Source organism: Falco punctatus (genome assembly GCF_963210335.1).
Source record: "Falco punctatus genome assembly, chromosome: Z".
In the NCBI taxonomy this organism is placed as follows: domain Eukaryota; kingdom Metazoa; phylum Chordata; class Aves; order Falconiformes; family Falconidae; genus Falco; species Falco punctatus.
This window is the reverse complement of record NC_137586.1, coordinates 77,208,385-77,334,491: the sequence shown is the minus strand read 5'-3', so window position 1 is coordinate 77,334,491 and position 126,107 is coordinate 77,208,385. Positions and strand designations below refer to the sequence as shown.

The following is a 126,107-nucleotide window of genomic DNA, read 5'->3' as shown; positions in this document are numbered from 1 at the left end:
TTGTCTTTCCCCACATGTCAGAAAATGCCCCTAAAAATCTTCTAATGTTCACTAAATGCTCTTGCCTCTGCCTCTGGAAAGGAACTTTTTAGCAGCTTCAGTTTACAGTTAACTGGATGTCACTGCTTGATTCTTCCAACTTTCAAAATGGAAATGTTAGTAAGTTGCTTTTAGGTGTTAGAGCTGTGCTTCAGTACTGCTTTCCTTCTCCTGTTTATTACGGAGTGACAGATACGCCTGCCCTGCTCTTCATTGGCTTCTAAAATGGGGAGATAATGGAAAGCATGAATACAAAACAGTGAGGAGTGGAAAACATTGTAAAAGGCCAGCATTTTAGTGCCTGAAATCTCAGTCCCAGGCATCATTGTGCCAGGATGGGTATGGTCCAAGAGCCTCCATGGACCTGTGTGTTCTCACAGCCATCAGGGGACTGTAACCACTGTGGCTGGAGTACTGGCTATGGCAGGTGCAGGGGCCCAAAATAACAGGGGTCTGGATGGATCAAGGGAAGGGATGACAATGTAGTAAGTATACTGGAAATGCAAATAGATTATCCATAGATATTGATATAGAATAGAATACCGATAAAATTACACCACAGTGCTATCCTGGTATTCACCCATGCTCACTTTCTGCAGCATGGTGTAACAACAGGGTTTGTCAAAAGTCAAGCCAGCAACTAGGACATGTGTTTTCTGTTCATTTCAATTTACTGTATTTGCTGCGTGATTTTCTCAGTGTTCGCTGCCAAAAAAATGTATTTTCTTCACTTTCCTGGACAGATGCCTTAAACATCCCTATGTTCCATTTTTAGAAACATTTCTGAGGCTTTCTTTAAAATGTGGTTGTCTTGCCAAACAGTCGCTGGGTCCACATGGGTTTTTCCTGGGTCAGTTTTACCACTACTGTTCTACTCAAAGCACAAAGGGCTTTTACCGCTTGTTTCCCATCACTGAGACTGCAACTTGGCTTGAATTTCAGATGTGGTATTATGCAACTGTGCAGAAACATTATCTGCATAGAGAAATGAAATGAGAGCTGTATGTACGTATAATGACAATTTATATTCCCAAGTCTTAAGCAGTGGTTTAGAACATCTCCCTCCCTAAGAGTGTTTTGAAAATCTCCATACTCTTCTCTAAACCATTCATTCATTTACATGTGCTTATTTATTGGGATATCCTTCTGTGCAGGACTTCAGTTAAGACAGGCTGTGTGCAGAGTCCTGAGCTGTGCTAGAGAATGAGCTATGTGCTACACAGACTTCGTTATCCCACCCATTAAGGAAGGATGCTGTCCAACCCACTACATTCCCATCTAATATTAGCACAATAAAAACGAACAACTTGCTCAGCAGCATCAGGTGGAGTCAAAGATAATAGTTTCATGCTCCATAAACAATTTAGGTTTGTTGTGTATCAGTGAAAGATTTATCTAGCCCCTAGTGCACCCAATGATACTCTGCCTGAGTGTAAAATCACAAACAAACACAAGACCAATTATAAAAACATTATGTCTACTGTATAACTTCAGTTTAACATGCTATTCAAGGTAGATGTGCTTCTAGGGGATCTACATTCTGATAAGGACCTCTTTGCATCTGGTGGAGAATTGTTAGTGAAGCAGCTCTTGAGGGTTTTTTTCAGGACGTGATAGCTGAGTGGGAATCATTTCCCAAGCTGAAGTGTCTTCTTACAGACCCAGTGCAAAACGTTTCCTTGCATATAGGTAAGATATCCATTAATACAGTGTGTCGTACCAAGTATGAAATCCTAACAAAGAACAGTAGGGACCGGTTGCAGGAGAGCTGCTAATGAAACCCCTCAGTCCTTCATTTTGACCTAACAAGGGTGTACCAGCAGTAATTCCACTAAAACTTTTTTTTTAATAAGACAAGTATATTACAACAGCATAAATGAACTCAAAATAAGAACCCATGGGACAGGAGTCTTTAATGTCGTATTGCTTCAGCAAGTCTAAGTATGTATCTTCACTTGTGTTTGTTCTGGATGTGTCCCCTTGTAGCATGCTTAGCTCACAGGGCTATATTGAAGAACTCACTGTTCATGTTTGGTAACTTGCTCCTGGGTGAAAAGTCACATTGGAAATGTCCTTACACACCCCATGTGAAAACTTACTCCCCTTACAGCCAAAGGCAAAGTTCCAGCACTCTCATGCCTAAGAAAAAAGAAGATGGGGCTTTTCTTCCTCGTTGTCAAAAGGCATGTAAAGGATTTAGGCCATAACTATGTCTTTTGCCGGCATTTCTGATCCTTCAAAGAGATGTCCGTGAAAAAGGGAGATGGATGGGTTTTGAAAAGCCAAGCACTTACACACAACACCCTATTTCCTTGCTCACCAGTAGGGCTAGCACACTTAAACCTAGCCATTCTTATTCAAGGCTTAAGTACCTATTTTTGCACCCAGATCTTGGCTTAGCTGCTGTGGCATTGCTCTGGACACCTGCTCCTGACTGCTGCAGGTCGTGGTGGTGCAGAGGGGTCTGTACTGGAAAAAGGGCCCAGAAGGAGAAGCAGGGCTGAGGCTGACCTGGGAATTGCTCTCCGCAGCTGGTACAATGTGGCTCCATCATGTCCACACTGGCCACAAACCTGTCCCATGAGTCAGAACCATGCAGTCAGACAAAATTTGCCGTGCTGGGGTGTTCAAGAGCTTCACCACCTCTGAAGGGCAGCCAGTATCGTGAGAACTGTATTGATTACAAGGTGGGAAGCATAGGCGTGAAACCCTGCAACTGGTGAAGTGAGAAAGTTGTCTTTGAAATGAAAGCACCTCAGGAAGCTATAAACAGATAAAGTTGCATTCCTTCACCTTTGTGCATCTTGTAGGAGAGGAGGCAATTGTCTTTCTTGCCGTGGCAGATAATGATAGAGCAGGGATAAACAGCAACAGAGCATAAGGAAAACTGAAGACAGGTGAAAGAATTAAGTTTATCTGCGGAAAAAAATCAAAAGGCTTCAGGGCAATGCCATAATTTTATTATCTTACTATTTTGATATAATATTTTTGGTGAAGAAGAGTATTACATAATGACATTCTGTTTTGAATCAGTTGCAAGGTAAAAGCCAGAGAGCAAATCCATCTCTTATGTCACTTCAGGAAGTCAACCCATTTGATTTTGCAAAATTAAACTAAGCATTTTTTCTCTACCCACAGAGCTTACTTTTGACATGTAACCTCAACTAGGTTTAGATCATTGGTCATTCTTGGTGGGTAAATAGTAAACCCTTACTGTGGGAACCCAGAATAGGCAGAAGGAACAACACGTCCTGAACATGTTACTGCATCCCTGCACTCTGCTGCTGGCTTAGAGAAAGATGAGACCAAGTATTGGTGCGAGGGATCTTCCACCGCCACAGACGGCTGAAGCAGAGACCTGTCCACTGAAAGCCTTGCTATGAAGGAAGTAGTGATGCAGAGACAGAGGCACTGGTTTGCGGGAAGAGATCAGTGCACGAGGATCAGAGATCAACCCAGTCCCTGACTAAGTGTTTTGGCTACTGCGTGTCGCTGGTGCTCACAGTCTGAGGGTGGCTTTTGGGCTGTTCTGCCTGCTGGGCATGCACGGAGCAGCTCGCAGGCCAGGCTCGCTGCCAGTTTTGCAGAATACCTCCGACTTCCACCCTGACCACTGAGGAACTGCCCTGTGCTATCATCTGTGAGGAGCAGCGCCTTGCTCCTTCTTTTATTTCTCCTCCAAGTGCATTCATCTAGAATGCAGAAAACCTGTTGTGTCAAGCAATGGCTGATATTTCTGCCTGCACCTCACTATAAAATCTACCCATTATTAACACTGCAAGATCAATAGATCGTATGCAGCTGTTGGGAGCTAAATGCTTTTGCGAGATAGAACTTCAAGTATAAAACCACCCAGTTACACAGGTGTTGGTATTATTGTACAGATTCTATTTGAATGGTCCAATTTGAGAATGTTAACACCATTCAAATGGGAATTTGTGTTATATGTGGCTTTAATTTGCTAAGTCAGAGTGCCACATTTCAAAATGAGAGTAGCTGGAAACGCAGTTTGATGGCTAAAGTGGATGTGGTAGCTGCTGTGGCTTAATTATTTAAATACTAAAAAGGGCTTTGCTGCTTATATTTAATTTGGCTGTGGACCAAAGAACACTCTTGAAACCCACTCTTTTTCAGTACCACTATTTCTTTTTCTGCAGGAGCCAACACTACAAAGTAACTGAAGGATAGTATAAAAGAAGCCATATGTGTAGGCAATCACACAGAGTATGGGAAACACCTGTTTTTCCATCAATTACTGCCTACATACTAGTGGGACATGTTTATTTGGGGACATTACATTTGCTTGGGTAATAGCGCATGACACATTTTCAGTTTTACGGCAGACGAACACTGAGAACAGCTAATCAGATCTGTATAAATGAAACACAAACATGCCCTCCCAGCCATACGTGTGGTTAAATAGGGGCCTAATGACACCAGGCATTACACGCTGCACGCTCTCAGGCAAGCAGGAAGCAGTTGGTGAACAACCGTCCATTTGTAGCAACCTGGCTAATTCTGTTTACTCTATGGCTGAAACTAATTCAAGCAAAAAGCATAGGCAAGGCTGTAGGAGAGGCGGAAACCCCCAGAAAAACAGCAATAATGTCATTGTTTGGAAGAGGCAAAGTCCCCTCAAAGTATTTTACGGCTGGCAATAGAAAGAGGCACAGTTGCAAGTTCATATCCTGTTTGTTTGTGATCCAGATAGCAGGGGTGATCAAAATAGGGTCGTATTTTAAGGGGAACGTTTTATCAACTTCAGCTATGTAGATATAAACCCCAACACTTTTAAATTCAACATCCTTGGGTTATACTTTTAATAGCATTTTACTCACAGTGAAGGGCTTTATTGTCCTCACTTGCAAGCTTTTCAATAAATCCCTAAGCGAGGACCAATAAATTAATAAATTGTTGACATATTTTAATAACAGTATAAATAATACTTAGCGTTGGTGAAAACACTTCTGAGAATTCAAAATTGCTATTTTTGTTACACATTTAATTTAAAGGGGGCCGTTTTGTGAAAGTCTTTTTAGAAGACTAAGTACAATAATTAATTATTTTAAAATGGCTCTTATACAGTGTTCTTCCTCTTCATGTTCAAGTGTGATGAAAAAGAGAAAAGACCGGAAAGAACAGAGCATGAATGCATGAGAGGAGAGTAAAAATACATGGGTAAACAGATTAAACCGCACTCAGAGCTATATAAAGGGCTATATAAAAAACCTGTCTATTCCTTCTCTCTTTCTTGTTTTTTAGAGCTTATGAGTAAGTTACAAAAAGTGACAATAAATTATGATTTTAGGTTAAAATTCCAGGAAAGTTTTCTTGTGTGAAGAAAAGGTAGTCGTAGTGAACAAAATTGTGAGAAACCAAATTACAAGTGCTTCCTAACAAAGTCAGTGCTGGGCCCATAACGTACACATGTGAGGGAAAAGAACAGAATAGCCCTATAGAATTGTTTAATTTGTCAAAGATGCTTAATATCATCGAGTCCAGCCATTAACCCAGCACTGCCAAGCCCACCACTAAACCATGTCCCTAAGTGTCACATCTACAGGTCTTTTACGCTCCTCCAGGGATGGTGACTCCATCACCTCCCTGGGCAGCCTGTTCCACTGCTTGGCCACCCTTTTTTATGCCTGACATTAGATGGTCAGCCTGTCATGGAGAGGAGAGGAGTGCCTGCCACCAACCATATTCCTTCAGGTTGTTACCCCAAGTGCAGGTGAACATCAGGTGTGTGAAAGCGTGTGTGGCTTTCACCTCCATCTTCCCAGGGCATTTCTTTGTGCTTCACCTGATCAGGTGGGATGGTACCCCGCTGCCCTTCTGAGGCCACCTCAGTGTCCGAGTTCACCTCTCCAGGAGATGCGCCTACTCTGTGAAACTTGCCTGAAATCAGTCAGATTTCTTCAAATGGGAAAATTCATCTCATCCTTGTTTCAGTTTAAAATGCTTAACTTTGTCTTGCGTTAGGTCAATGAAGAGCTCAAAATGAAAATTCAAAAATAAATTTTAACTCTAACCGCTCTTAAACTGAAATTAAAATGTCCCCATGTTGGTTTGACCAATACAGCCAAAGCAGCATCAGGCTATGGATAGGGAAGGCTGGTGGCTGCACTTTGCTCCTCCTCAGAGCAGTATTTCAGGTGTCTGTGCTGTACGTCCTGCACTGCCAAGTGACACCCAGCCACACGTTGTGCTTTTGGATGCTTTTGAGGTTTACCTGTGTACTTCCATCTAATAACTCAAGTGCTCATTTATATAAAATGATTAAAATCCAGCTTGAAAGGTGGAAGTGTTTGAGCTACTGACAGCTGGAAAAGAGTTTCTAAATACTCTTTAAGCCAAGGTTCAGCTATGATAAAGCAATGGCATTTCAAAGGAAATCACTCACCCCTGACCAAAGATGCTGTTCAAATACAGAGCCAGCCCTTCTGTACATGCATGTTATGCACATTATTGGAAGCAATTTTACTAGTGCTGAGCGGTGTTGTAGCCAAAGCAAATACAATTTTTAGGGATAGGGTACACATTTTAGAAAGTGCTTCAAAGTTGCAGCGGTAAAAATCAGAGGATTTCCACAGTGGATTTGTAGAGGCGTACACCCCGTCCATCTAACACTGTCCGATAACAGGTCCATCTGCCTGCCTCCATGCAGTGTGGGAACGCACTGTCTGCTCACTAGAGACTTCTGCGGATCTCAGAAGGGAATGCCAAGTAACATGTTTCTCTTACCTTGTATACATACTCAGCCTGCTAAAGACGCCTGGATCTTGCTGTGCTAGGCTCTGCATCTGTTATACTGATGAATTCTTTCCCCAGAGGATTTTTAGTGGGCTTTTTCAAAAACTTTCTGCACTGCAGGAAATGTAAAAATACCAAACTCAAGATATTACCGTAAATAAAAAAAAAGTATTAAGGTTACTAATTTATTGAATATCTTCATATATGTGCTGGGTTGACCTGGCTAGCTGCCAGGCACCCACCCAGCTGCTCTCTCACTCATCCTCCTCAACAGGGTTGGGGGAGAGATAAGGTGCAGCTGCTTATGGGTCAAGGTAAGGACAGGGAGATCACTTGCCAATTACTGTCACAGGCAAAACAGATATGACTTGGGGAAAATCAATTTAATTTAACTAAATCAATGTAATGAGCAATAATTTATGGCTGATTGAAAATAGAGAAGGATGGGAAGAAGCAAAGATGAGAAGCAAAATATGTCCTCCTCACCTCCATGGCGCTTAAACCCACCACCCTTTGGTTGGTGATTAAGCATACCAATGGAGCTGCCTCGGCCTTGCAGACCTCAGGAAGACCCACACCTCTTACCAGCCTTCTGGGACTTGGCCTGGGCCAGTCGTGCCTCCATTCAGTACCATTGGAGGAGCATGGTTAAGACAGGGACCACCTCAGAGGTTGCCAAGGGTGAGAGAGCAACCCAACTCTCAATCACAGTCACCACCCTGGTAGTCACAAAGAAGCACTGGGTATGGAGATGAATGGATCCATATCATCGATTAGTAAGGAAAATGTGATCCCTTCTGAGCAGCTGTCTTCATCCTCAGTGTTTGTGGGCTTCCAGCTTAGAGGTGCCTTCGCCACCTCACTTCCTCATATCCTACCCCTATCAGCAGGAAGAACCAGAGGATGTCACTTGGGTACACCTGATTCTTCCTTTCCTGCTAGTCAGAAGGAGGAAGAGTCTGATCAGGAATTTAATACAAAGACAGCAATTGGGAGAGGTAGTGGACAAAACTTGGACTGGACATCACCAGAGTGGAATAATTGTGGGAAATCCTTTGTTGTTGTAATGTTGTGAGGCGTCAAGTGGTGGAGTTTCATTGTGCATGTAAGTTGTCCACCTTTGTCAGTGCAGAGTTGATTTTGGTATGGGGAGTGTTTTGGTGTGGCAGGAGGCACCCATGTGGTGGCTGGTTCTCACCTGGAATTTGTGGCCCATGCAGAAGATGCACACTGGCACAGCTAGAGAACAGCAGCCCAGGGGAGGGACCCATGCCAGAGCAGGAGAAAAGTGTGAGGAGAAAGGAGTGTCAGAGGGCATGCAATGAACTGACCACAATCCCCATTCCTCACCACCCTGCAACGCTCTGGTGGGAGGAGGTAGAGGAGTCAGGAAGGAAGGTGTGAAGTAGAGCCCAGCGTAAAGGGGGAGACGGTTTTATCTTTCATGTTTATTTCTAACCATTCTTCATTTCTAGTTGGTAATGTTAAATTAATTTTCATCCAGTCATGTCCATCTTGCTCATGATGGTAAACAGTAAGCAATATCCCTGTCTTTGTATCGACCCACAAACATTTCCATCTCATTTCTCCCCTGCCCCACTGAGGAAGAGGAGCAAGAGAGGGGCTGGGTTGGCATCTAGCTGCCAACCAAGGGCAACCCACCACGGTCCTTTTTGGTGCCATTATTGGATCTGGCTGGGGTGGAGGTCACTTTCCTCATAGCTGCCTGTATGGTGCTGTACTTCACATTCCTGGATAAACCAGTGTTGGTAACACGCGGTGTTTTGGCTGTTGCTCACATGGCACTGAAAGACTCCACGTCCTTCACTCTCCCTCAGAGCAAGGAGGCTTAGGGGTGGGGTGGAGGTTGGGAGGGGACATGGAGATATTCTGGCTGGCCAGAGGGATATCCCATGCCATGTGATGTCATGCTCAGCTATAAAAGCTCAGGGAAAGGAGGAGGAAGAGGAGACATCAGTGATTATGGCATTTGTCTTCGCAAGTGGCCATTAAACAAGCTTGGGCTCCGCTTCCCATGAAGCAGCTGGACATCTGCCTGCCGATGGGATCTGGTGAATGAATTCTTTATTTTGCTTTGCTTATGTGTGCAGCTTTTGCTTTCCTTGTTAAACACAATTATCTTAACCCACAAGTCTTTTCTCCTTTCTTTGAATTTTTTCTACCCATTCCCCAGGAAAGGAGAGCACGTGAAAGGCAGGGTGGACGCTTGGCTGCTGGCCAGGGTCAGCCCACTACCATATGCCACCATATATAAATGACCATAAAAGTATTGTACACGTTGAATTTTAACATTTGCTGCTAAATACAGGGAAGCCAAGGAGAGGTACAAGAACCCTTCCCCAGCTTTACTGTCTCAGCATTGCATGCTGGCATATGAGAGAGCTGATTCCTGCAAGCAATGCAGAAGCAGTAGTTATCCAAGGAGCAAAGAGCAGGGCTGGTGGGGCACTGAGGGAGGTGCTACATTCTTTAAACAGGCAGGAAAACCACTCAAACCACTCCTAGGCACACACATCAGGAGTACTGAATTGAGCATGTAACCAGAGCCCAGCTCTGTGACTTTCTTTTTTGCTATTAAATGCCATAAGGTGGCTGCCAGTTACCTGAAGAGCTATTTCCTTTGTCATTTTTAAATATATCAGCTTCAAATGTCACTGCATGATTTACACTCATCTTGTATTTGGGGGAAGCCACAAAAGAAGGAGAAGGGTGTATGTCTTACAAGCAATCTTCCCTAACTCACCTTTCTCACGCCATCAATCACAGAAATTTCCTGCTTCTCCATACAAAAGGCATGTTGTGATTTCCCTAGCTACCTCTGCTGGGTCCAGGGAAGAGCAATCTTCCAGCGTCTCCTCTACAAAAAGACATTTCAGACAGAGCACAGTGCCATGGGGTGGGGGAGACAGGGCAGAGGACCATGTGGGCCAAATAAGGCTGATCATGTAAGCAATGAAAATTCAGCCTCCAACAAGCTAAACTTAATTCCTGTGACAGCTGAAAACATTAAGCATCCTCCAGGAAGATGGTGTCTAGCCACAGACAAAAATGTGCTTTCTGGGGAATACACTCAGTTGAGTATCATTAGAAAGGAGACATAAAAGGTTAGCAAAATCAAAGCAAATGCATTTGAAACTTCAGGCCAATCATCTTGAATAAATGCTTCAGTAGTCCTGTGACAGCCATCAGATTGGGTGTCATTTATAATCAGAATAACCTAGGCCAAAAGGTATGCCACCATAACATTGCTGGGAAGTTGCGTAGAACTACATAAATAGAAGTACTTGTTTTATCTTGAAGTTTTATATAATGTTTAATAAACTCTTCTCTGAAATATACCATTACAGACAGCCCACTTTTCTAAGCTGCTTTGCATTGTCACATGCCGGTCTGAGACCGGAGCGTGGTTCTCTTTGTATTCTCGGGAACAGAATTAAGACTCAAAACGGAGTCAAGAACCAAGGAACTTTATTTGCCCAACAAGAAATGTGTGGATGCAAAGGGAGAGAGAGTGAGAGATAAAGAGAGAAAGGAAGGAAAGAAAGAGGAAAGAATGAAAGAGTTCACAGCAGTAGCTACCACCCCAGAGCTGCGGCATCCCGATAGCTCGATTCGTTTCCAAGTCTGTCAGGGGAACATTCTGTTCAGTGTTGGTTGGTTCCGGTTTTTTAGAGCTGTTACAAGCTGTTCTGCTTAACCACACCTTCCACCCGGCAATGGTGTATGCCTAACACCATCAGGTGGTGCTCAGAGGCCCCCAGGCACCTTGTTCCCCCTGACTCCAGGGCTGGGCACATGCACAGGGGTTTGGTTGAGTTTTGCAGGATCAGCCTCCCCCATTGCTCCATGGTGTCAGTCGGTTTGCTCCTTTAACAATGCAGACATAAATCTCTGCTGTGGCAGTGGTGTTATCTTCCTGCCTTAACAACGTATAGATAAATAAATCATTTGCTGTGGTGGTGGCGTGAGTTTCCTGCCATAGCAATGTTGAGACAACACATCTGCTGTGGCGATGGTGGGTCTCACCGGTGCAGCTTCTTACATGGATCAACCCATCTTTGAGTTCTGTCTTCTGTTGCCTGTGATATGCTTGAACAGGACTCCATATAAAGATTTATTTAATCAAACCAAAGACAAAGCTTTTTTCAGATACAAGCAAATCTTCCATTTATTCCCCCATCGATCAAATACTTTAGCTTGTATTTTATTGTTCAAATCTTCCAAGCTAGTAACAATTCCATGTAAGATTAATACCAGCAACATTTCTAGATCAGGTTATCCTAAATAATTTTGTTGGGTGTTTTTGCAACAGCAAGAGAATATTTGCAGGTTTCTCTGTATTTTTATACAACCAGCATGAAATCCTGTTGCTAAGCAGAAAGCAAAATCAATAAAGAAGGCAAGCCATACCAGTTCATCTTTGAATTGCTGTAGACATTTTACTTTCTTGTAACCTTTTCTCTTTTAATGGTTTTCTTCAGTAAAAATCTGACATGACTTTGTGACTAGTCCTTTGTATTTGACTGTATTCTAAAATATATCACATAAAAAGTTTGACTAAAAGTTACCATTTTGATGAACCTATGAAGACAGTTTCCACTCTGAAATGATCAGCTCTGAATAATGAGTGAAACAGACTGAATTTTAAGTAGAGATTCCTTCAACTACTCTGCCAGTATCTGTACAGATTTCTTTTCCAGTCAAATCACAGCAACTGAAACTTTTTCTGAAATTCTGTATTGTAAAAAATTCCTCGTGTTCACTGTTGCAAGAACCCCTTAAAAGCTTACTCTCCATGTGAAGGGAAAAAAAAAAGAAATAAAATCTTCTTTTACATGCTTCTAATTTCATCATATTTAGTAGGAAGGACTTGGTGAATGATCAGTCTCCTGCCTTGTAGCTGCAAAAGACCAGGAGGGCTTGCGATGCCTTGTATGTGCCTGGAAAGGGTCATGCAGAGGAGTGGGGCTCTTTCTTGGTGGCTCATCCTTTCTCCTTGCAGTGGGTCTGGTGGAGGTGCCCTATTCAGATCAGCTCGACATGCTTGTCAGGTGTGTTTACCAATACCCCCAGTAGATTTAGTGGTGTCTCCTTTACTGGCAAAGCTGTATTTCTTACACGCCACTGCAATTCTGAAATTGGGTGGTTTCTTGTGTGCTTTTTCCCTCTCATCCCATGCAGAGCAGTCAGTGCATATGAACCTGTGTCCATGTCAGTGGGCTGAGATATACACCCCTGGTTCCCACAGTGGGCTTGGAGGACCTCTGACATTAGTCAGATGGCAACGCTGACTTCCCTCTGGCAATTTGGCTGCTGCCCAGGCACAGATCTGGAACAAGAACCAAACAGGCACACTCACCCAGTGCTCAGAAACCCTGTTGGTAAGGTGTGCACCAACAATGGCTGAGGGCAGGGATGTTCAGATGGCACTGGCTGTACCGCATGTGCTTACCTGGGTCATCCTTACCCATGGCTCCCTGCACTGCACTCTGCACTGTGGACCTGTCTTAAATGACCTGCCAAAATCCATACCAACACGGCCATCTGCATGGCCCAGCATGGCCAACAGCATGACCAAAATGGTCAATGGCATCCCAGCACCACGGCTGGTGCCTGCATGGTCTGACAATTACCAGGTAGTCCAAACTCTGAGCTGCAGGGCACTTGCATTATTGTATTTGCGTGCTTTGGTGTTGTGTGAAGCTCTGGACTAACCCAACCAAATAGAAACAGCCCTGGTCTACTCGCTCCCGAGGACAACCATTCCGCTAAATTTTCTCTGTACTGCTGACTGCCAATCTGTGCAAAAATCAACTGCTTTACTTCTTTAAGCTGGAAATTCCTTTTGGCACTTGTGGGGAAAAAAAAAAGAAAATACAAAAATATTCCATCCTGAATACCCATGACAGAAATAAATATCTCGTGATTGAGCATATATAGCACAGCTTTTGCGAGATTAAAAAGGATGATTAATTCATACACTTTATACTTACAAAAGTTATTTTGGAAAGAGCATGAGCAATATATGCCTGGAAATTCCCAATTAGATTCAAGAACATGTTGGAGTGAGTAAGCACACACCCACTGGAACAGATGTTTGTTTGCACTATAGCAGTGCATGTATCACCTACCCAACTGATTTCAGAGACAAGAGGGGGCGGCTGAAAGACACTGCTGAATTCAAAGTGACCCTGTCATTCATTTTATTATTGCATTTCTCAGAATAAACAGTTCTTAGAGAAAATCTCAAAACAAAAGTCGGACAAGAGAGAGAAGACAGCTTTACAACCATTTCCCTGAGCAGGGCTTTCTGGGCTGACACCTTTTTCTGAGCTTTAAAAAAAAAAAGAAAAAAAAGAAAAAAAAAAAGAGGAAGTGTCAGACATATTCAAGCAATCAAGCAGGGTGTCAGCCACCTGGTATTTTTCAAATGAGCTCTGTGGGATTCTCCATGCTGCTGCTTTAGCAGTTCGGAGATGGTCTCTGCTGCAATTCCTCAGCCTTGCTGCCCTCCCAGCACACATTTTCTCTTCTGGATTTTTGGGGCATTTTCATGACTGCTCCTCAGCCTGTGCTCTCCCCTTCCCTTCCCTTCCCTTCCCTTCCCTTCCCTTCCCTTCCCTTCCCTTCCCTTCCCTTCCCTTCCCTTCCCTTCCCTTCCCTTCCCTTCCCTTCCCTTCCCTTCCCTTCCCTTCCCTTCCCTTCCCTTCCCTTCCCTTCCCTTCCCTTCCCTTCTTTTACTGATGAAATTCAAGAGATTTTAAATCAGAATCTTGATTTTTTATCAGGTTGCTTCCATCCATCCTGTTCCCAGAGTAATAAATGTTTCCATACAGGCAGCTTAGGATCTTGTCTATCTGTGCCACAGTCATCAGGTGCTCTCATGCCCACACTGTGGTTGCAGTAACTGTACCATGCCCCACAGTGTGCATCTCCCTGGGTGCCTCATCGGCTGCAGATGCATGGCAGGTGATGGTCTTTGGAAAGGCAGGGGTGGGAGAGGCTGTCAATCTCCATTTCTACCTCTCCTTTTGGCTTGTGCAAGCAATGATAGGGGACTAAGCACCGGTGTGCAAGTTGAAAGAAAAAACAGAAAGCCCCAAATCTATTAAGACTGGAGGTCTCGCACCATTTCTGACATCAGTTTGTCAGCTTTTAGTTTGGAAAGAAAGCCAAGAATCACAGATATTTGTCAGCTGAAGAAAATAATGATATGTGTTCTGATTTTGTAGACGCAAAGAAAATCATGAGAAGAAATCCCAGTATTTATTTTTTTTAATATGTACTCTGATGGTCTCACATAATTTCCTTTGGGACAATGGCAATTTAATGCATCTAGCACTGATACAGCACGATTCACCAGCTTATGGTCTACACTTTGGAACAGAATTGTTATTTCCTTTGTATGCAGAGGACAACTGGAGGAACAGGGAGGTGCAGTGACTTATCAGGGACCATGCAGCAAAGCAGACAAAAGCTGGGCATCCCAAGTGTCAGGCCAGTGCTCTACCCAGCCAGTGAGTTAACATAAAAAATCCAGAGTACTTTTCATTCCTCATATCCATTGGAAGTCAGTTTTCAAGCACTGAAATAGGTTACTTAGAATTTTCTTAATTTTTCCTATTAGAGCAAGTTCTCTCTGCCCTCTGATGGAAGGAGGTGGTGGCTGTTTACTGGTAAACAACAATCATCATTGCTCAGAGCTTTTAAATGCCACTCTCTGCAGTGCACTTTGCTGACACCAAACAAAAGTGAGCATATGTCCATAACAGCAGGAACAAATTCTACTTCAATTCTACTTCGAATGAAGAAAGTATTAGCACCTACTGGAAGTGTTAAGGGGTTAAATTTGAAATAAAGACACAAAATCTGTCATGATATACAGAAAGCTTGCATATATCCTGAACTTCTATTTATTACACCATTTCTTCAGCATAAATTGTACTGACACTATTGCATTTACCCTGAGGTGACTTCACCTTGTGACAGAGGTGGATAGTGGACAGAACCTTGCAAGCCTTGCCACTGCAGCAGTAGTCATCGCGGCATGGCTGGCCACCTGCCCAGTCCCGTGATGGGGGTTATCTCTCCTGGCACTGGGGGATATGGATCCCTGCCTCGCTGCAGGGCAAAGCCAAATGCCTCAGGTTAAACTGTGTCTGAAAGGAATGCCAGACTTTATATTTATGTGGCAGGGAGCATTTGTAAGTTCCCCAAGCTGTTAATGCAGGCAAAGTGGCAAAGGAGGGGGATGATAACATGTTGTACAGCTGTTAATGTAGCTCACTGCTACAGCTCCTTGCCAAGGGAGAGCAAGTCAGAGATCTGTGTCAGCTTGTGCTTGAGGTGGCCATGGTCACTAAAGCACCCTCTTCCCTGTGCCACAGCAAGGAGACATGCACAGGCACCACAGACGCTATCTGGCGCATAGGGTATGAATACGGGGATTAATTTGCCAAACGTAAATGCAGTTTTAATTACTATTTAAGTACATCTGCATCCTAATTTCTGTGATTCCTTAAAAATCTTCTGTAAGTTTTATTGAGGGCAGGAGATAAAATACTGTGGATATGTCAAGTCCCATCTCTGTGATCATGTCAGCACCATTTTGGGGAAAAAAGTGACACTGAATATGATATACCCCCCCAGCTTATATACCCCTCCAGACGTCTATGTCTCTTTAACAAATGAAAGCAGTTATCTAAAACCGGGAAAAGTCATGGCTGTGTCACTTTGACAGCAATCCTGCTCATTTTTTCCTTGGGTGACTCCAGGTGCTGCCCACGTGGGTGGGTCTGAGCCACAAGGAGAGGAAAGAAACGCCTTTCCCCATCCCGAGGAACTCAGCAGCAAGGGTGCTGGCAGGTTTTCAGCAGCGTGTGCCCCCCCCACCTGCCTGCGGTAACCCAGCATCCCCTCCCGGGGGGCTGCCGCAGGGGCTGCCATCGGGCTGCTGCCCACATGTGACGAGGGTCCAGAGCAGCACCAGGTTAGGTGTCTGCTTGGAGCAGAGCTGTGTAGTTGGGAGCCCACATCCTATTTGCTGCACTCCTCTAACATTAACAGGGTGTTTGATCCTGGCTTTTCTTTTTAAAGGAGTCGTGATACTCTGGGCAATGCTGTTATGTCTTCTCTTTCTCTTCCTTTTAATCTGAAAAAGATGAGAGTCAAGACTGGTCTCTGGCTTCTTGTCTGTGAGCAGATCTGGTGCTGCTGTATCAACAAGGGCTCAAGAACAAGGCACAAGTAGGAAGGAAGAAAACAAAATAATTGCATGTGGAAAAACAGAAGCCCTGAAGGCAAGTTTTTCATGTCAAAACACTTGCTGTCTGCTTGTTTTGAGGGTTTCAATTTAAACAATATACGAAAGGCAGTGGCCTGAATTCTTCCAGTTGGAGCTTTGGGGAGATCAAGGGAAGTGCCATAGCTGCTGCTGTACTGTGCTGCTAAGATAGTCTCATGATGCTTTTGTTTAAATTAATTTTTAGAAATGGAAACCTCTGCCTTTCTACGACACTCAGCACTGCTGTTCCAGGAAGGCTGTCAGAAGGAATTCGGCTTCTGTGCTCCTTTTTCCTGTGACCTTAACATCTACAGCTCTGAGCTCTGCTTGACATTTCTAGCAAAACCTTCTTCTCCAGATAGTCTTGAATTTTTTTTAAGCATTGACGCCACTCATAAAATTTCGGGAAAATAAGATAATTACTGCTGCTTGTAAGTAACTTTTAGGAAAATGTCAGCTGCTTTGCATTCAGCATATGCTGAAGCAGTATTCTTCAAATGCTTGAAATTTCATTCCCAGCTTCCTGTGGATGAACAGGTCACATCCAAGCTGTGTTACGACTGAAGTGGCATCAGAAAATTATAGACATCAGCAACCTGCAGACTGTGTTAAACATGGAAGACTAAAATTGCCACTGAAGGAAATAAGGAAAATGAAGTGAGATTTCTGATAAGAGCTTTGTGCTAGAGGTGGACACCTTCTGGTACTGATTTTTGGGAAGCGCTTATGTCCCAGAGATTTTGCTAATAGCCCTGATCTCAGTTGTCATCTGCCATGACTAAATAGTTAATTCTTGTCCTCCCTCCCTGTTCCTAGGTGTGAGCACTGGGTGAGCCGCACCTCTGAGCCGTTCCCTTTCCAAGCTGGTTGATCACTTTTTGAGAGGAAAGGCACAGGTGAAGGAAGCAAGCCAGGGATGGCAAGCACTCACATGACCTGAGGTCATGGCCAGAATCTCCACCGCCCCATGAGCAGCCCCACTGGGACTGCTGGTCTAGGAAAGCAACTGCCTGGCAGACCATTAACTTCCACTGTTAGATTAATAACTATTGTCTTGTCCTTCTCAAACATTGCAGTGACCCCATGCTCCTCCATGAATCCGTGAAAATTATAGAAGTAGTTAAAAATTATGTTCTCAACATGAAGGTAAGAGAAAAATAACAGTTATTATTGCTAAGCAATGTAACAGGTTAATAATACTAATACATTTTTTCAGTGAGCTCTGATTCTCTTGAAATCAATTGTGAGCTCGAAGGAGGAGAAGATTTCTGTCTGTATAATGAGTTTTCTGTGTAACTGATACAGCTAGCCCCCTTCAAGTAGGTACCTCCCACACACACCCCCGTATGCTTCCCCTGGGAGAAGTACCAGCTTGTTCTTTTGAAGATGTATTTCTCTTGATCTCAGTAGTGCCTCTCATCCTAATTGCAGCTATCTCGTTTTAAATGTCTCATTGTCTTACCAATTAGAAATCAGCCCCAAGGTTTGATTCCTGTCCTCCTTGCTCCCTGGCAGGAACTGGAGGTTTGCAATCATGGCTTGAGCCTTGTTCCCTGTCTGCAGAGCCAGCAGGTTGGTTCAGAGGGTCTGATGAAGGCAGGAGATATTCTTTGTGCAAGGTTTCTATCAGCAAACCCAAGATGCAACCCACAGACACCCGCCTGTCAGCACTACAGCTGACAGGCTGTGGCATAATAGCTGCTCAGTGTTACAGTGCTCTTCGGCTCTCTAATTAAAAAAAAAAAAAAAAAGGAAAAAAGAAAAAAAAAAGGGAAGCTTTCTGCATACTAAACACCCTCCATTTCTCAGCATGGATGCAAACACGTTCCTAGCTGTTTCCCAGGGATGGGGAGCAGAAGTGTTGTCAGACACCACTGTGGGAGCAGAGCCTTTCCAAAGTCGCTAGGAGATCACTTGGCTATCTACAAGGTGAAAGATTTTCCCATGGGCTTCATCCATTGGAGCTGCTGGTACCCACAGTGGGAGGCCTCACAGAGCAGTGGTGCTGGGCTGCATCCTTCAAGGGGGATGAACCACAGTATAAAGCCGAGGGGAATGATCCCAGAATGAAGTTAGAGACTGGAAGCTCACATAAAGATCAAGGCTCTCGTAAAAAGTGTGTTGCCTTGGTTCTTGTACTCTTTTCTAACCCTCCGTTCATTCTGTGGATTTGCTTCTGATTTACAGTGGTGCAAATGGAAGGAGCCCTGGGCACTCTTATGTTAATGGAAGTGCAACTGATAATGGTTAAGAGAATTGATTGTGAGTGATTGAAGTTCAGCGCTGTTTTCCAGGAGCTGAAAAAAGCTTGAATGTTCTGGCTTCAAGGGCTGGTGGGACAGCCTACACTTCTTCAAGCCTTTAGGCAAGAGATTACACATCTATTTAAGTCCAGAGCTGCCTTTTCTCTTCCTCCCATATCTCCCCTTGGATTCTTGACTCACCAGGCCAGTTGCCTTAGTCCAGTTAGATTATGTCTTAAAAAAAAAAAAAACAGAGCAATTTATTTGAAACCCACATGCAAGTGCAAGATTTACATATAACCCCAACTGCCAAGAAAAATAAAAAAAAGCCCAACATTTCAAATCAGCCCTTTTCATTGATGAGAGCACAGTGCTTAGTATTCAGGATGCCACATCTGAATACATTGAGTAAATTATATGTGTCAAACTGTTCACGCATCGCCTGACTACAAGATTTACTTACACAAACAGCCACAGAAATGACATAATAAGAAACCAGCGTATTCCCAGAATACAGATATCCTAGCTGGGGAGTGAGCCTGACAAGGAGGTTTGTGCTACAGGAGAGGAGGGATCCACTTGTCCTTTAGGTGCTCGATGGGACCAAAACCTGGAGTCCAGGGCAGCTCTGGTGTGTCCTGCACATATGACCCAGGCAACCCTGCTCTCTCTGCATTCAGAAATACCACTTTTTCCTTTCTCCCATCCTTTTTCTGCTCAAACAGTCTCCTGAGTCTGTTGGGGAGGTCTGAGTGTAGGTACCATTACCCACGGGGCTGGTATCAGTAAGCTAGGCTGGTTGGATGCCTGTACAAACACTCCATTGATGTACTTCAGGTCCATGGTCGTGCAAAAAAAAAAAATATTCCATGCAGTGGCTACTAAAGGAAGGTAAGAAAGAGCAGCATTTTCAGGTAGCTTTCACTGAAAAATAGCCAGTAAGATCCTACATGAAAGGTTCTGTTGCATTTATGGTTAGACCTTCTGTGCTGCTTTGAAGTGTTTTTCAAGCTCACAGGCTTGTAGGAGTGCCTGCAGATTTGCTGTCTCTGCTAAGTGTCCAACACAAGTGACTCCAGAGATGGAGGCTCACTTTGAAATGGAAAGTCTAAACTGAAATAAAACTGAAAAAGGGACTGAATCTCTTCCTGCTTCGTGGTTCATGGTGCATGGTGATGATGACCTGAACCAGCCTCCACATAGGCATTACCTACCAGAGGTGCAACATGGGAGAGGTGGGTTTATCAGAAACTCCACAGGGATGGCAGGTCTGTTTTCATACTAACCTACGTTCTGCACACTCTGATAAACCACATTTTCCCTTCTGTACCATAGCACCTGTATGAATCTTTGGAGAAGGCTCAAAACCTGGATGTGAAGATAAACCCAGCTGAAATGAAGCAGACTGACCAGCCAAGTCCCTGCCTGCATCTGCCGTTTGAGCTTGTTGCGTTCTGCTACCCATCCAACTGGCACCAGGGAGCACGAGAGGAGCCCAACATCAGCAGGCAAATGGGAGATGGGCACCCACAAGATCCAAAGAGCAAGTAGACAGGGTATCCTGGTGTGTTATCATTCAGAGGAAAAGTCCAGGCAGAGACAACTGGTCAGGACCAAGAATGCATGAAACACTACATCTTCGATGTTAAAAAGCAGCACAATGGAGAGGACTCAACAAGAAAGTGTTGGATTGTGAGTCCTCTGTGTGGTGTGGCCCACAGCATCCAGTAGGCATCATCTCACCCTTATGAAAAACATAGAAAGGATGGTAAGAAAGAGCTGGTGAAGCCAGCATGGAAATGGAGAGAAACACTCCTGGGGCGAGCACAGTGGGGGTTGTACCAGAGGCAATGGCAAGTCTGCACCTTTGTTTTGCCTCAGACAAGTGAAGCTATAGAGCATTCAGTCTGGTCTCAGATAACGGGGGAGAAGACTTAAGAACCTTATTGCTATACATAGAGTCTGCGTAGGCTGCGTATCACAATTTTGCATTTATTGAAGCATCATTTTGGTGAAATTTGCTGCCCTGCAGGGAAGCAAAGACTAAAGCTCAGATCATTAATCCTTAATACTGAGTAGATGCAGCTTGTTAGTTTGCATTTCACCATGTAATTATTGCTGCTGCGAAACATTTTCAGAAATGCTGGACTGTGATTCTACTGCACCTTCAACCCAGAAGGTCTGTGAGAGGATGTCTAGAGAGCACAGAGGTCACCAGCATGATGCTGGGAGTGATGCCCCTGGTCTGTGAGGCAAAAGCTCACCCACAGACATTTCCTTCAAAAGCTTCCTTCTTGTCTTTGTCTGGGAGGGTGAATACACACTGTCAGCAGCTCTGCAAACCAGCAGCAGATTGGGGCAATTAATTTGAATTTAAATAAGACGTGTTCAAGAATTTCATAAGTAATTTAAGATCCTAAATCTAATCTTCCCAAATGAAGTCCCAGACAATTCTTTGGGGTCCCCAGCCACAACCTCCCTTTGCTGGGTCCATGACTGTAGCACCTGGGTTTGACTCCATTGATAATTTTCTACAGACCTGTTTGCTAGTGGACTGATCACACCCACCCCAGGAAGTCTTGTGAAACATATGACACTTGACATGATATGCAGGCTACCCTCACCCCTTCAACTTCTTAATTGCTGTATTTAAAGCAGTAATTCAGTTTAGAATTAAAATGTTTTGTGCAGATGTTTATTAAAATCCATGTGTTGAAAGATGGTGATAGTTCCACCCTGGAGGATGGATCCTCCCACTGAACAGACACATCCCAGGCAACTTGCACCATCTGCTTACAGAAGTGTGAAGACATGTTCACATCGTTGGAAAGCGACAGCCACCTGACTGGGTGGGCAAACAGCTAACTGGTAACCAACAAGGTTAAACAAAAGCAACAAAGGTCTTTCCTAAACTACCACAGGGCTCTGCAGAAGATCAATGAACACACTGGGAAAAAAGAGTCTGTGCTTGGTCTGCAGCCAAACACCATGAAGACAGCCATGCCAACGCAGGCAGCTGCAGCAGGATGCCAGGAGGAATGCTGGAGTAGTCGCTAGTGGGTGCAGCAGGGGAAAGTGACTGGAGAGAGTTGCAGAGAGTTTTGGAAAGAGACGTGACAGGGGCACAGAGGATCACAGAGGTGAAGGCAAAGCCTGGCATGACCATCGGGGGCTGTGGAGCTGCAAGCTGGAGCCTGTCCCCAGCTGTTCTGGCAATGCAAGGTGCTGGAGGCAGTGGCACAGACTGCAGAAGGAACATAAGTGAAGTCATGTGCAGCATGAAAGGTGGGCATGCTACCACACAGTAAACTTGAGAAACCTGTGGTACGAAAACATGGATGGGTTTGGTCAGCTCTTGTGAACCGCAAACAGGCTGTGTGACACAGTCACTGTGGAGAGAGAAATTATCATCTCGTTGTTTATTCAGAGCATTCTCAGTTTTTTTCAAAAGCTGTTATTCAGCACACCTTCTGTAAGTGCAGGCTCACTGATATCTGTGATGAACAAGTATCACCCCACACGTCCCCATTTATCACCACGTTCTGCTACCACAGAGCATGTATACAAACCCCCACTTAGTTAATAGGAAATGTAATAAAAAGAGGATGAAAATCATCTCTTGTTAAGAGGTCTGTCTGCCTGCCCTGCTTTGTGAAATGAAAACATCAAAGAAAGAAATCTTCTGCTGAATGGCTCACCGGCAGTCTGTCAGCATGCTTGTCCGTCTCTGCCAGCCGCACTCACACCAGCCCTCTCACAAAGGCTACCTGCTGCAGGCTGCCTGTGTGTGTGATGTTCTAGCGAGCTTGCTGGTCACCATCGTGATACAATCTCCTTCCACAGCAATTTAATTAGCACAGTGGAAGAACTGACCTTTCTCAAGATTTGATTTTTTTCCACTATGCTAAAAATATCCTACTGAATATGTCAATAGTATCTTGAAGCACAGAGCACTCTGATACCCTGTTTTAAGGAAAGTGAGCATTTTAAAAGGACAATTTTGTAGAGAATGAGGAAAGGAAGCTTTTAAATGTCCTTTATTTTATTTATGACTATTTATGCTCATTTTAGGTAGCATTATTTGGAATGCAAAATTGTTGTGAATGTCCTAGGTAATAAAAGGACCATGGGTAACAATACACCATGCTTCTCACAGAGCATTTTATATATAGTCATAGGTATTACTAGTAATGGATATTGCAAGGCATGTTACAAAAGAACTATGTTTTTTTATCCATCCTTCATGGATAAAGAGGCAGAGAAAATTCAACTGATTTGCCAAATCCCATCCCCCAAGCTGTCCATCTTGCAGATTCTGCCCACCAGGACACACCTGAAACCTACTGCTTCATCATTTATTAATGTAATCTTTTCCTGGACTGCAAAAGCATCAGCTGGTGCTGTACAGCATGCTTGCCGCCCTAGCAGAGCAGCTGTAACACACAGAGCAGCACTTGCCAGCTTCTTGCTTAAACCTGACAGTGCCCCCCATTCCTCCTGCTCACCCACTCCCACAGAAAAACAGAACCCAGGGGTCTTGGGACACCCACTGCTGCTGCTGAATGATGGTGTGGACAAAGATGACCCACTTCAGCAGATGGAAAAGAATGGCTGTCCTATCTGTGTCTGTCCTGTCCACACCTGAGCACAGGGAGATGTCGGGCTCACAAACCAAAGGAAACAAAGCTTTGTTGGTCGGTACACAGTGTATGATTCTCTCGGGGAGAATGCCCCTTCCTAAAATCATTTAAAAAATGAGAGGTAAGCAATTTCTTTAAAGCAATATACAGTTCAGGCATGGGCCACCTACATGGTGATTTATTGTTAATCAGGTGCTGCCGCATGACCAGTTGTATTTTCTTGTTGGAAAGCTTAGTCCTCAAGGGCTGACAAGGTAGGTGAAATATTCCATATTTCTATGTGCCATAAAAAAACTGTTGTCCTCTTCATTTGCCTCTTTCTGCTACTTCCTTGTGAAAGAAAGCAGCAGCTGGGTGCTCTGGCTGGGCCAGGACCCTCTTCTGCACCCAAAACAGGTAGCAGGAAGGTGATTCTGAGCTCAGAAAGCTCAAATCTTTGTCTCTTTGACACTAAGTAAACTCCCTGGTAAAGCAAATACACTTACAAATGGGGGAAATGAATTTTTTATGGGTATGTAAGGGTCTGCAAAGGGCATGAGAACCCTCATGGGCCCAAGCCTGTAAACCCTTCCCAGGCCTGTTCATGCAGTGGCACACTGAAACCAGGGGGTTACACATCCAGAGGTTTTTGTCCCTAGTGCCTTCATGTTACTTGTCACAACAACGTTAACATTTCTTCTTTCTGCACACCTGGCAGTAGCAGTCTGAGGACGCTCAAGGCTGCACAGACACAACGGAGCTGGAAGCAGGTGGTGCTGTGGGCTTCCCATGCAGAGGACGCGGCTTCACAGCACCAGGAGTGTGCTGGCATGACTGTTCACAGCATGTCAGAAGAAACTGGGTTGTGCCTGCATGGGGTGGGAGAGGACAAAGCCCTGGTGTGGGTTCAGATGTGGTTCTGCATCCCACCTGCTCCCCCTTTCTCCCCAGGACACCTCTGCCTGTGTGTACAAAGGACTGTGGTACAGTGGCTTTGCTGGAAGAGGAGCCCAGGTTTTAGCTCCCGGCACATCCTACCAGTCTTTGTGTACTGCCAAGACCCATCTGCCAGATGCTGCTCACCATATAACTGCATGGGATGATGCTATGTACCACTGTAAAAATATACTTGTGTGTGCATGCATGTGCAGGTGTACATGTACACACAGAGAAAGAAAAAAAAATACATTAGCAAGTATCTTTTTTTGGTAAGGGTTTGTATAAAAAGAAGGATGAGATTTAAAAAAAGGGAACAACAACAAATACTTTTCCTTGCTTGTGCTTCAGTTTGTTGGAACTGGCCATCATTATAAAATTCAGCAGTGCTATTTTCAAGACACAACACTCTGCTTAGGAAAGTTAGCAAGCCATAGGGACAGGATGGAGCCCACTTTACAGGTGAAATAAGCCCAGCTTTTCCCTTCCACCTTGTTTTTGAGATCTTTTCAATATCACAGTTCTTTTCAAGCAGTCTGGGTTGAAAAGGAAGTGGAGCATAAGCACAGACTTGATCTCACAGGCAAAATACAATATACACCCACTCTGGTCCTGCTGCTGGTTGTGCTTTAATGTCTGTGTGACTGTGACCTGGTGCATTGACTCCCTGGATCTCTAATTGCCAAGGACAATATGAGATATGGACTGAACAAAAATCTATAAATCCTGCAAGCACTCAGCTACAAGAGCAATAAGGGCCAGAAAAGTGCCCAGATGGACTGCATACACTAGAAAAATGGCAACGTGCCAAACATAAAAGGACTAAATGGCAGGAAAAGAAAGTGGTTCCAAGCTTTCAAGGGGTAATTATAACTTTTGGTAAGTGAAAAAGAAAATATTGAATGTCAAAAGTCTGTGTCATGCCCATGTAAGTTATAGCAGTGACTCATACCAGCTTCACCTCGGCATCATAAAACTGGCATCAAGCACAACAGCCTTCTCCTCTGCCTGAAGGTATTTATAACACCTTTTTTCCCCCTTTGCCATGACTTGGGTAATAAAACAGCAGTATCTTGACTTCATATCTTACTTTCTTGCTTCGGATCTTGCAGAGCTTTGGAAAACTGAATGTGCATGAGATGGGGAGGCAGACACCGCTCTTTGCTGAGGGACAATAAAAGCAGTTTCCATCTCTTGGACAGCAGTGAGGCCATAGGCACCTGGCTGCTTTGAGAGGACTTTCCCTTCCAGACTTCAGGCCACGTGGGAGCAAACTCACCAATCAAACCCACCTCCTTGGGGTTTGATTTCTCCTGAGCCAAACGGGAGTTTTACAGATTGGATGCAAAGTTTCTGCCAACCTGATCCTGGTGCCAGCAATCATCCCTTTGCACTGGCACAGCCTCTCAGAAGGTTATACACTGACCTGCCCTCAATGTTGCCACCCTCTTGGCTGGTATAACAGCTCAGGCAATTGTGCTTTTTTTGGCTGCTCCAGCTCCTCTGCCTCCTGAAGTGTTAGAAGAAAAGGAAATGTTTGTATTTTCAGTGTATCCAAAAATGGGTAACATTCATTTGATTCTTGTGGCCATTTCCTCAAGGTTATATAGCAGTATATAGCAAGGTTGTGCAGCACTGTGTAACAAGTCTTGGTGAAGTGACAGCATCAAACCAAACAAGGATCTCAGCTGTTAAAAAGCAAAGGAAGGATTAATTTGCACTGGGAGGATTAATCCACACTGGAGGGTTTGCACTTCTCTTGATGCACCATCTGAGTTGTTGCAGTAGCCTGAAGACACACTAGACATAAGTGTTAATAATGACAAGTTATTACCATAAAATACTAGTTACATGCATAAACCATAGCATCACATTTCCTGGTATGTTTGGAGGGGATATGGAAGACTCTATTTCTGAAGGTACTCCTGTTTTTTCCAGATTGACTGATACCTCCCTAGCAGCCCAGTGGGGCTATAAAAATATAAGAAAGGGCTTACAAGTGAGCCCACCTCAACGGGAACACTGTGTAAGAAAAATAAGAGGCTTCCTCCATAAAGCACTGGAGGATTTGCCGGTGGCGGGTGCCCAGCTGCAGTTGTTGCCAGCAGCGCCTGGCGAGGCTCTCAGGGCAGATGGGGTGCATCTGGTACCCTGTGACTTGGTCCCCAGTGCACCCTGTGCTCCCAGGGAACAGGCATGGACTGTGCAATGCTCAGTCAATTTAATCAGTGGGGGCAAGGGACCCAGCAGCAGAGCCTTGTAGAGAAGATCTTTTGTTCAGACAAGGAGGCACTTGCTTCATCCACCTGAAGCCAGGAGCATTCCCATGTCCAACACTCACACACCAGGAGGCATGCTCTGGAACCCCCAGCAGATGGGTCAACTCTGTGGCACTGCCTATGGCTGGCTTTTGGTGCAAGTGCAGGGCAAATGGTAGGAGCAAAAAGAAATGGAAACGACAGGGTATTTTACATTAAATGGTGGAGGATCATTTGGTGTGCAGTTCCACACAATGAAGATGCTTCTAATTTAAAATTAAAATGGGAACGGATTTTGTATTTACCCTTCAGTGCTTTCCCTGAGGACTGACAGCATCCTGCAGGCTTGGAAGACCTGTGAAAGTAATTCATAACAATAACTGTCACCCAACAGCTATAACTTCCAGGGTAGTGCTGCAACTCAAAATGTAGCCTATCCAAAAACAGAAATATATGGTTACTCTAGCAAGGTACCCCTGACCATAGTTTCATTTATTTCCTGGGCTTTTGCTCAAACTTTTGCTTGAAGGCAGAATTTTATGTGAGCATGTAAAGTAGAGAAAATCTTTGTATGTAGGAAAAGTAACTGTCATATAATAAGGATAAGTCAAGGAGACTGACGTAATGATGATTAGTCATTTTTCAGCCATCCTTTGCATCACCATTTTTCAATACAGAATGGAAACTTTTGCAAATTATGGAAAAAGGTGGCTAAAATAATCTTAAAGTAATTTTCAAGAACATTTTAAGAACAATTCACAAGACAAGAGTATTGAGTGGGAATGGTTTGCTGTCCCTGCAGCAGTGGCTGATGTCCTGCAACAGGCCCCAACTTGCTGCCATCTTGCAGATCCATATTTTAAGCGAAAAAAAAGGGGGGGTTGCTTACTTCAAAAAGAATAGTAAAATGCAGAGTTTCTCAACCAGTTTCACAGACAGATTAGCCATCTCTGTACCTGGCTCAAATGAATGTGGGATGTAACTTTCTCACCCGTTGGACTGGACGGAAGCCCTTATGCATGCTTTGATGACCTTTTAGTGGAAGCACAGCAATGCCATGGACATCCAAAGGGACATAAGCCCCATGTCCTGAGGAAACTCCACCTGTTACAGAAACTCTGGAACAACAAAGGGTAATGGTTTTAATATGAAAGAATGTAGATTTAGATTAGATATCAGGAAGAAATTCTCCCCGTGAGGGCAGCGAGGCGCTGGCCCAGGCTGCCCAGAGCAGCTGTGGGTGCCCCAACCCTGGCAGGGCTCAAGGCCAGGCTGGACGGGGCTGGGAGCAGCCTGCGCTGGGGGGAGGGGGCCCTGCCCAGGGCAGGGGGTGGGACTGGGTGGTCTTTAAGGTCACTTCCAACCCAAACTATCCTGTCATTCTGGATTCCATGACTATGAATAAATCAGACATGACCATCCTTGGGGGAATTGCGTGTGCAAAGAAATTACTGCGGCTGATGTGGGTGGAGAAGCTGATGCACCATCACTGCAGGTCAATGCCTGCTGCAGTTCAAATCCCACCTTTACCCTTGTAGGACACAAGTATGAGGATGCACATGTGGACAGCTAAAGAAAGAACAGATAAAGCCAAGCTATTTGCACCCACGAGCACAAGCTCATGGTCACCTGGCTTCCTCCAGGCTGGGAAGCAGGTGGTGAACAACCAGACCTCAAAGGAGCTGTAGCTGGAAAGCATCATTTCAGGAAAAAGTCTTTTCACCAATTTTCCCTGCTGGACCTCTGTGGCTGTTAGTGTGCCAGCTCTCATTTAACTGGCTAAGATCAAAAGGTGAAGGTAATGCTTGGTATTATATTAAAACCCTCCTGCAATGAACCAAACATGGTAAATTTACTGTAGGCCACCAAAGCAATGAAAACAAATTCCAGAAAAATGGGAGCGTAAACAGAAGTCAATTAAATTGTACCAGAAGAACACAGGAATGGCTGTACCTTGGTCGAAGTGTTTCATAAGCAATCAATTACTCTAATGTGTGATCACTTTTTATTTCTTATTTCCACCCATGATAACATAGTTAAAGTTCTTGAAAGCTGAAATAAATTATCCCTACTGGTTTTTACCATTATTTTACTGCTAGAGTGATTCGTGCTGTTTAGAGTATACAGGTTGTGCTTTTTTTCTCACAAACACTCTAGTTGATGGCACAAGAAATAATTTTATCTAACCCATGAGATTCTTTAAATTAAATGAATTTCTGTTTCCTAGAGGGTTATGAGCACACTTCTTGGTTTAAGTCTGTAGGTTGCACTTGTGAAACCACATGTCTAGAAGGTAGGCAGTCCAGCACATGATCATCAATGGCAAGGTGCCTTCTAGAGTCAGCTGTTGACAAAAAAGACAGCTCAGAACTACAATACTCTGACCTATATGCAGTTATCTAATGAAAATGGTACACCAGAAGGAAGTCACACATCTTCTTGCTCTTTTTCTATGCCAGAACTGAGGAGTTCATTTGCTGCTGGGGACAAAAAAGTTTTACAAATCATAAAGCCTTGCATGCAAAGAACAAGACTAATTGTGCATTTTACTCTAGAACTGTAGCAGGGAGGTACCAGATGCTTGGCACACACCGCCGTGGTGCAGCTGGCCACCTGCTCAAGCCAGGATGCAGCCCACAAGCTCACACAGGGATCCATCCTCAGATGATTGAATCAGCACCAATAACCCTCTCCCACTACAACACCAGAGCTGCCTAGTCACTCATCTCTGATTAAGAAACAGTGAGTCACTTTCTGACTCTTCTCTGGTGCCTTTGCCTGCAGAATAATTTGAATTAAATATTTATGAAGAGCTCTGCATAGTCACAAAGTTATTACAAAGATCAAACATACTGGAAAAAGTGTACAAAATGGTGAGAGCGCTCTGATGTTGTGGTTGTGCAATGCCAGAGAGTTCTATTGAAAAAGGTATTGTTAAAGAGCAAATTGTTTTAACAACAGGATGGTCAGTAATTCGCTTAAATGCTCATTGCATTACCTGGCTGCCCAAAAGCTCAGAGAATGAGACACACTGTTTTCTCACGTGACATGTAATAAAGGATGATTTTCTTGTAAGACAAAGTTGTATCTGGGCTGAGTCCCAAAAAAAGCCCGCCACCCCCCACCCATGAATGTTGCTTTTGTAACAAGGCTGCTGAAGCAGGTCTCATGGCCAGGACTGCACATGTACACAGTGTGGTGACAGGTTGCCAAACGAGGCTGCTAATGACCACTTCCAAACTTCAAAATCCAAACCTGGATTTTTGCTGCGCTTTCTTTGTAACCCTACTCTGTTTCTGGATTATACATTTTATTTGCTAAGATATCTGAGAGTACAAAGTTTATTTGCACCTGTCAGAGACTATACTCTTCTTTCCCATTTTACTTTATTGCTGGGATTGTGATCTGGTATATCGTGGGTTTCCAGGATCTTTGGAGAAATGCTTCGCCTGCCTGATGTATAACACCAAGTCTCTCTGCCATCATGGCTACTAGATGTGCCCTGTACTTTGCTTTTAGGATTATTTGTGGGGAATGGCTTTTTTTCCCAGCATTTTTTTATTATTATTTTAATACTAACTACCGAGACTTGTGCTTCTTATGAGGTGTGAGAGCACTCAAGACCTTCTGAGAGCACACTTAAGGTTTTTTTCAACTATTTTGAAGCTGTTAAAAAAACCCCAACCACGTGCCCTGAGGTTGTTCTATTTCTTCTACTGTGCTCTCTGGAGAAAAATGAAGAGTGAAAGGCAAGTTATGCTTTAACAAGGAACATTTTTGCTATATGCAGACTTCAAGTTAATATTTTTTACAAGCAGTGCTCATTTTTCTCTGTGGTTTAATTTCACCTTGGTACAAGATTTTATTAGAATAAATCTAAATCTCTTCATTTTCCTTGTGGACACAAATTCAGTAACACTCACCAAGCCTAAAGTTTCTTGACGAGCAAGAAATCAAATGAGCAAATTGATCTCATTACATACGCCCAATAACTGATGCAGAATCAACTCTCTTGCACTAATCAGTTTTATCAAAGTATACAGTAGAATCAGGCATTTTCCCGAAGCAGAATGCAATGAATGCAAATCAGACATTTACATGTTCTAGGATGCGCATGTAGAGAATTAAATTTCCTTTAATTGCCCTCAAACTACGAGTCTGTATCTCCAGATACACAAATTGAGTCACAAGAGATCACAATCAAGATGGGGAGCTGTTTTGTTATTGTGACTGTTCTTTGGGAGCTTTGTGGGACCACCTAAAGGCGTCTGCTACGTGGTCCACAGGGCTGGCTGCCTCACTTTTAAGAGCAATAAGGGTTTTGGTGCCATCGTGTCCAACCAGGAACCATTTTTATACAATATTGATTTTGTCTTATTGAGGCCTGGGTTTGGCTTTGGTAAGAAGGGATTGGTTTCTCTTTACCCATGATCTGAACATAAGGGCTGCAGGAGTATGGCTGTGGCTTCTCTCCAGCCGTTAAATTTTGTTGCTGTTGATGTGTCCTATATCTTCTGCTTTACAACTGAACAGAAGGGCAAATGCTGTATTTCACTACACAGCCTTTATTAACCAGATTATTCACGGTAGTTCTATTTATGCTAAAGTGAAAGAAGTTGCTGTGCCTCAGGCATGGCGGGGGTCAGCAGAAGAACCTTGCAATGCAGTTGGCCATGCGTGCCTACTTGGCATGTGTGTGGGGTGAAGATGGGGGAAGTGGGGAGCAGGAAGGGTTGAACTGCCAGTCCTAAAAAAAAAAAAGTATAATGAAAAACTCTAGAATCTCTACACTTCCGTATGTGTTCATTTTCATTAATATTAATAGGAGGAAAGGAAGGTATATGGTTACCTTCATGAATATTAACTTCAATAGAGGGCTAGGTGGATATCCTAGCTTTCCTATAAATATTAAATAGAGCAACTTTTTTAACTCCCAAGAAGACCCCAGGTAAGATGCAGGGAGGAGGACACTAGTACCACTCTCAAACAAACATAAAGGATAGTAACATTTTAGCTTGCTATGCATGTCTATTGCTTTCCCAATATTACATCAATAAAATTCCCATTTGCCTGATGTAGAACATTCGTTTCTTCATGGGTTGTTGCCAGTTGTGGGAAAGAACTGATCAATAAAGTAAAATGATGGGATTCGTGAACGTTAAAAAGTCATGCATAATTTACAGAACATGTTTAAGTCTAGTATGCTGGAAATGAGGCTGCTAGAAAACAGCATAACTACCATGAATTGCAGATGTTAGGAAAAACAAGTCAAATTACTGCATTTGGTTAAGGTATAGAAAGTATCATCCTGATATTTTTAAAGCAATTAGGAGATATGGACATGGGCAAAGATTTATGACTGTAATTATCTTTTTGCTTGCTGACGTAAATTAGCCTTCTGGGAAACCCAAGTTATCCCTCAATATGCTCTTAATGGTCTGAGTCAGAACTGCGGATGATCTCTCTCCTACAAGGGATTTATAGTAAACACAAAGGTGAGAGCTTCCGTTGCAAAGGACAATAGAAGTGGGAACAGAAATATTTCATGGGTGTGAGCTCATCCTCCAGTGTGTCACAGCTGCTACCACTCAGCAAACACTGCCCTAGCCATGAAAACAAAGTGTTTACTTTTCCAGCTGGATCAGGTTGATGATTATTCCAATCATTGACATTATCTTTGTAAGCAAGAAATTATGCCTCAGACTGGTAGTTCAGGGTTTTCAAGGTAATAGAAGTTGCTTTTGTCTGAGATTGTCCCTGTGTTACCAATCCTGTGTCAAGGGGGTTGAATGACTGATGTACTCCTGCATCTTCTGATTAATACGCGTACCCTCCCAGCTCCGTATCTGGCATCAGCCCAGGCTTACAACTTGCACAGCCTAGCCTTGCAGCAGGTGCTGCCTTGTGCAGGGCACCAATTTTGGCAGCCCAAACAAATCCAGGAAAGGAGGGAGCTGTAAAGCCTGGGCAGTCCCTCACTCTGGACAAGACCCAGAGGTTTCCCCGCTGTTCCTGGTTCTTCATGCTGTAACTAGTTGGTGCAAGTACAGAAAGTAAAGCTGCAGCTGTGACTGCACAAATGCGTTTGTAAGGCACCTGTAAATTAACTGAATAAAGGGGAAATCTCTTAGAAAGCATTTAGGTATGTTTATCTTTTTGCCATTGGACATCTGCTGTCATGACAGACTTTCCAGTTAGTTTGCATAGTACATAGCCTCGGTGTAAAAAGGAAGAGCAAGATGCTGAAGCAGAATAATACCTGGGAACATGGACAATTTCTATCTGATCCCAGACATTGCTGTTACTTGGCCTGCTCAAGAGCCATTTTTTAAAAAAGAAATGGTGCCAGGGTACTTCTGCAAAGTTCTTCTCTTCCACTGAAATGTTATAGGTGGGCTAGAAAAGACAAATTAACTTCAGATTTTCATTTTTTGGCTTAAAAACCAGGCAATCTGACAGCCTCCATTCTTGCTCATTGGTGCAAGGGGGCTGTTTTGGGCTTTGGTGTGCAGGAGATTCCCAGAGGTAATTAACACCCAGCACCTTCTCTTGTCTTCATTGGTGGCTCCTCCAAATCCTGGTGAAGCTGTGACACCCACACATAAAGCAGCCTGTGCACTGCTGCCACATACATTGCTTTTACAGTGAATGGCCAGCATGCACATAATGAATATTAACTCTTATATATAGAGGTGCTCCTGACATTGGTCCCTAGGCTCTAACAGATACCTATCCATGTTTACAAATAGTGGGTTCTCAGTTAGTGCCTTCTGATGAGCTCTTTGCTACTCAGATGTTTCCTCTATGCTCCTTCTGTTTGTTCCCCACCTTGCAGAGCCAGCACTGCCAGGGCAGAGATGGATGCTCTTGGGTGGCCCACAGACACTGTCCTTGCACAGATGCCCCAGGATAGTGCCATGCATATGCTCAGATTGAATTAGCCAGTTCTCATTTATGCAATAACTTCATGAGTTCTCTTCTGTAACATTGCAGATTCCATTTGCAGCTATTTTCATGTGAAGAAACCCTGTTTGGACAAGAAATACTTTTGCTTGGGCTTATAATATGGTTTTATGCATTTAGACAGCAAGTTCCCATCTGGTCCCAGCAGAAAGTACTCCGTGTTTTAAAAGCCTGCCCTGAGAGGAATGGTGACAAATTCAGCTCTTTAGAATTTTTCTTCCACTAAATTATTTACTTCCATTTATCAGGGGAAAAAAAGATGGAGATGTGCTCTCCCCACCACTTACAGAGTCCCTTTAAACAGAGCTCCTCCTCCTCACTTCTTCTGCTGAAGCTGCTGCAGAACAAAGTCACAGAGCCTTCCACACACCTGCCAAACATTTCCCAACAGCATCCACCTGCCCTATGAAAGGGTAATAGTGATCATACCTCTGCCAGGCTATCCTAGCCTTTGTGCACCAAGCCCATTGTATCCTGTTATGGAGCTGGGTCCTGCCATGGTCCTGCATGGAGCTAGGAGAGAAAATGATGCCCAAAAATACATATCTAAATTCTTAAAATAGAAATTTCAATAAAATATAAAAAATCCTTTTTGGTTGTACTGATTGTTTCTACTCTGGAAAAATGTCTTTTTCCTCCTTACCCTATATAAATTAAGCCTGCTCCTAATCCCCATAAAGCATGTGACAAAGCTTTCACAGACTTTGATGGACTAGGAAATGCAGCAATATTAAACTGCATTAAAAAAATATAAGTAAAAATAAATAAAGCACAAATGAACCCATTACTCAAATGAGGCAGGACTCCTTCCACTGCAGTTGGGAGCACAGCAGTGCTCCAGGGTACAGCCGGGAGCCAGATTTGCAGTCACTGCCCCAGGCTGGGACAGAAGGGTTGGGGCTGCAGCCAGAGAGCTGGTGTTCAGTTCCTGTGTGGTTGCTTGTCCCATCTCTGAAAGAGCTCAGGGAAGAAAGATGGCTCTGACAGCTTGACTGTGCTACTGAGGCACAAATCATGAAAATTAATTGTAATGTGAGTCAGTTCCTTCTGGCCAGACTCCCCAAAATGCTGCAGTGGTATCTTCACAAACAGCCTACAGAGAATAAACCATCTCATGTGGAAAAGGAACCTTCCTAACCAAATTTTCTATAGACATTTTTATAAAACACTAAAATCTGTCTTTCAATACCATGCCTCAGAGGCAATGTCAAGAAAACATCAGCAGAAGCCGTTGGGTCCTCCTGAAAGCAATGGGATGTGTGTTAACGGATTTCACAGACCCTGTTTTACTCAAGGTTTACAACCCAGCAGCAAACACTGGGCATCCTTTTCATGGTACAAGTGCAATTTGGCTGTACTGTGTAAGATTACACAGCTCTGCCTGAACTGTGTCTGGAAAGGGTAGAAAAGGACACAGCTGTTTTTGAGATGTTTGCAGCTTGACAAAACAGAGAATAGGGTTGGACAGGCTGGCAGACATCTGACTGCTGCTTTGCAGAAGATCAGGGGAGATGCAAGGCCATATAAATCGAACAGGCATGGAAGGGATTATGAAATAGGATTACTGGCCAGAAACATCTTCTGCACAGAGAGGAACAAACCTTAAATGAAACGGGTAAAAGGTGTGTTAACAGAAGAGCAGCAGAGACAACAGGCAATGCTGAAAGACATGTCTCAGTGGCCTGAAGAATGTTAAAATCCTACCTCCATGACCTCAGAAGCAAACTTCTTGCTGGCTTCAGTCAGGCCAAGACTCCCCTTTTGAACCAGGCTTAGCTAGAAGAACGAGGCTTGGTAAGTCATCCTCAGCATGGAGAAATTGAGTTTTCCGATACCTTTATTAGGGCGGGATGCAGCTATAGCCAGCAGACTACTCGGTGCCTATACTCGCACCTACACAAAAGACCGTAGGACCAAGACCCATGTAACTGCACACTAGTCTTATCCAGGTGCTTCCACAGTGCAAGCCATGCCCACTGAAACTCCATAGTACTGTGTCTGCTGACGCCAGGGTAAGCCTGGCCCTTACCTTAGAGTCTGACCACTAGTAGGGCTGCCCCAACATTATCAACCATCTGTGCTGAGTGCTGAAATTCCTCTGATCTACCCAATTTATTTTCAAATTTGTCTGCCAGTATAATGGGAGGGAGGGAAGCAAATGCCATGTCTGGTGCTGGTTTTTAACAGAAAAGCTGTCTGCATATCATGCTGGCTGCATTCAAGACTGCTGCAATCCCTGTGAAACAGCCACGTCCTTTGACTTACACACAGCAGAGAAGTTCATCACATAACCTTCGGGAGAGCCAGCTGCTCTAATTAACAGCTCTCCCATGGCAGTTTAGGGAAAGGACTGGGGAAGAAACCACTGCAGCAGGCTGACAGCTTGCAGAGAGGCAGCCAGTGCTCTGCTAACAAGCCATGAATGTGCCCACTGATTAAAAAAGGCTGTTGAGTAGAACAGATTATTCTTGCTCCTACTTCGCAAAATGATCGTCTTTCCAAAGATATGACAGCAGGGAGGTAATAGCTTCAATCTTCCAGGATAACATCTTCTATAAAAAAACATGAATACTTTAAGGTGTATTTCCAACTACAGTCTGGAGCACTTGCAAAACTCTGGGGCAGGATAAAGAAAAAATTTTACAGTTTGGCATCAGCCATTCAAAACAGTAATATTTAATGGGAGATATTAAAAATGGAGAAGAAGTTGGAAAGGAAATACAGCATAACGTCAGCTGGGACTGTTCAACAAAATATTTGGTGCTGAAAGAGACAAAGGTACCATTAGCAGTGGGGACCCCTGAGGAAAGGATTTCAGGATGAAGTTTATTCTGCACTACTGTCCCAATAGCTGCAAAATGCAAATCACTTGCAGAGCCAGTGGTGAAATTCCTTTACTCTCCAGTTGTGTTGCTTCTCTAAAATGCAAATGAAGCTTCACAATAAAACTTGCAATGGTTAATAATGCAAAGCTGATACAGAGTAAAGGCACAGCAGCTATTTATACAGTCAATGTGAATGTCACATTATCTGGGAAAGCCTTTGCTATTCAGGGGAAGGCATGATGAGAACTGAGACCATTTCTCATTCTGATTTGAGTAAAACCTCTTGACAATTAAGTTTATGCAAGGGAAGGAGTTCTCATGTATCGGTGCCCCCTTTTTTGTCAGAAAGAACCGCCATCTTTCTGCAAATGACAGGAATCGGGCAGTATCATTCAGCTGTAGCTCCAGGACAGAGATCATACTCACGTTGCTCTGAGAGACAAGCAGCTCTACCATAATTCACCTGCATTAGCTCGGGGGTGTTTCTCAGCAAGGATGATGAGAAGTAGTACTGTCCCTTTGGGGGGCAGGGGGAGGTGGGGGTGGGGAGGACCATACGTTGTCTGTACTAGCAGGGTTAGGAGGCTGCTGGATTTCCAGATTAATGCCAATAATTCTGGTCACAGAAGCCATGCTCAAAACCTGCTGGTTTTGAAGATGCAGGGAAATCATGTATGGCAAAAAAACCAGTTTAAGCCTCCTCTGAAACATAGCCAGTACCCAAAGCAATGCTGGAAAACAGCTGAATCTTGTCCAAGATACTAATCATGACTAAATGTATTTGTTTCCTGGGCTGTTTTCCCAAAGCAAATTCTATCTTGTGTTTTTAGCCTGGTTTCCTAAAAAGCTTCAACTCCTGTGAAACTCCATTCTGAGTTTTTCTTTCTAGTCGTACAACAGACCCAGCTGCAGAAGGCCATATGGACTGTCCACGCTAGCAATAATACCTAGCTGTGTTCAATTGTCATTGTAAGAGATCACGATTCATTAGGTACCAGAAGGCACTCTGCTTATTTTCTCTCTTTATTTTGATGTTCAGAAAGGCATTTTGGTATCTAAAAGGCTGAAGCGTCTCCAGATGCATCTCGTGGTATCTTCAGCATATACATACTTGGATATCTAGGAAAGGTGGGTTCTTCTGCTGCAACCTTATTGTAAGTCAGTAGGAAAGAATCAACTAGAAGGCACAAATTTGTAGAGAATAAGGCACCTTCCACTCCCAGGACCAGGGAGCAACTTGTTTTCCTGGATTTTACTTGGGAAAATTTAAGTTTTAGAATTGCTTTTTCTCTTCCTTAAGAAAATACACAGTCTTGCCAAGATGAACAGAGCTCATGTTTTGGCTGGTGTGTTGCCTTCTCATTTGCTGGTGGGGCTTAGCTTGAATGGAACCCTGGGTAGTCATAGGCACTGGGAGGACAACATTTGCCTGGACCTGAACCACAATGAATGAAGTCCAGCTGCTGAGGATTTGTAATGATCCTGACCAACAAGGATATAAACAGCCAAACAAAAGCCCCTGTACTTCTCCTAGATTATCACAGAGTGTCACCCTTGCTCCATGTGTTACTCTGGTGGGTTGCATTTGTAAGGAGCTAGAAAGGGGCATGAACCAATTATGTAAGGGACTAGTTTTCATGCTGGAATCTGTCCTTATTTATCACTGGCTGGCTTGCTCTCATTCTGCCTGGAACACTGGAAAACACCAGAAACAGTGTTTTACACTGGAAAAGAGCTCAAAAGTCTTCACGTATGTGTAACATTTCCTTGTCCTCAAAGCATCTGAATCATTGCAATAAAAGCCTGTAGCCTGTGTTAAAGATTAGATATTATAGATTGCAAGAAAGGGACAAACACTGAAAATATTGGCAGATAACCACGACCCAATACAGCTGCTGTGTGTTGGCTGGAGGTCAGGTGTCTCACTTGCAATGACATTTGTGCTCCCCGTGTAACGACGAAATAACCAGAATGAGAAAATCGGTTTCATCACTGCATGAAAATTGTTTCGTGCAAATTGGATACAGGTTTAGGTTCAATGCACTGGCAGGCAGAATGGGGAGAACTGTGATGACAGCCAGAGTTACAGTCACTATAGGGGAACAGCCTGTGTGGTACAACGATGTGTTGCTATCACCTAGTACTGACAATGTATGCAGCTGTTCATCACTGCAACTGTTTTCTCTTTCGTTCACCAAGAAAAAATGGCTAAAAAACTATCTCATTTGAACTATGTTAAACTATTCACCAGACAAACATATTGTGAGGTTTTAGTTCAGGCAATAATTCCATTTTTATATGAAGGAACAATGTTGATTGGCATAGCATTTGTACACACTGAGCTCAAATGCCTCTGAATGAAAATGCCAGCTTTCACCTGATTTTTGAAGACCAGTATTTGAAATTGAGTCAAAATATTTGCACTGGAAATGCAGTTATGATTTCCCACCCCACCTGCCCTCTTTACTATTCTATTGTATAGCAGTGAGCAGATACATCTCTTTGTGGTCACTAAACAGAAGTAATGCCATAGAATGTCTAGGAGGGTAAAGGAAATTACTCATAAAATATGACAAGGATCAAGCTCAGCGATGATTTGAAGAAATGCATTATTTTACCCTAAGCAGAGACTACACTAAATTTCCTGGCATGATACAGTTACAAAATGTTTTTTCACTACTGCATGGCTGTGGTCACTACAGTCACAGATATATGGTAGCTGAAGAAGCAGTCAAAATATTCTAGAAGCAGCTGGGAGAAGTCTCACAATCACTAGCCCTTGCTCTCATGGGGGACTTTAACTTAGCAGATGTCTGGTTGAACAGACAGCTTTGGCTGGATCTTTGGGGGAAAAAAGAGAATTTACGGCCTTTGGAATTAGGGACAGGCAACTCAGGAGGACTGCAAGGATGTTGTGAGGTTATACAGGGAGAAAATAAGAAGGGCCAAAGCCCAGCTAGAACTTAATCTGGCTACTGCCATGGAAGACAATAAAAAAAAATGTTTCTATAAGTAAATCAGCAACAAAAGGAGGACTAAGGAGAATCTCCATCCTTTATTGGATGTGGCAGGAAAATATAGTGACAAAGGATGAGGAAAAGCTGAGGTACGTAATGCCTTCTTTGCCTTAGTCTTTAATAGTCAGACCACTTGTTTTCTGGGTACCCAGCCTCCTGGTCTGAAAGGCAGCAACAGGGAGCAGAATGAAGTCCTCATAACCTGGAAGAAATGGCCAGTGACCTGCTACACCACTTAGGCACGTACAAGTCTATAGCGCTGGGTGGGATCCACCCCGGGCACAGAGGCAGCTGGCAGAAGCACTCATCAAGCCACTTTCGGTCATTTAGTCCCAGAAGACTGGGGGTAGCTGATGTGACACCCATACACTGGAAGGGCCAGAAGGAGGATCTGGGGAACTACAGGCTTGCCATCCAGACCTCGGTGCCAGGGAAGGTATGGAGCAGCTCATCCTGAGTGCCATCACGTGGCACATGCAGGACAACCAGGCAATCAGGTCCAGCCAGCACTGGTTTATGAAAGGCAGGTCCTTCTTGAACCTGATGTCTTCCTGTGAGAAGATGACCTGCCTAGAGGATGATGGAAAGGCTGTAGGTGGTTTCTACCTAGACTTTAGTACAGCCTTGGACACTGTCTCCCACAGCATTCTCCTGGGGAAACAGCCAGCTCACGGCTGGGACAGGTGTGCTCTGCGCTGGGCTAAAAGCTGGCTGGGTGTCCGGGCCCAGGGGGCGGCGGTGGCTGGAGCCCCCTCCCGCTGGCGCCGGGCACAGGGGGTGTCCCCAGGGCTCCGTGCTGGGGCCGGCCCCGGGGAATGTCTGTACCGACGGGCTGGGCGAGGGGACCGAGCGCCCCCCGGTCAGTGTGCGGGTGGCACCGGGCTGGGGGCAGTGCTGCCCTGCGGGGGGCAGGGGGCTCCGCGGGGGGGGCTGGGCAGGCCGGGCCCAGGGGCCGAGGCCACCGGGAGGAGGCCCGAGGAGGCCGAGTGCCGGGCCCCGCCCGCGGGTCACACCAGCCCCAGGCAGCGCTGCAGGCCTGGGCCGGGGGAAAAGGGCCTGGGGGGGCTGGGCAGCAGCCTGGGGGGGCTGGGCGTGAGCCCCCGGCGTGCCCAGGGGGCCGAGGCGGCCAGCAGCGCCCTGGCCGGTGTCAGCAGCAGCGTGGCCAGCAGGGCCAGGCAGTGCCCGTCCCCCTGCGCGGGGCACTGGTGCGGCCGCCCCTCGGGCCCTGGGCTCAGGGCTGGGCCCCTCGCTGCAGGAGGGACGCGGAGGGGCTGGAGCGTGTCCAGGGACGGGCAGGGGGCTGGGGCAGGGGCTGGGGCACCGGGCCTGGGGGGGCGGCTGGGGGGCTGGGGGGGGCAGCCTGGGCAGGAGGGGGCTCAGGGGGGACCTGGTCGCTCCCTACAGCTGCCTGGCAGGGGCTGCGGGCAGCGGGGGTCGGGCTCTGCTCCCCGAGAACAAGGGACAGGGCCAGAGGAAACAGCCTCAGGTTGTGCCAGGCAAGGTTTAGGTCGGGTACCAGGAAAAATTCTTCACGGAAAGGGTGGTCAGGCATCAGCACAGGCTGCCCGGGGAGGGGCTGGAGTCACCGTCCCTGGCGGTGTTTAAAAGACCTGTAGATGTGGCGCTGAGGGACATGGTTTAGTGGCGCGTTTGGCAGTGCTGGGTTGACAGTTAGACCTGGTGATCTTAAAGGTTCTTTCCAACCTAAATGATTCTGTGATTCATTGTCCACCTTCACAAGATCCAAACAGAACCATGGCAGATGACACAAGCCTCTTCTGCTCTATGTGGTGGCGCTTGATAATATGCCTACAGACTCCTCTCTTGGGAATAATATTACATCACTGTATGGGTTGCTATCTGTTTTACAAGTGCCACCTCTTTTCCAGCCATCCAGTCACCTCTTCCCATCTCTCCTGTCATAACAGACTTCTGAATCTGGAGATGTGCCCTTTTCCAGGGACACCATTATATTAGAAGCAAAGCTTGGTGTGAAACCCAGTGGGGGGTACTTTGCCACACAGAAATATCAGTACTGCAGACTATGAGCAATGCAGACCTGAGGTTCGTGCACGGCCTTTTTGCTGGCTTTCAGAAAGCGTTACTCTGCAGGGACAGCATTCCCTCTTCCAACAAAGCCAGAATGGCTCCCCAGGGAGCAACATGGAGACTTCTGGAGCTGCAGCTCCTGATTACAGTGATACTTGCAGGTAGCAGGAGATGGAACTGCAGGAGCTGAGCAGCAGGATCAGAGCCATGCCTCTCATCAAGCTGCTACCACACTGGCTTGGGTCAGGATATCCCCATTCCCCTCACAGCCCTAAGGAGGTGCAGTTGGCATCAAGACAGTGTGTGAGTTTACTTTTCTTTTACATCCTCTGTTTCCTCAGGACCTCAGGAGAAGGACTTCTCAAGGCAATGAAAGGGTTTGGGCTGCCCATATGAATAAAGAAGAGAAACCTATTAGGAACCGTAAGTAAAGGTATTCATTAAGAAATCTTTGTTAAAGAAATTTTCACTAAGCAAAGTTGCTGCTGTATTGAGAAGGTATCTTAAAGGACAGCTGGACTAGGGCAGGATATAACAAATGTCTGCAATAACAAACAGCAAAAAGCCTAGAAGCAAAATGCCAGGCTGCATGACTTGATCCATCTAACACCTTTAATCTTCCTGCTGAAGCGGGAGCAAATTCCTTTTTCACCCCAGAATATGCAACTTAACAGGAGACTTTTTGAGACAGAATGTGTACTGTGGCACAGGGCTGTTCATGACAGCAGCAAACCAAGTGTTGATAATCACCCTTCTGAGGAGAACAGACCCATTCCCCTGCTTATTTTTAATGGGGACTCTTGTCCAGTGTCTCTGGCCTTGCATCCTGGGTCCAGAAGCCACCCACGAAGGGATGTTGTGTCCCACAAAGGGATGCTGCTACCCATGAAGGGATGTTGTGGTCTGGGAAGGGATGCTTCAGCCCACGAAGGAATGCTGTGGCCCACGAAGGGATGCCTCAGTTCACGACAGGTGGGAAGCAGCAGGCAGCACCAGCTTCATGGCCTGCCTGTGTCTGGCAGCAAGTTGCCATGGCTACAAGGTAAGCTGCTTTGGGTGAAAAAAAGAAAAGATTAATTTTAGAAGGGCTGCCAGTCTGCAGCCTGCCCTGCCTGTGAGTGGAGTCGTGGCAGTACCTTGCACAGGGAGGACAAGGGCAGCAGGAGCTCTGACCCCTTGAAAAGCCACTGCTAGCTCCAGGGCTCCCAGCTTTGCTGTTGAACATGAATTTCTGCATGCAGAGGGAGCCCTAGGAAAAAATTACTAATTCAAATCTTATTCGTTCATTTTCCCATTTGTCACATGCATTCCTTAGACTTTCAAACTTAGTTAAAAAAGAAGGCAGAAAGGTTGTGCTGGTAAGGGGATCCTACAGCATCCTCCTCACAGCAAACACCAGAATTTGTGCTACAAATAGGGGAAAACAACCCCTGTGTCACAAGGAAGCAAACAGCCTGCTCCTTCCCTATGCTGGGTGTCCAAGCCTTGCATGCTGCTTACTCATCAGTGGTGCATATGTTCGAGGTTGTCATGCTTTATTTCTATTCTTTTTTCTTTTTTAAATATTTCAAGTGACATGAAAACTGTCATAGCACTCACATGGAGTCTTTCAGCACAGAACAGACACGTCCAGTGTGTGGGACAGGTGTGTCACTGAATGTAAAACACGATTGAATGCCAATGAACAACAGATGAAAAATGCTACTTTTGCTACTCCTAACGAAGGTCAGTTAAAATCACTCTGGATTACCTGGGCTGAAATCCATGCAGTATTTTGCCATTGGACCCCACGCTTACCTTTCTTCTCCCTACCTCAGTTCATTCCCTGGGCACTCCAATCTCTCACTGAGCTCTTTTTGCTACAGGGTTGATCCAAGAAAGCCCCTACTGCCCTGCATAGCAGCACAAATTGACCCAAGGCTCCTGGCAGGAACTTCAAACCCCGGCCGAGTGCAGAAATGGGAGACCACTGCCACTGTGCTGCAGAGAGGGGCAGGAAGTGGAAGAGTATGAAGATACCAAGATTACAGCAGAGGGGATTCAAAACTGTTTGAGGGAAAGATTTCAAGACTAACATCCAATGATCAGCAATAAAAAAGAGCTAGAACTTCAGGAAATCTTTTCATCTGATGAAGGAAAATGCAATGGAAAAGGCTATAATGCTATAGCAGCCTTTTTCCTCTTTTTCTCTCATTTTTTCCTAATTAGGTAACCTGGTTCTCCTTGAGCATCCACCCCCGTTCAGGCTGGAAGCAAGGATCCCTCTTACACACACAGACATTTATTTTTCTGTCCTGTTACTGATCCTTTGTGAGTGAGACAAAGATGGTGCTCTGACCTGTTACCAGGTGCTCTGCTTTTAAAAATTCTGTTTGTACATCCTGAGATTCTCCTCTGAAAACCCCTCTCAGTCTTTCAGCAGAGCCAGTGCCTCTCTGCATAGTTCTTGAGGACTGAGATGGATTATTTCACATCACCCAGGAATAAACCCCAGCTTTGTCACTGTCTTATTCATATTTGATAACATGAATTGCTAACAGGCTTATATTTGCATATTAGATTAATCAGATACTGTCTTCCTGGTCTTGCCTGAAAAACTTTACAATGTGTCAAATTAAAGTCTACAGAGATTTATTTCACACTCGAGATTTTTTGTAACATGTGTTTAATTTTCATTTTACTGGAAATTAATTAATACTGTGTACAGAGCAGGCAGGTGATAGACATGTTGCTGCATATGAGGGGAGGAAGACAAGCAATGCAGAACACACACTTCTCACCCAGACCTGTTGTTTCTGCAGGCTGCAAGGCTTACACTGTCTGGGTGGATGCCAAAATACATGTTACCCATAGGAAGGTCATGTGGCTGAAATGTCAGGGGTCCCAGCAGTACACATGGAGCACTGCCCAGGTCTGCGGCAGGGGGGTTGTTACAGCTGGGTATCTCCAGCTGCCCACCTCCGCAAAACTGGAGACTCTGCAAGGTGAGGCACCCCCATCCCTCATCCTCTGCTTCTCCAGCCTTGCTTTTACCCAGATGTGTTGACTCTGTGTCTCATAGGGTAGCGCAGTAACTGACCCAGGGTAGATGTTTCCCTGTGTACCAACAAACAGAAATAAACCCAAGAACACAGAAAGCAGGAAAACTACTGAGGTCTGGCACTAAGCTAAGACAAGAGGATTTTTTTCCTTTTATTCACAGTATTGCTACTGTGAATTTCTATTCACGTCACACAGACAGTCCTTGCCACTATTACTCTAATGGTCAGGTGGAACAAGATTTCAGCACAGTAGTCCACTGCTTTTGACAAAACATGGCAATAAAACACTAGTGGTCTGTGTCACTCCTTGGTTTGGGCTTGCACTAATTGGCAGTTCAGCTAGCCATCTCTCGGTTTGTTTGCTTCTGAGCGTCCTTTGGCCATGCCTTCATTGCAGGACAGCTTGGGGCTTCTACTTCTCCCCAGAAGTCCTTCCTGGGGGCAGGCCCTGATTCCATAATGAAGTAAGGTGCCCTGTGCTCCAATTTGAAAGTTCTAACTCTCAAGGGCAGCACTAAATTACACAAATGCACACATGCTGAAGCACAGTATGGCAGCTCAGATTGCTTCAGCCTTATGTCTGACCACACCTCTGGTGTTTTTATTTACAGCAGTGAACTCTCACTGCTATAGTGCCATGTTTTATCTGTTATAACTGAATTGAAGACTGAAAACATAGGATGCATGTGATAAGAATCAGCAGCAGTTTGTTATTTCTTGGCTATAAGGACTGCAAATCCATAGAGTAAGGTAGTTTCCACACAGCCCAAGATCTGCCTGGACATTGACTTTGAAGCTGGATTTCTATTTCTGTACCCTTTCACAATCTGGCTGCATCATGCATTAGGCCAAACATGACACCAGTCCTTCAATTCCAGCCACAGCATCCATGAGTGCATCTCTTCGGACACGGCAAGGTCTATCAACTTTTCACAGAAGCACAAAAACTCATTGGTACATCACCAGTGGGCTAGTCAAACAGATGAAGAATTAAAAAAAAAAATTCACCCTCGAAATACTTGTTTTCCCCTATAGGGGTAGGAAGCCAAATCTCAGCACATTATGCTAAATGGAGATTGCATAATTTTAAGGTTCCTACCACTCACTTTGCCTTCTGTCCTAAAATTGATAGAAATAATGACACAAACTGTAGCTGAGTGACAAGTGAAAAATAATTTAAGAAAGCCAGGAGAATAACTAACATTTTCCTGTTCTCAGTCTGAGAAAGGATTGGTTTCTTTGGCAAAGAAAGGATCACATATTCTGAAAAATGTAAAGACCTGTGTATGTACAAAGGAAGGGTCTCACACACAGAGCAGCAAAATGTGCACCCTGATTTCCCTGTCTCTCACCCCAAGGACCCAAGCAAGTGGCACAGACAACCTGGAGAATTCTGCCTTCACTTGCTACTTAAGCTTTCAATTTATACTACAATTTTAAGACTGAATTTTGAGGCTAATTTACTGAGTTATTATTGCCCACAACTCTCTGCACATTTGTACAACAGGAATATAAAATGGCTTTATATGCATGTAACTGGATTTTTCCCCACCTTTCCTCACATATCAGACTATGCACAAGCCTCAGTGAGGTGCCTACAGACAAGGCTCTCTGCATGCTGTGAAAAAAAAAGGTAAGATTTCCGACAACGTGATCACTTCACTTGTTTTTGTAAAAAGCCTTGCTGCTGCAGAAGGGAAGAGCAAGCCCTAAGCTCCCACAGCAGACAGGATGAGATGAGCCATATGAGGAAATGAGTCATGGCCCAAGGGGGGTGAAGGGAGTTCCTGAGAGAAAAGGCAGCAAAAATCAAAGCCTGCCATCCTACTGGGGCATCCTGAAAAGGAGGAGATGCAAGCTGGAGCTAAATGTACCATGGGACAAGGATAACGCTGTGCCATCATGCAACAGATGCTTGGAGCTGTTAGAGCAATAGAAAGGGCTGTGGAGGTCCTAGGGCTTAAATTCCTAGATTCTGTCTTTCTGCCACATCTGTAAATATTTCTCAGTTCAGGGGGATACTTGAGACTCCCAGATGTCATCAGAGCATCAGAAATAAATGCTGAATAGCATTATTTAACCAAACTAATTAATGATGCTTAGTTGTTGCTGTTTGGAGTCCCAGTGGGAGTGACTGAAACCAGGGTACTTCATGAACCTCTTCTGAGGGACTTGAGGGCTGAGGAGAAGCAAGTCTGTGTACAGCAAACACTGATCTCAGTATGTGTCACCTTGAAAGAACCTGCACTGCCCACTGGACATCTCTTAAGCATCCAACAGTCCAAAAAGAAGTCAAAAGCACTCAGGTGAAATTTATTTAGCAAAGTCTAGACGGCTCTTAACAGGCAGCTGCAACTGTGAAACTCAAGGGTATAAAACCTGCTACGTGAGGTGGGGATTTTCTAGGTATGTGGTGTAGCTGGTGGCTTTTTGGGTCATTTACAGTGTGGCACACATGGCAGGGAGATGGAGAGGTCGTTGGGAGGCAGCACAGCCCCACCAAGAGGTGGGAGATCTCCCCCCAGCAGTGCAAGCACAGCAGTGTGACTCACCCCCAACATGCTGTTGCTCTACAGAAATTCAGAGCCAACCCAGAATGACTCTTGCAAACCTTTCCATACAAGATTTCTGGGAAGACGAACCAGACAAACGAATGCAAGCACAGTCCTGACAACAGGTCTGTGCAGAGGGACCCAGCTCATCTGCAGAGTCAGGGTATGGCAAGGAAGGTTTTGGGTTTAACAACAACCCAGCACTGCCATAGTCTCTGCAAAGCCACGGGTGAGTCATGCTTTGTGCATCTCTTAAAGATCTGGTCTGCAACCCTGCAGTAAAAATGCCAGAGCGTAGACAGAAGCAGAGAATGGCAGGAATGCAGTCAGAGGGAAGAAAAATCAACCAGCAGCCACACGCCAACTCCAGCAAACCCTGGAAACAAACTTCTCCCTAGAGACACGCCAGCCTCCTGGAAGAGCAGGGCTGGGCAACCGGAGACGCTGCTCCCTATCTCAGACCACTGTCATGATTTCTCCAAGCCCTCCTGTTTGAGTCCCTTTCACATTTCCAGCTTTATAGGCTGGGGGTGTGGTGTGGGGGGTGTGGTGGGGGGGGGTTATGGGGTGGGGTGGGTGTGTCTGTCTGTCTGTCCCCCCAGTCCCCGTCCATCCATCCGTCTGTCCTGGGGGTGCCCTGGTTCCCCAGCGATGTGGGATTATCTCGCTTCGGCCTGCGAAGCACGTCCCCTGACTTTAGCTGCCCTGTGCCTTGGCAGCAGAGGCAGAGGATGTGGAGGAAATGTCTGTGATGGCATCATGGCACAGATACAGGCACACTGGCAGTTAACTATTTGTTCACCACAAATATCAACATGATTGCAATCTGCTGACAGCTGGTCTGAGTGTGATCGTCTACTAAAACAGATCCAGTATCTTCTGACAACGGTATGCAACACAGGCAGAGCTTTCTGGGGTCTTGTTTAAAAGAATAATGTACTTTGGTGTCATGATCTATACACTTTTTTCCCAGTTTTTCCCTTACAATGGGGAAAGAGGATTTTTACACTTGCAGATATCTGGACCTGTCTCATGTAAAGTACTGTTACCACACTTTACTGCTGCAGAAAGAATGTTTTTTGGACCTGATCTGAAACTCTCTCGGGGTAGTGGGAAACAGTTATTTGCAGTGAGGTTTGAAGGAGGTCCCTGGCAAGCACAAGTGACCACATTTCCTCAGGTTATGCCAGATCCTGAGTGGTGGAGGAGGATCTTCCCTTCCTCAGTGCCTGACACCAGAGGTGGGCACTTGCATTCATACGCTGTTTGCAAAAACTCACCTCAGTTTTCAGGGTCTTACAGCAGGGAGCTACCATTTTCTGACTCAAGGCCATTATTTTTGCCACATTTAATAATTACACACTAATTCTTTATCTTACTACTCCACCCTGAAGCTGTTGTGCCGCTGGCCCAGGGCCTCAGGAGAGTACAGCGGGACAGATTCGTCATCAGCTCGCCAGTGGTGAGTCACAGCAGAGGTATGAGCAGAGCAGCAGGCGCTGGGCGAGGGTGCAACCCGCCTCCCAGCAAGGACATCTGCCATGCAGGGGTTCCTCTGGCCCTTGTCCTGGAAATCAGGAGGCAGCCTGGTTGCCTCGGGTTTTGGAAACAGGGCAGGGGTGCGCTTCTGATGCTGGGGGGTAGGTGGCTGGGGAGGGGCCAGAGCAGCCAGGCGGTTTCGGCAAGACAAGCCTGGGCATGGTGGAGCCATCCTAGGCAGTATCATCACAAGTTGCTCCACAACAAGCAAATGCATTTCCTCAAGCAGAGGACTTCCCCTCAGATGTTAACTGCTCTGCTGCCCTGCGGTGACTTGAAATACTTCAGATTTGGCAACATCTGGAGCCGATGTACACAAAATATAAACTCCTGCAAAGCCTACATGCGCTTACCATCTACCCACATTTGGTACAGTCATTTTGTATTTTCAAACAGAGCTTCTGTCATTCACATTCGGGAGGCCCAGAGCAGCCTGTGCTGCATGGCAAAGGGCACCCAGACACCCACCTGCAGCATTTGGATGGTCACTGCTCAGAGGGAGTGAGCAGAGCATCACCTTGGCTGATGGGGCTGGCTGTCTCCATCAGCCTGCCTCAGAGGAGCAGCACATTCCTTCAGGCAGCAATGACAGACTGGGGGGTTTGTGAGGTGCAGAACAAAATTCTCGTTACTTCTCACAACTATTTGCTCATCAGCTGTATTTAAATAGGGCTGGGTTGCTCTACCAAGTGGTTTCACTGCAAACCAAGTCCTCCTGCACTGATGCCTGGTCCTGAAATTGCACAGAAACAGGTCTTGCTGCAATGCAGGGCTACCCCAGCACACACCTCAGGACAACCATGAAACTAATGCACGGCTTAAAATAGAAAGGAGAAATACTCCCAAGGGAAAGTGGTGCATGCCAAGAGGAAGTTATCTGCACCTCAGCCCCATTAATGTTGTGTTTGCTTTCAGCGAGGCATGAGCAGGAAAGGGAGCTGCTGCAAGCAGGGATGTCCCTGAGCAATGCACTGGAGGCTTGCACCAATGTTAGTTCAATTTGCTTTCTTCTTTAATTACAAAAAATGTATACTGCCTCCAAAACAGCATATAGCCATAAAATTTTTCCATGTTACTCATGTTTTCCTTTCCGACCAATCCCAGTTTCCTATTTTCTCACATTTCTGAAACAGAAGAGTCGCCTGCAAAGCAGTGTTGCAATTTTCCATAAAACATTTCTGACCAGCCTGTTTGACTTCCTTTCTGTTGTTGTGACTGGAACTTCTGCTTCTTAAAGGGCACAAAGTATAGTATTAAGCTAAGAAAAGACCTGTGAGAGTTAGTCTTGTAGAGAGCATACAGTTGCCAGTGATGAAGGAGAGCTTGAACCATGCCACTGAGAAAACATCTGAGCAGGGAGGCAACGGCAAAGCAGCAGATGGCTATAATACATTCATGGATGTCAGGCTGGCTGTAAATAGAGCTATTTTTTTTTTTTAAGACGTGGTTATTAATATTAATGCAGCTTTTAACATGTTATTCTCACTTGCAGATGAGGCACTAGTCAACCCAGTTAAGTACAGGATGAACCAGATGCTAACAAGGCTGCAAAATGCACAACAACCACCAACTCTGATCAAGCCAATCCACAATCATTTAGCAATGCCACACTCTCATCCATGTTTCCAGGCATATCATGCACCTCTGATTGGCAAAGTATTTAAAAATGTTTTTTTTCTAACTCTAGATTGTAATTAATGCTTTATTTGTGTGTGTATATTTAAAATGTGTATGTGATTGCACAAATATGTGTGTCTGCATACAAATACATCTTGCAGAAATAATTATGCCATTAGGCATGAGTGCATGTTTAGATGAAAACTGCGGTGAGGTTTCTCATGGTCAGCACACTGAAGAGGACAAGCTATATAATAACATTTCTTCATTTTTGATAGAACTCTGTTTTTAAGCTTGATAATCAGATCAGATCAGAAATGTGGGACTGAAAGGTTTGTGTACAAACAAAACTCAGGGACAGTGCCTTTATTTGCTGCAAGCACCCTGCGTGACCCCAGACATCCCTCAGTCCTCCTGAGCCTCAGTTTACCAGCAGCAAAGGCAACAGCCTCCCACAGAAATGCAAATGAAAGCCTGGGGTCCTCAAACCCTGCCATCACAGGGGATGCATCCCTGTAGGAATGGCGGATGTGTTACAACTCACGAGTGCTGCCAGAGCCCAGCACAATAACTTCCCTCTCTCTCTCAACAGGAATTTCTTGTTTGCCTAAGTTTTTTTCATAACCAGTTACAAGTGCAGAGTTACAAGTGTAATTACTGATGTCTTGTTTCACAGGCTGCTGAAAGTATACCAGAAGAAGCATCCTTGCCCAACCAACATGAAATCAGGGAAGAGTTTTCAGATTCCAGCAGGAAGCAAAAAAGATATTTAGCAGTGTTGGCAAAAGAGCATTCTGTGTTTTCTAACAACCAGTACTGTCCAGGACTCTCCCAACAGCCCCAAGGAACTGCCATAAAAATGACTGTCTTTTAGTGTTGTCAAAAGTCATGGTCTTTTGTGTGTGTGCTGCTTGTGTCACTAGTAGCTACCAGTGATACCCAACTACAGGCTTATGCTGTGGCTACCCCTTATGAAGGCTGAGTGAGGGCAGGTGGAGGAGATGTTTTTCTGCCTTTCCTGGCCCCAGAGATTCTCCAAGGTTCCTATGAAAATTCTGTCTTAAGCTTAATATATTGTTGTGTAAGTTCAGTGTAACTTAATTGTATCTTTCAGTGCTGTTATTATTCATTATTCATATTATTCAGTGCAGAGTTATTATTCATAAGTCTTTAGTCACTAGTCTTTTCTTTTACCAGGGAATCATGGGAATATTGGTTAGTGATGTAGTGCATTACATCATAAACTTGTACAAAATAATTGCGAGACAGTCATACAAATGTGTATGTATCTACAAATTATATATTTTTATATATCTATATATGAAGTAATCAAATGTTTGTTTCATTTTTGCTTTTGGATTAGTTATAAATTATACTTTGATCTGTTTTGGGCTTCTTTAGCCCTAACTGTGTGTGTATATGTGCATGGGTAAGACAGGCAGAAAAAAAGAAAACATAAATGAAACTATAAACAAGAGATGTGGTGGCACATAAAACATCTTCTTCATTACCCTGGTATTGGAAGTCACCCACATAAATGACTTACTGCCAACTTTGCAAACAAATACAAACAAATTTTAGTTTGTTTTACAGGATGCGTTTTGGAAAACCACAGCTATTTTTCACAGCCCTTCCTCTGTGAAGCTTCTATTAATACCAAGAATCTCAGGATTAATTTCGTCTGAAGGATAGTACTGCCCTGAGGGGACCATTGTGCACCTTGATGATTAGTGATAAGTGCAGCATTGCACTGGAGTATTACTCTCAAGGAAATCGTTGTTTCTGTGTCAAATGGAGATTAAGTGAGAAAACATCCTCACCTGAAATTTTTAATCTCTTGCATGGGTTTTGTTATTTGCAAGACACAGCACTGACACAGAAAGAAACATTTTGCAAAATTCTGTATATTGAAAATATAAACTGTTCTTAAAAGATACATATTTTATTTACTAGCATGATTTTCTATTGATTTTTAAACCTTCTAGTGTATGGGCTTTATCTAAGCACACATGGTGTTTTTGCCTCACCACACACAGAGCTTGCTGGAGTTTTCCTTATCTGCAGTTCCTACTTACAGACTAATCTAAGCCTACAGTTTGAGAATCTGAGACAAATACAAATACAAACCAGGTTTATAAAAGTTACAAATGTCTAGGACATACATTTTGCTGTAATTCTGTAATTTAGTTTACACTTGAGAGAATATACCTGATCTAAAGAAAGATCTTTTTAGATAAAACCAGCAGGCAGGAATGAACTAGGTTAGCCACTCCTACACAGCCGCAATGTTTGACATCCATCGGGGTAACGCCTAGCTCTTCATGCTGTACTTCCTGTTGGACCTCCCTTTGGAGTTGTAACCTCGTACTGTCCATATCTGTATCCAGTTCAGAGAAATGCCTGTGATTTGCTAAAAGCTGAACTGATATTTAAACAAACCAATGCTTGGAAGCACACATTCCTAAACTGTTTCTAAATCAACAGCTAGAACCTTTCTGGCTACATGATAGTCTCACCTTGTCTGCCTTGAATCTCTGCTGACTTCCCAAACTGATGGGACTGCTTGGCTTACCTGGTAGAACCTGGCTGTGGAGAAAAGAGAGGACCAAACACATGGGGGTGGAAAAAAGTCTTGTGTGATGAAGGCTACAACATATATTTTTTTCACTGTCAGTTGTGAGACATACTGCTGAAGCTTTTGGTTTTGCTCTATTTCAGTGTAGTGAAATAGAATGCCTGGATAAATAAAAACCTTCATACGTATCACCCACATTCAGCTCCAGTAATTATTCAAAGCTAATTTCAAAGATATTATTTTTTAATTAAAGTTCAGCTCAGTATTTAAGGTTTTACAAAATTACCAACCCCCAGGAAGACTATGGAATCAAATCTAATTTCCTTTTGGTTGGTGTCAAAGCTTGGCACTTCTGCCTGTGGACAGGAAATTTCCATTCAGCAGTGGGATGGGAAATCTCTAAACCACGCTAAACAAGCAGAGGACATACCATTTACATTATAAAAGAGAATGTTTATAATGTACAAAAAATATAGGTATCAATGTATATGGAAATAAACCTTTCTTTTAAATAGTAAGGACTTGAATTATTGCTTTATAGAGCAAAGATGTTGTTAAACTATTTACTCTTATCAACAAATCGGACTTCCACAACCAAAAGTTCCAATTCCCGTTTACTGAACACTTTGTGAACGAGAACAGTAGAAGATAGGAAATGTACTTGTCCATCTTCATTACTGTTGGTGTGTTAAAACAGGGTGGGACTGCATGCATCAAATGAAAAAAAAAAAAAAGTGAATCCTGATGGTTTCGCTTTTGGGAGGAAGTAGAACAAAAACTTGTGATGAGTTTTTTGGTAAAGCAGAAGAATAGGAAAGTGATTAAACAAACAACTTGTTTGACTGGATTTTTACTTACTTTTAGACTTTTTTTAAACTCCCCTAGATAAAAATCCAATTACACAAGAGATTTTGTACTTCATTTTGTTATTTTGTAAATTTGGTAAATGACTCATAAGCTTGCAGAAGTACTATTATGCAAGTTATACTAATAAAATATGTATACTTGGCAAGAAATTCATTTGATCCTGCCAGAATTTTGAGCACCTTCTTATTCAGAGGCATTTGACAACTGGTGCACTTTGGAGACAGAGTATGGCAGGGAGAAATGAGTCTGTGATTCTGGATTCCTCTTTTAGACTCCAAATACCTTGAATTACATGTAAACATATCCATGAAACGTGTTTCTAAATGGCTATTAAATACTTGTTTCCATTACACATTATGACAGTACAGAACCCACACTCCTGATGATGTGGCCACCCGCTCTTGCTCCAGCCAATATACATTGAACAAATTGATATCTGGACTATAAATACACAAAAGCATATAAAACCAATCTAAACTAGTTAAGAATAAATTTATGCAGGAATTGTCAATGAACAATGTTTTCTTAAAGCAGTAGCAAATCAGAGGACCCTTCTAATAGAAACAACAGTGCCAACCCCTTAGCCCTGAACCAAGATTTCCTTGGAAGGCTGGAGCCCTTTGGTTTCCAAAACACTACAGATGCATGCAGTAGCTGTGGGAACTGGAGTAAGTGTCCAGGCAGCTCTCCTCCTTCCTGCAGCTACCTGGTGTTCAAATCTCATCTATATACCTAACTTCTTACTAGGAAAGCTTCAAATTGATGATGTGCTTCTGGATCAGCAGCACCCTGAACATCCAGCATGACACAGACTGACATCACCAAGGATTTCACATACTACTATGCTGTTACTGTGCAGCTCCACAATTTCAATTACTCTCAGCTCCAGCTGCTTGTTATCTGGCATGTAGCAATAACAGGGGTGAAGCTCACTGAAGGCTTCCTGGAGGACTGTGTCAGCAGGGAGCGTCCACTGCCTGCAGCCAAAGAATGCAGTACAATCTGTTAGACCTGTCAGAGTGACCCCAGATAAAACAGCACACAAGAGCTTTGTGTAAAAGCCAGGAATTAAACACAGCCCTTGCCTTCACCTCCCCCGAAGCACCTTGCCTAGATGTACATGATTTTAAGATAGTCCCGTGTAACTGCTTTACAATTCCATGGCCAGATGCAATGCAGACCTTGGGTGAAGGCTCGGTACTTAAAAATTTAGGCAGATGACCCATCCAGTGGAATGAAAAACCATGCACATCACAGGCTGAAACACTTCAAAGACCAGCTGTGAATCTGCATGGAGCTTATCAGAAAGGAAAGGCAGGGATGGCGTGAAGCAAGCAACATACCAGCCTCTGAACAGTCTTTCCTCTCAGGAGACTGAAGCCACACCCCAAGGCCACCAGGGGTTTACCGTCACCCACTCATCTCCTTGTCTCTGTGTGACAGGATAAGCCACAAGCACTAATTGGGTTTACAGACTTCCCACTAAGTGGCTTAGTCCTACTGCCTCTTGCCCAGTGGAAGCAGGGAGCAGCTGCTGAGGTGGCTACCAGTCCCTAATGACTCTGACACCTTTGCTTCCCTCTGCTGATAGACATGGCTTCCTTCCTTGGGCCTGTGTCCAGGCACCGCCGCCGCTGCTGCTACTGAGTAACACAACTTACCCAATGGCTGTTCCACCCAGCCAGCCGAAACTTGGGATCCCCTGGCCCAGAACACCCCAAATGCTTACTCCTTTTACTTAAGCTGTGTAGAAACAATTCCTGGGTGCGACAAAGCCTGCAAATCATGCCAATTCCTGCACACAACCCGTGTTGGGGTGTGCATGCACCTGCAAGGCAATGACTGCATTTTGAACCCCTTTCACTGGAGGTTGACTTCATGTTATTAATCACATTGCTCTTGCCAGTACACTTCAAGAATATTTGCCCCAGCACTTCAGTTGCAGTTTGTTTCTTTACTGAGGCAGCCTCGGAGAACCGCTCTTGGTAAGTGGTGAATTTTTCATTCCAGCTACACATGCATACTGACGGGAGGCTCACTCAAACCCGGCTTAGGGCTGCACCATTCCTATTCATGGAGGATTTTCCAGCTGTTATCGGGGTGGTTTGGTCGTGCTTAATTTTACCTGTCCCTGTGGTGTCTTGGAAGAGCCACCAGTACATCCTGGGTAGCTCATTTGTGTAAAGACCCACATGGATGGGGACATTTGTGACTTTCTTAAAAAAAAAATCAGATCTTGAAAGTTTTTCTGTTTAATAACCTAAACCACAGTAAATCCTCTGGACGTGAGCCTCACAACCACACTGACCCATAGGATACATGCCTGACTTCAGAACCGAGGGCATTCACATCGGCATTCAGATCGGGGGGAGGTGTCCCTCGCCCTTTGCACCAGAGCAGGCCGAGGTGATGGCCATGGCTGGAGAGCTGGGGTGCCGGAGCAGCCACAGGCACCTGCCACCCAGCTCCATCTTGGGGGAAGCCACGATGGGGCAGGCACCTGGGCACCAGCCTCTTGCCGAGTATCAATACCCAACGCTTTTCCAAGGGGACCGACTTGTATGAGGAATAGGAAAGCTTCTGTGCTTTTTGTGTTTTGCTCAAACTCCCCCGTGTTTAAGAAAAGCCACTCTTGCTGCAGGTGACCGTCGTCCTGCCGCCAGCGCTGGCAGGGCAAGGGGCGCCGGGGCCGCCGCTTCAGGCTCCGCGCCCGCCCGGCCGCCTCAGCTCAGCCACAGCGGCCCCTGCCCCCCGCTTCCCCCGCGGGCCTCGGGGCCGCAGCCCGGGCCCGGCCCGGCGCCGGCAGGAAGGGGAGGGACCGGCCGCTGTGCGAGACGACTGTGGCGCTGGGACCGTTGAGCGGCGCGACCGGCCACCTCCCGTTTCCCCGGGGCCCGCGGCAGCGCAGGGGGCAGGCGGCAGGGGGACCCGCAGACATGTCGCAGGCCGGAAAGGGGAGGCAGCCTCCCCTCGCCGCGTCCGCGGCGGTAAGGTGGGGCGGCAGCGGGGGGGCCGGGGAAGGGGTGTACAGCGGTGGGGTATGGCGGTGACGGGGGTACGGAGGTGGCGGGCGCGACGCGCAGCCCCGACTGCCCCACGGCCTCGGCGGGGCCGCGGGCGCCGCCCTACCGTGGGGCCCGGCGGTAGGAGGCCGCTGCCGGGGCGGGTGCCGCCCGGGGGTGGAGGCGGCTGCCGGAGCGAGGCCCGTGCCCTGCCGCGCCGTGCCGGGCGGTGAGGAGCAGCGCGCAGCGCCATGGCCTTCGCGCGGTGGTGGTACGCCATGGTAAATACGGGGCTGGGGCTGCGGCGGGGCGGGACCGGGCCGCGGACACCCTCGCGGGGTGGTGGGCGACTGGGGGAACGGCCCGGAGCCGGCGCGGCTGGGGAGGGTCCCGCGGGCGGGACGGCCTGAAGGCCCCGTCCCCTCTGTGGCGTGAGGGCCAGTGGAGGGGTAAGGAAAGGAGTTTGTGGTGACAGGAGGCAGATCGGTGCTTTTTTTAAACGCTGGTGTAGTGGCGTTTCAGGTCAGATGGGAACGTGGTGTTCCCGGGATGTGCTTTCATAATCCCTCCGCAGTCTTTTACAAGAGATGCTGAACGCCAGGCTTTGTCATGCTATTGGCTATTTTCATCATTTTCAGCCCAATGCTGATGAAACTGTATTGCTTGTTCAAAGTACAGTGGTTTGTGACATAAAACAGGATTTACATGGGATTTTTTTCAGCTTTGCAAAAAACTCTCCACAGCCTGCCCTTTTTTTGGAAACATGTTCTTAACTTCAGGTGGGTGGTGGAGCTGCCAGGAATAGTCGTCACTTGCTAGAGACTCCCCGAGCAAACCACAGCTCTCTGATGGCTCCATGTGGTTTGGCTGGAGTTAGGTCACTCCTTATTGCTGTGACGAACCTGCAATTGCTTTAAGAAGTCTTCTTCGTAATTTATTAGTCATATAAGGAAGGAGTTGGCCTCTATGGAGTGGTGAAAAGAAGTTTGTGTTCTTTTAAAAGTTTTATAGGAAGTATGCGTTCAGTAAGGTAGCTTTCAGAGAAGACACCACTTTAATGTGTTTCCTAAATGCCAGGTAGATTAGATCTGTTGAGTTTGTAATTGTATTTTTAAATTGCTCTAAGTAGCTTGGATCAGCATTCAGTAATGTTTCCAATCATTCATTAGTGTGAGGTCAAATCAGTCATACAGTGTGGTGACCCAGAGTCACAAGGAGGAAAGTTTGGGAGTTGCTGCATTAAGTGATGACACAGATGTTAAAGGCCTCAGCAGTCCAGGGTCACTGAAGCCATGGGAATAAAAGACATTAAAACAATGTGACTGCTGGTGTGGTCAGGTAAGGAAACCGCTCCTCCATGTGCTCCATTGTAAACACTTCATTACAGTTGCTGGCACCAGCAGGCCTCCGTGTGAGACTGGGGTTCTTCCAGTTTCTGCCTAGAAGACCTTACGGTCTAAAGGATGAGTAAGCAAAGCAGAAAAGGTAGGAGACAGGAACAGACACAAAAGAGGTTCACTGGTTGCTCTAATGAGGTTTTACTGGCTGGTGTATTTAGAGCAGAGTGGGATGGCTGTAAGAAGAAATCCAGGTTTCACCTTTCCATTCCTTACACTGGTTGAAGTTCCCCTGACATCTCTTCAGGTCTGGTGGTTTTCTAAGTACCATCAAAGATCTCAGTTTTCTCAATTTCTACTCAAAAACAAAGGTCAGATTCCTATCTGCATAGAACAATAACTTCCCCTTTAATACCTGTAATGCAAAGTTGGTTTCTTCAGATGAGAATCCTGCAAGGAAGTGTCTCTTCTCACCCAGTTACCGATTGTGTCATTGCTGCAGTCCTCAGAGATGCTGCGCAATGGCTGTGAACCAAAGGCTTGTTAATGCTGATGGGGCCTCTGGGACTTAGAAGGAATTTCTTGAAGCAAGATCTTTAGTTGAGGTCTGATTTTTGCAAGTGCAGGCTGAAGATGCACTTGTGTGTTCAGTTCTTAGTATTTTGCTCTGTGCTTTTCACCTAGGCCTATTACTTTCTAGTTCATGTATGCTCTGCATCAGAAGGTAAATGTGTGTCCATAAAAGAAGAATGTCGTGATGTTCTTGTGCACTGTAGAACAGGATGAAGATCTCAGGATAAACTTTCTTGTTCATGATAATTCTTTGTGTATTTGGTAAATGTGTGATTATGGGTGGGTTTCTGTGTTTTGCATTTTGTTAGTGGAAGTGGAAGATATTTTGGGCCAACTTAGCAACTATAAGAAATTGTTGTTAGCTCATTAATTAAACTAGAAATAGCTTCAGCTGTATGCCCACTGTTTGTGTGACACAGCTGGAGCTGCCCCTGTCTACTGTCCTGGTTATGTATGTATTTCTTTGGCATTGTAAGGAAAGATGAGCAGAAAGAGTGCCCAAAGGAAAAGTCAACTCTGTCATTATCTACTTTGGAGTGTAAAGGAGCAATGCATGTATGGTGTCCCAGAAAACATGAGCTTAGTCTTTTACTGAGGTTGATTTTTTTATTATTATTATTCTTTATTTTTTTTTACTAGAAGGTGCAGAGCTCGGAAGTGCAGACCAGAAGCAAGCTGCTGAAGGGCATTTTTGAAGCAGCATCCCTTCTCATATCTTAAGCATTGGCCATTTCAGGAAACACCATGGTCTTCTGAGAAGGTGTGTTAGGAAGTTGTGCTTTCCAAGGTTACCTCCTCGGGATGGCACTTTCAAGAGAGGTAATACTTTCATAGGCTGTTTTATTATCTGAGGTCGGAGAGTATCAGCGCTTAATGTGTACACACTCCCCACTTAATGGATAAAAAATTACTTTGGTTGGACCATACATGCTTTATTCCTATGGCTAAAATAAAGAGGATTTGGCCTCTAAGTCAAAATCTCATTATTATAGGTGCTGTTTGACATAGCCTTCTGAAGGGAAGATGGCATGCATTTAATATCTCTCTGACTTCAGTTTAGGGGTGGCAAAGTTGTGGTCCTTGTCCTGGTCCATTTCTTGTCCTTTCTGGCCAGTGAAGCCACCATGGGGTCCCTCGGGGATGTGGAGTTGATATTCTGCTTGAGGGAATCCTGCCAGCGCCCTTGTCCTGCCCTCTGCAAACAGCACAGACCACTGCACCTGACAACTGTGTGGTCAGGGGATGGGAAAACAGGAGCAGTGTGTGCTGGGGCAGGTGAATGCTGAAGCCTCAACACCCAAGAGAGGACACTCTGAGCTCTGTCCCTCTGTTGGGATGCAGTGTAACTCCCTCTTCATAGTTGTGGGACTGGAAGCCCTGTTGATGCTGTGGTCCTGTCTGGTACAGGTTTCCATGGTGTGGATGTGAGGAAGTGGACTTGGGGAGAAAAGGTAATGCTGGATTTGGCCCTGGTAAAACCCTGGCACACTCAGTAGGAACTAGGTAAGGCTCCTGCATTCTGTGACGTGATTTAATGAAAGAAAAAAAACCCTAAACATCTGGGCTTTAATTGGTGTTGCAGCTTTTAAAGCTGTGTCCAAATTTGAAGAGGAAAATAAACAAAACCAATACAATACCTGCAATGTACAGAAAGGCTTGTTTGCTTTATTAGCTGAGTTAGCTGATTTCAGAGTATCACTTGGCTTTTAGGTGTGTTGTGATGCTGAGGGTATCCATATAGAAAGAAAGCCCAGTCTATACAGCAGAGTTTTGCTGGGCAGGAGCTGTAGCTCCTGCGCCTTATATCAATGCTGGCTCTGGAGTTACTGTTTCGTCAGCAAGAGCATGCTCACTGACATTGCTCTTACTGGTATGTGTGTGGTTTGCTTTTATTGTAGCAGTAAAAAGCGCAGATAACTGGGTAATTGTGCCTATATTGAAAGTGCTATTATGGGGCAGTGAATCAATTCATCTCTTACCTGAAACGACAGCCTACGGGGCTTGTTTTTCCTCTGAAGAGGTACAATTGGAATATGAGAATAGCATTTTCGATTTTAAAACTTGTTAAGTGTCTTAGTCATGCCCAAACTAATTTTAAAACTTGAATTATTAAGAGGTTGTCTAAAACAGGTTTTGAAATTTTTGTCATGTACCATCATAATGGAAACAGATTAGAGAGACACTGGTTTTTTTGGTTTTATTTGTTCATTCAGCTGTAGTATTTTCCCAACCTGTCTGCCGAAGTCCTTTAACACATTCCTGTTGAAGATGGTGCAGTGATACATGCGTCATTACTTTTCCCTGCAGCCATGTAAAGAAAAAATCCATAGGAACTCATTACTTTAGTGGGTTAGCAAACTTTACCTCCTGCAGCTCGATCCTCAGAATAGATAGGAATAAATGGGTTTCAAATCATCTCCTGCCTTTACTTAACAAAACAAACCAGACATGAATCCTCATTCCTAGATGTCTCAGCTGCCATGAGAAGTTATACTACCTGAGATACTAGATAATAGCTGTATTGTCTTGTCTTTTACATTCATGGTAAAATTTCTTGCTTTTTACTTTTCTATCCTAGTGGTCAAACAATATGCTTTGGAAAAAGATTTTTTGAGGGGCCATATTTACTGCTTTTCAGAGGTGCAGGGAGTAAAATGGGCACTGGATGGCAGTGTGCACACTGAACAAACTTTCTGTGCATTGTGGCATGTTGTTAGCAAACCGGATTGCATGTCAGCAATTTAGATGAAAGCAAGAGGTTTCAAGTCTTGGAGGGGATAAAAGATGCAGGAAGTTTGGGGAACCTGGAAGAACTGTATTTCCTAATGTGTACCACTGTCTGAATCGTTATAGAATTCATTTGTTGTATATCAGCAGCAGAATTCTAGAAATCATAGTAACAGCTTCCTTCCAGGTAAGGAGGGCTGGGCATAATGAGCATTTTAATGTGTCTGAAGAAGATTCAGGTGTTGGAGTGGATCTTCATGATTGCACATGTCATGTTGGTGTCTCTGAGAGCTGCTTGGTTTCTGCTGAAGCTTGTGGAACTGACAGTGTTTCTGAAGCAAGTATTGTAGTGCTGTGTGCTGCTAAGGGATGAGTGATAGCTTAATATCTTTCAGGACTTTCTGCAAGAACAATCACATTACAGGTACTTCCCTAGAAGTCATGATTTTCCTTGATTTCACTTAAAGTTATCCAGCAGGTTGTTTAGAAGTCCTGCCCATTGGTGAGAAGGAAAACTTACCATGTTCCCCTTTGTTGTGTTGCGGTAGGGGAAAGGAACCATACATGCACTAAGATGTTTGGGTTTTTCTCTACATAGAAGGTATAATTTAAGATCTTAATAACTGAACATCTGTTTTCTCTACTTACAGCATGGTGACAAGAAGACAAGTGAAACTTCTTCCAAATTGGAAGAGAAAAAAGCAGAAGCAACAGAGGTAAAATCAAATGTTTGAACACGTTAAGAAGAAAAGTTGGTAATGAATTTCCTCCTATACAGATTTTTGTCTTTTGATAGCAAAGTGGTAGTTTTCAGATAATTAACTGGTGGCTGTAGTCACTCGTTATTCATTCCATGAATGTATAGTTTTGTCTTGTGTTGCTAAGCAGCCTCCTGAGAATATTTCTTTGCTCCTTTCTTCCTTTCACAAATATTTCTTGTTATTATCAGTGGAAGTGACCTCAATGGGTGTGTCTACTCTGCAGTGCAGGTGAGACACATCTGATCATCCTGCTTTTTCGGTTGTCCAGAAGTATGGATGTAGTGACTGTACTGTGATGCTTTCCACTGTGTCTGCACACTGGTTTTTCCTCCAAAGATACAAATCCAAATTCGTACATAGATGTTGCACATCAGAGCCATCTCCTGACACACTTGCAAATATGTGGTCAGTGCTGTATTTTAGAAAAAATACTTATTTTTTCAAGATACTGCCTCCTCAGGAAGTTATATTTACAGTTCAAGAGTACCTGCTGAGTTATAATGTTGAGTGTACACAGGCAACTTTTTAGTCTGAGCATAGCAGCTGTTGTTAACAATCAGAAGCCATACAGGTTGCAGGCAGTGTTAGGAACAGTACTTGGCAGGGTCGCCTCTCTGCCACAGCTGCCAGCCCCGTTAGCTGCTCAGAGGTAGGTCCTTGTGTACTACAGTGAGTCAGGTTGGCATCGCAAAGAAGGGGGTCAGCCAGGCCAGGATGCAAGTGCTGGTACTTATCATTATTTCCCCAAGAGTCTCTGCTCTTGCAAGCAGGAGCAGTGCTTCTCCACAGAACGTCTGTTACTAGTTGTCTACTTGTTGGCTTCACATGTCAATCATTGATATAGGGAAGCCAGAAACAGGTGTGCCTGATACTTTCTTCATAGCAGAAGCTATGTGGAAAATAACTTTGTCTGGGCTGTGGTGTGTTTAACTGCACTGCAGATCAAGGCCAGTGAAGGCTTTTATAACCGTCCTCTGAAGTGGATGACTAAAGTAATTACCTTTCTTTTCTGTCCAACACAAAGGCAGGCTTGTCTAGCCTGGGAATGTGTTCCTCCTTTCCTCTCTAGGCAGTTTAGTTTTTTCTTAAATAGCATTGTTCACTTACACATTCTTAGTGTAATGCCAGATTCTTTGACTGCATGTTGCTCTTAATATAGAATTGCTGACTTCTTTGTGGGAAGGGTGGAAGTCGAATCCTGTAGTGTGGGTTATGAAGTTACTGTTTCTGAGCTCTCACTGAGGTGTGTTTCTCGCTAACAACAGAAGGCTGTTACAAAGTTTTTTGACCTGATGCTTTTGCTTTTTGAGTCCTTAGAATACTGCGTGCGTGTTTCTTCATGTGAATGTCTTTGTATATTAGACTTGTTCCATTGACTTTATAATGGTTAAAAGTGGAAGTAGATCAAAACACTTTTCCTTAGGCCCATTGAACAACATTAGCTCCACTGTGGTTCACATCTACCTCCAAAACAGTCTCAATTTTTTAAGCAGCTGAGGTAGCAACTGGAAATCTTTGTACAACTTTCACAAGAGTCTGCAATGATCTTCTTTTGTTTGAAAGTCAGAAATTATTCCTGTAATATTCAATTCTTGAAGCAAAATTTTATAATCTTACCTGTAGATAGCTGGTGGACAATACTTGTCTAGAATACTGATTTTGTTCACCTCCCTGCTAGAAAAGGTTTGGTAATGCATTATAAAAATTGCAAAGAAGTATGAAGGTCTTTGAAGAGTTCATATTCATATTGAGGGGAAAACTGTGAAATACCATGTGCTTATTATATAACTAGAAAGAACAATAAGTGACTCTATCTCTCAGATTCTTTGGTATATAGTCCTGAAGGGCTGAGAGGAGAAGAGTAAAGCTTTGAAAAGTGTAATGTTTTAACCCCAGCTGACCACCAAGTACCACGCAGCTGCCTGCTCATTCACCCCAGCAAAGCAGGATGGGGAGGGGCATCAGGAAGAAGGTGAAACTTGTGGGTTGAGATAAGAACAATTTAATAACTGAAATAAAATATTATAATAATAATAATAACAACAGTACTAATGAAAAAGAAAGAGAAAGAAAGAGGAATAAAACCCAAGGGAAAAAACCCAGCAAGTGATGCACATTACCACTGCTCTCCACCTGCTGACTGATGCCCAGCCAGTCCCTCAGCAGCAACAGCAGTCCCCAGATAACCCCACTCCCGTTGTATACTGAGCATGGTGTCCCATGGTATGGATTATTCCTTCGGCTAGTTGGGGTCAGTTGTCTTGGCCTACTCCCGGTTTCTTTTGCACCACCTTGCTGGCACAGCACAGGGAACTTGAAAAGTTCTTGATTTAGAGTAAGCATTACTTACCAAGAATGAGAACATCCGTGTGTTTTCAGTTTATTCTTAGCCTAAATCCAAAACACAGCATTGTACCAGCTACTGAGAAAAAAATTAACTCTATGCCAGCCAAAACCAGGACAGAAAGTAAAAGCAGGAAAGGTCTGACACAGGTTTGAGTAGGAGATGCTAATTAGCCACAACATCAGAGAGAAGTCAAAATGAGTAAGTACTGTTAGGGTGTAGAATAGGCTTCCTAAGCCTTTTCTACTTGGAGACTTAAAAGCAGATTTTAAAAAACAGTGCTTACTGTAAGTAGCAACCTGCTTGGTAAGGCATGCATTTGCACAGAGGTGCTGAGATTAAATAGCTCTGTAAGATTTTTCCATTCCTACCATCATAATAAAATAAAATATTTTATTTATTTATTTTTAGTAGATTTAGGAGGTACCAGTGTGGAGATGAGCTGTTTAATAACACTGTAGTTTTGGAATGACACACAATCATAGCAGGGAGTACATGCACTTTATATGTGATGTACCAACAGATGTTAGTTTATAAGATGGTTTCTTCAGGAAGTATTTACTTTTCAAGTTTTCAGTGACTCACTGCTTAACTATCATACAGTACTTTCATCCTTAGATCTTAAAAGAGTTGTATAAAGGAGACAATACATTATCTGAGTGACATCAATAAAATGAGGGGAAGGGGAGATGCTGAAGCGCAGAGCTGAAATTGCCTTATATGATGTCGTCTGACTGCTCACTAGTAGAGAAAAGAACCCAGGTCACCAAGTACGAGGCTGGTCCATGCAGCCATGTGATAAACAGTGTCCTTGAAGCTCAAAGGGGAAGCCACAAACTTACTGAAGGCAGTGAGCCTTTCTCTGAATCATGAAGCAGGCTTCCCTTCCTGTCTGGTAGCTGGCAGCTGCAGCTTGTGTCTACTCCTCACTTAAAAATGAAACTTCTAAAAGCTGTTGTGGTTTACTACTGGAGTGGCTGACACTGAAGTCACACAGCTGGAGCTTGGCTGACTAGCTGGAAGAGGCAGACAGCAGGTTAGTTCAGCAGCTGTTCCCAGCAACCTCCATTCTGCTTGATGGCTGTCTAGCTTGAAGGGTAAAGGATGCACACAGTCCCCTGCTTCTCTTCCCAAGGATTCACTCTCACCTCTTCTGCGCAGTGGCTAGAAACATAAAACACTGCAGTGCTAAGGTTCAAACTCTTCCTTCTAGAACGCTAAATTTAGTCTGTTCAGTTTCTGAAAAAAAAGATTAAGACGTGGCCTTAAGGCTACATACCTATTTTACTTTCCTTCACAGTAGCTTGTGGTAGTTACCTGGAGACTAATACTCAGTACCGTTGCACCTAGCACAGGAGAGAGGTATTGTGGAAGGGTTTTGGAAGGGATGGGACTGTGATTTTGTACTTCACAAGGCCATGTTGCTCTTGGAAAGATTGATCTCTTCCATTTCATTACCTAATGTGTATTAGGAAAGGTAGCATCACACTGGTTTGCCTCATTTCGGTAGTGCTACTCAAACTTTAAATCTAGACAGAGTAGGTCAGGGGTCCTCAAACTTTTTAACCAGGGGGCCAGCACACGGATGCAGTGGCAGGCAGTCATCTGCGGCTGCTTGGTTTCCCCCCCCCAACCCCCGGCGGGGGGGTCTGTAAATACCGGGGGCCAGAAAGAGGACCATGGGGGGCCGTATCCAGCCTGCGGGCTGTAGTTTGAGGACCCCTGGAGTAGGGGATCTACTTGGAACAGGAATGGTCAGTTTTAGCTTGCGGTACACATAATCTGTCAATCTGACAAGGAGCAACCAACTGGGCGTGTATCTGTGTCTTTTAGAAACAGGCAAAAGGTGGCTGGAGGGAGAGAGTTGGAAACTGCAGATGTCTGCAGACGTGTTAGAATACAAAATTGAAAGAAGGTACAGACAGATATTTATCAGTGTAGTTGATATTGAAAGTGTGTGTGTGTTATGGTTGTATTGGGCGCTGCTGAAGGACAGAGCTTCAAGTCACAGGGATTATACCTTAACCTTTTATGTCTTGGTTTTCAGAACCTTAGATTTGTTGAATTTACATTCTAAGGAGGACCAGACAGTTCTTGAGAATCTATATCAGCTTTAATGAAATATTTTCATTCCTTGTGGATGTTTCTGTGGTAGATGTTACTGTTGTGGGAATTGGTGTTTGCTGATGCACTTGAAGCTGTTGTGTATGTTTGCAGCTGGGACGCACTTGCCACCCAGTACAAGTGAGTGATATGCTGCTGTTCTCCCATATCCATCCCTCTGTTTTTCTCACAGTATTTTGACAACATGGTCTTGAGTTTGCAGCGTGGCACTGTGAAGTGTATGGAATAGGAACTTCCTTTCTTCTCCTTCCCTCCTGATGTCCCAAGGCTTTTAGCAATTTTGCATGTTGTTAGCATATGAAAGACAGCTGGTGTGCTTTTCCTTTACCCCTCATGTTGACATCAGCCTGTGTGTGCTCTTCCACCGATTACCTTGCTTCAGACTTTGTATGCCATCAAAGTATTAGTGCTCTAGAAGCTTTTGGATGCTAAAATATAGATACTTTCAAGGGGAGGTGGGATAAAATCACTGAAGAGAAACCCAGGACAGTTTATGAAATACGCTGAAATGTATCTGACCTGTTTCTGTAACACTGTTTTTTTCTTTTATATATGCTGTTGGTTACTGCTAGAGATAGGGAAATGGGATATGTGAAACTTCAGCCAGACTCAGTAAGGCAGGTCTCGTGTTGTAATGAGTTGTATGGTCATGCTGTCCTGTTCTTGAACACTATTGCCCCTTCAGTGGGCTGCCCTTGAGGGCACAGTGTGCTTTAGTACATAACTAGGTGTATAAATCATAGAAGTGATGCAAACCAAACACTCCTATTGTGTGTGATTTTGCTCTGACACCCCCTTCTCTCTTTTGGATGGATTCATGCTTGTGTTATTAACTGCACATAACCTGGAAATACCTAGTCTCTTTTTAATGTTGTGGAGGGAAATACCAAGGAGAGCTTCCATATCTAAAAATCTAGCCTTGCATTGCTGGTGTCTGAATGTAAAAATGTGGTATTAAAAGGAAGACAGAGCCATATATTCCAGAAATTTGAGCCCCACTTTCAAGTGGGGCCACGTTTCACCAGATACGGAATGAAACAAACTCCTCCATAACATGTCCTACCATTTCAAGTCATGCATTACAGCAGCATGGAGAGAGTATGTGCTGCTTGCTCAGCTCATTATTCTTTACTTAACAGGAAGTACATTCTTCACTTTGCAAGGATGACAGTGGTAACTGGTGCTGAAGCATTACTGTCCTTCCAGAATTGATTCTTTACTCTGACATCAGGATTTCTGTGATAGTTTTTTTGATCCTGATGCTTGTCGTGCAGGATTCCTTATCCAGAAAAAGCAGTAGAGTTACTCAGAGTCCAGGGGCATAATGCTGAGCAAAGACATGATGACTAGTAAAAATCTGTTCGGGTGTCCACTGCTGCTCTGAATTGTGGAAACACATCAGCAACTTTTACTGGAGCATTTGTGAGGTTTCTTTCTACTTTGGTACCACGTTATTTATTTGAAACCACTTGGTTTATTTGGGTTTTTTTCTCCCCTGCACCAGTGCCAGAGGGCTAGCAGGGTGTCCCCTGCCTCCACGCCATAGCACTGGCTGGCCACAGGGGAGTGTGGCCCTGATCCTGCCCTTGATGGAGGAACAGAGGGTTTCTGAGGAGTAACAGCACTGCTTGTTTGTCTGACCTCTGTTTTGTTTCTTCTTTGGCTAAGAAGGAGAACATAGTTTAAAAGTGTCCTGGTTTTGTCTGGGGTAGAGTTAGTTTTCTTCTCAGTAGCTGGTACATTGCTGTGTTTTGAATTTAGGCTGAGAATAACATTAAAAACACACAGATGTTTTAGTCCTTGATAAGTAGTGCTTACACTGAACCAAGGACTTTTCAAGTTTTCGATGCCCTGCCAAGGACCCGGTGCACAAGGAGGGAGGGAACAGGGCCAGGACAGCTGATTCAAACTATCCCAGGGAATACTCCATGCCACAGGACATTGTGCTTGGTATATAAAGTGGAGCAAGCTGGCTGGGGTCTGCAGATTGCTGCTTGAAGACAGGCTTGGCATTAGACAGTGGGTGGTAAGCAGTTGTATTCTTCATCACTTGTTCTTTTCCCTTGGGTTTTATTCCTCTCTCCTTGTCTCTCATTTTCATTACAGTTGTTACTATTATTATTATTATTATACTTTATTTAAATTATTAATTTTTTCTTATTTCAGCCCCCAGGTTTTACCTTCTTCCCAGTTCTTCTCCTGATCCCTCTGGGGCTTCAGGGGGAGTTAGTGGTCGGCTGCATGGTGCTTAGTTGCCGGCTGGCGTTAAATCAAGACAAAAATAATGTTATTTCAGTTAAATTTGGTACAAGTTGGGAGCTGTTGTGCCTGATGCTCTTTGCATGGTAGGAAGAAATATAGTGTGATTGCTGCTCAAGCAGTTCTTGAATGAAAGATTGAAAGGTGGAGGCTGAAATGCTGTTTAACAGTTGTCAAAATAATTTCCAGGTCAGAGATGGCATGTTCTTTCTACATGTGATTTTTTTTTTCCTTAAAAGAGGTGTACCATATACATTGTCATTGCAGTATTATAAAAAATGCTTGAATGCTATAGTCCAAAATATTAATCCATATTTCTAGACAGCAGTCTTAATGCATATCAAAGGCATATATATTTTGCCTCTCCTTTATTAAACATGAGGGAATTAATATTCCACTCTGAAACAGTGTTCTAGCTTTTTGTTTGGAAGCCACTGTTAATAATGAAGAGTAGATTATAAGCATCTGTATGCCACAGCTTTTATTCCTTCACACATACCTGTACATGCTTTTGATTATTCCAATTCATGTGGGTTGTGGGGTGACCCGCAAGTGTGGGGTGCGGGTGGGGCAAAGGCGTGAATGCTGCGTGTTTGCACTGAGCACTGAGCTGGATCAACCAGTGAGCAGGGGACTGACCGGTCAGAAGTTCGGGCTGGACAGGGGTGCTGGCAAGGGGGACAGAGGGACCTTACTGCTGCTTAGTGGACCCACAGCTGTGCCCATGCTTGTGACCCCAGTGAGTGCTGAGCATGTGCTTGCACCAGTGACCTCCTGCCTCTGTGAGCCCCCCAGAGATGGAGACACTGCTGTGGGTGCTACTGTGTGGTGTGTGTCCTGTGTGCAGGTGCTGCTGACAGCAGCATAGCCAGGTGTGTTGGTGTCCTCTCTGTCTGTGTGTCTCTGGGATACATGCTAGGCTTTGCTGCTGGTTGAACTTGTAACTACATCCCTCAGCCTGGGCAGAGACCCCGGGTCCCTGGGTGCTGAGCTGGGCTGCAGCAGCGCGACAGGTCTGTACAGCCATGCAGGAGGGTCCTGGGCTGGAGTGCCTGGTGGAGGTGGCCACACTCCCAATATCCCTTTAACAGGAAAAATCACTGTTACACTTCAGTTTTGCAACATACTGTGACATCCTTCTTGGATGTCATTGTTTCCCGTGTGGCCAATACCGAGTGTGAAATTCTAGATGTAAATATCCGATTTAGTGTCAGTTTGTACTGGTGGGCCACATTTTTGTGATGTTAATCACATGTAAATGGCCACAGAGGGTGGCCCACTGCCCCAAGCTCTGACGGGAGGCTGAAAGTTGAACCTGCAGCTTTGTTTATTCGAGATACTCTCCTGATCTTGGAGCTAAATAAGAAAGAGGAGATGGAATTACCTTTATGACAGAGGTGTCTTAAGTCTCCCAGTCTGTTACAGTACCTAGTACCCCATCAATTGAAAACTGGTGCTTCTGAGTTTGCATGCAAGTTTGATGATTGAATCTCTGGTCATTCTGCAGACTTCCCTGCTTGTAGAGAGTAATTAAAGTGTGGATGTTTTAGTTGTGCTGTTAACCTTGAGTTTCCACTTACCAGAGAAAATGAATAGGTCTTAACCATCTGCTGCCTCCAAAAACCTGGTGTTTTTTGCTGTGTTCATTACTAATGGCTTATTTTCTCCATCTTCATTAAGATGCAATTTCAGCAATCAGTTTTTGCAGCAGCACTTAGTGGTACTTAACAGTTGGTGGAAACATTGCATTGGTTGAAGACTTGGGGTTCAATGAGGATGTCATAGTTTTGTTTCAGTTGCAAGAAAATTTATTAACTAGAAGAGCCATCAATTTGCCCTTTGCTTTGTATCTTTATTTCTCTGCCTGAGTTGTTAATGTTTGTCATGCAGGTTAGGTCTGTACAGCAGTAGTTTACCCATCTTACTTTCATTCATACTTTTTCATTAAAGTATAATATCATCATTGATACTTTTTCATATAAAGTATAAAGTATATATTAAAGTATATAAACATATATATGGTTACTGTTGCTTTAATTGTTAACTAAAAGAGTCACTCTGCCACAGGAAGTAGCATAGATTTATATATCGTCCATAAAACAAAACAAGAGAACTCAGCCTGGGCTGGGCAAAACTGTCTGAAGTGAGTCTGCATGAATTAAAGTTAGTTAGGAGAATATGGTTTTGTATGACTTGCCTTGCATAAAATGTTCTAATGGGCATTGTTTTAGTGTACCTTTTTTTTGGGGGGCGGGGGTGGTGTTTCAGTTTTACTTGGCGTTTCTTTTTCTTCAACATTTCTAATATTTATTATGTCATTCTTTTATTTTGTAGAAGAAACCAGCGAGTGCTAATCTCAGCCAGGCCCCCAAAACACAGACAAGTGGAGGAGGACCTTCTGCTGTTAAGGTACTGAATCCTTAAGGAAATGGTCTCTGGAGCTTCTTATGTGCACAGTGCCAATTCACACAGCGAGTCACGATGCTGGGTTATCGCATGTCTGTGCAGAGATGGGTGCTGGGCGCTGAACCCACGCAGCTAGCACACCTCTCCCCACACGGTAGAACACTTTGTGCGCTTTGAACAACTGCTCACAGTGACACTTGGTCACCCTTAACTCTCCTTGGTTCTTGCAAGCCTCATCTCCATTGAAAGGTGCAGCATCCTTTCTTTCCACAGAACATGGGCTGTGGGGAGGGGGCTTTGTTAGCAGGAGTCTCTCTTTGCTCGAGGGTCAGTCTTTTAGTGTGATATTTAGGATAGTTCACACATAGTTCCAGCAATTTTCTGTTTAGTCTTACTAACCATTTGGTTCTCCTTGAGCTTATCTTGCTGTGTCCCAGCTTGATATATTTATGCTGTCTATCCCTCCTCCCAAGGCTGTGTTCCACCAGATGTCTGTAACATCCTCTGTTTTTCAAATTCTGTCCTGTTCTTCACTGTGGATATTCATGTTTTGTCAAAATAAATATCCAGTTAACTAACAAGCTGGCCTTCTGTAATCACATACCTGCGAGCTGGTCAACTATAGTGATGCTCTTCATGTCTTGCTAGAAATTGTAGTGAATTGAAATGAAAGAGGAACACAAGTCAGCAGAATGCCAGTGTTGTCCCACAAGCAGGGTCCAATACCTGGCGTGCAGTAAGCCAATTTTACACACAGAGCTTGAGATACTTGTTTCATGCATGTCTGTGCAGAGATGGGTGCTAGGTGGCAAATACACAAAGCTAACACACCACGCAGAAGAATTGCAGTGTATTTATCTTGCACATGATTAGCAACACCCGCCTAAATTCACACTTATTGGTTAGTTACATTCAAATTAGCCTCACTTGCCATGTAGATTAGCACACAGGCTGCTTGCAAATAGGGGTGGGGTGGGGTGGGAAACTCTTTAATTGGTGGTCACGAGCTCCCCCTGCTGCCTTTACCTTTCCCTTAGCTTCAGTCTTGTTCTGCTGACTTGGTGTCTTTGTAGTAATTAACTGGCTGCTGGCACCCTCTGAGGCAAGGTTCTCCCCTTTTATCAGTCTTCCAGTTCTTCTTCAATACTGTTATAGGAATAGTGGTTAGTAAGGCACACGTTATTTATACAGAGTAACCACGCTAGCAAATGAAGCTATTCATTACTATAACATAAGTATTAACTGAGGCATATGGCTATACCAGCATTGACTTCTTGAGGAAATGGACTTGATAACATTATCCCGTTTCACATGTTCTTTGTAAGTGTCCCAGTTATTTTAAAAAATCCCGATCCCATTGCTATCAGTGGTAAAATTCATTTGACTTCAGGGGCTATGGTCCTTTTTTCACCCTTATGTATTATTTATATGTTTGGATTCTGTTTACTCAGTGGGAGCTGATGAGATCGAAGCACTGATAACTGTCTTTGCTTTCATAGTTCCTGCAGTAGTTCAGTCCTTTAGGAAGGTAGTGTAACAGGCGTTGTAAAGATCACTTGCATCTTGCTGAGTGCAGCTGATAGCTCCTGAAGAGAAGCAGGTATCACATTAAGAGTGCTCAGGTCTTGCATAGTACAGAAATAGGATGTTGAAAATGCACTTTCTGATGGTGGCCAGATGTGAACTGATGGCTGTAATTGGTAATCACTGTTAGGTGCGTATTTGTCATGGATGAGTGGAATGCACCTCACTCAAGAGAAGCAGCAACATGTTTTGAAGTAAAATAGTAATTTGGCAGTTCAAGAAGTTTGATGGAATTTAACAAAGGTTAACAATGGTTTGACAGTGTTAAGTAAGTTTGATGGCAAGGTTCACCTCATTAATTGCTGCATGGAAGAAACATACACGGGAAGATTGAGTTAGAATTGAGTAAGAGTGATTCACACAGAGACCAGAGGTGCAAAAAGTAAAGAAGGGCCTCCTGGGGAGTCACAAGGTTCAGAGTGGACCCCCTTGTTTTGTAAAATTATTTTGGAGCCTAATTTCAGCTGGGTCCAATCTTAGTTCTCAGATTTGAACAATGGTTTATGTCTAGTGGAATTACCCGTACAATGTTTGTAATAATATTGAGTAACTATATGTATTAGTAATGTTTCACAGCATTGATTCAGCATGCTATTGGTCACTTATCGAGAACCTGTCACAGGTAAGGAATCTCTCCACCTTGGGCAAGGAAGGATCTCTTAGTCTTAGGTAAGGAATCTCAAACCTTGAAAGGCTCAAGGGGAGAGTCACCTGGTTTGCAGTCCAGCTCCAGTAGTTCAGGGAGAGTTCACCTTGGGTCCATCCTGATGGCAGTATTTATAGAGTGAAGTAGTGAGCTGCTGGTCAACAGCACAGACAAAACAGATGTCTTCATTTTAGCTCTCATATCTTGTTCTGTACTTCGGTTATCTGGCACTTTTGGATTTTGAAACCACCTTCAGAAATATTTTACAAGACACCTTCACTCCCTTGAATGTGAGCCAGGGGCTTTCCAGCTTACCAGTTCACCCCCAGGACATGAGACCAGTTGCTTCTTAGTCAGCCTGAACCAAAGTACAGTATGGAGTCAATTGAATCTGCCACTGCATCCCACATCTGGAGATAGTCCATCATTTGAAAGATCCTATCAGCAGGAATAGTTTCTCTTTTGAATGGGATTTTTTATTACCTTAATCAGTACTTTTGTAAAATAATACTTCTAAAGATATCTCTGTACTACGTAATTAGTTTTCCTTTCTGCTCAACAAAGGAGGACACAAAGGTGTAAATCTTGTTGTGCCTTTCAATGCTTTTATTTATCACTCAAGACAGCCCAACACTTTTGTTGCTTTTCTTCCTATTTACAGCAGTTTGTCAGGGCTTCACTCCTGATAGTTACACTGGATGTAGTTGTCTGTATGTAGTTGCCATGAGAGCTATACAGGATGGGACTGTCTTGAGTATAATCTCTGTGTATCAGCTGATTTGGAGAGGTGGGTGGTGTGGGGCAGTTAAGTTGCTTCAGCTAGAGCTGTTCATTTTTTTTAACCTACTCTTACCCTGTGGTGAAATTACTTCGAACTGAATAGCCAGAGAGGCTTTTGCTGCCTCTGTATTGCAGCCTAAGTATTTTTTCCTTCAGTTATTATTGCTTTCTGACTGATGGCTTGTGTTCTGCATGGGCCGCCTGTGTTTCTGAGTTTAAGATACGGGAACCTGTGTGTGATGAATGCTTGCCATTGCTTAATGCCTGGCTAGTATGTGGGTAGTTTAATTTTCCTGTGATGGTATCCTATAGTGTGGACTACTCCTAAGAGTAAGCACTTACCTGTCTGGCTTCATTTTTGATGCAATGTCTATCTGAACTGCCATTCTTTCTGTCTTAATGTTATCCCTGTGCTCTCTATTGTTTCACTGTTAAGTTCCTGGCATTGCAGCCAGTATTTGCTCACTGTTTCTGATCGGTGTCTTCTTATAGGAATTTTGCTTGATTGCATATGTGTCCGTGTAGTATAAGGAATAACTGCTGCTTCTCTTGTCTCTTTTATATCTGTATGGCTTTTGTGTTTGTTGTGTTAAGGGCACCCAGTAATTTAATCCACAACCTTGATTTGACCAATTTCTAGATGATTTTAAATAAGTAATTTTAAGATCTTTAACTGAAACATATGTTCTGACCTCCTTCTGTCTATCACAAGCCTTACTTTCCTTTTTGACATGAGTCCTATTTGACTGTTATTTTGTACCAGGGTGTTTTCAGTAAGCACATGCCTTGTAGTAGAATAGTAGTTGGATAAATGGAGTAAAAAGCTGGTTTCAAGTAAGGTTATGATCATCAGGAATATTTACTGGTTGCTTACGAGCAGCCTCTTCCATGTATACGTTAACTGCCAAGGCACACAAACCAAGAGGTCATCACTACCATTATCAGCTAGCAGCAGTAAAGGTGAAAAACTGAACCTCCTTCCTTTACAAAAGGTACTATACCAGTGCTCTGTCTGTGTTTTGTTTTACAGCCTTTTAAATTGTTTTTGCCAGTTCTGTAGCCCACAGGAAAGCCAATTTCTAGCTCAGTATTCAGTCATGGCTATTAATAGAAGGCAATAATGATTTGAATACAGCTGGATTCATGATCTTGCTTAGATCTTTGTGTTCTTATATGGTAATTCTATTGATATCAAATGACGTTTTGCTGCTTTTTATGTAGCAGATTTTTTCCATCACTCTTAATAAGTTCCTAATGAGTAATTTTATTTTTTTTTGTTGTTCCTGGCTGCTATAGCTTAGTGAAGTGAGAATCTTTGTCCATATTACTTTCATGGACAATTTATTGAAGCAGTGCTAGAAGAATTCAACAACAGTGAAAATTCAGTTAGAAGTATTTTTATTTCAGACTTGACTGATCTTGAATATTTTCAGAGGAAGCTTCTTTATCCTAATGATTTAAGAAGTCTAAGGTTAGTTACTTTGAGCTGGCATCCAAATTAACGTTGTTTTAAAGGGGGATTCAATCTACTTTCTTGTGCAACAGTCTGGAAAACAGCAAGAAAAAAAAAAGCAACTACTAAATACCTTTAAGTGAAGGTCCTGCTATTTCTGCAGCAGACTGGAAATTCTGTCACAACGTTATCTGTATTATCATGAAAAGTGATTTCTACTGTCAGTTTGCTAGGTTGTTTCTTTTTTTTTCCTGCTACTTACCTTACTTAACTGTCAGTAAATTTTTATTTTGTGAGCTTTGCACAGACACTTTATTGGGAAGGCAGGCATTTTTGAATAGAAGGTGTCTGAAGTTACAGTACTGATTTGGAATGTCCACAGAAATGTGTAAATTTACTCCTCTGTTGCCAGTCATACTGTGAAGGTTGGAAAGACTGTCTCTCAATTTTGAGATTATTCAGAAAAATATATAAATGAGCTATCTGAGAACTTCCTTTGCATGTTCTCCTTAGAGTAGACATGTGTCATGGTGCACAGATCCTCAATCTATAGGTGTTTTGCAGCAAGTGTGGCATATCATAGGGCTGTGGCCATTAGAGCTGTTGCCAGCACCTAGGCCCGCATGTGAAAATCACAAGAACTGTGTCCGTATAGAGAACAGTGCTGCTTTTCTTGGTAGCAGCAGCTTGCTAAAAATAGACCAAAACATTGAAAATTGGAAGCTGTAGGAGTACAGAAGCTGCCTCCTGTGTGGAAGAGTGGGATTTGTGTAACATTATGGGACATGGTGTCTGTCGCCCACGGTCATCTCTGTGTTTGAAGAGTAGGGCTGTAAAAGAAGCCTCTGACCTGGAGACCAGGGCAAAAGCTGCAACTTGTAAAGCTGTGCAATGATCAAAATAATACGATCGTTTCACCAAAAAATTTCTGTACTTAACTGAAAATGGGATATTTTCCTCATCAGTCTGTGTCATATCTTCGGGTGTTTTCCCCTTTTTGCTTCCCTTTTAGGGCTGACTTTTGTTTCTTGTTCCCTTGAAATAAAGGATGGCAAAAGGTTGTTATGAAAAAAAGGTTGAAGTTTTTGTTAATGGTGTGGGGGCTTTCTGTTGAAAAAAGTCCATACAAAATACCTGTACTACAAGTACTGAGAATTTGATTCTATAGCCAAAAAAATTTTAAAAATTCAAGAGCAGGTCACGATTGATATTCGAGGAAGCACCTTTAGAGTTCTAAATTAATATAAATTACTTGGATTTGTTGTGCTTAAAAGTAGTCCTAATCAGTCAAGTTTCAGTGGCCTTAACTGGTCCAGCCATCTCAGTTTCTTTCGATTAATAATGTTCATGTACTCAGAAGGTCTGGATAATCAGTCCAGATTTAGGGAGGAGATGTCCCATAAACTTGTAATAAAAATGAGAGTGTTAAAGGGAATCAGTAGGTTCATTCTCTCAGCACCAGTGCTACTAACTCAAAAGGTGGAAGGTGAATACTGCTTTTTGAAAGCTAAAAGTAGCTCTGTCCCAGAGTTGCGCCACCCTGGCAAGCATTTTGTCCCCTCTCTTGCTCTACGCCGCTCTGTGCCATCAGCTCAGTGACGGCTGTGCCTGGTGGGGGAACCTTGTGAAGCCACCTCCGGAAGCGATCTCAGAAACAGGACATGGGTTGGCGAAGAGACGCCGTGGTGCAGCAGGCAGAGCTCCCACATACACCTCCACATCGTGCTTTGGCGGTGCTGTTGGGCCCTAACCCGCATGTTTGGGTTGCCTCCCTGGTGCGGGCACCAGCAGGCTGTGCCGGAGGTGGGGCAGTGCCTGCTGCGTGGGGAGCGCGTCGCTCAGCTCGCTGAATCGCTGAGGGTTTGGCCGGCACCTCCTGAAAACCAAAACCGCAGCTTGCTCCGGCACTGGGCGAAAAGCAGCTGTATCCTGACATTCCTGCTGGAAACAGAAGGCACACATGTAACAAGTAAGTTAGTTAGCTATTCATACAGGCTTTGCTTTCCCACTGTATCTGCTTGAGGCTAAATTACATTCATGTTGCAGCTGTCTTTTTTCTGTGTGTGTGTGTTTGTTGCAGTTCTTTTTTCTTTTTTCTTTTTTCTTTTTTCTTTTTTCTTTTTTCTTTTTTCTTTTTTTCCTTCCTCCCCGTTCTCACTTCCGGGAATTTTATGGGCTGAAATAACACAAGCTGTTGACTTCCAGGGCTTCTGATGTGATCCTGTCATCGGCAGGCTTGAAGTGCTCCAGAGCTAGCTGTGTGTAGTGAATTGGTTTTTAAAATTTTAACATATTGGAAACAGGCTTTTTAGACACTGTGTAAGACTGTGTGTTTTCAACATTACACAACAAGCCGTTGACATGACATAGGCAGCCTTGAAGAGGGGTGAGGAAGAACATGCTTTTAAACTAATGTCTAAGTTCCGTATTCATAATTTTTGTTTGGTTTTGTTGTGGGTTTGGTTTTTTTGTTGTGGTTTTTTTTTGTTGTTTTGTTTTTTTTCTCACAACCCATGCTGTTCTTGCTTCAAAAAAAAAAGTCCATGTAATTTTTTTGGCATACCAATGCAGACCTTCCTATGCCTATGACATATAAAATATTGCATAGTCAGGGTATGGGGATCTGTAAGAGCAACTTTTTGGTTGAATTGTGCTTACGTATCAATAACTTACACCAAGACATTGTTTACTTCAAAAGATGCTAAAATACCAGATACAACAAACATGGGAAAAAGTAATACTTTTCAATAAACGTTATATTACTGTACATTCTGTAGTAGAAATTGGATAGGTAGGTTTTGCTTAGGTCACACGACTATTTGATTATTGTTACTAGTACACTCTTTTCTTCTTTGGAGAAAATGAAAGTAGTGTGTTAAATAACAACAAGTGTTCTTAAACATTCCAGACACCTCTGCTGAGTTCTTGTTCCTTTTTTTGACAACTAGTTTTTTCAGTGCTGTGGTTTTTTAAATTGACATAAACCATACTGGATAATAATTTTTCTACACAGGACGTTTTCTTTTCCAGACTAATGTATTTGTTACTGCCCGCATCTTGTATAAAATGGTACTTTTTTGTTTTTTCGTTTGTTTACAGGAGTGATTAGAGATGAGGGGTGTATAGAGCTCGCAGAAAATTCGGTACCTCATCTTGGGAGTTTCAGGGTCAACTTTCTTGGCCAGTGTTTCTCATAGCTCTAGTTCTGGGGCTTTGCACCTTACTCAGACACTCTCAGTTTGAAATCTAGGCAAAATTGTATTACCCTGAAAGCAGTGGCTCTTGGAGGACTGGGAGAGGGGCTAGAGGAGAAACCTCTTTTTCCAAAAGGTAAAGGTACACCTTTTTCAGTGAGTTGTCATCCAGTGCATTAATTCTCATAATTTCTGCTCTTTGTTTTTCTGAGGGAGGAAAATCTGCACTTGCAAAAGCTTGGGACTTCGTCCTGAGTCTCTTCTGCCAACTTTGTAGGGAGGCAAGGAGGTCAGTAGCCTTGTGAGCTCCTCAGGAGCATTTTAAGGCTGAGAAACCTTCCTGCTTCTGGAAGAAGTCAGCTCTGTTTATGCCTTTATACCTTAGTAGACGTGCTTGAACTGACTAGAAAACTAATGTTTTTCATCCCCAAGAAGGAAGCCTTTGTGAAGCAGGACAAGGCCTGACAAAAGTGGAGATTTTACATTTTTTAACTGAACAGTAACGTGCTGACTCCTTCAGAGCATGCAGAGGGCCCTTATGAAGCAATTTTGAGAGGTCCCAAGTTAAGAGCCAAAGCTGATGTAAGAAGTGCCCCAGACTGACTCTTTAAGTAGGAATAGTAAAACACTGTTTTTCTAAAAATAGAATTTTTCTAAAATAACCTAAAAAGAAAACCCAACTTCTACCTCCACTGCCCCCACCAAGTCATGCCAGTGATGTGCTCAGATATTTTAACAGCAAAGTTCTATTAAGATTCCTTGACTTGCTGACATTTGTTTATCCTCCTATATTATATATGTATCATCCTATATTATTTACCCAACGTCATTGTGACAATGTGTGTGTCAGTTCATACGGGTTAGTGAATAATTCTTTGTTTCTCCATCCTGGGGGTGAAAAACTGTCTAATTCATGAATGTCTAATTCAGGGGATCACGCACTAGCTCTTGTGACTGCCAGTCATCCAGTTTGAGTATTGCCTAGTTTGATTATTGTAATAAAAACAACCAAACTCATAACCTCGATGATCTTTGGTCTTAAGATTAAGTTCTCTTTTGCGTGACATTTCTATCTTTTTAGACCCCTCTTTAAAGAATACCGGTTCTGTTTGTAATCCCCGTTTCTATTCCAGCTCTGCTGAGAAGGGCTTTGCATGCTGTCCTGTGGTGATACTGCAGACCAAGTGACACAAATCCTAGCTGAGCTCAGCAGCTCTGTGTGGCTGGCATGTGGCTGGCACCTAATCGCATGCTTTCCTGGTGTTCTCTTATCAGCTTGCAGTTTGCTGCTGCAGATAGCTTCGGAACATTCTGGTGTTTAAAACAACATGTAGAGATGGAAACAGCTGCAGTAATTAACAGCTAAATACTAACCTTCTGCAGGATGCAGAACTGCAAAGATGATTTTTGAACTATCTGCAAAAAAGGAGAGTTCGGCTACAAGTGACCAGGTCTTACGTTACTGTAATGCTCTGTTGTGCAGAGTGGGAACCTGAGAAGAGTGGTGACAGTTCTGGTATGCTGCTTCTAATATTTGAATATGACTGAATGAAAATGAAATTTCAGTATGTGCCAGTTTGCAGAATTTATTGTTATAGAAACAGGAAGTTTCCAAAAGGAGGGAATTGCAGAGCACGTTTTAAGAATAAATAAGAGTGGGGAGTTTAAAACAAATTATTGATGTCAGAACTTTTTTCATGATACTTTTGTATGCCCAGTGAGGGGTTTTACTGATGCTCAGAAGTATGGCTTTTCTGAAGTATTTCTCAATGCATAGCTGAGGGAAGCTTCAGGTTAGGTAACCCATTCTGTGATCAAGTGGTAATATTGAGATCACTCTTCATCAAAATGATGATAAAATGAACGTCTTTGATGGTGAAAAGTAAGTTTGAGGATAAAATGCCTTTACTTGTCTGATGCCGTAAGGTGAAAAACTTTTCCAGTAAAACAAAGCCCCCATTTGATGCTGGAGAGGTATAACCTGGCTACAAACCCAGTCTTTCTTGCATTTAAAAGAAACAAGGAGTGTTTAACTTGTGGTGTTAATTAACGTGCTGGTCTGTTTGCATACATGCAGAATCTGAAGGCAGCAAATGAATTATGTTACCCTGCTCGGCATATACTGCATTTCTTCCCACCTCACTTGCAGTAATCGTGAAAGGACATTAAGTAGAAGTTGCCCTTGTATAGCAAAGGTTATAGAGCAATAGCCATGCTACATACCTAAGTCCAGATAATTTCTTCTGCTCACAGATTGAGCTGTGTGTATGTGAAGGTTCTTCATGCGTAGGTAATATGCGTGCTCTGTGACCAAGCAGGAAGCTCTTTTCCTTAGCTTCCAAACACAAAAAGCTGTGAAAGCATTAGACACAGTGGGAGATAGAAATGAATGAATGCATAGTGCTTTTTACCATCAGCTGTGGGATGATTTTTCTGCATATCCCTAACTTCCTGCATATATGTAAGCATAAACTAAAGTGTTGGAAGTGGAAGAAAAGAGTCAAATGGTGCAAAAATTATTTAAAGTAAATTGTCATTCACTGCCCTTGGTTGTTTACTGTTCAGGCATAAAGCTGTTTCAGAGTCTTAATAGTGACATAACAGTTATTTTAATAAATAAAGAAAAACAAACATACCAGTATTAAGCTTTGGACTTGACATAGGCTGCTTAAATCCACAGATCTTAAAACAGGCATCTAACCTAAAGGTGGTTTTGCAGATCAGTTAGTTTCTAGGTGGTATGAAGCCTTGTTCTGCACTGTGGTAAATATAGTACTGATCTTACAGGTCATGCTTGGTAACACGTGATTTCAAATACAAGTAGGTTGTCTCAAAAAACACTGCTTAAAAACCTGTTCCTTTAAATTTGAGTAGCATGGTTAATCATCTTTGATTATGTATCAGTTGATACATAAAATCCAGTGATTAAATATTGCCAAGTTTCCTTTCTGTGCCAAAATGGCAGAAATCTTATTTTAGTAATCAAAATACAAGAAAACAGTGAGTCTGTGTATGGAAGTTGTCTGGCTTAATGTGCTGCGATTATCAATAAATTTAGCAGCACTTGAGGCTTTAAAAACACTTAATGAGCTAATCAGATTTTCAGTTTTCTGGTTCAAACCAGTCTCTGTTAAAAATTTGTCATGTTTTTGTTTTATGAAAAAATGGGTTTACTTCCTATGTGCTTTTCTAGCATTCCTAAATGATGGTTGATCATACTCCTGGTATAGATGAACATGTGTTACAAATAGTTTGTGTGGTGAGAAAATTGCAGAAGAATAAAATTTCAGGGTTAATCTTTTCAATGATAGTAACCCAGATCATCTTTTGAGTTGAGTTTTGCAGAGAAACATGGTCTTGTGTTAACACTGGTCTTTGGGTTTTGTCTCTGATATATTACAGTCAACTTTCTGGTCTGAGAAAGAAGCACCAACATAATCCTACTATTTGTTATTAGTTGTGCTGTTGTTCAGGAGGAGAATGTGTGTGGAGTTTGAAGGTTGTCAGGTGGCAAACCGAATTCTGAAGTGCTCCTAAGATCACAGAAAAGTCCTGATGAGGCTTTCCTCATGGTTGAGTTTCATCAGCAGTCCACCACCCACTTGTCTCCTCACACACTGGTCCTTCCCTGGGTAGCATCTGAACCAGGATTTGATGTCTAGAAAACTGACCTGTTGAAGTTTGTCTGCCCTCTGCAGATGAAGGTACTTTACGGCAGTTTATTTTTCACATTTGCTCTGAGCTGTGAATGCATAGTTGAGCAGGGCCAATCTGTTTCTAAGTTTCATAGGTCTAAGGGGGAGTCAATTTATCTCTAAAATTAATTTTCTTATAATCTCCCATAGAGTCATTTAGGTTGAAAAAGAAGTCCAGCAGTTATCCCAGGACTGATGAGTCCATCCCTAAACCACGTTGCTATGCACCACATCTACACATTTTTTAAACATCTCCAGGCACGGTGATTCCACCGTTACCCTGGGCAGCCTGAGTACTTTCCACCCTTACCACCCTTTCAGTGAAAATTTTATTTATTCCTAATATCCAATCTAAACTTCCCCAACTTGAGGTTGTTTCCTCTTGTCCTGTCGCTTCATATCTGGCAGAAGAGACCGACCCCTGGCTGCCTGCAGCCCCCTGTCAGGCAGCTGTAGAGAGCAGTAAGGTTCACCCTGAATCTCCTCCTCTCCAGACTAAACACCCCCAGTTCCCTCAGCCACTCCTCATAGGACTTGTGCCCCAGCCCTTTCCCCAGCTCTGTTGCCCTTCTCTGGACACGCTCCAGCACCTCTACGTCCCTCTTGCAGTGAGGAGCCCTAACCTGAGCATGGTATTTGAGGTGCGGCTGCACCAGTGCCCCATACAGCGGGATGATCACACTGGTTTGGATGCAGGCCAGGATGCTGTTGGCCTGCTTAGCCACCTGGGCACACTGCTGGCTCATGTTCAGCTGGCCGTAAATCTTTGTCAAGCTGTGGAAATTTAAACTATAATAATAGTACTCATTTTTATATATATTTTAGGTTATATTCACACCAGCTGAGTTTATGAATGTTAAAAGCACAGGAAGTATCCCTAGAGATAGGGAGTTTTGCTGTTGTTGGTTTGGTTTGATTTGGTTTTAAGATGGGTATGTAAACCATGTATATTGAAGAACTGAAGAATCACAAAAGCATGAATTCAACAAACTGCCTATTTAAATGAATCTCCATGCTTACATACCAAATCCTGTTTGGTTTGGTTTGGTTTGCTTTATGGCAGCCAGTGATAAGTTTGGGGGTTTGTTGGGGCAGGGCTGCAGTGAGTTCAGTGGCATCACAGTAACAACATCAGCAAAAATTTTTAGATTTAATTAGAATTTAGTTACAGAAAAAGTAACCATACTCTAAGGATGCACCCCCTCCCCGTCCCCCTCCACCAGTAGCTGGCATGGGCTGTAGACTTTGTTTATAACATGCTGTGTTTGTGAATTTCAGCAATGGTAATAGGTGTTAGAAATGAAAGAGGCATGCCAGTGGTCACATGTGGCAAAGTAAGTCCTCGGAAATTGGAATGTAAATTGTTTAGAAAAAAAATCATGCTGATTACTTCTACAAACAAGCTCATCACAACAGGACGATGTAGTGGCATATGTAGTAGGAATGTTTTATGTAAATATACCTATGTCTGAGTAATAGAAAGGTACTAACTGGAAACTTATATCCTGCTGTTCCACTTCATTAAGTTTTTAGTATTAAACCTCCACAAAATTAACTGAGAGCTTGAAATCTTGGGAAGAATATTGTTCTCTTGGTTGTGTGGGTTTTTTATCCTTCTCTTAAACAGGTATTGTTTTTCTTAACAACTTAATAGCAGAGTTATGTATAAGAACAGTAATTACTAAATAGTAGGGTATTTCCAGAATTACTTGGTGTGAAACATGGCACACACACAAGCAGTCAGATTTGTAATTTTTAACTCAGCTATTATAGATACTACAATAATAATATATATAAAGAGGTAGCATCAGTGCTGCTTTTTCCCCCCCAGTTTTAAATCACTGCATATCTTAGCTATTGTGTAGCTTTAAATATATATGTTTATATATTTTTATATGTATTTGTACATATACACAGATGCAGATGTTGGCTCAGATTGTGTCTTGGAACTCCACTTGGTTAATGGAGAATTAGTGCAATAGTGTTCATGCCACAGATCACAGCACTGATTCCTCAGTGTGACTGTATTTTGAAGACTCTGCATTGCTTTGCTCACGGTGTTAGCAGTTGCATTGTGAGGTGCTGGAATGGCCTTTTGGTGCATCCTTGGCCTACCTGCTGACAACCTTTGTGTGTCCAGGGAGGTGAGGGTTGCATAGGCGTTACCACATACCATCAAGCAAGTGAGGAGATTTAACCTGTACAGCTGAAATGGTATTTACACTTAAGGGAAATAACCCATTATTTTTCACAGAGTTCTCTCAAGAGCATTTGCTGCCCACATTTTACAAACAAGTTAATTAAAGCTTAGTAACTGAACGATTCATGTAACAAAGCAACCATTTGTAGTCAGATGGATTAGGTTTTCCCTTGCTTGCCTCACACAACTGTATTGAAGTAACCCTGTAGGTTAGTAATATGGAAATAATAAAGCGGATGTTAGCTCCAAGCCTCTGAAGCGGTCCCAGCTCATTCATAGGTATGGTGTGTAAGCCCAAAAGAGTGATGGCTCTTCAGTCCTCTCTCCTAGGCTGAGTACAGCTAGATCACTCAGGGAATATTTATATAAACTGGCCCAAAGGCTGGCAGGGCTGTAAGTGCCTGGTTCATCTAGGTAGCTTCTGCCACAGGAAAGGTCTTTGAGCTCTGATTTGAGAGATTCTTTTTTATAGAATAAGCCAGTTTCTTCTTTTCTCATTTTCTTGGCTCCCTGATGGGAGGGCAAAACACTAGGTGCCAACTGTTACTAGGACCCTCATATGTACTACTTCATTTTTTTTTTCCCCTGATCCTGTCCTTAGATCTTTATTCATCTGTACTGCAGCATGATGGCCAAAACTGTCCTAGGACTTGACCTAGAGAAGCTCAAGCCAGAAGGATGGAAAGTTATTCCCATATTTTACATTTATATTTATGTTGTTATGGGAACAGATTTTTATCTCAGATTCCTCTTTCCTTGTTTTATTTTGGCAAAAGTATCTCAGCCTGGGACATTGTAACTTTACGTACTGTTGGAGTACTGCAGCCTACCTAGCTTTTGTTTTTTTCCCGTTGTTGTGTCTGGTCTCCTTCAACCTACTACCGTTCTGTCAGAGATCCCATCAGGAGCTCTGTGAACCATGCAGGCCGGAGGCTGGCTTAAAACAGGCTTGTAATTCAGTGTTACACTAACTTCCCCATTTCATTTGAGAAAATGTCACCTCAGGTTCTGTGAGAAGTTGCAGTGACAGCATGCCTTCCTCTGGAGGTTCATCTGTTTTTATCCACCAAGCTTATTTCCATGTTTGAGTGTATTGAGTGTTGTATTGTCTTTACGTGCTTTATTCTTGACCAGTCTGTTGATCCTTATTTATTCTTTTCTTAGCATCTAAATCTTTCTGCATTGGTTACTTGGTAAATGTTTCCAGCACCTCTTCTGTTTGTGAAGGTAGCTGACTGTGCTTCTTTCTAAGGGTGGCAAATGACTTTCCTGAGTCCTATGAAGTCTTCTCAGTGCTTTCCAGAATTTGTAGTTTTGGTTGGACATAGCTCTTGCTACATCGCATATAGGGTGGCTTCAGTGATTTTCAGCTCTCCGTAGCTAGAAGCTCTCACGGATTTCTTCACCTGCTGTTTTCTTTTTTCAAAGGACATTTGCATCCAGTTCTCTGAACAGTTAAAATCATTTTCTTTTGGTGTCATGTTTACTTTTTTTTTTCTTTTCCCAATGCACTTTCCCTTTTATTTCCAGATTTCTGAGGGACACACAGTGAGACTAGATAACCAGTTTTTGGTAGGCATTTTTGTTTTGTTTTACTGACTCAGTTTTTGGCTTTCACGTTGTCTTTTTCAGCAGTAGTGTGAAGACTGTCCTGCTAATTTGGCAAAGGAGTGTCTAAGGGTATTCCTTCTGTTACCAAACTAGATCCCAAGTCTCTTCATCTGTGCTTCCTGGAGAGCCATCCTCTAACTGACAGCCGAGAGCATCCGAGTCTGTTGGTCAGTTCTTGTGCTTATCTGTCTGTCTGTGCCTGTCCTGCCTGAGTGCGGGCTCATGAGAGCACAGGCTGTGACCCTGCAGCCCTCATGCTGCCTGTCAACCAGCATGTCTGCTAGCAGGGTGGGTTAATTAACAGGTACGAGTCTTTGCTAGATCACTGTTAATCTGTAACCTCTTCTCTGTCTTTTGAGCCCCTTCTCTGGTGGTCGTGAGGGTCTTGTGCTTTTGGTGGGTTCCTCTGCAGGGAGCATCTCCACCTGCTCCCTGCTGGTGAACTCCCTGTGGGCCTGGATGGATCCTCCAACACCTGTACCCCTGTCTGGGCAGGACCCACAGGGGTGCAGCCACCCACAGGAGGAACACTGCTGGAGGAACAGGCGTCAGTGCAGTTATCCCTCGGCTGTCAGCTCTGCCCTCCAGGGCATGCCTGACAACACAACAAAAACTTTGCTCTCACCGCAAGAGCACCTGCTTGGCTTTCTCTGCTGAGCTTGAACCACCAGGGCGAATTGAACTCTCCGTGTTCTTGCTTTTCTATTTGGCAGCTTAACCTTTTTGTGAGGGAGTGTTTGGCCCAGGCTGCAGTGGGGTTTTGACACCCCTGGGTCCAAGCAGGGTGTGTGCATGCTGCAGCAGCAGTGCATCAGGCAGTTGTTATGCCGGTCGCTAGGCAGTGTTTTAATATTTACCTCCATGTCTGACACACATCGGTGTGTGGCTTCACCCCTTCTGCAGTCCAACTGTCGTGCTGCAGCAAATGCAGCCAGTTAACAGATGGGCATGGCTGGGCATGGCGCATAGCCCTTGGAAGAGGAAAACTGGAACAACCCACAGTAAAAAGCGGTCCCCCAGAGTCTGGCTGGTGTTAACAGGCTGTGTGGTGGCTACCATGAGGGGCTGGACCTTGGCAGCTTCTTGCATTGTCAGTCTGCAAGGCGCAGGGTGGTTGTACACTAAAGGGCTTGGAAGAGCAAGGACCCCTTTCTTACTTGTAGTGGCTCCTTTTGGGGAGAGAGTGGAAAATTGAAGACCTTGAATATTGCAGATTTTGGGCAAAAAATGCCATAAATGAAGCAAGGCACACTGTGCCCCTGAGGGAGCCATAAGATCATGGTAGTACAGCCCTGTAGAGGTGGTCTGCAGCAGGGTGCCCTGTGCTTTCCACCACCCTTCCTGCTCCCTGCCTCCAGCTCCTTGGTATGACGGGCTGTTGTTCCCCAGGTCAGCCTTTACAGGCAGGATGGCTTCGCATTCTCCATTAGCCACTGATCAGCAGCCCTGCATTAAACCGCTTTCTACTCCCTAACTGTTCTTCCTCCATGAGGATTTAAACCCCTCATTGCATAGTTTCTGCTAGTTACTGCCATCCAGCTGGACAGAGTAGAACGAAGCAGCTCAGTTCTTCAGGAGGTCTTCACTCATCTCTACAGGTTGTAGTAGTGCTGCTGTGCTAGAACTTGGGAAAGAATTTTTCAGTGTACCGTAAGAAAATGGCTTGGTAGTTTTCTGAGGGGAGGAAGGGAGAAGAGCTCAGATAAATGTGTTTTTATTAAGTGGAGGGGGACTAGGTTGACTAATATGAAGGTGTAGAACAGAACCTGTTAGTCATGTAGAAAGAATTCAGATTAATTTCTTGGAGAAGAAAGAAAAGGAAAGGAAAGGAAAAACTATGAAAGAGCAAGTTAAGAAAAATATGCTGTTGCCTGCAGATTACTTGATGGTGGTAGTGAAAATATAAGAAAAGATTGTTTAAAAACCTTTGTTCGCTGTACTGGTGTAGGAGGCTCTATACATTCCTATGAACATCTCCACCCATACAAAAGTTTCCGTCCATTACGTAGTCAGTCTATACATATATACATATATGGAAGAAGATTCTGTAGTGTGACAGTTGCAAATTCTCTCTAGTATATATTTAGAGTAGTCAAACGTCTTACTAAGGTGTGCCAGGTACGCTGAAAAGTTACAGAAAGGAGAAAAAGTTCTGCGTGGAAGTAAAAAGTCACTCTTAAGTATGGAATAGCAATGTGGCCTCTGAGTTCATTCAGACAATGCGTGTTTTCGTACAGCAAGTGGCATGGTAAACATGAAGAGAAAAATCTAGAAAAACTGAGAACTTGATCTGTTCATTTAAATGTAAACTATGAATATCTTGCTGTGATCAAGATGTCATATACAGCTTTGAGCATAGGAGCATGAAACAGGAATGGAGTAGTAGTATTGCATCTGTATAAAGTATTGATGAGAAAATTAGAATATTAATTTCTGGCCATTGAAGATTGATACAGTCACAGCAGAATTAAAACATGCTGCTCTTGGATTAATGTCACTGAAGCTAGGAGAACAGACCGTGTCATTTGCTGCTTCTCCGAAAGGGTCCCATGGTACATAGGAACACTTGTGTTTGTGTTATATACAGATTAGTTACTCTTCTTGAGTAAAAAACATGTTTGAGTTTGCCAATATAACATTAAATATTTTGTATGTCTGAGGAAAAAAAATGTTTCGAGAAGATCTATAGGCATGATGCTGTCAAAATCCTACATATATGTATTGTATAAATACAGGCAAGACAGAAGACCTAAAATGATGACCCTAATTTTCAATAATAATTTATTCTTGATTTTTAGCTGGATATCTATTGAATTCAGGTTGCTTATGCTTGCTTAATAGAAGTATTTGTAACAAAGGTGAAAATAATTAATTTGCTTTTTTTTCTCTCAGAAGCAGTCCCCATCTGCAGACACAGCAAAACCGCAAATTATGAAGCCATCTGAAAAAAAGGTATGAATTCCTGAGAAACTCATGCTTGCAGTTAAGCACAAATATATGAAGCAATGGAATTTCTTTTTTAGCACATTGATACTGAGTAACTTTGCTTTGTTTATTTCTTGTCTGCAGCTTAGTTTACTCTTAAAAAAATACTTAAGAAATACAATCCAAAGCCCTGAGAGGTTTTATGACAGCAATAAACAAACTTTTAATTAAATATTTTAATTTTAGATGAGTTACACTTTGTGACATGTATATGGCTCCCCCCAGTGTAATTACAGGGTTATTTACCTAATGATAATTTTTCACATATCCAAAGAATTCAGGACAGGTTTCAGCTTTTAGTGTTTGTACAAGTGCATCTTCTTGTTGATTGTCTCATTGTCTGTCTGACAGCTTCCTTGCCTTTGTCCTTTATGCTTGTTCTGTCTTGTTTTATGACTACAACTTCTTCAGCACCAAAGCTGTGTCATCAGTCATGTACTTAACTTGTACCGAGTCATAATCTTCCCTTAAGCCTCCATTGCCAAACAGAATTTAGATCTATTATTTAAACAAATGATTAATGATTCTTTCCCTCTTTCATTTTCCGTGATAGTAACAATGAAACCAACAAAAGTACTTAGTAACTAACTAGACCAGCAGGCTTTTGTGTAGTAGTAGAAATTAGGACTGTCTACACTGTGTGTAAATAGAAATAAAGGAACCTTAGAGCAGTGAGGTTGGAGGGAGTCTCTGGAGGTCATCTAGTCCAACCCTCTGGTCCAGGCAGACCCAGCTCTGCAGGTCAGTTAGACTGCTCAGGCCTTGCCAGATGAGCATTGAACACCTGCGTGTGTGCAGGTTACACAGCAGCCCTGGGTAGCCAGTTCTGATGTTTGTTCACCTCCATTTTCATGTTGTTGTTTTTTTTTTTACTTTCATCAAATGGGACTTCCTTTGCTGCAAGTTGCATCAGTTGCCTCTTGTAATTTTAACCTGCATCCCTGAAGACAGTCTAGCTCCATCTTCTCCGTACTTGGTGTTAGCCATTACATTCCCCTCAACTTCTAAAACCCTTTTCCTCCATGCACACACCTAAGACAGACTAGTAGCAATGAGCTGATGATGGTTAAACCTTTTCCATTTGTGCACAACCATCATTACTCATAAATAAAGGTAGCTGCAAGTCTCCAGTTTCATCTTCCTGTTAAGTTTGTGAGCAAGCTCATTTGTATCATGTTTGTAACTGCTGCTGTTCTCCATACGGTTTAACCCAGACAGCTATCTAAAAACAGTGATGGTCTTTCCCTACTTGAAATTTTAAATAACTCTCAGAAGAATGTGCTAAATTTCTAATCAGATCTTTAAAATTGCTGTTTGCAAGATGAGACTGTAATAGACTAGCAGAGGCATACTTCAGCACTGTGAGACTGATAAACACAAATCCTTTTGAAAGAATGCCCTGCATTTGCATGTGTAAGACAATGTTTTATTTTAACGTCTGTTGCATTATTAATGTCTTCCTCCTGCTGGATTAAGCAAGTTACCCGCATTTTTGACAGCTGACTTCTTTTGAAAGAAATCAGGCCGCTGACTCACTTTTATTTCTAGTCCTAAATTTCTTGCAAATTAAATCTTTCCTAATTGCCTGCTATAACCACGTCTTGATATGTTTTTTCTTACAGTCTCTCTAGTGCATAGCTGCTCTTAAGAGCAGCTATGTTTAAATGTGCTCTGGGTCTCCCTTTAGCTCCTGTGTGCAAATCCTTTGTTTCAAATTAACCCTCAGTATTATGCCTCTTCTGAGAGAACTGTGAGTCACTGCAGCAGAGGAAGGAATGTGGAACTTCTTGTTTTGCAGGTGAAGCCCCAGGGTTAGGTGGGAAGGTTGGAGGACCAGGGTGGAGAGCAGGCACCCAGTGGCTTTGGCTGGAGGAGTGGATGAAGGATTTTGCCACCGACAAAAACATGTCCCGTGCCGCTTTCTTGCCACTTTCTTCCCTTCACACGCTTCTGTGCAACTGCAGTGTAAATTAAGGAACTAGTTAAAAGTACTATTTTTCTTTTTCAGCTATTTTTCAGTTTCCTGAATCAGTTTAAAGTATGGTCCCTCAGATACTGGCACAGTGCAGATCAAAGCAGGCAGTGGACTGGGAGGTAGAACACCTTTTTCTCCATAGGAATTCAGTGTACACTGTGAACTGATGCTATGGCTTCAGGCAGTGACTGCTCACCACTGACTTAGTTTAAAGGATGGTGGAATAGGTGCCTTTGAATGTGTAGTCTTGTGCTAAAATTGTTGGTTTGACTGGCTTGGTAATAATTTCTTTTTTACTGGATTTTAACTTTGTTATTGCTAGAAGTCTGTCTAAATAGCATCTTCATGTGTATAAGTCTTGAATCAAAGGATTGCCCATGGGAATCCATATATTCTTCAGCATTGTCATAGATAAATTTACAGTATGAGCAATTCTACACATTTTTAAAGATAGGATGAATAATGTATACCCTACACAAAAAATGCATTGTGTTAAGTAAAATAAAATTTACAATATATATATAGGTTAACAAAAAAGGTATGCAGGTGCTAATAAATGGTTTGGCAAGCTGAGAATTTGAATTTATGTTCTGTACAGCTATTGTTGGGTGTTGGCAGAAATGAAAGTTTTACTGTCCTGCGCAAAAGATGTTTACTTTTCTTCTGAAAAGCACGTAAGGAAAACCTGAATCTGTGCTCTTTAACAGCAGAGTGCTTAAAGTCCTGAGCAGGCTGCAGTCCCACGTCAGGAAAAATCAAACTCTGTGTTTTTAGAACTTCATGCTTGCACTGCTGTTCTTTGTGGCCTTTTACCCCAAACCTGGGTTCTTCACCCGGTATGCCAGAACAATCACACAGCGAGTCACGATGCTGGGTTATCGCATGTCTGTGCAGAGATGGGTGCTGGGCGCTGAACCCACGCAGCTAGCACACCTCTCCCCACACGGTAGAACACTTTGTGCGCTTTGAACAACTGCTCACAGTGACACTTGGTCACCCTTAACTCTCCTTGGTTCTTGCAAGCCTCATCTCCATTGAAAGGTGCAGCATCCTTTCTTTCCACAGAACATGGGCTGTGGGGAGGGGGCTTTGTTAGCAGGAGTCTCTCTTTGCTCGAGGGTCAATCTTTTAGTGTGATATTTAGGATAGTTCACACATAGTTCCAGCAATTTTCTGTTTAGTCTTACTAACCATTTGGTTCTCCTTGAGCTATCTTGCTGTGTCCCAGCTTGATATATTCATGGACTGTTCCTTCTCCCAAGACCATACTTAGTTATCTGCTTGTAAAGATTTCATGTTCTGTTTTTCAAATTCTTTCTTGCTTTTCAGTAGAGATATTTACTTTTTTTTTCCTTTCTTGTTTTTGAAGTAAATAGTTCTTGTATCAGCCTTGCTGCCAAAGGACATCTCATGTCTGATTTACTCTTTGCTTTAGATGTTACATAAACACGTCCAACTTTTTTAGCATAAAAACTGAGAAAATTCAGGGTTACCTTTTAGATACAGGATTGTTTAGTGTACGGATACACAAATGGATGTGTGTGCCTTTGAGTTAACCATATAGTAGTCATGTTGGGAGGTGTACAAATGGGAGCATATAACCATGATGGAATCTGAGGAGTACTGTGCTTTAATCAGGTTAGACATGAAGACAAAATCCAAAGGGAGGAATCTGAGAGGCTAAGTGATTTTTTTTTGAGATTTTTTTTTCTTAAATTTTATTTTAAATTTTTTCCCCCCTTTGGAGTTTGGGAATTTTTGTCCTCCCTCTCTATCAGTATTTTACCTGTTATTACTTACTTGCCTATGGTGTTGTGTCCTTTACTGTGGTCTACAGCTTAAAGACCTTTGCCCAGCTTATGCCCAGGCATGTACATTTTTATGCATGTTCAGGATTTCCCAGGCAAGTGTCTGTGGTTCAGTGTGTGGGTGTGAATACTTGCATAGCAAATGGTATACATGTATAGCAAATTTCACTGTGTGGTCAGCTACAAAACAGAAGCTGGATATATCTAAACAGTAATTAATGTTTGGCAGCTGAAATGAAAACAGTACAAAGCAATGAAAAAATTTAAATTACTCCTAATGGATTCTCTGTTTTTTTGGGGTTGTTTGCTGACTTTTAATAGGCTACTGGGGAAAAACTTCCATTATTTGTCTCTTAGTAACTTTAAATAGGCTCAATGTATTAGTAGGATGGAGGGGATGAGGAAGGCTTGTGTCTGTGCCCCCTTATTTCCTAGGCAGAGTTCAGAACTTCTCTGCTTCTGGTGGGCATGGTGCAAGAAGACATGATGCTGGTGTCCGGTGCCAGTTCTGGAGGAAGCGTAGGTCTTCCAGCCTCAGCCAGGGAAGGGGCCTCAGCCTCAGGATCCACGTCCCCCACGGTGTGCACGGGGCTGCTCCCTGCAGATCAGGTCATGCTTCCCTGGGTCCATGTCCTCCCCTGGCTGTTCAGTGCCCAGAGCTTCTGCAGCTTGCACAGGAGGCAGCAGCCTTTTCTGGGGCATTGCTAGGTGACCTTCCAGTACCTTTGTCTCTGTTTGTGTTAATTGTAGCACAGCAAAGTAGCAAGAGCAGGAAAAAATAGTAAGAAAGATATGGTGAGGAGGCCAGCATTTTCAGTTTTCTTTCTTCTTATCAAATACAACTACTCTTTTCTAGGTTTTGTTCTTAGTGTTTCTACTAGTAGTATTGTATTGCTTACTGTACTTGGTGAATCACCGGAATCAATTTTGTGGCACGGCTGCAGAAAACTTTCAGGTGTAAATGAAACTTTGTTACATTTGTTTAGTACCTTCTTTCCGTCTCTTTTCGTATGAAGAGTGTGTGTGTGTGTTCACACGTGTCTGAGTGCCCTTAAATCGCTGGAGCAGGGGGTCTGTGCCAGAATGTTGTAAACTGCAAGATCAAAAGACTGTGTATCAGTCAGATACTGTGTGTGCTCCCAAGTATGAATCTGCCTGATGTTATTCTTTATATAAGCTGACGCCTTAGAAATAACCAAGCGTATTAATCTCTGTCTGCATATATATGTTACTTGTATTTCAGTCCACACCAACAACCAAAACAGAATCTGGAAAAACCATGCAGTCATACAAGGTAAATACTTACCTTTCACTTTTGGCGAGTGGTTGTACTTTGGCCTTTGACTGTCTTTAAGAAAAGAAGCTAAACTCTTTGCTACTACTGTTCAACATGGAACTGCTGTGTGATTAGTAACATACCTGTGTGGAAAAGAGCTAGGAGCTGACAGGTGTGGAAATGGAGTGTTTGGGGAAAACTTTCAGGATGCTTTATTGCTTCACAGCAGCCTAAGAAGTGTTCTGTTAACTGTCTTTAAATCTGTCTTATGCTTTTTTGACCTAGTATAGATCATGTTCTGTAGCATTTAAATGCGGTAGGGGTAAAAGATGTCATTTTTTTGTTTTATGATAGCCAACAGACTCTGCAAATGAACAGCAGTTCAAAATGAGGCAAAACGATCAGGATCCCAGTGGTGTAAGTTGTATAATATCTCTCTCTCTCGGCTTCTTGTGGTATTTGTCTGTCTTTCTTCCTGTCTTTCTTTAAAAAATAATAATTCAAAACCCAAACCAAACAAACCCAGCCCATAACTATTTCATATCTAATGATAATAGTTTACCTCTGCACAGGTAAAAAGCCAGACCTTGCCTCCTGTGACAACAACTTCTAAACCAAATAATACAGGACAAGTAGCTGTAACTTAGGCTGATCAGCCTCCTAAAACAACCTCTACAGAGACAGCAAAGGTGTAGTAGAAGTAGCAATCCAGTTTTTATTATTTATGTTATTGTAGGGGTTAAAAATCCACATCAAGATGAATTCTTATGCTGAATATTGTAAAGTGAGGCTGAGCCCCCAAAAAGCACAATGTAGAAAAGCTCAAAAGCTGTCTTGTGTTTAAAAGTGTGTATGAAAAGCCTCCTTGTGCTTTTTCAAAATCTGGGACTTAGAAACTTCATGCTTTACCCAGTAATTAACTTAAGCAACATCCTGAATATACCACTTCAGGCTAACCCATGACAGCGTTAATGGACAAGCATCAGCTGCAAGTAGAGCTGCCCAGCCAAGATGGTGTTGGTAGTTTGCGCAGGTTCTTTGGTGATCCTGATGTGCATCCACCTTTTGTTGTCCTCTTTGTCCAACACACTCTCCAAGGAGGTAACATTAAGATCACCAGAGATGTGGTCCTGCTCCCATGTGTTACATGTTTGGGGCTCCTCTGTCATTCATGCAAGCTTTTTTGCAGTCATTCTTTTTCCAGGCCCTTTCACAACTGAAGGCAAATGGAAGGGACCACCTGGTCAGTCAAGCAAATGCTTGCTTTGTATGAGCATTGCCATCATGGAGCTCCTTCACCTGTGGACTGCCAGGCATGTTTGTAGTAGCAGGGTTGGGTCCAAATGCAGCAGGTCAGCAGGTTATCTGTTTGCAGTAGGGTACCCCATACACCCTGACTGCAAGACCCTGCAAAAAATCTAGGAAGAGAAAGGTTGGGGGAAAAGTTTGGGAGCGGTCATTTCAGGGGGGCAAGTGGAGAAAAAGCTGAAGCAAAAGTGTGTGGTAGAGTCAGGATCTAGATCTTTTGGTCTGGTCTGCATGACTGGGTGAAAAGGCTGTTTTCTTACGGACTTCATTGCCCAGTGTACAAAGAGCCAGTCTCACACACAGGACCGCAATAGCATTTATCACATGGCTGTGCAGAGATGTCTGCTCAAACCATGCAGCTAGCACACCACTTCACACGCAGTAAAACACTTCGTGGGCTTTGAAGAACTGCTTACAGCTATGCTTAGTCACCCTTAATTCTCGTAGTTCCTTACAAGCCTCATCTCCATTGAAAGGTGCAGCATCCTTTCTTTCCACAGAACATGGGCTGTGGGGAGGGGGCTTTGTTAGCAGGAGTCTCTCTTTGCTCGAGGGTCAGTCTTTTAGTGTGATATTTAGGATAGTTCACACATAGTTCCAGCAATTTTCTGTTTAGTCTTACTAACCATTTGGTTCTCCTTGAGCTTATCTTGCTGTGTCCCAGCTTGATATATTTATGCTGTCTATCCCTCCTCCCAAGGCTGTGTTCCACCAGATGTCTGTAACATCCTCTGTTTTTCAAATTCTTTCTTGTTTTTCATTACAGATATTTACATACTTTGTATAAATTTCAAGTTTGATCTAATACTGAGCCAGCTGACTACAAGGCCAGGGTAATGTGAAGGACTCCTGTGGCTCTACTACAGGGGTCCTCAAACTTTTTAACCAGGGGGCCAGCACACGGATGCAGTGGCAGGCAGTCATCTGCGGCTGCTTGGTTTCCCCCCCCAACCCCCGGCGGGGGGGTTCTGTAAATACCGGGGGCCAGATTGAGGAACATGGGGGGCCGTATCCGGCCTGCGGGCCGTAGTTGGAGGACCCCTGCTCTACTACAACCCACTTTTTTTGCAGTAAATGAGAATGTCATTAGTGCAGAAGTCTGCATTTTGTGTTGGTCTTGCTAACTCCCTGAAACAGTTTTCGCCCTACTTACTTGGGTAGTATTTACTGCTGGCATTAGTGGTGTGTTGGGAACTGTCAGATATAAATGAAAGCTTTCAAAAGGGACTTGGAAGGGGCCTCATAGCTCTTCTGCACTGCAGATTTCTTCTACTGGCAAAACAGAGGTACAGTACTGGTCTGGTTTTGGCTGGAATAGAGTTCATTTTCTTCCATGGTGCAGTGCCATGTTTGGGATTCAGTATGAAAGTAACGTTGGTGACACGCTAATGTTTTTAGTTGTTTAGTTTTTTAGTTGTTTAGTTAAACCACAAGTCCTTAAAACAGCATGCTTTCTTTCTCACAGCAAAATCATGCTAGAAGCAGTGTATGTCTCCATTGTATTTTAGATAGATGGTAGCTCACTCTGCCCAAGCATCTGGATGCTGTGCAGGTGCATTAGCCAGTTGCTGAGTCCAAAACAATATGCATGGCATCAGAGCTGGATGTTTTAGGCTGGGCTCAGTATCATGCAAGCTGCAGCTACTCAACTTCCAGGCCACTCAGCCAGCAGGTAGAACCAACTTACCATTTTTATTCAAAGCATAGATGAACAAGGACATTGATATGCGTGCCTGGGTGGAGCATCTCTGCTTTACTTTGTTTCATCTCCAGAATTTTTAACATAGGGCCATATAATAAAGCCATCTGTTAATTGTTCTTTTATTTCTCCAGCCTAGTTCTGAGTGTATGTCCATGGAGGCTGGTGCAGCTGGTGCAGGCACAGGTGGTGCAAGTGTATCAGCTGCAACTGTTCACTCAAGTACTGAGGTTGGTAAACACAGTCCCAGATAAATGTTTCCCTTGTAAAAATGGCTCAGAGAGTGTTTCTTGCTCTCAAACACTTCAGTTTCAGTAAAAATGAACAGGTAACTGTATTGCTATATAACAATTATGTATGGTGGTGAAGGGCTGATAGAATAGGTAACCAGCTGGTGGCATGTCATTTGTGGTTTGTCAAATATGATGTTTTTATAATCACTTTTACCACAACTAGCATGAAATTAATTACTCTTTGTCCTCAGAGGTTTTTTTTTAGATGTATGCATGTGTATCAGCTGGTGTATGTGTGTATGTATATGTATAAAAAAATACAAATGATCTTGTTAGTGACACTAGGGAACAAGTTTTAAGAGCGGTTCTCACTGAAAAATCTGGTAGGTTCAGGACCTACTGACAGAAAGCTTTTGGTTTGGTTGCCAGCGGTTTTCTACAGATCCACCAGCTGATTCAGGTTTTGGTTTTTTTTCCTTTGTACTGCATGATAACTTCTATAATGATTTGTTTATTTTTTAGACTGGTATGGATGAGTTGGCAGTAGATAAGCTAATAGATAGCCTAGCTGAACTTCAAGAAGAGATGTCTACTAATACTGTTTACAGTGGTCCGGAAGTTAAGGTATTTCATAGTTTTTGTTTTTATTTTTCAGAAGATTAATCTCTAAAATATGTCTGTAGATGCTCACTGCTCCATTGATCCACTGTTTGTCGGCTTTGATCTGCTGAGAGGAAAAACAGAGTTTGCGCAGTTGCATCTTACTGCATTCTCAGTAAAACAGAAATTACACAGTTACTTATGCGTGGCAGTAGAAAACAGTGAAGTATCAACAAAGAAAGTTTGTTGGTTTTTGAACTGACTTCCAAGCATGGTCTCCAACAGATGTACAGAAGGCAGTGATGGAGGTATAAGAGAGTGTAAACAACCTAGATTTCCTTTCTACTTGAGAAGGAGTAAAACATTGGGAATTTGAGGAAGAACATATACTTTTCTAAGTTAGAACGGGAGAGTAACATAAGAAGGATTAAGATTGCAAGCTCAATGACTCAGTGCAGTACTCAGCCATGATAAAAATTTTGGTATTTATAAATACTTGAAATTCAATCCAAGTACAGCAATACATTCTATAATCTGAGACACTGAAATAGCTTGTGGTAGTGCAGAAGCAATCTGGCAACAGAGGTGCAGAGTTTTGCTAGATGACATGTACTGTTGAAGCTAGTCAAGATGCATCTGCATGACACAAGGTTCTGAAAGACATGATACAGTCGTGGTCCAGGATGGGCCCTCAGACCTAGCCAAGCCCTCACATTTTCTGTCCAGAAGTATCACTGTAGATAGCTCTGAATTAGAAATTTCTTTCAATAAACAAGAGTACAAAAACATTGTATGCATTCTTTTCATAGGAAGATGTATTTTCAAGTTACTTGGAAGAATTGGGTAAACGGGAAGGTAGTCTCCCTCCAGAGTACGTTAAATTGTTGAAGGTTAGTGAGTTTTAAAAAAATATCTTCATGCATGTTTTCTGTCACATTGTATGTTTTTGCGGCCCATTTACAACAAAATCATTTTTCGTTTTAGAGCAGAGTGGATGGCAGAGATGAACTCTTGCCAAAAGAGGGTGAAGAAGATGAAGTAAGACTTTTTCTTTTTATGTTGGAAGGTGAAAATAACGCAGTTATCATTGGATTCCTGGGAAAATTTATGTTACCTGTCTTCCAAAAATCTCAGGAAGAGGGAGAGGGCTGTGGGGTGCCAGATAGCATAGATACTGATAAAACTAAATGAAACTTGGCACAGATGTTTTTAATAAAGAAGTCAGAATTTTTAGGACACTAAAGCTGAAACAAGGCAAATAAATGCTCATAGGGGTATTGGATGTAATAACAAAAGGGAAGAAACAGTAGCTGTGCATGCGGGAGTCTTTTCTTAATGTCTTTAGCAAAGATTACTTGAATTTCTGTACTTAGCAAGAGAATTCTGTAAACCAGCTTGATTTTACTGTTTATAAGCTTAACACAGAAAAATAAAAACTGATCTGAAAAATGGATCAACCTATAAGGGGAAATATTTTTGATTTTGATGTGACAGCAACTAGCAGCATGTGCTTACAAAGTCATTGTGTGTGTGGGTAAACATGGAGCACACTCAGATTTTAAACTTGAGTTTGACAGTGCTGCTATGTGAACTTTAATAATCATAACCTAGTTGCCAATTTCTTGCTCAGAAACCACTGACAGAGGATGAGATTGCAGAGGCCCTGGCATCTGACTTTACCTGTGTAGCTTCCGCTGGAGAAAAGATTAGAACTCTGACAGAGGTATTGATATTTTTCTTGCTATCGCGTGTCTTTATTGCAATGAAACATTGCCATTATTATCTTAGTATTTCACTTTAAAATTATCTTGAAAATTTTCCTCTTTTTATTTCTGCAAATTTGCCTGTAATTTCATATCTCTCAAAGAAACCAAGTAAGGAAGGAGAAATTGTGGAAGCACAAGCAGCAAGTTCCGTCAAGAGCTCAGTTCCTCCTAAGGAGAAAGAGACAAAATCAGAGGAGTCATACATAGTTATTCTTTGACTCGTTAACTTCTAGTTAAAGTTTACAAGCCCATGTCATATTTTATGTGTGCATGATCTTGTAGAGATGCTCATCATCCTCATTTTCAGATGTAAATCCTGTTTATCATGGAAAGTATAGGAGTAATAGAAATTGTCATTCCTCAGAATCTACTGTACCATAAAGATCTGGCCTTAGTGGGTCAGGTGATTTTTCCTTCTGGATTCTTCTGCAGAGTAACTGGGCCTCTTCTGACTAGAGGCAATAGAGTGGAAAAATGTATGTGTTTTCATAACTATGTGTGGTATGTTTAAAATGTGGATATGATGCAATTCTGTTATGTTTTCTAAACCTTTTTTTTTTTTCTATGTAGAGAGCAAGTGTGACCTTACACTTCCTGGGTGTAAATGCCATGTCAAAGCATGTGGCAATTGTGTTACATGATATTGTGCTCTTTTTAAGTTGTTGGTTTTTTTTAATTCCCTTCTGAAGAGGACATGTGTCTTGATTAGACTGTGCTATATCCTGCAATGTGATGTTAAGGAAATGAAGTAAAGCCAAAGACAAATGACCTGTCTGGTGCTGGGGCATTGCTTCATATACAGCATAAAAGACATGGAAGTTAAACCTGTGTCAATTCAAAAAAACAATGACGTGATTTGCATATTTTCTTAAATACAGGAAATGGAAGGTGAAGCAGTGGAAGCTCTTCTTAATATTCTTAGTGAATCTGGACCGGTACCTGAAGATCTTGCCCATGTTGCAGGGATGTCACAGGTATCATCTTACTCTTTTTAACATCAGCTTTCAGACCCTCCCATGGAATCCCAAGTTCCATTTGTTAGATACTGTGCATGTGTGTAAAATAATAACAAGGTGACTTACATATCAAAGGCCTAAGGAATGTCTGAGTCTTACGTGATTAAGAGAATTAAGATATGAAGAAATCCTGAGTGGATGCAGGTAGACTAGAATATAGTAAAGTGGTCTGGAAAATTATATGTATTTCATTTGGCTCTAGGTACATACACCTTCCCCTGTGTTAGCTATAGTTGCTCAGTATTTTTTCCCCAAGCACTGAGCACAGTTTAGAGCAAACTTCTGTTTTGCATTAAGTTGCTGTTTGATTTCTAGTTAAGTTTTTGCGGTTTTAGTGTATGTACTGCTTTTCCCATTGGACCCCATTATCTTTCTAGTTTGGGTCTTGCCTGCCTTTGTATGTTCTAAGACTTTTGGTTTCATTCATCAGTTAGATTTTAGCAGTAGCCCTCTGTTTGCCTGTTAAACTTCGACTTTTTAGTTTAGTCTTGCAAACTCTTGTCTATAACCCCTGCTAGTATTAAGTTATTTTCCCCTGTGTTCACTTACAGCTCAGAGCAAATGACAGGGAAATAGTAGAAAAACATCTGTTGCCAAGAGAAGATGTCAGAGCTCAATTTTGACACATAGGAGCATGTTGGATTTCAGATTCAGTCTGAGCCTTCAGATTACTTCGTGGATGCACTGCTTCCTGAAGGAGGTCCAGAGAAATAAAAGTTGTGTTTCAGTAGCAGCAATGGAAAAAGATACAGAATTATGACTTGTATAATCAGAGTGATGAAATCCAAGGAAACCTGTACACACGAAAATTCTAAAAGCACCTGCCACAAAGTTACGGCTCTGAATCATGTCTGTAGTTTTTCAGAATTTAAAATGATACAGCCATATTCACATACAGCATTGATTCTTAAATCATGATGACATTACCACAGAAATTTGATAGGAATAAATTAAGGAATTTTGGTATCTTGACATGGAATAATTTTATCTGATGCTAGTACCTCTTCAAACAGTAGGCTGAAGGATCTTGATAGTGAAGTTCAGTGTATTTTGAGTTTTTGTTCTCTTCCTCTTAAGTGATTTTTTTTGTTTGTTTTGTGATTTCTTCTTAAGGCAAAAGAGAAAACACAAAAAAAGGCTGAAGAATGTGATGATACAATACCACAACACAGGTTAACACTGGAGCTGGTATGTTTTTTATATCTCCATTGCTTTGTAAGTAGGGCACTGTGTCTGGCACGTTCTTTTGTCACAGAGAGGGAAAGAACATGGGGAATATGAGCAAAACTGGTATTTAATCAGTGGCTTTCTCCTGTTGGTGATTTCTGTACTTCTGGTTCCCTTCCTTTTCTCTGTGGTTGTGACTGGATTTTTCAGGCATTTTGAGCAAAGATCTAATCTTCCCAGGTCACACATTCGTTACCCAAGAGTGGTGTTACTTGTTTCCAGTACTAAAGCTTGGTGGTGTAAAATCCATCCCTTTGCAGAAGTGCTTTTAAGTATCACTTTGTAATATAACCTTGAAACACTATTGTAAAATGGTATGAGAATTACATTCATTTTTTTCAGATTGTCACTTCAAGTGATGGAGATTTGTTCAAAGTTAAGCAAAACAGCAACAGAACTTGGATGTCTTCATAAATTTCAGAATTGAAAGTTTTTGTGACGGTTATTAGTATAACTGATGTTGTCAAGGTTGCTATGTAAACTGGCCTTGCGGGAGCTGAATGTTAAGATTCTGCTTTGAAAGGAGCAGTTTTACCCCTCTTTTTAGAGATGTCAAGACTTCCTGACTACAGACCTGGGAATCAACCCCCTGTTTGTTCAAGTGCAAAAGACAAACTTTTGCACGCAGAGCATGTTTTACTACTGGGTGAATTCATGCTGGTTTACTGTGGAATTAATTCCTGGTGCATGTTGATACTGATAGGAATGAATGCTTTTTGGTGTCTTGGCCATTTGTGTTGGGTAGACGTCACATTTGCTTTTCTTATCCACTTACCTGGTGTGTAAGAATTCCCTGTTTAGAGGAATTCCTGTTCCTATGTCACTGATTTCATCTTGCATGTATTATTTATTTTTTACTATTCTGCTGGTGATTATGGAGTATGGTACTTGTTATAACAATGGAAAAATGTTAATATTACTTACTTTACTTTTAGGATAAAGATGGAAAACCAATATTGCCAAAGACTGAAGAAAAACCTAAGGTTAGAAAACTGACAATATTGTAGGAGTGTGAATAGATACCCTGTTTTCTCCCTCCCTGTCATGACTTCTCTCTCTGCCGTTATGTAAGTCTCTTGGTCTGCTTGTGTGTTTACTTACTTGCACAAAACCTGCTGAAGTGTCAGGCAAGAGTTGGTTTTATTGAAATTCAGTGGCTGTAAATGAAGAGCTCATAGTAAGAAAAAGGTTTAGAGAATACTAAGATAGGAGAGAGTTACAGAAATGTCTGCTGACACAAAGAAAAGCTGTATCAAGAGTTATTGTAAAGTATTCTGTAGCAGTCTGTTGGAGCTGTTGAAGGGCAAGAGAGGTAAGGCAGGAAAAATCTTTTCTTGACAGTTGCTTCTCATTAATCAAATGAGAAGAATCATAAAATATAAAGGCACACGAGAGAAAGAAAGAAAATACTGTGGACATTTTCCTAATCACAAAGAACAACTTGGACTTCGCAAAAAGTATCCATCATGGTCTAGGAAGTACAAGATGGAATGAAAGGATTGAAGGAGACAGTTACAAAGGCTAGTTTAAAATGTACAGGTAGAAATCAAAAATTAGGGAAAGGAAACAAACTGTGCACTGAAGAAACTGAGGGCTTCACTTTGGAAATACTGTGAGTTGAGGAGTGCTGCCACAATTGGAAAAGTACAGGCAACCTCAGTTCTTCTGAAACAAGTGTGAAGGTTAGGACCAATCTGAGCAAGAATGACACTGTGCCTTTTTAGCAGAAATATGAAGTCATTTGTATGATTCAAGCTTGAAATACGTTGGAATGCAAAGACAGCAATCAAAAGAATTTACATCTGTAAAAATCTGCAGGTCTTGGACATGCAGTTGTCTTGAGTGGGTGATGTATAATAACTGTAGAGCTAAGCATGTCATAAGGAAAAAAAGAGAGGGAACAAGGCACAAACATTAAGAGACAAGCCTTCCTGTTTCACAGAGAGCACAAAATTGATGGCACACTAAAAAAAAAAAATAAAAATAAAAGCTCCAGAAGAGGAACATGGCATGATTTAAGGGAGATTGGTTCATAGTTGAAGTGCAGTCCAAAACCAAAGCAGAAGATGAGCTCAGAATCATGTGGTCTTATGCCAAAAGAATTAAGTGGCTGGCAGAAGAATAAGTATTCCTATGCTCTTCCACCTCTGTCAATCAGAGACACAATAGTTGTTCTGTGAGTCAGTCACAGGGGTATTGAAGTCATATGTTGCAGTATTTGAAGAAGGTGATTTTGAACAAGATGTGTTCACCAGTATTCCTGTAGTATCACCAATAATTTAGATCTGTGAAACCAAAACCAGCAAAACAAAAAAGTTATGTTAATAGCTGAAAAATCTTCAATCACTTACAGTTCTTTCTTGATCTCCTAGTAAATGCAAAGTTTTTTCTTGATTTGAACTAGGGCTTCTGTTGCTTTGGGTCTCCATTCTGCATACCCTTAAGCACATGCAGTGGCATGACTTCTGGAAAAAAGTTGTTATTGCCTAAATGCATTTTTTATTTAGTGGTTTAAAGGGGAATTAAAATTTTATGGAAAGTGAGGCCTTACGTGATGAGGCATTTTGTAAAGACCTAGTGGCACTGATCAACAAAGGAAGGAAAGTCATAGGGGAAAAAAAGAAATTCTCCTTTAGAAATCTAATTTTACATGTTATGAATTTGACCAAATGAGCCCTACCCAATTCAGTTCCACGCAGCATGTGAGTGGCAATCACTGCTAGCAAAGATTTAAACATGTGTAAACAGCAGTTTGAAGGCTCCCAGGAGCATTAGTAATAGATCACAGAAGTATATAGATCACTTAGTACTAGATCACATAGTATCAACAAATTGTAACAGATCACACAGTAGGGAACTAAAACTGCTGTTTATTAACTTTTCCGTAAAACATGTGCAGTGAAAACCACTAAGTATCAGCAGCCAGTGCACAAGCTAAGAGAACTTCCAGCTGATACTGCCTCTGAAGGAACTGTACTTCTGCTGGAAAAAAAAGAAGAAAAATGAGAATGAGAGAATCATGATCTGATGGTGCTGCTTTCCACTACCTAAATGTAATTTATACTTGAAGCATTACAACAACGTGATGCTGTTACAGTAAATACTATATAGTAAATATTAGCATTCTCTTTTTTTCTAATTAAGAAATTGTATTTTCAGTAGTCCTGTAAACAGTATTGAACGTAATGTTCTCTATATTATATTGACTTTTCATAACAAAGCAACTGACTCATTCTGAAAAGTAGTTTTCTTATTTTATGCACTACAAAATTCATGCTGTTGTGTTGCATGTAGATGTGAAAGGTTATTTCAGTGTAGATTACAAAAGTTTTCCTGCTTTCTGAGTAGCTGAACTGTAGTTCTTGAAAAAATAAATGACAGTGAGTCACCTGTAACACCTGTCTTCTTGCAGCTTTTGAGTGAATCTGATGTTTTTGATGAACTTTCAAAAGACTTTGACTACCTTCCACAGCCTGCAGTGCAATCCATACCATCAAAGCCCAGCAGCACATCCAAGGTATGTCTTTCTAGTTTACTGAAGATGCTATCACTGATAGTTTTGCTGAGACTGGATAATGCTACTGTTCTTTCAAGAAAAATATTTAATTCTGTTTCTGTTTTCTTCACCCTCATTGTGTTCAGTGGAACATGCAGTGTCAGCACTTGGTCCTTATTTGAGGGTCTTCTACCTTTAAATTTAGACTTTTCTTACTTGTTTTGTGCTGTATTAAAAAAAAAGGCCACTTAACAGGAACAGGTACATCTTGGGTTTCTGAGCATATTCAGTAAAAGGCAGTGTAATTGTTCTGTTTCAGAAGCCTTCAGATCCTGTGTCTGCAAAAACTACTGAGGATGAAGTGGCCCCTCATGCCAGAACTTGTGTTGTGCACCATTCAGCTCCATCAGCTGAGTCTTCAGTGAGTAGTCTTAGCTGGAGCTAAAGCAAAACTCAGTGCTTCATTTATGCAATGGTACAACCTATTGTCAAGATGCTTATTTCAATATTGCATATTCTTCCTCCTTAGAGGTGAGGCACAAAGGCTGAGTGCTTTCCAAAAGTATCAAGTCAAGCACAAACTGAACAGGGAAGGTCAGTGACCCTCTTAATAGAGGAAGGCAGACTGACAGTTTTTGTGGTCTACTCTAGCTCTTGATGCTCTAAAAGGGATGCTCTTTGTAATAGGTCTGCAGGAAAACACAAATTCTGCAAAAAAATGCTGACTGTCATACTGAATATTTTGAAAGATTGCCTTAATGGCTGATATTCTTGCATCTCCTTAGATTATATATATGCTTCTGTTAAAAACCAAAACAAACAAACACCTGCCCTGTGGAACATTTTAGTTGTGAGTAAGTCTTTGGAAAGGAGAAACTTGTTTACAGAACAACCTGTGTCAGAGTTTCCTTATGTCTTGAACTCAGCAGATCCCAAATGTGTGAAGACAGTTAGGTAGTGAACAGTTTTTTAGTCTGCTTCTCAATTTTTACCTTTACTAATGTGTGGCTGGTGGTGGTAGTATATGAACTTCAGTGCAGCTGAGCTCCAAACTAAGAACCGCTTTTTACTGCATTGATACCCTTACAGGTTGGTCACATGGCAGATGAAGCCCTGGAAGCCTTGTCCAGTAGCCTAGGAAAGAGGGAGCCAGATCCAGATGAAGGGAAACCTGCTGTGGACAAAGTTAAGGTATAGAAACAGTCAGACCTCAAAACCAGACTGTTGATGTAATTATCTTCAGGATTACTATATTTTCTCAGGCTAGAAACAACTTAGGGATAATATTTTCACTTTTTTAAAAAAACAAATTTACTTGTGAAACCAGTTGTGTTCTGCTTAGGAAGTACTTTCAACACAGTGAATACATTTTTTTAACAGTTTTGCCTATTACAGTACAGTAATTCCCTCAGCTTCTGAAAAGTGCATTTACTTAGTGTCTTACTGCTGAATCAAAGCAGAATTAACATGGATATCTGAGGTAGCATACAGTATGGTTCTTTTTCAAAGGTTAAGCTAGGAATGATGCAAAAGAATTTGGGGTTTGTCACTGATCTTGTCATTTTAACAGAGACCCTTAAGTAAGTCACTGAAGTAAGTGTAGTCTGTCTAAGGCCATGCTGTTCATAGCAACAGTCTGAATTGCCCCCATTTGCCACCCCAAACCATGAGCCAGATGGTACTGACTAAAGCCAAAAGTAGAAAGGATAGTGCTTCTGGTGGGCTGGAATGCTATCAAACAAGAGTTCCCAAAGTTGGCTTTACTTGCTCATTTGTCATCTTCCAACATAACATGTATGGGGAAGTCAGCTACCAATTTCTCTGTTGCGCCTTCCATTCAGTGCAGGCCAGGTAGCTGTTGAGTGGATTAAAAAAAAAAGAATTAAAAGGCTTGGAAGGGTAATGCTATTCTGTTATTGGTCAGTGCTTCTCTTTACTTAACTCTGTTGTTCTTCATTGAAATATGTAGAGATGCTTCTGATACACAGATGAAGAAACAGCCAGAGAAATGAAGGCCTTCTCAAGAGAAAAGGCTCTCATTTAGTTTGATGAAATTTTTGTCTGGTACTTGGATTGGACCAGAAAGACTAATTTGAATCAGTAGACTTGAAGACTTTGAAAGCTTGCTCGTTTGCATTTATGTTGGGATGTAGTTATTTGTTTGTCTGAATACTGTTTTTATTTTGCCTGCACAGGAGACAAATGAACAGGAACAACGCAAAAAACTGGGTGAAGATGAAGAAACAATTCCTCCAGATTACAGATTAACAGAAGAAAAAGTAATTTATTTAATGTGCTTAGTCTTACTTCCCTTTCATTCCTCAGAATATGTGGATGAAACTGAAATGCCATTTCATTTTGAAACGTTGATGTTTAGTTCACCCATTTTTATAGTATATAAACATTCTGGTTGTAGTTTCTGAATATCTGTTATCTGTCATTAGATGCGTACGTAGGCACAGAAGTGGCTTAGGTGTAAGTATTAGTGAATGATTTTGGCTGAGATTAGTGCACTGGAATCTCTCATTAGCTTTTAGTATTTTAGAATTTAATAAATTGTAATTGGTCAAAGCTGTTAAAAAACCCCAGTGCTTCAGGGTGGTGTTTTATACAAACATCACCACACAACTCATTTGACATAAATGGAATGCTTAGGTATAGCCAAGACTTGCACAACACTTGCCATTGTGAAAAGATACGACCTTTCTGGACTTTGCATCCAGCACTATTGTTAACAATCTGGAAGTTGGGATTTTTTATTTATTATGCTACTTCCATGGAGATTGGAACACGAAGGAGGGAAGCTCAGGATCTCACACTGAATCACTTTTCAGCACTCAGATGTTTTTAAATTACAGTATTTTAAAATTTTCTTTGAGTAACACCTTGAATAACAGCAGTAGATGTTAGAGGTTACTAGATAGATCATTCTCTTGTGTTACACTGTCATTCAGTGAATGCTCTCAGAGTGCTCTCATGTTGTGTGGTCGTTTAAGGACTACTTGGTTTAATGTAAGGGGATTTTTCTTTTATAGGATAAAGATGGAAAACCACTCTTACCAAAACCAGAAGAAAAGCCACAGGTAAAAACATGAATATTCTGATAAATATTCATTAATTAATTACTTACCCTAATGTCAGTAAGGTTTCCCAGTCTTCAGTTTAAAAGTGGAGATAGATTGTGTTATCTGCTCAATTCTTAATATATGAAAAAGCTTAAAAGCCTCTTATTTTCTTTCTTTTTAATGATAGCCTATGAGTGAAAATGAACTTTCAGCAGGTTTGACAGAAGGATTTTCCTGTTCTCCACCATCTTCACTATTACCTACACCGACTGTAATCAAGGTGTGTATGTTTGATTTCTGAAAATCTGTTTTATTTTCAAATTGTTTCAATAATCTTGATATTTTGTTTCATTTAAAGTTTATGTAAACTTTTAAAAGTAGAATTCAGTAACTAAAATTTTGAAATTTTTTTTCAATAAATTAATAGGAGAGCGGGACTAATAATAAAAAAATCAGATAAGTTAGCTGCTGTATCTTTTTTACCTTTTGCTTGCATAAGTTTGAGAATTTTACAAGTGTCACTTGGGAATATAGATGGGCTTGATGGAATTTAGCTCCTCTGAAGGCACATTAAACCTGTCTGACAAGCTATTCCAGGGTTTAACCCAGTAGTTGAGATGGAAGGTTGAACTTGAACAAACTGAGGTGCAAAACAGTTGCATAGTGCTTCCCAGGAAGAGGTTTCAATATGAAATAAGTAGAGCTTCTAAGAAAAATGGAAGTCGTAGAAATACACTGTATGGGCATTGCATTTTAGATGCATGGAATTTGATGCATATTTTTTTCTCAGTCCTCGGTTAGTAATGAGGCTGTGTCTTGTTTCAGAAAATCAAGAAAGATGAAACACCTGCAGATTCCTTGGATGTCATTGCTGCTGCTACAGTTCCTTCAGTGCGCTCAGCAGCTCCTCTAGCCTCTCCCTCAGTGAGAACTTTTTCTGTGGATCCTTACCTCAAACTAAGAACTGGCTAACGGGGAGTTTTTAGGTTTGGGCCCCTAGCTGAACCACACCTTTCTTTTCCTGGTTGTGTAATGAGAACATTTGAAATAATAATAGTATAGTCATTACCATAGTGCCAAAGTCATCTGTTAAGCCTATAAAAGGGTTAATGGAGTGAGAGGCAGCACCAAGACCTCCTTTTAATACCAGAACTTCCCTTCCTTGGTTTCAGTGGTGATGTTGCCTGGCTTCTTCTTTCTCCATTTTGATGTGTGCAGTGGGAGCTCCATCTAGTGTCTCCAGACTGATTTGAAAGTTGGATTTGAAGCTCCTCCAAGCTGGGTTTCATTTGGTTTTAAGGGCTTTTTTTCTAATCCGTTCTTGAATAAAACTGATGTGAATTAACAAAAGACCGTACATTGTATGAAGATAAAAATCTTAATAAGTTTGTTTTCAGATTGACACTTCCTTAGTAGCTAATCTGCAGTGATAGTGATATTTGCAAAATGAATAGCAATTACCAAAACCCAGCAATTTCATAGAACTGTTCTCATTAGATCAGTTAATCTTCTGTGTAACAAAAGAAAGCCATTAAAATAAATTCTATAGACCCTTCCTGAAATTATGTTTTCTGTAGGTCTAAATAGTCTGTAATTTTTTTCCCTCCGCTGTCACATAGCATTGTAATTACAAAGGGAGAGCTGATGGTTCATTGTTAACTGAAGTTGACAGTTCATTAGCCAGTAGTTATATTAGTTTGATGAATTATATTATTTTTAGTGAAGATTTGCTGTAATGGATGTGTTAATACTTTGTTAGGGCGGAAAGGAGATGGATGAAGCCTTGGATCTCCTGTCTGATTCCCTAGGACAGAGGGAACCCGACCCTGATGATAACAAACCAGTTGTGGATAAAGTAAAGGTAACAAAACACGTTCTGAAGCTTGTGCAGTCTGAGGATAAAAAAAAATAAACCAAGCAAAAAACCTCCCCAGCAGTCTCTTGAGATATTTAACTTTGAGATTTATGAGGGGTTTTTTAAATCTATTTAGTAAATTTATAAATTAGTAGATTTAATACTGCAATACTACTTATATACTTGTAGGAGTATATGGCTTTCTGTATTTCAATGTGTATATATATGTGTATATATATATATATATATAAAAAATACATTTCTATGGTTACTAGAAAAAAAACCCCATACTCTTTAAGTTGTCCTACATATCAACTGCTCTTCAATCAGATGTATTACTTGTGTGTTTTGTGAAAAATGTTGAATTTGTATGTTAACTAATTCACTTGGATGCGAGTGTTGAAATATTACAGGAAATTTACAAAATTACAAAGAGAAGACACCTGCAAAATAGTTAGAATAATATCAGTAAAAGGCACTGAAATGAAGTTATTCTAACTATTTTGCAGGTGTCTTCTCTGGTCTCTGTTTCTAAAATTAATTTTGTGGCCTTCTTTTTGTCAAACTTTTGATTTTTATAACCCCACAAATACCAAGTTCATTGATGATCGTGTTCATCAGTCCCATTTTGAACTTGCTTGTTTCTGCTTGTTTTGTCAACATTCAGTCTTTCTTCATATAATTGCATAAAGACTTTTCTGCTAATAAGAAAATAAGACACATTTCTGCATAATAGTAGTAGTAATAGTAAATTGGCAACTGAGATACTTCAGGTAAAGGACATTACTGGGGAAAAAAATGACCAGAAGCAGCCTATGAATAAATGTAGGCTGGAACCTCGAAGGAGATTCTAAGCTCAGACCAGGCTCTTGTGTGGAGGTTGTTGGCTGCCTTCAAAACAGATTTGTATAGCCTGGGTAGTGTTGTCCCTTGCCATAGCAAGGGGGTGTATGCCTGATGTGCAAGACCTCAGCAACTCCTGTGCTTCAGTGGAGCTGGAGAAGCCTAGCTATCTTCATGTATGTTTTTTTACACAGGCACAGAAAATGCCTTTTTATATTCAAAATTTTAAAAAAATAGAAAAAGAAGACATCTTTAAAAATGTCTGCATTGACAAATACAAAAATATTTTTCAGCAATATGTTTTAAAACCTACTTGTATCTAAACAAAGTGTTTTGTTCAGCATGGGTCTGGTGTGTTTGCCAGTAATCAAAGCAGCTTAAATTGGAAGATAAACATAGCAGAAGGAATGCTTCCCTCCTTGATAGAGTTTTCAGGAGCTTGTGGTGCTCTGCCTTCTAGTTGTGTTGGATTTGAACCTGACTCTGGCTTCTAAGCCTGATGAGAGGTGTAGGCTCATCTTGATCAGTCTGGGTGTGAGGTAGATAGGTGCCCTAGGTTCTACTAAAGGTACTGGCCTTCACAAGGAAGACATTGAAGGAACATCGGTTTTGTGTTAAAGTTACAGTGTATGGATAAGGTTCAATGTGGAAGTATGGAATGCTCCTTCTAGTCATACTGTTGTAAAGCAGAACTGAAAGTTGACATAACTTCATGTTTACATTATGATGCTGCAGTGTATATATATGTTTAACTTACTAAATGTGTACACCTACTGAGAGCTAGTAATTTTTAGATTTTTAGGCATGAAACACACTTCATAATGAAATAAGTTTGGGGTTTTTTTCTGGTGGTTTTAAAATTCTGAAATAAAAAAAGGCATCTGTCCTAAGTTAGTGAGCACTCTGACTTACAGTTTCCTAATATTTCTAATATAAGTATTTAAGCTGTTGAAAAAATTTCTTTCAGGAAGAGGCTAAATCTGAACACAGAGATAAACTTGGAGAAAGAGATGATACTATTCCACCTGACTATCAAAAACTTCTGGAATCAGGTGAGCAGGTAAGTAAAAGCTTTTTTAGTCTGTATTTGCAACACTAGAAATTTCACGTATGAGCCAGTCTGTCTACTTCAGAATTACAAGGAGAGCAGGGAAGCTTAATAAGTGAGTAAGTGTGTCTACAATATATATGTATTAAGGTTAAACATGTAAATATCCTATACTTAGAGTAGCTATGTATAGGCTTGCATTTAATTAAAAAAAAAGAGAAAATAAAAAAGAATTAGGTGGATTTTTTCAGGTGGACAAATAAATCACTTTGAAGCATCCAGTAGCAATCAATGTCCTGGAGATTCAGCAGTGTAGATGCCAGTTACAGTGGCTCAGTGTTTTGGGCACTCCAGAAGATCAGGTGAACAAATAGGCTGTCTTCTCTTAAACACCTTGACTTTATAGTCTGCTTTTAAACAGGAGGTACTTGTAAACTGTGAGTAATAATGCTTATTCATTCCAACTCTTTATGTTCCACGTTAGGGGACAAAGTGTATGTACAGGTACTTTTAAATTGGTGGTATACCTAAAGCCCTGTAAAACTGCCATTTGCCTGGAGCACATGACTGCTCTGACAGTGATTTGATCTTTTGTGGCTCAGGAAGCTGTTTTTCCAGGCATAGAAAGATGCTATCACAGATGTAGTCAAAGTAACAGACCATGAAAAGATGTCGTGAACTGACATTGAGTACACAGCATGAGAAATAAGTCAGTTCAGAATGGTGCAACTTCCTTGTCAATCTGTAAACTCCCAATGTCATACATAAGTGCTTGTATCCTAAAACTAATCTGACCAGTTCAAAATGAGAATGTAATCTTTCTTCTTCGCAAGGGTAAACCAGAAAAGCCAACAGCAAAGGATGATGTCAAACAAAAAGGAAAAAAGGTAACATTTATGATATATTTGGTTTGTGTTTGTTTCATGCTGTGTGCTCTGATAGTTTTTTTTTACTAAGTAGTGTCACTGTAGGCTCGAGGCATGATTCATTGCAAATGCTTATAAATGCTGTTGAATGCAGTAGGTAACAGTAACAGTGTTGACAGTGTGGACTCTTTCTGTGAAGAGTAACTCTTCACAATAAATACAGTTTTTATGCAACAACTGCACTGTGAATGATCAGGTCCAGTATTCAAGAAAGTTGTATATCTTGGAAACCTCAGACAGACATCTCTGTTCTAACATACATGTAGAGCTCCGGTATGTTTTTTCTTAAGAAAGGGGTAATTAAAGTAGACATAAATTCCTGAAACATTAATTTAACTTGTGGGAAGTATTGCATATTGTGTGACTTCAGAATTAAAATCATTGCAGAAGCCTACAGATGATTCTGTAGCTATCGATGTCCTCTCAGGTGACTTTGTTACTTGTGCAAAAGCTTCTGCTGCCCCAAAGCGCTCAAAGATAGGAAAATAACTTGCAAAATAAAGTTTTTTACTACTCTATGAAAATTCCTCACTTTTGTTTGCAATAGCTCAGTTTAGACGTGGCGTTAGCCAGTTCTGAGGATGCTGTGCAGATGTAGTGATTGTCTTACCACTGTACTGGAAATTTGATGCGTCTTGCTATGTACTAATATTTAGAAGAAGGGGGGGGGGGTTGCTATTTAGAGTCTTCTAGAGAGACAGGACAGGCTTGGAGAAGTAAGTTGAGCAGGGAATTGTGGTAACAGTTTTCGTACAGATTAGAGTGTCCAAAAACTGTAAAGGCAAAGAAATCTTTCTTCAGTGGTTGCATGCACTACCTAGCAATAGTTGCAGGCTGGAACTGAGAAGCAGTTCAAGAGGGTTTTGCAGAGAGGAGTGCTAGGAGTAGAAAAAGGTTTTAGATGTGTTGGGGAAAATAGCAAAGCTGACAAGAAGAAGGAAGAAAGAATTGACTGGAGAGGTAATGAGAAATGGACTGTTGATTATTTGATATGTAATCTTGAACACAGCTGACAAACAGCTGTCACACTTCCCCCAGCAAAGTGCTGCACACGCAAGGCTATTTGAAATGAACTAGCAGTGGAGACTGCATAAATCTGGAGGTCACCAAGTTGAAGAGGGTGTTTGAGAAAGTATGGTGCTAGAAAAGAGCATTAAGAAGGGGACTGAGATTTGGCCACATGTGAGAAAAATCACTGTCAGACGTGCTTTCTGCTTGCCCTTAACCTGGTGTTTGGTACCTTGAGCTTGGGTGGAGGGAGAGGTCTTGTGTGGCTTTTGAGATACATGCCACTACAGAGACCTTACATGCTTCCTCAGCAGAGGAGCCCAAGGGCACTCTGGGGCAGCTGGTGGGATATCAGTGTGAAAATCATGAACTCCTTTTGTTTTCTACAAGTGCTCAAGCTAGTTAAGAACCTGTAACTCCCTGTTGTTAGCAAATGGCTTGCATGTGCCATGCAGAAAGGAGGCTTAGTATTAACTACATTCATGTGCGAGGCCAAGTGCAAGGTCCTGCCCCACGGTCAGGCAGCCCCCGGTACCAGTACAAGCTGAGGGTGAAGGGGTTGAGGGCAGCCCTGCCCAGAAGGACTTGGGGGTGCTGGGGATGAACAGCTGGACATGAGCCGGCAACGTGCGCTCGCAGCCCAGAAAGCCAACCGTGTCCTGGGCTGCATCACCAGCAGCAAGACTGGCAGGTCAAGGAAGGGGGTTCTGCTGCTCTACTCTGCTCTGGTGAGACCCCCGCTGCAGCGCTGCATCCAGCTCTGGGGTCTTCAGCACAGGAAGGACATGGACCTGTTGGAGCATGTCCAGAGGAGGCCACACAAATGGTCAGGAGGAGGGAACAGCTCTGCTATGAGGACAGGCTGAGACAGTTGGGGTTGTTCAGCCTGGAGAAGAAAAGGCTCAGAGGAGACCTTAAAGCAGCCTTTCAGAACTTAAAGGGGGCTTACAAGAAAGATGGGGACAGACTTTTCAGTAGGGCCAGTAGTGATAGAAGGGGTATTTGTTTTAAACTAAAGAAAGGTAGATTCAGACTAGACATAGCGAAGACATATTTTACAATGGTGGTGGTGAAACACTGGCACAGGTTCCCCAGAGAGGTTGGTGGTAGATGCCCCATAGAATCATGGAACGGGTTGAGTTGGAAGGGACCTTAAAGACAACCTGCCTGCCATGGGCAGGGGCACCTTCCACTAGCCCAAGATGCTCAAAGCCCCATCCAAACTGACCCTGAAACACTTCCATGTTTCCCAGGATGGGGGGATTTTTCCCACGATGTTTCATATCCCTGGAAACATTCATGGTCAGGTTGGATGGGGCTCTGAGCAACCTGGTCTAGCGGAAGGTGTCCCTGCTTAGTACAGGGAGTTGGATTAGATGGCCTTGAAAGGTCCCTTCCAACCCAAACCATCCTGTGGTTCTGTGATGTGACATGTCCTATCCTATGCCCTGGGTCCCTCACCTGCAGGCAGAGGGAATGGTACACATCTGTTTGAATGGTGAATAGTTTTGCACTCAGCTGGGTAAAGCAGCTGCCGTTGTCTCATCTGGAACTGACTTCTGCCAGCCTGTCCCTGCCCTTCTGCAGTAGTGACCTGCCCACTTCCTGCAAAGGTCTTTGCCAAACCAGTCTATTACAAGTCAAAAAATAAATCCCTTGGACAGTCACAGTTGTGAAAGAATAACCAGTTCCCAAATGAAATTCTGCGTTAGCTTCCTTAAGCTTATACTACAAGGCACCCAGTTATCAAAAGTGAATTACAATTTTGTCCATCCTTAAAATGTTGATTGTAATTATTTATGCTTTTATGCTCTGTTTGTTCCTCTCCTGGGGGGCAGAGAAGAAGCAGCTTTGAAAATGAAGTTCAAATCAGATGTAATTCCTGGGAGGAAACAGCTGTGTTTCCAAATAGCTCTCCTGACCACTGCAGTGCTTCCCCAGTGCTTACCCTGACACCGAATCCGCAAATGGCGTAAGACAAGTTATTGGTGTTTTAAGTGCTGTTTTTACTTGGTTATGAGCTTTGGAATTAAATTTTCCAATACAACATCATTACTTTGTAGTAAATACAAAAATTGCCCGTATATACCAGCTTTCTTACCTGTATATGGTTTCTGGTGCCCTAGTCTCCCCAGTATGAGAAAAAGCTCCAGATTCCAACTTGCTGTGGACTAAGGCCAGTAATTACAGGCACATGTCCTGCTTGGAGTTCTCTCCCACCTCAGCAATCACATCTAGAAAAAAAATGTGTTACAGCAGATGTCAAAAGTAGGAGCCGTCAGTTCTCTGTCCTTTATAACTGTACTCACTGTTTTTTCTTTGGAGTGTAGGAGAAAAGTGAGAAGGAAGCCATCAGCACGAAACCAACCCCAAAGAGTAAAGGAAAAACCAAAGACCCTAAAACGGTAGAAACATATGTATTATAATACAGATAGTCATGGTAACCAAACACTATAAACATGAAAGATGAGAAACCGCATTTTGATTTCATATTACATGGGTATTACTTTGGGGAGAATGTGGCATCAATAGGTTGAACTTGATCCATTTTTGTAAGCACGTACATAGGAGAAAAGCACCAGTCTATTTCAAGGGAAATTTGCAGTAAATGGCAGCTGAAATATGTTTCTTTCAGAGAGACTGTGGTCTTCTACAGGGGGCTCAGTGCATGCTCCACAGGCTTCTCCTTCCTGTATTTGCTGACCTAAGAGTCACATTTCATATGCCTACAGCAGCCTCGGGATCCCCATCACTTCTCTCTTTGCTTGACAGTTTCAAGTAACAGCATTCTAAGAGTGATTAGAATGTACTTCTTCAACCACATGTCTTTTTCTCAAGTTACTATAATTTATTTTAAAAAAGGAATGGAAACCTACGTACATTCATAAATAAGTATGCAGAATGAATCTAGTGGGAAAAGGAAGGCAGTTTCTATTTGTAAAAAAACCCGAAAGGTTGCTTGGCTTTTATCATCCAGAAATACAGAAAATGGCTTTAGGTGAGGGTGAGACTTCCCCATCACATTGTTTTCTCACAGGATACATCCAGTAGATGCCTGGATCAGATGGTGACATCTGCTCTGAAAATTTTGTGTGCCCTGTTTCAACTGATGGGGTTTTTCTTCATTATGAAATTGCCATACATGCTTTTTGTGTAACAACAGCACTGTCTTAAGAGTTTTCGATGTAAAACTGGGGATGCGTGTCTTTTAACTTCTCTCCAGAAGGATTTATTCATTAGTGTTTGAGTTGTGACTGGATCACTAGCACAGGTAAAAGGCATTTGAGAAATAGGGTATGAAAGAGGTCAGCCACAGCCCTCTTTATCTGAAGCAAAGAAAGTGATGGTGGAAAAATGAAAATACATATACACAACAGAAGTTAAAATACTGTTGGTAAACTATCTGTATTTCAAATGCAGATCATATTTATGTCCGAACTGTGACTTCTGAGGAGTATCTGTCACTATTTTATTTCAAATTTTAGCTTAGTTCACAGTTTCTTATCTCTTGCTTCTCTTGCTCTTTAGGGGAAGGGACAGTCCTCCAGCAGCAAATCTGAGAAGCAGAAAACGAAATAAACATTAACATCACTGGGTGAGTTTTCTTCCTCCCTATTCTTTGAACTACCTCAAAGACAACTCATGCTAGTGCTATTAAAGCTGAGTTTTGGTGACTTGTCTTTTAACTGAACCAAGACGTGGTTAGAGATGCTGTTAGACACACCACTTGGAATGACTTTGAACTTCAGTGTTCCTAGGCAGAAAGAACCACCTTTTTTTTTTTTTTTTGGTAACACCCTTTGTCTGTACAGTTTGTACAGGATTTCTTCAAGTAGCTAAATTCTTTCAGGTTCGTGTAACAGAAAATTCCAAGGCATGACATACTGCTTCCCTAGTAAGACCTTTTTACAGAGCAATGAAGACCAAGCACATCTCAACTGTTTTTATCTTTAGAACAGTGAGTTTATATCATTATTTCTGCACTAGGCTAATTTTGGAGCAGCGTCCAGAACAGATACAGAAAGCCCCACAGCTAAGCTGGCAGGTATAGCAGGTTTCAGTGTTCTGCTCTCAGCTTTCCTGGCACAAACACAGCCTGGTTCTGTGCACGTGTTCCACTGCCACCATGTACTTCTTTGTACTTGGCTCGATCACATGCTTAATGTCAGACTAAATAATTGAAGTCTTTCATTGTCATCATGGAAGTATCCATGTCACTACACTTTGGTGCTTGGTCCAAGTGCTTCAGGCCGGAGGGTTTCCTGGGGTGTTGGAGGAGAGAGGCAAGGGCACATCCAGTGCTGGGCTCTGTCCACCCACATGCCAGCCAGGAGGGTCCAGGTTCTGTCATTCTAAACAACCTGTAGAGGATCCTCTCTTCTGTGACCGCCAAGGCGGTCCTGGCTCCTCTGAGGCTATGAGTAACGGTGTGCAGTGAAATCCCCTGTGAAGATTTGGCAGCTGGCTTCAAATGGACAAGACAGAGATGCATCATTACCCTGCATCTGCAGTGGGCTTCTACCCTTACTGCGGTGTTGCTTTCAAACAATAGCAAATGCCTTGTAGTATTTAGGTCTTCCAGGATTTCTTTCTGTCACTATAGACTCAGGTTTGCAATCATTCTTCCCAGATGTGAGTTTGTTTCCAAGTTAAAGAAGATAAACACTCTTAACTGTTTTACTTTCTCTTCCCCTCAGGATCTTGGCATCTTTCTGTTGGTGGATAATTATTCTTGACGAACAAAAGCTGATGCAAAAAGCATGTGGTTATTCTGGGTGGGTTTTGTACAGTGGTACTTGCTGGACTTTGTTCATATTTTTTTTTCTCCAGTAGTAGACTAAGGTAGCTTTTCTTCTTTTTCCATAGCCATTCATTTTATTATACTCAAATACTTAGATTTTTATGTAATTTTCTTTAGTTTTCAAAGAGAAAGAATGCTTTATATTTGCAAGAAACTATTTCATAAATCAACAGCAATGCCAAAAAAAAAATTCTAAAAATTTTTAAAATCTAAAAAAAAAAACTTTAAAAAAATTCTGCAGACTTTTGCACATAATCACATAGTGCCTGTAAATCTCAAATGATTTTTTTATGTGCTAGCATTTTTAACATTGCATTAAGTATTCTGGAATATAATGAGCTTTAGTTATCCTCAGCCCGCTTCAGCCTGGCTGTGCAGCTTTTCTCAAGCCAGTTCCTGATGATGACACCATAGGTAAGCTGTGGGTAGCTAAAGAATGAAAAACTGGGGATTAACTGCTTCAAGTACATCTAGTAGTAGAATAGGTATTTTAGATACTGCCTTAACTGTAGTTAACACACCAGATAAGGATTTTAGTGGGTTTGTTTTATTTCCAGTCCTACCTGTACTGTTACATTGTTAATGCAGGAGTCTCCTGGCCTGAACAGATACACAAATCCTAGGGTAATAACCACACGGTTACCATCACAGAAGAGGAGATAAAGAAGGCACATGAGCCTTAGCAGAGGTCAGAGAAGTTCCGGTCAACAGGCAGACTTTCTTACTTTATTTTGCACTGTTTCTAGTCCTTGCTTCTGTTCCTTGCACTCCAGAAGGGAACGCAGAAATAGGGCAGAAATCAATGCTGCAAGGACCAATGTCGCATTCACCTGCTCTCCAAGAGAACAGGCAAGAGCAGGCACCTCTCGTTAGTCTGCTGCAGACGGGGCTGTCGCAACAGAGGTGTGTGCCAAGTGCCTCAGTGTGTTTTCGTCTGTCTTCATAACCTGCAGAAACATCTTTTTGCACATCCTTAGACATGTACTGCTTCACCATTAGCTTGCTGAGGAAGGACATACCAGTGTTTGTACCGATGCCAAAATCTTCTAGTATGTAGCCTTGCAGACAGAGACAGCCCAGAGATTTAAGTTGGGGATATTTAGACTTTTGACTGTATTCTGTAGTCTGTACTCAGAACCTCTGTTCACACTAATAAAAGTTTTTATGAGTGCATGATGATGATAGTAACTTTTCATTCATGGTTGCTGTTATCCGAATAGCTGCTGTAAGACAAAAGAAACTCTAGAAATAATTAAAAAAACCCAGACATTGTCATAATAAAACTGAATGTGTTTAAAAAATACACTTGCAAAATACATCAGTGATGCTTCATGATCAGGCCCTCACAATCTGATCAAGATCCAACTACAGTTTTTTCCCCTTTCCTTTGGTTTTCAAAGCTGTATTGCAGTTAACTAGGACCAAATTGAACCTGTGGACTTCTATTGTGTAGGGAAGCAGCTAAACAGTAAGCACAAAAGTTTTCAGAAAGGAAGCAATTATTTTGCTGAAAAATTCCAGTTAGAACTTCTGTTGAAAAGTATGATACACAGATGATTAACAGTCATCAGAAGAAACACTGTGTTTTCATGAAGCAGGTGAACCCTGCCCAAGATCCCTGTACTCATCCGGATTCTCTCTGGGCATGCCTCTGGCTTTGTGAGCACACTGCCGTCACAGAACCGAGTCTGAAGTGTTCATTAGCATCAGCTCATACAGTTCTATCAATGACATTTATTGTGTTGAGATAATGACATACCAACATTCCTGTCTGTGATGCTCCCTTTATGCTGAAGGGGGCTGCAATGCATCTAACTGCAATTGCAAAAAAAATGCAAACCTGGCTAACTGGTGCTTCCATAATTAAAAAAACAAACAAACAAGAGGGGAGTGTGGAGTAAGAAGGGGGCTGTGGTATACTAGGAACACTACTTAATTTTCCCTGAAGTTGAGAAACTGGAGATGAAGCATTTAAAGCAGAAAACAGGAACACAAATTACTGCTCACCGCAGCAAAAGAAATGAATGTGCAAAATGACACAAGTGCTTTATCTAGAATATGTAAACTGTATTTTTGCTGCATTCCGTTTTCAGATCTGAAGACATTTTAAAGCAAACGACAATACCCGAAATACCAGAAAACGTTGTACACATGATGCACAGCCAACTCAGAATTCCTGTTTCCCTTAATGAGTTGATGCACAAGATGCTTCACATATATAAAAGGATACAGCGAGCAAAAGAAAATGGTATTTTCTACAACATTGTGCCAGAGCTTTTCACTGTCAATAGCAGAACCCAACAGCCTTTCTGAACTCCAGTAAGATAGGTTTCCATTTCTAGGGCAGATATAATTTCTAGCTGACAGAAGAGCAAGGCACAGGAAAAAGCTTATGGTTAGTTCCAGTTAGTTTATCTTTGTTAAAGTTTCTGGCTGCTTCAGCATATCAGTGAGGAAACTGAGACCAGTCATAACTGCAGAAGAAATAAACACTATGTAATCATGGCAAGGGCATGGTTGCAACAGCAAAGGAATCAAGGGCATTTAAGCATGTGTGGTAATTAGTTGGATTTTTTTTTTTTTTTAGTACAGAAATGAAATTTTTCTGCACGCAGAGACAGTCATTCACAACTGCCTGTTAAAAAATCCACCTCCAAAATTTCATCTTGGCTTTCGTAAGTGACTGCCCCTTCCAAGCACGTAGTAATTTATCTCTTTAGAGCAGTTAGCTCACAGTGCTTATAATTACCCTACAGCAAGATATAAAGACCATTAAGACTGACTGACTGTGAGTACAGGTAACAATAGCTGCATTTTAGTGAGGTGAAAAAAGGATAATTAGCCAAAACAAACTGATGTTTAATCATCTAAAGTAAAATTCACCCACTTCCCCGCTCCCCCACCCCCACCCCCCCCAAGATATACATACTCATTTCCTCAATGTTACCTAAAAGCGCAAGAACCTGTCCAGTGCAGGCAGAGCACTGATGTCTGCAGCAAAAGGGGTCGGGCAGGACTCCTGGGAAAGTTTGGTGTTTTGGGCCAGGGGGGTGTCAGAAGTGCAGCAGGAATTCAGCGTCATCCTGTCACAGCTGCCTCCAGCCCCCTGACAGACTACGTGCAGCATGCAGAGACACAGTCCTCATATTTACTTCGGCAGATGTAAATTACAAAGTTTAATTACGGTTGGTACGTGGGTTTTTTTAATAATGTGATGCTTGATCTGAGGTACGTGTTTGTAAAAAGTTATTCTCCTGGAAACATAAACCGTAAAGATAAATTGCTCCAGAGATTTACCGCACTTAGGGGTTAAGAAGAGCTGCCAGTTGTGTCTTTGCAGGAAAGGCAGAGGAAGGTTCAGCATTTGCAGGTGGAAAGCTTACCTTGGTTCTTTGTCTCCCAGCTCTTTCTGCTTTTTCAGAAGCAGTGTATTTCAGATTTCTAGTAGTCAGCCTCCCCTGCACCTCTGTTCACTGTTCCATGTTCCTTGTAGAGGTGTTGCCTGGTGAAAGGCAGCAATGAATGGCTTAGTTCTGTTCCCAGCAAAACACAACCATGAGAGAGAAAAATAACCAAGCAGCAGCATCAGACTGCCTTACAGCTCCTTCCAAAGGGACTAGTTGTGCTGTCCCTCCATCCTTGAGTTTTCACAGTTTTTCAGTGCTTTTCAGTTATTTCTGACAAGCATAAGCAAGGTCCCTTAATTTACAGGTGGTTGTTTTGCAACCATGTTTTGACAGTCTCAAATTTTCGATCCGTCCATTATCTGTTGTCTTCAATGGTTTCATTGCTGGACACAGCAAAGCCATGCACTTTTTTCCTCCAGAGAACTGAAGAATTCTTTCACCTGTTGAGAAAAGTGTGAAAGAACAGTTGATGAAGAGACAGCAGTGTCTTTTAGTTGCACAGAAAGACCAGCAAGAAATTTGTGAATCTCAAAGCCGGCCTTGGGTCTTCTACCCCTCTTCCTGCTCACCCTCCACCCCAAGAACAGTTTTTAATAAAGGTTTCATAGTGGCTGGATCTCAGCAGCTGAGGAAGATTACATTTCAAATCAAATTACACAAAACACAGTTGAAGGAGCTGTTATGTCAGGTGAGGAGCTGGTTCCCGCTTATTTAACAAACCCTTCAGCATTTCAGCATAACAAACCCTTGCAGCACTTGCAGGCAGGACAGCAGCATTCCCATGTGGACTTGCATCACCAGGGAGAACAAGTATCCCCTGCTCTGCCTGATGGCTGCTCTGCTGTGTGACACTTTCGCTGGACCATCACTTAACGTCGCAGACTGTGAGCCAAAACGGGTGTTCTCCAACTCCACCAGTGCTTGGGAACCCATTAGCTGCATCTTTGAAGCACTTGGGGAATGCAGCCATGGGAAACTGGGGCCTGCTTGTACTCCTTGCATTCATCGCATTCCCTGTTGCTGCTGGAAGTGGTGGCAGCTGCCTTCCTCACTTGTTTTTATTTACTCTCCCTCTGTCCTGCTCCCCCCCACACCCTTTTTTTTTTCTTAAAGGAGGCACTCCTAATCGCAAGGCTTACAGTGGGAATGTAATACAGCCTCACACTTGAGTTGGTGTTAATGGTGGAGAGGTACATTCAAAAGACACAGTGACTATACATACTGCATAAATTAAATACATAATTTTCTGATAATTGACCTCAATGAGTGCAATGTAAGATGTAAATATTGTACAAAGTACAAGAAAGATACAAATAGGATATGAGGATGGGAGTTGCTGGATTTTCTTTCTCAACCTTATACTGACTTTGTATTCAGAGGCTTGTACCTAAGTGTTGTGGATCTCCCAGGGAGATGCAGTCACATTTCGGGGTAGGACAAAAAAATGTCCCTGCACTCTGTGCTGCTGGCCGAAACACTGCTGTTGACACACTCCGTGAGTCATTTAAAAAAGATTTAAAATGAAGATTGAGAACTAAGTGCAAACCAATGTACTGCACCTATATTCTTTCATTTTATATTTAATATGGTTGCATTACTCACAGCTGTATTTTGCCCTAAAGCAGAAAATTTTTAACTGGTGAAAAAGCAGCAACTTGTGAAAAGAAATTGTTAGAGATGCCATTAAAACTGCACACTGACCAGTCTTGAGTTTTTTTAAGATTGACAGAGATTGTGGAACAAGTAGGCAAAATGATTATCATATATGACATCCAGGAGCATGGAGAATTTTCCCCAGAATAGAAGACTTAGAACAGTGATGTATTTCTCACTGTCCTTCAGCATTTTTCTTCTGTCTGCTCAGAGAAAAAAAACTGATTGTTACATTTTTTTCTCAGTACTTTGCAGAGTGGGTAGAAGATATTACTAGAGGCAGGTAAACCATGAACACTTTGGCAGACAAATATGCATACTCTGCAGCAAAGTCCGCTGCTTAAACAATGAACATCTTTCTCCTTGCCATTGAGTTAATCCTCTCCCTCAAGTAATCTAACTCATCACCAGTATCATCTTTTTTCAAGGGAACAGCAGGCTGTTACCCTGATGCCTCATAACTGGTCATGCTTTTAACATGTTAAGATTTAATCCAGATTTTCTTTTCAGTTATACTACAACTCTTTTTTTTAAAACCAGAATCTGAATGGCTTACCTGTGCAAGCTGTGACCTCGTTAAGTACCAACTTGTCATGCCAGTGACAGTGCTTGCTACAGAATTCAAACTGAGTTCAAACCTGGCAAAAAGAATCACTTATATTCAGAAAATGTCTATTTTTGTAGAAAGTATAGAGTTTTTAAAGTACAATTGGGTAGAGAGAGCAGTAAAACAACTTACGTTTCTTAAATTTCTCCCAATTTTCTTTTAAAAATGTCCAAGCTAGATGTTCTAATATGCGGAAGATCCTGAGTTCTTGTGTCACCATGCAGACCTTGATCCATTAACGTAAGAATTAATAACAGAAATGGAAGCTGTTTAGACCAATAGATAAAGCTGACAAATTACCATTCCCTTAGTATTTGGTACTGTGGTTGAGAGTTCATGTTTCTACAAGTCCTGACACATCATTTCTGCTTGGTTACTTCCAGCTTTTCACAACATACTCCTCAGCCACATCCATCTTTCCCATTTCTGTTACTTTCACAGTTACAGTTATTTGGCAGACCTGTATTCTGAATATAAAGGATAACAACAAGGCTACATTTTGCTCCTACTCAAAATTTCAAAATTAATATGAACTTCACTCCTTCTCCTCTAAGAAAGGTATTTGTTCTACACTAAGTGTAAGTGGAAAATTTAGGCTTGCAAGTGCTGCTCATGACTACAGTGTCCAAACCGCAGTGCAATGCAAGAATAAATGAGTAATCAAACAGCTAAGGTAGGTCTCAGGTGATACCTGAACACAGCTAAATCTGTGTCCCATGCTGTCACCCCCATTAAATAGTAGAAATCAGGTTCAGAGAATGCACGGTTTGAAGCTTACACCTCAAAGCTTCAGTGGTGCTCAGCTCTCTTTAAAAGCAGGAGCCCTCGAATTTTTAAAAGAAAGGGATAGCATATGTACCTATAACCAGAGTAACTACAAAGACAAGTAAGAACTGTCTGTCACGCAAAGATAAGGTGTCTGAGTGGCTGTTTAATGGCATTTTGTCCTAATTTGCTACTGCAAATTCTAAGCACCTTGATGACACCAAAACACAGGAATGGAAATGTGCAGCCACTTCCTCCAACCGTATTAATTCTGTAAAGCATTTTATACATCATGCAATTCAAAAGCTATGAAAAAAGAGTGAATAATGCTATTTCCTGTTCCAGTGTTTGCAGATTTTCCCCAAACACATTTCTGTTCCTGTGTAACTACTTACCACTGCAGTTTGTCCTTAATTCCACTGAGGCTAAGAGCTAATTCAGTGTTCTCTCCCTCTACACTGAACAAGTTCAGTCTGTATTTACTGAGGATGAAATCCTAGCCATTGGATGTCTGCTCCAACAGCATACACTGCTGCTTTCACGTCTGCTGGCAAGCTACAACAAGTTGAATAACAAGTTACTCTCCGCGTCCTATTCAGAAATGTATGTAGAAACACAACCATGCCACCACCAAACATCAGTTGGCATAGCAGACAATTTATTTAAAAAATACTGGTTCCTCAGGGGTATAGGGGTATTAGAAAGTGATCCCTGTGGCTGGAAAACAGTTAAATATATCAAGCTATATCTCGGTATTGTTCCTGTCTTGGAAATGACTTCCAGAAATTTTGGACTCATCGTTCCTTCCCCTCGTGCCTCCCCTTCCCCCCCCCCCCCCTTTTTTTTT

The 126,107-nt window shown here is 42.5% G+C and overlaps 1 protein-coding gene across 9 annotated transcripts; it reads left to right on the top strand.

Moving 5' to 3' along the window:
• Positions 1-55,986: 55,986 nt before the first annotated feature.
• Positions 55,987-120,004, top strand: CAST (calpastatin). 9 transcript variants are annotated; one of them, XM_080371016.1, is made up of 28 exons: positions 55,987-56,184; positions 61,487-61,552; positions 70,659-70,733; positions 88,789-88,845; positions 93,905-93,955; positions 94,292-94,354; positions 97,079-97,174; positions 97,700-97,801; positions 98,587-98,667; positions 98,762-98,815; positions 99,408-99,500; positions 100,422-100,517; positions 101,673-101,747; positions 102,722-102,769; positions 105,199-105,303; positions 105,602-105,703; positions 106,372-106,473; positions 107,478-107,561; positions 108,318-108,365; positions 108,535-108,627; positions 109,173-109,271; positions 110,107-110,208; positions 112,013-112,105; positions 112,927-112,980; positions 115,866-115,999; positions 116,358-116,432; positions 117,556-117,622; positions 118,725-120,004. In XM_080371016.1, the coding sequence occupies exons 1-27, from the start codon at positions 56,134-56,136 to the stop codon at positions 117,611-117,613; spliced, it is 2,157 nt and encodes a 718-aa protein (XP_080227142.1). In that variant the 5' UTR covers positions 55,987-56,133; the 3' UTR covers positions 117,614-117,622; positions 118,725-120,004. The 9 variants fall into 9 exon arrangements, with proteins under 9 accessions (XP_080227142.1, XP_080227141.1, XP_080227145.1 ...); XM_080371015.1 differs by having other exon boundaries at positions 55,989-56,184; positions 88,786-88,845; XM_080371017.1 differs by lacking the exon at positions 55,987-56,184 and adding an exon at positions 56,269-56,480 and having other exon boundaries at positions 88,786-88,845.
• The last annotated feature ends 6,103 nt before the right edge of the window (positions 120,005-126,107 follow it).

Excerpts from the sequence above, each read along its gene's own strand:
- CAST (XM_080371015.1), top strand. The coding sequence starts at position 56,134 with ATGTCGCAGGCCGGAAAGGGGAGGCAGCCTCCCCTCGCCGCGTCCGCG. Across the intron at positions 97,802-98,586 it reads ACAGTGGTCCGGAAGTTAAG|GAAGATGTATTTTCAAGTTA; the intron begins GTATTTCATAGT and ends TTCTTTTCATAG. Across the intron at positions 99,501-100,421 it reads AGATTAGAACTCTGACAGAG|GAAATGGAAGGTGAAGCAGT; the intron begins GTATTGATATTT and ends TCTTAAATACAG.